This window comes from Macrotis lagotis, chromosome 2 (genome assembly GCF_037893015.1).
Source record: "Macrotis lagotis isolate mMagLag1 chromosome 2, bilby.v1.9.chrom.fasta, whole genome shotgun sequence".
NCBI lineage: Eukaryota > Metazoa > Chordata > Mammalia > Peramelemorphia > Peramelidae > Macrotis > Macrotis lagotis.
In genome coordinates this window covers 58057336-58201514 of record NC_133659.1, presented here as the reverse complement: position 1 = coordinate 58201514, position 144179 = coordinate 58057336, and the positions used below count along the sequence as shown (strand labels likewise).

General features: G+C 38.8%; 2 protein-coding genes across 4 annotated transcripts; both read right to left on the bottom strand.

The window, feature by feature from the left end:
* Positions 1–46637: 46637 nt before the first annotated feature.
* UCK2 (uridine-cytidine kinase 2) lies at positions 46638–131907 on the bottom strand. 3 transcript variants are annotated; one of them, XM_074221882.1, is made up of 7 exons: positions 131632–131907; positions 66424–66583; positions 65600–65696; positions 61093–61235; positions 54077–54174; positions 50742–50790; positions 46638–50570 (listed from the first exon to the last, which is right to left on the bottom strand). In XM_074221882.1, the coding sequence occupies exons 1-7, from the start codon at positions 131728–131730 to the stop codon at positions 50431–50433; spliced, it is 786 nt and encodes a 261-aa protein (XP_074077983.1). In that variant the 5' UTR covers positions 131731–131907; the 3' UTR covers positions 46638–50430. The 3 variants fall into 3 exon arrangements, with proteins under 3 accessions (XP_074077983.1, XP_074077985.1, XP_074077984.1); XM_074221884.1 differs by lacking the exon at positions 131632–131907 and adding an exon at positions 131228–131509; XM_074221883.1 differs by lacking the exon at positions 131632–131907 and adding an exon at positions 124944–124983.
* Positions 70106–109801, bottom strand: LOC141510830 (uncharacterized). The gene is made up of 3 exons (XM_074220282.1): positions 109707–109801; positions 81409–81589; positions 70106–73154 (listed from the first exon to the last, which is right to left on the bottom strand). The coding sequence occupies exons 1-3, from the start codon at positions 109799–109801 to the stop codon at positions 72429–72431; spliced, it is 1002 nt and encodes a 333-aa protein (XP_074076383.1). The 3' UTR covers positions 70106–72428.
* Positions 131908–144179: the final 12272 nt, after the last annotated feature.

Here is a 144179-nt window from a genome sequence, read left to right as displayed (position 1 = left end):
CAATTTAGAGCCTTTGGGAATTGCAAAATAGGGGTGGCTAGGTGGCGCAGTAGATTGAGCACCAACCCTGGAGTCAGGAGGACCTGAGTTCAAATCCAGACTCAGACGTTTACCTGGCTGTGTGGCCTTGGCCAAGCCACTTAACCCTATTGCCTTGCAAGAGAGAGAGAGAGAGAGAGAGAGAGAGAGAGAGAGAGAGAGAGAGAGAGAGAGAATTGCAAAGTGAACTGAGAGATTAAGTGAAGTCACAGGGTCCCAGCCAGTAATGTCAGAAGCAGGACCTAAACCCATATCTTCTAGAGAGTGGTGCTGTCTCTTTGCCAGCCCTTTATTCACAATACCAATGGATCTTACATTTTTTTGTTCTCAAAATCCCCATACACTCTAAACAATTATTGAGTTTTGGTTATGTGGGTTATATCAGCAATGCCTATTATGTTAGAGATTTAAAATCAGGATTACTATAAAAATAGTTTTGACCTCAAATCCCCAGAAAGGTCTTGGGGACTCTAGGGATCTCCAGACCACGTATGGAGAACTATTGCATTATATCCTTGCCAATATTATTCCATCAAAAAATGGAGATAACAACTTTTTCTTGCCTCACGAGAGAAATTTTGAGGAGAAAATGAAAAAAAGGAATGTGTAGGGAACTTGAAAAGCTGAAAATGTAGCTATAAATTGAGACAGACCTCCCAGGGAGTGATGAGACACTTCTGTACCCTTCCTATTTGTAAAAGTGAAGGTCACCCTGACCACCATGAATTAATGCATTACTGTTGTCTAGGCAATATGATCTTGGCCACTGGGACCCTCTGTGAGAGTCTATTCTATCTCTAGGGAAACATTCCAGCAGACTTTATTACTGAGCCCCAGATGATCATAAAATTAAAGAATAAAATAATCAAATGATTCAAATTCATTAAACATTTGTTAAAGGCCTACTGCATGACAATCTTGAGACAAAATTCTTGGATGCAAAGACAAAAGTGAAAGAATCCCTGACCTCAAAGAGCTTACATTCTATGCACGGGGACAACATATAACCAATTAATTAAATAAAAGAATTTTTTAAAAAATTCACCACAGGAGTGGCTACGTGGTGCAGTGGATAGACCACTGGCCCTGGAGTCAGGAGGACCTGGGTTCAAATCCAGCATCAAACACTTAATAATTACCTAACTGTGTGACCTTGGGCAAGTCACTTAACCCCATTGCCTTCCAAAAACCAAATAAATAAATAAAATCTCACCACAAAGTAATTTATAGGGCAAAGGATCATTAATTGGGGTAGGGTAAAGGAAGGTGTCACACTTTAACTGATTTTTAAAGGAAGTTAAGCATGCCAAAATGAAAGGGAAGAAGGGAGAGCATTCCAGGCATGGGTACAGGGGACAGTAAGTAAATCAACTGGGCCAGAATGGATGCAGTATGGATTCAATCTGAAGAGATAAGTTGAAGTGAAAAAGGTGGAATTTCCTTTTGATCCTAGAAAACAGGGAGCTGTTGAACTTTCTTGAGGAGAATGAATCAATCAGATTTTTGCTTTGGGGTTATCAGTTCCACGGCTGGGCAGAAATGGAGATAAGGGGGAGGGCAGGGCAGAGAAGCCACCTAGAAGGCTATTGCAATAGTCTAGGCTAGAGGTGATGACTACCTGAATTAAAATAGTGACCCTGTGAATGGAGAGAAATAAATGCATGCAAAATGTTGTAACAAAACCTGGGAAGGGTTGGCTGATACCACCACTCCAAATTCATAGGATTTGCAGTTCTTTCCAGTTTGGGAAGAGAGGAAATTTTTGAGGAATCAGCCTTTTAACAAGAAAATGAAGTCTTAGAGAAAGAGAGGAAGGGAAGGGGAAGGGAAAGAGGGAAGAGAAAAGCAATGGGAAGAAAGGGAAGGGAAGGGGAGAATGGGGAGGGGAGGAAAGGGATGAGGAGAGGAAGGGGAAGGGGAAGGGGAAGAAGGGGAAGGGGAAGAGGGAAAGGGGAAAGAAGAATTTTTTGTGGCAGCAACATAACCATGGAATCTACATGTTTGTCATATCTGCAATTCCCTATTAAAAATAATTTCTAAATGGAAAAGTTGGGAGGTGTGTGGTTTGTCTTTCTTTTGTTTGTTTATTTTTTCATAGGCTTTCACTCATATAACAGGAGTATTGAGAGCAAGCTATGAGGTTTTGTCTTGCTTCTACAGCCCAATCTTATTCCTTCTTAATTGAATGTGTTTTAATTTAGTCTGTTAAGTATATATTATTTTTCATAAACACTTGAAGATGAATCTTTTCTTATGTTTCTGGATGTCCCCTTATTTGCTACATGAAGATACAATAGGAAGCACATAAGAGAAAGGAATTTTTCTCAGCACAGGGATAGGATTTCAACCTCTAGCCTACTATTATAGAATTTTGCTCTTTACCTGGGAGTATAAGCCTAAACTATTTCATAACTAACCTTCTAGGTGCAGAATAACTATGAAAGTGGAATTTATTTCATAAATCTGCCTCATAGACATGAACCAAGGTTACAATCTGTTGTGGCAATAGACATAACAAAACTTGGCAACTGATTGAATATGAATGAAGAGAGGAAAAAATAAAGAATGACTCCAAGATGGTGAACTAGAGTGACTAGGAAGATAGATAGTGGTACAATAAATAGAAATAGGAAAGTGAGAAAGAGAGATAGGGTTGGGGGCAGAGGTAGGAGAGATAAAGAGTTCCAGTTTGGATATGATGAAACTGAAATGCCTTTCTGTTAGACATCTCACAGATAGACATACAAATTTGGAAGTTATCTGCATGAAGAAGGTAATTAAAACCCAGGGGGTTATGAGATAGGCAAGAGAAAATATAGAAAGAAACAGAAAAGGCAAAAAACTAGGAGGAGCCTTAGAGAATCTAGTTCAATTCCCTCAAATTACAGATGAGGAAACAGGTAGAGTGAAATAAAATGTCCAAGGTTAAACACTAAATGGCAGCAAAGTTGATAGAATTATTGATTTGTCCTCTTGAGTCACACAGCTTCCTCTCCATTTTTTCATATATACTTTCTATGCTTTTAATAGAAGGAGGCATATGTTCCCAACTCTGGCATCCACAATTTCCTTCAAGCCTCAGCTAAAATCCTACCTTCTGCAAGACCTTCTCAATCTCTACCTAAACTAGTACCTTACCTCAAAAGTTATTTCCAATTCATCCTGTGTAGATCTTATTTGATTATTCTTTTTGGCATATTGTTTCCCCAATTATACTATGAGCTTCTTGAGAGGCTTTGTCTTTTTTTTGTATCCTCTAGGCTTAGCTTGATCTGATAAAACTGCATGACATGGGCTGCCAGAGGGCCCCACCAATTGGACAACCATTTTGAGAGTGCTGGTTGGCATATAGTAGGTCCTTGATATTTGTTGACTTAACAGAAACAAAATTACTACAATGGACAATTTCCCCAATCTTGCTGATTTGGGGAAAGAGTCAAAATGGAAAATGAGGGCCATCCCAGCAGTTCCTAGGTTTACACGGACTAGAACCATTCTCACTCCAGAATGTCCCTTGGCCACGTCTTGAATCTCCTCATCAGGCAGAACTTTCAGTTATCCGAATCTGCAGAAAAGAGAATCCTGAAAGATTCCTGAGAGTTTTTCAATTTTAATTGCCATATATAAAAGGAACCTAGATAGAGATAGAGATGATAGAGATAGATAGAGATAGAGATAGAGATAGAGATAGAGATAGAGATAGAGATAGAGATAGAGATAGAGATAGAGATAGAGATAGAGATAGAGATAGAGATAGAGATAGAGATAGAGGGAGAGGGAGAGGGAGAGGGAGAGGGAGAGGGAGAGGGAGAGAGAGAGAGAGATGTAGATAGAGATAGATAGAGATGGAGATAGAGATAGAGATGATAGAGACAGATATGTGTTTAAATATTTGTGTGTTTATATAATGATAATATATATAAAACATCTATAATGATAAATATATGTATAAATGTATATATATACATATCTAATGATAAACATATGCAATATATAATGATAAATATATCCAAAATGTATTTATATGGACAAGAGGATTTTTTAAAATATGACTTAATAGAAATCACCCAGTATATGTGTATGTATGTATATGTATACATTGTATGTATGTGTGTAAGGATTGAGAGTAGGGAATGAGGGTGATGGTAATGAGATTGTTTTAATACCTTGATTTATGATTTCACAATTTGTCATATTATCATATCACTTTCATATCACTATATTATATATGTAGATATTTGTGTGTGTTTGTGGATAGTCAGACAAACAAACACATAGGTAGACAGACAGCAGATAAACAGAGAGAAAGACAGAGACATAAACAGATAAAACAGATAAGCAGATAGATGAAAAGACAGTGATGCAGACAGATAAACAGACATAGACAGAACACAGACAGATAGATACAAACATACAAATAGATACAGGCAGACAGGTAGACAGACAGGCAGAGAGACAGACAATCAGATAGTTCCACCTAATTCATAGAGTTGGACATTCTATAGAGCACAAGCACTCTTTTGAAAATGGCTTTCACATACCCTGGGGAACAGTTCCGTTTATCACTTATGACAAGATGTTTATTAGCCGCAGAACAGTAAACGGTGATCGAACATCTGAAAACAGTGCTGAAAAGCCCTGTAAATCACAGCCAAGAGCTGGCAGCCAACACCATTGACAGCCCCCTCCTCGACAGAATTCAGAAATGCTTGCTATCCCTCAGTGTATATAGTCAGTCTACACCAGGAGCCATTTATAATAGTTCTATGCTTCTTGGTAAACAAGCCTAAGGCTTTTTGGTGCGTGGGTGTATATGTGTGTGCTCCCTCTTCCAACCAGATGATAAATTCTTTGAGAACAAGGTAACCCAGCCTTTGGGTCCAGGGTGAAGAAAAAAAAGTTTTTAATAATCTGACCTATGATATTATCATCATCATCATCATCATCATCATCATCATCATCATCATCATTTTCAATATAAATCAGAAAAGTTACTATACTTATTCTTTTATATTTAATGTCCCATGATTTGTGCAGTAGATAAAAAGATACTCATTGTCATTTTTTGAAATATCACAGTCTTCTTTCCCTATATATGCTTCTTTCTTAACTCCAGACTCTTCTCTTGTAGAAAAGAAAATCATCAACCAAAATCAGTCAAAACAGCAACAGTATACATCCGCATCTGACACATTCAGCATTCGTTCATCTGAAGTCTAGATTCAATATTGGTCATTGAATTTTGTAGTATTTTAGTTGCCTTTTGTCATTTTGATTTACTTCATTGAGGTCATGCTTTATACTTTTCTCTAATTCTGTTCACTATACTCTGTTTTGTTTTGGGAAAGTCTCGTGTTTCTCCACATTCTTCTCATTTACCATTTCTTAACAGTAGAAGGGTCAAACATGAAGCCCACAAGATTCCTGCATATGGGCCAAATCAGATTAAAATATTGTTTCCATCTGATTCTAATGGGTTGATGTATTAATTCAAAAAATTATGTAAAGAAGTGGTTTTCGTATGGGCCACCAAAAAAAAAAAACAAAAAACAAACCAAAAGACGTAGTTTTCTGTATCAATATATAGACCATAGAGATTCTTATGTGCTGTTTAGTGGCCCTTAGTTTACACCACAGTTTTTTGTTGGACAGTAATATTCCATCATATTCATAAACCAGATCTTGTTTAATCATTTAAATCAATGAGCACCTATTTTACACAATTTTTGCTACCACAGAAAAATACAGTTAATTATATTTTGGCATATTTGATTTGCTTGGGTTACATACTCAACAGTGGAATTGCTGGACTGAGGAGTATGAACTGCTTAGTAACTTTTCTTGAATAATTAACAATTGCTTTCTTTTAGAAGTCTCATACAATTCATAGCTCCATCAATAGTGTATTAATGTGCCTAATTTCCTATGGCCACTTCAGTCTTAACTATTTCCATCTTTTACCATCTTTCATCAATTATGTAATTCAGGATTATTTTAAATCTTCATTTCTTTTATAGTTAGTGATTTGAAACATTTTATACGGTTGGTGACAATTTTCATCTCTTCTTTTGAAAATTATCTATTCCTATCCATTGCACAGTTATCTATTGGAAATGAACCTGTGATTTCATGGGAAGCAAGATCTCCTAAGATGGAAACCTAGGGTAGATTGGCAGATGGTCTGGAATTTATATTCTTAGAAAACTGCCTGAGGACAATGAGAGATTAAGTGATTTGTTTATGGCCACATAGCTAATAGTCACAGGCAGGAATTTAATCCAAATCTTTCTGATTCTCTATCTACTAAGATACATGAATGGCCCAAACGGGACTTAAAGGGGAATGGTGACTTAAAATAAGTCTGTCCACACATTTTTTTCTCAGGTCTTAAGGGACAGGAGAGAAAAACAACTCTCTCTGATCTATAGTGGGGGTTTATCTTCAATCTATACAGTCCCTCTTTTTTAAGTTTTTTTGCAAGGCAAATGGGGTTAAGTGGCTTGCCCAAGGCCACACAAGTAATCATTAAGTGTCTGAGGTCAAATTTGAACTCAGGTCTTCCTGACTCCAGGGCCGGTGCTCTATCCACTGTACCACCTAGCCGTCCTACAGTCATCCTTTAAAGCAAGATTTGGTTGCAGAGATATAGCTGAGATATAGCTAGAGTAGTTGACCTAGCATGTCTATTCCTGTTCTTCTAAATTCTGTAGGAGAAGGTTGAGGGAGGACTTTAATAAGAAAGAATTTGAGAAGGCATTTTTGGAGGTTTAAAAAGGAGATTAAATTTAGGGAAGAAGAAAAATTAGGAAATTTGGGAGACATTGAGGAAAACTTTGAAAGAAAACAACCTTTAGAACCAGACTTCAAATGTATCTTCTGTGCCAAATAGTTGTAAGAGAAGCAGTGGGAGAGGACATAAAGGGAAATAAGAAAAAAAGGAGTTGTGATGATGATTTTTAGGGGTTTGAACTAGTGAAGAATACTTGAAATTAAATTGGTGGAATGAGATATTTGTCAAGATCTGGGAGAATTTGAGTTTAATCTGGGGAACAATTTGAGCAAAAGATACAATGAGAAGAAGCTTGCAATCTGAAGGAAAAAAATAAAACCAGAAGGACCTGAAGAGGATAGAAGAAGAAGTAAGGCAAGGTAAGAAAAATCAGCTAAACATATTGTAAAATAAATTGGTAAATAAAAGAATTTGATGAAAAAAAAGTTGAGAAAAAGGAAAAGAAGGAAGATCTGGAAAGGAAGTTGTTAAAGTGATAAAAGTTCATAAAGATCTCAAAGAGGTGGTTAAGGGGTGAGATATAAATATCTGTAAGTAGTTAAAAAACAAAACTGACCATCTAAATCATAATTTAAAGCAGGAAGAATTTTGTACCACTGATAAGCTAGAGAGACTTTGGAAGAGGACAAACCAGATCAGATAGTGAAGAGCCTTGAGTTCAACTCAAAGGAGTATTAGCTGAAGGAAATGGGTAGCTTTGGTCTGGAAAAGAGAAGAGTCAGAGAATGAACATGATAACAGCATTCAAATCTAATAATCAGAGCTTTTCTACAGATAGGCTAAAGTCAGGGGGAGGGGTTATGAAGGGTTGGTGGAGGGGACTGGAAGGTTCTTGATTTCTTCTTTGTTCCTCTCAGTTTTTGAGCCATCCACATGGACGGAAAAGTTTTTTGATCTTAGGAGATATAGAGCAACTAAGAGGTGTCGGGTTCTCTTTCTTATATTCTTTGGCTCTTCGTAGCTCTGGAGAAAATGACTTAACTCTTAAACTTTTGATTATGACACCGGTCTTCTCTAAGGAAGAAGTAGAGAGGTACTCAGTGAATAATGTAAATCATATATGCCAGAGCTATTTCCTCAACACAAAAAATAGTGTTTTGTATTTATAAAACCTACATGCATATATCAATCAAAAAAATTTAAATATTACAGGAATACAGATACTGTCATATTGACCTGGGAGATTGTTACTTAAAGTCATCAAGACATTATACGTTGTGATTCTGCTGACTGTTTATTATTTCCACATTTTATCTTGACTTTGCACAATACAAACAATTCATTTTAGGCCCATGTCTTCCAGATCAAGATTTAGGCTTACTCATCTTCTATTACAATAATCTCTGCAGTGGGTGTGTGTGGAAAGGTCACCTCATATAGTACAACCAACATACCAACTGAGGGCTCAGGATATCTGGCCTCTCTTGAACTCACTCCAAAGCCAAGTATGTGTGCTCAGGGAAGAATTCAAAAAATAGAAGGGGTACCCAGGGGTACCCAGACCCAAGCTCAGGTCATTTACTGAGCCTTTGCTCCAGTTGCTAGGTGGGAGCAGTGAGTGACCTGCCAGAGGGGATAAGATTACCCATTCTCCACCCATCATGGGAAGTTCAAAAGTAAGATGATGTCTAGAGAGAATAATAAGGAGAAATTAAGTGGCACAGTGAATAGAGTGATGGCCCTGAAGTCAGGAGGACTTGAATTCAAATGTGATCTCAGACACTTACTAGCTGTGTGGCCTTAGGTAAGTCACTTAACCCCAATTACTTCCAAAAAAAGAATATAAGAAGAGAATTCAAATATTCCTTGAATGGGCCGTTTCTCTCTGATGCAATTTCAGTTTCCCTCAGTTCAATCATCATAGAATAAGAAAGCAAGGAATTACCCAGGGTTTGCTATATCATCCCAATAACAAATCCTTCAATACTGAACCATACATTTCCCTAAAAGTTACCAGGGGAACTCAAGTCACACATTCTATAGGATAGCTTCCACTGGTCCATCCCCACCCATACTCCATGGGGTTCAACACCTATTAAACAAGTATTAAAAGAGCAATGAGGGATGGGGCTTGTTCTGTTTGATTCCAGAACGCGGAACCAGCCACAAGAGGTAGAAATTTGCAACTAGATAAACAGGCTTGTTATCAGAGATTCTTAATAACTAAAATTATCCAAAAGCTACCCGAGTAATAAAGGACTCAGTTTTTCAGAGAAGCCCCGAGAAGTTTTCTCTATTTTTTTCCATCACCTTTCATATCCAAGATGTGATAGGAGCAATATCCTAATGCTTTCTCCTCATGAAGGTTAGGTTTAGTGATTCCTGAAAGGTTTTAAGATTTGCATTGAGACAGCTTGATCCAGGAGACTAAAGATGGCTGATTTCACTTCCTCCTCACCTGAGTTATATCTATAAGGACCTTCGGTGAATTGTGATGAGTGATGCAGGTCTTACCCTCACTCCCCTAAATCATCTTTAGTTGTTCACAATGCCTATTCTGCTTTGGCTAAGGAAACCTCATTTCACTAACTGATGAATGTTTAAATCTAAACTAGCTTGAGGCAGACTTAGCCTAGTACTACAAAAATGTTCCCCAGACTTCTACTGTCCCTCTTCCAAGTCCTTTTGTTCTCCTTGGAACATGGCAGCTCTTCAATGAATGTTCTTTGCCCAGAGTCTCAGTTTCTCCAGTTTAATGCCCACTAAATATATTCCCAAGTATTCCAAATTAAATGTAAACTTAATAAAAGCTTATTTATTGATCAGGAGCATAATAACATTTACTTCAATGAGTAGTGGCTTATTTCATAGTTATAGCCAATGCTGCACCATGCTTGAAGTATTTATCATACAGTAGACCCTCCCAGACCTTGTGCCCTGACTTGGAGAATCCAGAATTACATCCATACACCCTTAGAACTTAGCTGGTTTGATCCTGGAACAACAGACATTCAAGCCATCACTGTATCACACTTGAAATCTTTCCAGCTTGGTACAAAATCCTACTATTTTTGCTTACTTTGGTAACATAGGGTCAGTTCCAGGTCAGAATGAGGCAGCAAAATAGATTTTAATTAAGGAAAAATAATGTTACACCTGCTGAAGTTTATATGATACCTTACATATATGATTTCATTTGGTCTTTATAACATCTGTTTGAAATATCAATGCAGGGGCAGCTGGGTGGTACAGTGGATACTGGCCCTGGAGTCAAAGGACCCTGAGTTCAAATGCAGCCTCAGACACTTAATAATTACCTAGCTATATGATCTTGGGCAGGTCACTTAATCCCATTGCCTTAAATAAATAAAATCTAAAAAGAAAAAAAGAAAAATGAAATATCAATGCAGATATTATTACTCAAAATTTTACAGCTATTCTATACTAGAGTTGATACATGAATATTCTGAAATTTGACTGAAAATTCTTGTGTGTGTTTACATGCATGCATATTCATGCATGTGTAACTCACTTCTGATGCTTTTGGTGTTAAGGGCTGTTAGGTGGTACAGTGGATAGAGCACTGCCCTTGGATTCAGGAGGAAAGGAGTTTGAATCTGGCCTCAGACACTTGTCACTTACCAGCTATGTGAACTTGGATAAGTCCATTTACCCTGATTGCCTCACATCCAGGGCCATCTCCTGTTGTCCTGATCCAAATCTGGCCAGTGGACCCAGATGATTCTGGAAGAGAAAGTGAGTCTGAGGATTTAGCATAGCCCCTCCCCCCTCCCACTCAAATCCAATTCACATGCTTGTCATGGCATCAACTCCCTGATATCATGGTCTTCTTTGAAAACTGAAGGATAAACAAATATTATTTTGGTGTTAGTAAACCCTAGGCCTCCTGGGCAATTCCTTGCCATATTCTCTAACAGGGTCTATTAGGGAAGAGAAAAATAGATAGTTATGCTAAGTGCATGAGTGGTTATGTTAAAGTTTTTCTTTCTAGTCCCTGTGTTAGGAGAAAAGCCTCAGATCAAGGTCTTTGCTTTCCTGCTTTGTGTGAAATCAAATTGTTTACATATCATAGTCTTTATAGAGTACAACAATGTTTCTACCAGCTTTGTTAGCTAATTTTGATGCCATGTGCATGTATATTATTGAAGTGTCTGTATATACATGTATCTGTGCCTAATCATGAACATAAAATATGCATGTACATATGTAATATGTGTTGAATAGTTTATATATAAATATATGTATAACTTCATTTTGGCTTGTTGAATGGCACACTTTTATTTTCCAAAGGATGATTGTATTAGTTATACAAGAACAGACTATATTCTCATCTTAATTATCCTTTTTCTTTTCCAGCAAAATACAGAAGCCCAAATCTTGCTCTCATTCTCAGAGATACAATCTCCCCAACTGATTCCTGTCCTGATAAACGATGGAATAATCCCTGAATAGTTGGTAAAATCTTAAAGGAAAATCCCAGTTGGAAATTTTCTCAAAGCTTCATCTCCCTTCCCCAAATTGTGTCTTGGTACTTCTCTACTTTTATTCTACAGCTGCCATTTCCAAACTACTTGGAGTTACTGCAGAAAACTTGATCCCTTTTTGAATTTCATTTCTACAATTTGAAGAGTTCTTCCAGCACACTACAGGTTCTGTGAATTTATACAATGCTTCATACATCCAATTCAATCCATCTGACAAGCAACTATAAAACACCTACTATCTATAAGGTATTATGATCATGATAAGCAGTAGAAACACAATATATAAGATATCCTAACCCTCAAGGAAATTACATTCAACTGGAAAGATACAACATATAAGCATAGGCCTGGTAATTTGAAGGTTGAATGGATCAATTGATGGGATCAAGAAAGACTTTCCATAGGAGAAGCAAAGAATTTACAAAATCTCAAACTCAAGAATTCTTGTTCCCAAACTCAGACCCCACATAACCTTTTGAAGATGGTCAAGATCTAGTTTGTACCAATGCTTTGACCATGCATATAGATGAAGGTATCAGTTGGTAATAATAGCATGTTTGTCTCTATGGCATATAATAACATGGATCTCATCCAACTCTAATTCCTTCCTTTTCAGATCAGATTCAATGGTATTTTGTGTAATCATAATTCTATCTAAAGATCGTTTGAACCCCGTGAGATGGATTCTTTACGCATGGACCAGTTAGAAATCATAACTCTTCCCCACTGCATCTTCTTTCCTCCCAATACACAAAGAGATACAATCTTCCCTATTGACTCCTGTGCTGATAAAAGATGGAAACTCATACTTTGAGGGTAAAAACCCATTGGAAATTCTCTCAATGTTTCATCTCCCAGTCCCAAGTTATGTCTTGCTATTGCTCTGCTTTTACTCTTTAGATACCAGTTCTAAAACTGCCATTTCTGAAGTAAAGCTCTGTTGAGCTGCCATCTTCTATGACCACTTCCCTCTAAATGGAAATGAGTATTCTCACATTTCTACTCTAGACACTCTTAGAATTGATGGATTCATTTTTTATCATTTTCATTTGGCCTGATGCACCAAAGAGACCTTCAGATGACTTTCTTATTTTCAACCACAGCTCACCAATACCATTAGTCTTATCAAAAGGAAGTTCCCCACGTTGTCTTGACTGGTAAGGTAAGGAAAATGAATTCCATTAACCTCCATCATACCCCCAGCAGCTGGTACCAGAGTCATAAAAATTACTTTGACCCTTTGATAAAGGAGGAACTTGGCAATATCAGAGGAGGTATTTTCAAAATAACTACATTAATCTTGCATTCTGGTCCCTATACCAAAGTGAAATGTGCTCTTATGTCATATGCAGTTTTAGCTCCGAGAATGTTTGGTCACTGTTGAATGTGGTGTTCAAACATGACACTAGTAGCAGTCTCTGTGGAAATGCAGCTTTCAAATTCTATAAAGTCTAAACTGCTTTGGAGATCTAATCTCTTTTTTCAGAGCCTGGCATCATATGGGGTTGTCTTAATGTTGACTCCTTTTTTATAAATCATTTTTACATTATTTTACATTATTTCCCACCTCTCTCCCATCATTGAGAAGCAATTTTATATAGATTATACATGTAAAATTATGCAAAATATATTTCTATAGTAGGTATGTTTCAAAAAAAACATAAGGAACATAAAATGAAAAGTATGCTTTACTGTACATTCAGAGTTCATCAGCTCTCTATCTGAAGATGTATAGCATTTTTTTCCTCATGGATCCTTAAAAAATTATGCTAACTCCCTTGTGATAGCAGAATGAAAAGTCAATCTGCCCACTGTTGCCACTTTTGACTAGGCTCTGACTCTTGTTCCATGTTGTACCAGTTGGCATCTTTGGTGACCTCTTCTAACCACCCTTCTGAAGTCACCCTTTTTTTAGCTTACCCTGTTTTAGTTTGAGTATTCTGAGTGGGATTATTGTCAGAAATGTCAAAGTTTGAAGAAGGGTGGAGTTTTGGTGAAAATAAAATAAGTACTTTTCTAGATTATTAACTTTGAAATGCATAAAGTATATCTATGCAGAGATGTATAACATATAATAATATGTATAGAAGACAATGATAATTCAATAAATTAATGTCTTATTTATTAATTAATTATATTTAATCACTATATAAATTATTAAAATTTATTGAATTTTATTTTAAATTACTTATTAAATATTATTTATTTAAAAGATATTATTAATTTTTATTTATTGTAAGTATACATATTAAAGAGTTATTGAACCAAGCACTGTGCTTGGATAGAAATGTAGAAAAGCTACACAGTCACTGTCCTCAAGGAGTTTGTATCTTTTCTGAGGCAATTGAAGTTCCAGCACACAGCTAGTAAAGGTCAAGTGTTGTGAGGCCATGATTGAACTCAGTTTTTCCTGTCTCCTGGGTTTGTGCTCTGTACACTGTGCCACCCAACTGTCACAGGAGTTTATATTCTAATTATAATATGGGGAAGCAGTGGACAGGTCTAGGAAATCAAAGAAATCATAAGTGGAATCAGAAATAATGACACACCTTTGACAAGAAAGGTAACGGTAATGTTGATTTGACTTTTGTTATTGGTTGTCCTTTATTCTGGTAGAGGACCAAGACATTGGGAAAGTGATGCCTTCATGCTAGTGAATTGGATTTAAGTGAGGGAGGGTTTCTTTGGAGTCATATGGGTCAAATGGCCACATATGAATCAGTATGACAGGAGATGGCCCTGGATATAGTGGGAGACCTTAAGCTAAGGTTTTTAAGAGGTTATTCTTTGCTTCATTTCTTTCTTACCTACTTTAACCAGTCAAATTGATTTGTCTATTATTCCCAGATCAAGAGAAGGAATGATGCTGAGTTGGATAGCACACAAGTTGCTGGCAGGGAAGGGCATGGAAAATAGATGACAGGTTAGTGGCTAGGACAGACCAGATTTCATTGGCTCTCATCCACCATAATGACTCCAGAGTGAGATCTGGATATCTAATTGAGAAGAGAGGAAAAGTGTTTGAAGCAGAGAGGAAAAGTGTTTGAAGCAGTAGAGAGAGATAGAGGATCCTTGAAATTAAACTTTTTTTTCCTACAGGAAAGAAGTAAGGTTCTCTGTAAAGGGAAAATGGGAAGGAGGTGGTATGGGATCTCTGGGGAAAGAGAGGATTTGGGGGAAGGGGGGAGTTTGCACTATGAAAAATATGAAGACTAAAAGGATGGCTGTATAGCCCATCTGAGAAAAGTTCCATCCCATGCCCTACTGAGCTATATGACTTACAGCAAGTTGCTTCACCTCAGTGAAGTATTCTGAAAAGAAAAAGATTGAATTATATTAGATCGAATTTGATATCTTAGCCCTTAGCCCTTAACTAATAAGAGAAGAATCAAGGGCTCAACAATGTTCTCTGCTTCTCACTAAGAATGAAAAGTTAATTAAAGATAAAATATTCCTTAATGCTCCTAGCTAGGCAGTGCAGCGGATATAGCACCAGACCTGGTCAGGAAAACTCATCTTCCTTGAGTTCAAATCTGGTTTCAGATACTTCCTAGCTGTGTGACCCTGGGCAAGTCACTTAACTTTACCTCAATTTCCTCATCTGTAAAATAAACTGGAAAATAAAATGGCTTCTGATACGAACTTTAAGTCCCTGTACAAGTCACTTAACCCTCTTTGCTTCAGTTTTCTCATCTGTAAAAGGAGTTGAAGAAGGAAATGCCAAATCATTCCAGTATCTTCACCAAGAAAACCCCAAATAGAGTAACAAAGAATCATACACAATTAAAAATGACTGAACAACAACAATCCCAGATCTCAGGATACTCTTGGTTATTTTGTTTCTCTCTGACCCTAAAACTTCTTAATTTTATGACAGTCTGAGAGGAGAGACAACTGGAAGATTAAGACCACAATCCCCAATAAATGTCCTTTTTCAATTTTTTTTCAATTAAAAAGGATTTCTTTTCTCTCCCTCCCACTTCACCCCAGAAGAAAATAAAAAACCATTGTAAAAAAATATGCATAATCCAACCAAATTCCTTCATTTACCTTATGCAAAAAAAAGTATGTCTCATGCTGCATTTGGACTCCATTTCCCCAAATAGATCTCTGACAACTGACTTGCTCATTGCTCACTACCCTCTACGTAGCCTTCTCTGTTCTCTTTAGAATGGATTGCTTTCCTGAACTCTACATTTTGCAATCTGTCAAGAACAACCCTCTTGCCTCACTACCCAGCCCAGATGTTTACTTCTTAAAGAAGCAATGGGGGTGGCTAGGTGGCACAGTGGATAAAGCACCGGCCCTGGAGTCAGGAGTACTGGGGTTCAGATCTGGTCTCAGACACTTAATAATTACCTAGCTGTGTGGCCTTGGGCAAGCCACTTAACTCCATTTGCCTTGCAAAAGAACCTCAAAAAAACCAATGCCTTCCCCCCACCTGAATATCTTAACCCACATTTGAACAAAATAGAAATCATTTTTACACTAGCAATATGCATGGCGGGTGTCCTCACAGATGGTTAGAGATTTCTGAGCAGCATTCTGAATGATTTCCCTGATACATTGGGTTTTTGACCATGGGAGTGGTAGACAGGGTGCCACCTAATGATAAATGCCACCTAGAGTTCTTAGCAGCAAAAAAAGAAGTTTCCAATCCTATGTATTTTGCAAGAAACAGATGTGGGCAGCACCTGAAAGTGAAGCAAACTGTGGGAGACAACTTCTTGACAACCTACTCTGTGTGTTCAGCTGGTTAAGGAAATCATTAGGGATTGGCTGTTGGGAGAAAAGCTTGACTCTGCCAGTTCTGGCTGTAAGACAAAATTAGAGAAAATCATTGCTCCTTTTCTTTTTCTCCTAGTAGGAAGGTATGAAATCAGGAGGGACCCAGCTTATGATACTTAGCAATTGTGGGACCCTTGATAAATAGCTTAGCTTCTCTAGTTCCCCTTTCCTCATCTTTAAACATAATGATCTTGTATTCCCTACTTCCCAAGATTGTTTTATGGAAAGTCCCTTGTAAACCGTAAAGCACTGTAACTATTTAGGGTTCATTTTTATTAACAGCATCCTCTAGTTTCACGAAAAAATAAACAAAAGTATACAATTTTAATATCCTTTTTAAAAAAATGTTCTCTGAAAGGTAAAAGCCAGGGAAACTGCAGACTGGCAGCCAGCCAGTCAGACATCCCAATTGCTTCCTCCAGCTACCCCAAAGTGATGCTGACTCAGTAGAGTCCTCTCTGGGCTCTGTTTAGTACCCAGGAATCTTTGCTTCAGTCTGCCATCCATATCCTGATGAAACTCAGTCTACAGGCACTAGTGCCTGTGCAATAGACTGATCAATGCCGGAGGAATTAGGAAAATGCTCAGTAAGAATCACTGCCTCTTCCCTTGCTAATTAGCTGCAGAGTCTCTTGAGCAGATTGTCATTAATCAGTAACTTGATCTTCTGCAGAATGTCTGAGTTTTACTAAGATGTCTGAAAGCCAATTTTCCCAGCCTCATTCCACCACAGGTGTCAAACATACACTATTTGGGACCACTCACTCAAATCATCAAAGATGGTTCTAGACTCTCCAGATTTCTTTTGTCATCAGACCCTAGAGCAGGGTGTCAAACTAAACCAGATATAAGGATCCTGCTAGCCAAATATTAACTTAGAAAACCACATTTTAACATTATCTATGTTCTATTGTGGGGGGTTTTTTGTTCACAGACCTAAGATCTGTGTTTGCTTCTCTACCTGGGAGATCCCTCCACCAGTGTAGTCTTCTCATGCTTCAACAAATTTCTGTTCTTGAGGTCACCTCTGATTGGTTGAACCTCCATTTTAAGGAAGGGACCCCCAAGTCAACCATGTTAATTTCTTCACTTCTCTCTGGGTCCAGTACCTGTCTTTTGGGAGTTCTTTCTTCATTTCCCTACCCAGAACAACTTTTCAGAACTTTGTATGCATTGTCTTCCTTCTATTAGAATGTACCATCCTTGAGGGCAGGAACTGTCTTTCTTTTTGTTTTTAACTGTATCTTCAACACTTCACACAGTGCCCGCAACATAGTAATTGTTTAATTGATGTTTGTTGAGTTGAATGCCTACCTTAGCATCATAGATCCAGCTTTGGAAGAGGTCAGCTAGTGAAAACATCCTCTTTCTACAAATGAGGAAAAAGAAACCCAGAAAAAAATGAGGATACTTCCTTGGGGTCATAGAGCTAATAATTAGCACAATCAGTATTTGAACCATTATTCTTTGATGATTAATACTGATAGTAGATCACATTTAGATACTGCTTTAAGATGTACAAAGTATTATGCAATGGGAGTCTGGAGCATGTCAAGATCCCCATGAGATGCCATCTCTTCACAGAGAGGGGATATTAGGAAGCTGCTTCTGAGAAAATTGTGATAAAGTGATATTGGGAAGTATATTGGGAAGGCAGACTGTGAGTATTCTGAAACTGGTTCTGGTTGGCTCACTCCATTTTGAAGAGGATGCTTTTTGGCTTCTAAGGAATTCAAAATGTTCTGTCAGCTTCAGTTATGGGATCTTTGCTTCAGTGCTCTTTGGACAACTCAGCAAATGGTAAAGGAAGGAAGCCTATGACCTTGTTAGTTCAAAAGGTCTAAAGCAATGATGTCAAACTCAGATAAAAACAGGGCTATTAATTCATCCATAAGAACTTTAAAATGTAATGTTATTCATGTTTTTGTGTATCTTTATTTATTTTGTTAAATATGTTCCAATTAATTTTAATCTGTTGGGTTGGGCTATATTTTGGAATGTGAGCCATGCATTTAACCCTCTTGTCTAGAGCTCTCCAAGCTATCCCATTGTTCCAAAGTTAAGATTTTCAGTCAAGGCAGCATCAATTCCCTAAAGGATGATAAAAGTGAAGCTTCCCTCAGCATCCCATCTTTCCAGAGTCTGGATTTCACAGCCAATGCCTCATTAATGTCCTGAGAATCAAGTAATGACCTTTGCGAATGATCTTCAGGCTTCCCACTCAGTCATAGCAGAAAGGCAAATTTATCCAGCAGTCATGCCCTATCTATCTTGATGATGTATTAAAAAAAATGTAGGAACTGAACTATTTTAGAACCTACTCTGCTCCCCTGGAGAATAGGGGAGAACAACTTCCAAGGTATTGGAGGAAGGAAATTTTTTTTCATGTTTGTTCTTGCTATATCTTTGAAATAAATATCCCTTTGTAAAAGTCAATCCAATATTGTGGACCAGCTAGTCACTGGTCCTCCAAAAGTGAAAAGACCCAGTTGGTGAAGGCTTGGCCATGGCAGAAGAGAAAAGAAACACTCCCAAAAGATATATCTCAGGAAGCTCTGAAAGAGTGGAGTCAGCTAATATATAATTATAAGTCTGGGGCATGGTGGGGGGGAGAAATGAGGACCTTGTATAACCAACTAAATAATTTGGTCTTTATCTAAATCTAAGAAATGGAATGCCATAAAAGTTTTTTGGGTTTTTTAGTAGAATATTTATGTTTATGATAAAAGTAGTACTTTAGAAAGATTAATGTGATGGCAGATATAGATTAAAGTGGGAGAAACTGGAAGCAAGATCAGTTTAAAAGTTATCAAAATGATCTTGGCATGTTAATAAGGGCATAACCCAGGTTGATAACAATGATAATATAAGGGAATGTTGGGATTGAAGATGGTAATATAAAAGCTTTATATTTAGGTAATTTATGTAGGGCTTTAAGTTTTGCAAAGTATTTTAAAAATGTTATTTCATTTGATTCTCATAATATCCTGGAACGTAGGTATGAACAATAAGCCCATCTTACAGCTCTTTCTGACTCCAGGTGCAATGCTTTATCTTCCATGGACCCTAGCTTTCTGATAAAATGAAGGAAGAATCAAAATCATTAATTGATCGATTAGATATGTTGTTAATCCTAGAATACATTCACACACAACATTCTGGTCAAACGGGCCTTCTTGCTGTTCCTCACATGACTTTCCATCTCCGACAGTGGTATTCTAGCAAATATTTAACAAGGTGCTCACAAGACATATTTTCAAATTTCATCCGCATTAGTAACATTTTTTCCATTGCTTTCTTATGTTTAAAATCATAAATCATCCCCTGATTTGTAGTTTTTCTGATTTCCAAGATATAAATGTTGAAAATTCAATAATCAGTTTTCAAGACCCTGTTCAAGTCAGCTTGGACATGCCATATACATACAAACATACATACATAGTATACACGTATATGTAACATATTTACATGTGTATTAATCCACTATATTCCTCTCATCTAAGTTCTTACTCTTTTGACTCTCTCAATTGAACCTGCTCTCATAGAGACCAAACTAGGTTCTCAGAGAAAGACCACCACCATATTATGCCTAAATTTTCTCAGGATACTAGGGGTATTATCTTCATTACAATAGCTCTGAATCACAGACACTCAAAATAATTTTAAAATATGAATATAAGCATTATTAAACTACTTAGCTTTAAGAAAAAACAAATAACACCAAGGATATTTACATATTTAAAAATGAATATATAAATATATATAATGAATACATTATGATCCATACAGAAACCTGTCACAATCTTTGACCAATGAACTCAGCAACTGGAAATGCACTTATAAAAACCTACCAAAGAGACACATATAAGAAATTATGTGTGGACAAGATAACTTATAGCTCTGGAATTTTAAATATCATTAAATATCATTGTCCATTTATTAATGAATGTAGTTTCTACATTGACTAGATGCTTCCACTGCTCAGTTCAGTTGATCCACATTATGCTTGACTGACATCTCAATAGCCCTTACTAATCAATCTACTAAGTGACTTCCCTGATTCTCTGCTTCTGAACTGTTCTGCTTAGTTAGACTTACTTCTCCCAGCTTCAAACTTATCTGATATGATTTTTTAATCTGTCCTTTTATTTCTTTCTTCTCTTTCTGGGTTTGAACTATGGATCCTCTATGCAAATAAACTTACCTTAGCTTATGATAAATAATGAAATACTCATCCTCTATCAAATATCCTATTAAAAATATTCTAGGGCAGCTAGGTGGAGCAGTGGATAGAGCATCAGCCCTGGAGTCAGGTACCTGAGTTCAAATCCGACCTCAAACACTTTATAATTACCTAGCTGTGTGGCCTTGGGCAAGCCACTTAACCCCATTGCCTTGCAAAAAAAAAATTCTATCAAATCCCCCAAATCATACAATAGTTCTGGTATCAATATCTCTCCAATACATAAGTTTGTTGCATTCAAAATTTTGCAATAATTGCTTATCCCAGAACTGTAAGTCAGAGAGTAGTAGCTGCTTCAAAAGAACTCTGAGCAAAGTAGATTTAAAATGGCAACAAACTTCAGGGGCAGCTAGGTGGTGTAGTGGATAAAGCACCGGCCCTGGAGTCAGGAGCACCTGGGTTCAAGTCTGGTCTCAGACACTTAATAATTACCTAGCCATGTGGCCTTGGGCAAGCCACTTAACCCCATTTGCCTTGCAAAAAAAAATAAATAAAATGGCAACAAACTTCAAATGAACTATACATTATTGATGTGTTTGTGCACATACAGATATATGCAAATGTAAATTATGCTTACCTGTTGTTTCCCTGAATAGAATGCCAGTTCATTGAGGATTCCTTGAGGGACTTTCACTTTTATCTTTTTCCATTGCCTAGCACAATGCCTATCATGTAGAGAATACTTAACAAAGAATAGTTGATTGTTTAATTGAGTAACAGAAAGGGGAGAGTTATTGTTAACAGAAATTATATAATCAAGAAGAGGAGCTGGGGTCATTCAGAGGCTTATGGGACAGTTCCATTTTTAACTATTTTGAGAGCTCAGCAACAATTCTAGATATTCTGGGAAATCCAAGACATGGTTAGTCTCTTCCCTCAAGGAATTTATAATAGCTCTTTCCATTTCCACCCCTCCTTTTTAAATCTTCCCCTTCCCTTGTGTTATTTCCCTCTTAATTTTGATATATTTCTTTATTAATCTTTGTGCATGTCTTCTTTATTCATTTTAAATAGAAGTGAGATTCATCTGACGCCTGTTCCCTGTTCCATGCTTGAATAATCTTTTTTTTCACATGTCACAATGATGAGAAATACAAAGTCCACCTCTTTCTTCCTCCTTTCCACACTAACATATTCTTCCTTTTATCCGACCTTCTCTTTCACCTCTTAAAATATTCAGAACAGAATTAATCTACTTCCCTTTGAAGACTCTGAATAGTTGTTTCTTCCTCCCTATTAAAATGTTAACACAAAATCATCATATAACTCCTTTCAATTAATCAATTAAATTTACCTTTCTAGGTCTCCCTTGACTCTTGTGTTTACATTTTAAAGTCCCTACTCAAGTCTAGTCTTTCATCAGAAATATTTAAAGTCCTCTATTACATTGAATATCTATTTCCCCACTATGAGATTATACATAGCTTTGAAAGGTATAGTATTCTTGATGATATCTTTTGTCAGTCTAGCAAAGAACCAACTATCCCAGAAGTGAAACAATCTTACAATTGAGCAGTTCATCACAGAAATGGCTTATCCAAAGATTTGCCCAACCATGAGTGAATTAAGTGAGGAATATCCTCCAAAAAAAGCAAGGACTTCAAAGTTCAAGAATTATGAGTTGCCCCTACCATGTGCTCCTTTATGTGTTTGCTTCATTTGTATGGTACTTTAAATTTGTACTCACTCTTCCACATGCACATTGTGTACATTGGTTTGTTGAGTGTACTTCTGATTCATGGGTGAAATGTTATATAATATTATTCTTGATTTGACTTTTGAGTAAATGCCTTAATGAAAAATAATTTAGTCAGTTGATTTATTAATGGAAAATACACTGATGGAGATGTAAGAGCAATTTTATTAGGAAGAACACAGCCATACAAAAGAGTTGCCCTTAAAATTCCAAAAATAGTTGCAGGAACCTCCTCTCTAAGGAAAGCCAAATTGCCAGGATAGGTACCAACCCATAAAAGTGTCAAGGGTGAGAAGCCAACCCACAAGGGAGAGAAGGGGGGTAGGGAATGGTACTCAATAACAAATGTGCATCTTGCTCTGGAGTGATTGAGGCAAGTTGGTAAAAACTATGCTGAATTTGAAGTCAGAGGACTCTTCATTTAACTATTACCTTCTCACTGCCTATGTAATCATGGGCAAGTCATCTAAGAGCTTTGGGCCTCAGTTTCCTTATCCATAAAATGAAGGAATCATAAGAGATGATTCCTAAAGAATTATCCAAATTTATATCCAATGTTCTACATCTATGCAAATATTCTGAATGCTTAATAATAATAAATAAGTTTGGGATTTGAAAATGTACGCTAATGACTTACCATATCATAGTTAACTAACCAAGACCATAGCATAACATTTACATTTAAACAGAGACCTCCAATAACTCAGCCAAATGGAGTTAATTTAATGAGGAGGGAAGGAAAGATTTCAGGCACAATGGTGGCCAGCAGAAGAAACGCTTTTGGATGTTAGCAGTGGGACCTTTCAATACTCTTTACATCATAAAACATAGTCTACCACATGAATAAAATAAGTTCTGCTAACATGTCACTGAGCTGCTCCCCACATCCACACACATCATCATCATCACGTCTTACCTAATGATTCTAAGGGTCCTAGTTAGAAGGGTACATGCAGGAAGGGAGAGAGATCTTTTTTGGAATATTTCTCAAGGGCTTCATACACACACACACACACATACACACACACACACACACACACACACACACACACACACACACACATAACTTGCATCCCACAATTGGTGCCTGACTGCTTTGTTCGCCTGGAGCCTGGCTTGTCACCCTGATTAATTAGGATAGAGCGATGATCAGAAATGGGGGCTGTAAAAGGAAAATTGCAGTGTGGTTGCCTGCTCGTTAGAGAAGAATTGCGCCAATCACTCCCAGCTAATAAAGGGAAGGGGGGTATATTTGCATCAAATCTCAATTCTAATATTGCCTGCCTTCTTTTTATTAGTGGTAGGAGACTCGATGGGCAGGCAGTCCTAGAACAGTTCAAATATACTTTATTATTTAAGATTTACTTTGCATTTTTAAAAGGCCAAATCTTGTTATGCTCACTGGTTAGATGATGATGATGATGCGTTGTCCAACTGTTTTATCCCCAGGAAAATATAATGAACTATGGGGGGGGGGGGGGGTTAGGAGGGTAGGAGGGTAGGAAGGAAGAAAAAAGAAGACTGATATCCTTGGTGGAATCTTACAAAGACTAGATTTTTTTTTATATATTTGGTTTTTGGTAATGAGAAGCTACTTCTGGACAAGATCTTTTAGCATTCAGAAATTCTGCTCTTTTGAGATTTGAATCCAGATATGACTGATGCAAAAGTAGAATCAGGCAGACAGTATCTCTAATTCCAAAAACATGGAGACTTCCAAGGAGAAGACTACTTCTTATTCTATCCCCAGTCAATCCTTGAAGACTGTGTCAGGGTAAAAGACGATTTCCTACTCAACACTCCAGTGAGATTTCAAGATGCAAATAACTTTTTTTGTGAAGCTTCTCTCCTCCCTAATTTCCCCTTAGTAGGCAGTCAAAATTTCTGGCCCCTCTGATTGCCTGTATTTGAATCTGTAAATTAGAAAATAATAATATAATGTGTAATTCAGTCCTTTTTGGAAGATAAGAATATTATTTATTATTTAGTTTAAGGGAAACGCTTGTATAGCTATATTTTTCCTAATAATATTGCTCTTGAGTCTCCACCACTGTACTTCCCATTACACACCTGTTACACATCTGAATACAGATTTGAACTCAGGTCCTCCTGACTCCAGGGTCGGTGTTCTATCCACCACACAGCCTAGCTCCCTCACAATGTCTTATTTTGTGATTATTTAAGCATATCTTATCTACTCAGTTACCTGATCCTGCCGTGCAGGGATTATGAACTAGATGAAGTGTCAGAAGACCTGGGTTCAATTACTGACTATGCCTTTACTGCCATAGTCAAGTCTTTTAATTTTTCTGTGCCTTAGTTGTATCAAGGATATGAGAATAAGTGATCCCTAAGATCCCTCCATCTCTGATCTTGTCCATAATGAATGTATTCAGCTTCAGGACCAGAAAAATTGCAAAATCTGCAATCTTTAGTCACAAGATTTCAGAATTTGGCTGAGAAATAGAAATGATGGAGGCAGCTGTGGAAGCTCAGGAAAGCTGAGAGTGGCAGAATCCATGCTTTCAAATTGTAATGCTGGAGAAGACTTTTGAGAGTCCCTTGGACAACAAAGAGAACAAATCAAATCAAATTAAAGAAATTAATTCAGGTTTTTCACTGGAAAGTCACTGGAAGCAGAATCTTAATGTTTTGGCCATAGATATGAGAAGATGGGACTCATTGGAAAAGCCCCTGATGTTGGGAAAGATTGAAGGCAAAAGGATAAGAGGACAGTAGAAGGTGAGATGGATAGTGTAATGGAAACAATTAACAGGAGCTTCCACTTCAGGGAATAATGGAAGATAGAAGGACCTGGCATGCTTTGGTCCATGGGGTCACAAAGAATCAGATATGACTGAATGATTGAACAACAGAAATGATAAAAATGAAACACCAGTAATGGTTTTTAAAGAGAAAGATTACTCCCACTCCAACTCAAACAAATTCGGGCTTGAGGTTCCCAGGTCAAGGCTGACCTACATTTCTAAAGAAATTAGTGAATAGTTTCTGGTGGTTGGGTTTTAACTAAGAAAAAGGATTAGTTGAATAATTCTTTCCCTTAGCTAAAACTCAGCCACCAGTCTTCTACACTTTCCATAGTCAATGGACAATCTTATTTATTTATTTTTTGCCTCAAGTGACTCCTCATTAGAAGTCAGGGTCATACCAAAGGAAGCAGGTTGAGCTAAATGTTTGCAAAGAAAAGTAACATGGTCCTGTGGGGTTGTGGATGACAAATGGGCCAGTATATGGAAATGGCCATAGAGGGATCAACCAATTAACTCAGGGTCACCTGCCATCCTCCACTTTTTTTTTTACAGAAAACTGATCAGAAAGATTTTCCCTTTGGGCTGAGACCCACCTAAGGAAGACAACTTCAATATAACCTTAGTCCCTTCCCTAATCATTCTGTTCAAACACCCTGACTCCCACAGGGCTATCAAGGGAAGCAAAGGAAAAGGAGCCCATCAAGAACTTCTCCAGAGTGATTTATTTTTAGCTCACTATGGTGCAGAGCTGCTGCTCTTCAAGCTTTAAATATTAAGGGTTTCATTATTACTATTTTATTATCCTGAGATATACACAGCAAGAGACCAAGTCAGTGTCTCGCCAAGGCACAAGGTGAGAATGGCCAGCAGGTATCAGAAATATGGTCACGTCTGACAGAGATGTGAATGATTCTCTAGCACAGACAGGAGAGTTATTAAGGTAAAAAACCCTAGACTAGGCTTCTCCGAGCCCCTGGAGACCTCTCTGCTTACTCTGAGGGAGGAGAGGTGGTGCAACTTTAAGACCATCAGACTAGAAGTCAAAAGACCTGACTTCATGTCTTTTTTCTACCACTAAAAGCACTCTGGGCCTTGTTCCTCATCAGCAAATGGAAGTAATGATCCCAGGTAGGCAAAAGAAACATATGACATAATGTGAAAATATTATACCTAAAAACTGCTCTTCAAATGGAAAGTCTTCAAAACAACAAGTTTTATAAACACTGTGGCTAACACAATAGTGATCTAAAACCCTCAAGCAAAGCATCAGTTTCCCAATGGCAAGAGCCTAAGGCAAAAACAAAGTAGGTGAATTTGGAACTCTTTGCTATGTGTCAAACTAATCAAATGGATCTAGGATATATTGATGAAGACATTCCCTCAATGTCACAATTAAGCTATATCTGCCTCTCTTGTGTAAACTGACCGTGACAGTCAGTCAATCAACAATCATGAACTAAAATAGATAATGGAATTACAAATGCAAAAGGGAGAGTCTGTATCCTAAATTGCTTCTACTAACCTTTCCCTCTACCCCTTGAAAAATGCCTTCATAAAAGACTCATTTATTCATTGTTTTTTCAAAATAAACTTTCAGGCAGTGCTTGAATTGATAATATGATAGGTTAAAATGTACAGTAAGTATAAAGGGGGTATGGAGGTGATGTAGAAAGACAAAAGCCCAGTGCTCCTTAACAGTCACTATATTCCTTCTTAGGATCATGGGTTTAGAGTTGGAAGGGACATCTGTTTGACAGTTAAAGAAACTGAGACCTAGCAATCTACTAAGAGTTCAACATTTTTCCCTAAATAGTATTGCATTCGTTCCAATTCCATAGAAATAAAATTTTCAAAATTCATTTTGACAGATTTTTGAGTTCCAAATATTTCCCCCTCCCTCTCCTCCCCTCTCCCCAGGATGGTAAATAATGCTATATAGACTATACATCCATAATCATATTAATCATATTTCTATTAGTCACAATATTAGTCATGTTGTAAAAGAAGAAGAAACAAAACAAAAGGAAAAGCTAATAAAAAGTGAAAATATCATGCTTCAATGTGCATTCAGACTCCATAGTTCTTTCTCTGGATATGTATAGTACTGTCTATCATGAATCTTTTAAAAATGTCTTGGATCATTGTATTGCTGAAGAGAGTTGAGTCCATTATAGTTGATCATTGCACAATGTTATTCTTCAATGTTCTTCTAGTCCTGCTCACTTCTCTTTTCAGATTTTCTGGAATCTGAAATTATTTCTCATGACACAATAGTATTCCATTTCATTCATATATCACAACTTCTTCAGTCATCCTCCAACTGATGGTCATTCTCTCAATTTTCAATTCTTTTTCACCACAAAAACAGCTGCTACAAATATTTTTTACATGTAGGTTATTTTCCAAACAGCCCCTACAAATATTTTTTACATGTAGGTTTTATTTTTCCTTTTTTCAATGATCTCTTTGGGATACAGACTTAATAGTGCTATTTTTGAATCAAAGGGTATAAACAGTTTAATTGCCCTTTGGATATAATTCCAAATTGTTCTCCAGAATGGTTAGATTAGTTCACAAGTAGTTCAACATTCTACTAAAAGTTTGATAACCAACCCACTGGGAATCTTAATCTATTTCTCCTGGGAGGAGGTGATCAGATCTGTGATTTCATTGATACAGGGAATTCCTATTGAAAAAACTATTAAGGTAAAAGTCATTCTCACTCTGATACTCAAATACTCTTGAGTACATGGGAGGGAGGGAGGGATGAAAAGAAAGAGAGAAAGGAGGGAGGAGACAGAGGAATAAGGGGATAAGTGTGGATAACTCTCAATTTTGGAACTCTACTGATATTCATTGTAAATGTATAATTTAAAATCTTACATAATTACCTAGGAGAATAAATTAACTATCCATAATTATACATACAGTGCACTTGAATCTAGAGCTTCCTGGTTTTTAATAATAACATATTTTTGATCTATGTTAGCATGGTTATACATGTATAACCTATATTAGGTTTCTTTCTGTTGGGGGGGAAGGGATAAAAATGTGAAATTTGAAACCTTGCAAAAAAAGATTGCAGAAAAATATCGATATTTCCAACTCAATAATAACCAACTAATCATATTGATATAGTATTTGAAGTTTACAGAGCACTTTTCTCATAACAATCAGGCAAGATAGGCAGTGTTCATTTCTGACATCTCTGACTTTATTCACTTTAAGGATGAGAAAAGAAGGAGGTCAAGTGACTTGCCCAGAATCAACTAGCCAATGAGCATCAAGAGCCAGGACTGGCCCACACCAACTCCAAATCACGCCACTATTCTGCATCGCCTCTGGAGAATGATAATCAGGACAGCATGGTGCTGAATGAGTGATCTTAGCCCTTCCAATAATAAATCACCAACATAAAAATGGCACTTTCAAGGCTGATTAAAACTATCTCAGGGAAAAAATGCTCTTCTGAAATAACCTTTCCCTCTACCCCTTGAAAAATGCCTTCATAAAAGACTCATTTATTCATTGTTTTTTCAAAATAAACTTTCAGGCAGTGCTTGAATTGATAATATGATAGGTTAAAATGTACAGTAAGTATAAAGGGGGTATGGAGGTGATGTAGAAAGACAAAAGCCCAGTGCTCCTTAACAGTCACTATATTCCTTCTTAGGATCATGGGTTTAGAGTTGGAAGGGACATCTGTTTGACAGTTAAAGAAACTGAGACCCAAAGAATCTACAGACTTAGCCAAGGTAGTGAATGGAAGAGCGAGATTCAAACCTGGGTCCTCTGTCCCGACCCAGACTCGTAGACTATTGAAGATCAGAACTAGAACTTAGCAAAGAGTTTTCTTCCAGTGGCTGTACCAGAGTGAGTGGTCCACTGGAGAAACTTCCATCATCTCTTCAGCTTTCTCCTTTGGCTGATCCTAAAAAGAGAAGCAAAAGCAATAATCAGAATTTGTATGATGAATGCTGGTCCAATTTCAGATCCTATCAACTATCAGAAGGCTAAACCTGACTTTCCTTAATGATTCAAGACCTGTATCTTAGGTATGCTCCATAGAAAGGAAAGGAAGTCTAAGCCCAAGCTGAGAAGCTTCCCTCTGGAAGCTTCCAGACTCCTCTGCACATTTCTTCCTGTTCTGCCACCCACTTTATCCCATACTTGTACACAGCAATACCATTCTATAACAAGTGTTTTCCTCAACCAGCAGTAAGCCCACTCATTTCTCCTGGAAGAGTTTACATCCTATTCAAAGAAGGAAGGAAATAAACACCTACAATGTTCTAGGGAGTACTGGGTGTTCATGGGGAATTAGTACCTCTGTCATCAGTGTTTTTCAGGACTTTGGGGTCTGCAAGACACTCAGCTCTCACCTGTAGCTCCAAGAAGAGATAACTGCCACAGAGGCCATGAAAAACCATCTCAGCAGATGGGCTAAACCAGGTTGAGGGTAACTGGCCTCAAACCTGTAGGTGAATTATGGGAGTGTCTACCCATTTAGGGAAATGGGTGGATGAAGGTGGTTAATAGCAGGCATTATGAAGTACTTAGAGCTTGGTCAGGCATTGAAAACACTAAGGGCATCCACTGAATCCTGGGTCATCAACAGTTGCCTTGATTTTTGTCCTGACACTGGACTTTAGTGATTCTAGAAGAGAAAGTTTAGATGTACTCTTTATGCAACTCTGCCTCACTTTGGATCCAATTCACAGGTAAGTCAAGACATTGCTCCATGGTATGATTGGTCCTCTTCAAAAAATTTTTTTTGAATTTTTTGAATTTTTTTTCTCTCTAATGTTTTTGTTCTTCCATTTAAATCTGATTCTTGTCTCACAACATGATTAATATGGATCTATGGTTAGCATAGTTATAAATGTAGAGCCAATATAGATTGCTTTCTGTCAAGGGGAGTGGGAAGGGAAAGGAAGGAAGGAGAAAAATGTAAAACTCAAAACCTTGCAAAAAAATAATTGGTTAAAAACTACCATTGCATTCAGTTTGGAAAAACAAATAAATAAAATATTTTTAAAAAGAAATGACAGATATGAGAAATTCAGAAAAACATCGATAGATGTGTTATGAATTGATAGAATGAAGTAAACAGAACCAAAGAAACAAACAAACAAATAAATAAATAAAGGACAGTCAACTACTGTGGCAGACAATGTGCCTAACACTTCACACATATTATCTCACTTGATACTCACAACAACCTTATGAAGTAGGTGCTATTAATTTTCAGATGAGAAAATTGAGGCAGACAAAGGTGAAGTGACTCACCTAGGGTCACAAAAGCTAGTAAGGGTCAGAGGCAGGATTTTCATTCAGGGGAAAAAAAAAACCTTTCCTCCCTCCAGTTCCAGTATTCTTTTGCCCAACCTAAATGCCTCAATTCAATTAATTCAATAGGTTCACAGTGATGGGTACCATGAGGAAAGAGAGGATGGTACAGTTCTTGTGACTGAACTGGGGAACAAGGAGAATTAAGCAAATGAATGAATGAATGAAATTAAGCTTTTGCTATGTACTATACTAATATACAAAAACAAAAGCTAAGACAGTCCCTGCTCACAAGAAGGTAAGGGAGGATACAACATATACATGGCATATGTAGATAGGAATGGATATTTTGGCTGGGAAAGGATGGAGGATAGTCGGTGATATTTCCAGGATCCATGACAATATTGATTTAATAATAGTTCAAGAACTGGAAGGAGCTGGGGGGAAGAGAAAAAGCATACATGGATAATGGTGAGGCTATAGGCAAGAAGGTTGAGATGGGGTGGTAGTGTGAAGCAAGGCTGGAGCAGTCAGCTTGATGGAAGTTGTATTTAAGGAGGTCACTAATCAGCAACTCTGGGACTTTAATGAGGATCTGGGGAGCTGAAAGTTCCATTGTGTGATATGAAAAAATAATGGAGAAATATACACACACAAAAAAGCTACATGAGATAAATATATAATCAAGTGGAAGACTTCTTGAATCATAGAATATAAAGGCTGGAGGGAATTTTGACTATGGTGTTGGATATTGGAAGCTGACTGACTGTGCCTCCTAGCTAGAGGAAAGAAGATTGAACTGAGGCAGGAGACTTGGGTTTAGATCTTAGAGCTATCATTTACTAGCTAGCTCTATATCCATACTCAAAGGCATTTCATCTCTCTAGATCTCAGTTTTCTCACCTGTGAAATGGGAATATTTTCAATGAATGTAAATCCCCTCCCTTTCACCCAATACCTTTCCGTCCCCCTCCCCAGACTCACTTATTTCTATCAATGAATTAAAAAAAAAAGAAAGACAGTACCTGTCCTCAAAGAGTTTACAAAGGGGTAGACGATAGACAAAAGACCCTAAGAAGGTGGGAGGGATATGGGCAGAGAGTGATGACAAAGATGGAGTGTAAACCTGACAGAGCAACTAGTAGCAAATGTAGAGATGGGTTGGGATCATAAGTCCTTCATAAAGAGAGGTGAAAGAGGAAATTTTTGCTCTCTGCCCCCCACCAGTCCTCCAATCAGAGAAGCAGAAGCAACTCAGGAATGATTGTCAAAGACAACGTCCTGATCAAAAACCTTCAGTGGATACTTCATTCTCATTCTATCCTAGATGATAAAACACAAATTCCCTCTCCTGACATTTAATGTCTTCTACAATCTGGTTCCCAACCACCTTCCAAATTCATTTCACTTCCCTTCATACACTCTGGATTTCAACCAAGTCTGACTATTCATTGTTCCTTAACTTCATCTTGCACTCTTTTCCCTACACTAAAAGAGATTTCTCCCTCCCCCAATTTTCCTAGAGTCTTTTTTCCTTCCAGATTCAACCTTTGTCTCTATTACATTCTTCACTGTATAGTATTCCTCATCTCAAGTACGTTGTAAGAAGCCATTTTATTTTTTAATATCAGAACCTAGCATAGTGTCTGCTCACAAGATAAACCTGATAGTTGCTGCATTGTGTTCTTTATGTTTAAATTTGTATACATGAAAACATATGTTTATGAATACATACAGATAAAAAGATAGATGGATATAGATGGATGAATGGATGGATGGATGGACGGATGGACAGATGGATGATAGATAGATAGATAGATAGATAGATAGATAGATAGATAGATAGTTAGATAGATGGATAGACAGATGATAAATAGATGGATATATAAATAAGCAGTCATCCTTTCCATAGTGAGACTTTCTCCACTGTGGGTTTTGATATATCACATGTCAGCATAAGAAATTAAATGGGAATCTTTGGCAAATTTTGCAGGAGCTGCATATGACCCTTGAAGGCCAGTAGATAACACATAAAAACTGATGATTGTCCTTCGTTCTTAAGGAAGACCATAACATCAGGGAGATGACGTTATGAAAAAACACTTGAATTGGATTTGAATGAAGGGTGCTATGTTAAGTCGCCAGCCTCACTTTTCTCCTCCAGTACCATCTGGGTCTAGTGGCCAGATATGGATAGGGATGACTGAAGATGACCCTGGAGGCAAGGCAGTCAAGGTTCAGTGACTTGCCTAAAGTCACACAGCTAGTAAGTGACAAGTACCTGAGGTTAGATTAGAACTCTGGTCCTCCAAGGCCAGTGCACCCCCTGGCTGCCCAGTAATTCCAAAATGCATAAATTATATGTATAGTATTTTACAATATCAATATATTTTATCTTTTATCTTTTAATAATTCAAAAAACTTTACACAGATTTTCCAGATCATAGCCTAACCCTCGTAAGGAAGGGATAATTGTACACACATAAATAGCATATATGTATACATGTGAATATATATTTACATTTATATATGTTCTGTATGTATACATATATGAACACACTTACAGCCTCTTCTCTTAGCATGCAAGATCCTATTATATGGGAGTTGGTCCGTTATTTTTGCTCCACCCACAAACAGTAGGTGCTTAATAAAAGCTCAAAGTTTGATGAATTTATTGAGCCGTACCTGCTTCCTTACCAGTGCAGTTGGGAGGATCAAAGAAGATGAGAGATGCAAAGCACTTTGCAAACCCTTAAATACTATGTAAATGTCAACTATTATCATGACTATTGCAAGGAAGAAGTCACAAATCCCACTATGAAGCTGGAAAGCTTTCAAACCCTCCAGTTGCTAGTTGGGTTAAAGCGAAGCAAGATTGTATTGTAGCTCATTTCCACCATCTAGTGGTCTATCTCTAGAAACACACAGGTGAGTTTGACTTCTCAGAGGTGACATTCCCAGCCTGGGCTGGCTCAGGTCATACCTTCTACCTGGTTCAAAATTTAGACCACCATCCCCCCCCAATCGAAGAAAGCCCTTTAAATTCAAATTCAGATATCATAAAAGTCCTTGGAAAGGGGATGTGGTTCAATCCACCAACAGGCATTTATTGGACATTTCCTTCCTTCCCGGAGTACAAAATTTGGAACTACAAAAAAAGAAAGCCCTTTCCTTAAAAAAGTTTCAGTACAATTGGAAACATGCTAGTTGACCCAAGTTAATAATCTACCCCCCCCATTCCCTAGGTAAAGCACACAACTAGATGAATGTAGAATTCCTGAAATGAATGATGTTTGATCCATTCCACGGCAGAATTTCTCTGTGGAGAAAAAGAGTAAGTTTATGCAATTAATTCTCCAATCAATCAACCCTTTGATCAATCAAAAATTATTCATTAAGCCAGTTAGCAAGAGTAGGGCTTTTATTATGTGCCAGCATTGGAAATACAAAGAAAAAATAAAACAATCCTTGTTCTCAGTGAGCTTACATTCTTTCTCAACTTTCCTATTTTAATGTATTCAGGGCAGAGCTCCCTTAGAAGATAATGAGATCTATGCTTTCCTGTCAAAACATAACTTGTGAATGAAAGGAACATCAGAGCCTTGAATCCTTGAAAGTTCAGCCCAGTGGTCTATCATTCAGTCATTGTATCCTATCTCCTTTGCTGGCATTATGTTTACCCTAAATGAGAGTTTCATCCTTAAGTTTCTGTTTATTGCACTTTTTCTAGACCTTCCACTTAGATCTCATTTACCAACACAATTTCCACTATTGCATTCACACAATGTCTCCTAAAACTTCCCCAGGTTTCATTAAAAGACTCCATAATTTCAGCTGCTAACTAAACCTTTTCTATTTGATTATACGACTGGGACTTGAAACTAATATCTCAGTTTAAAAGAAAACATGTCCTTTTTCTGACATGTAATAAGGATTACAAATTACCTTTTCCCTTGATACAACTGGGAATAGCTACCTCTGTCTTCACATTCCCTTGCCACTAATCTTCTTTTGGAATCTTTCTTCAAGAGTCCCAATATAATTTGAATAATCTGAACCAATTGTTCCATAGAAAAAGAGGGAGGAAGGAATAAAAATTGGAGAAAATACAAGAGTGTTCCCACAAGCTCTGAGATCTGTTGCAAGCAGATTTGTTGCCTATGTACTATGGGAGAGAAGAGAGAAATTATACCATCTCACCATAATCCTATATGTAATTGAAGTTAGAGAATCACTTGAAGCTATAAGAAGTATCTACTACAGCATCCATTCCATGACTCAACTTTCTGTACCTACAACACCCTAACAGTCCTTTGGTATATGAGGGCAAGAGGTGTGGACCCTATGGATGAAAGGTTTTTTAAGGGTACTCCAAGAGAAGAAGGAAAACCATCTTATTCATCATTTCTCCCTTTTTCGTCCTCATTTTCTATTTAAATTGAAATGCAGTCAAGGAAGCCAGTGGCTCCAGAATATTCATTCCAAATGGGTCAGGACCTAAGAGTGATGAATCTCTAGGAATTTGGATAAGCACCACTGGCTTGAGATGAGGTGGAACTTTGAACACTAGCAAAGGAATGAGCTATGGGGAAAAGATCAAACAGTAGTGTTGGCAACTGTTCAATGAGAGCCATAATGTTCAGTGATACAAGAAGTCAAGGAGAAAATATTACAAGTAGTTAGAAAGAAACAATTCAAATATCTTGAAGCTACAATCAGGATAATGCAGGATCTATATTAAGTGTCTATATTAAGAGCTGTTGGGCTTGGAATATGATATTCCAGAAGGCAAAAGAGATTGGAATGTAATCAAGAATAACTACCCAGCAAAACTAAATATACTCCACTATTGTCCTATTAGAAACCAGGAGAGACGGGATTTCAGGGAATCCTGGAGGGATTTGCATGAACTGATGCTGAATGAGATGAGCAGAACCAAAAAAACACTGTACACCCTAACAGCAACATGAGGGTGATGATCAACCTTGAAGCACTCACTCATTCCAGCAGTGCAACAATCAGGGACAATTTTGGGCTGTCTGCAAAGGAGAGTGCCATCTGTATCCAGATAAAGAGCCATGGAGTTTGAACAAAGTTCAAGGACTATTCCCTTTAATTTAGAAAAAAACAGATATTGTCTGATCTTGTTACCTCTTAGACTTCTTGTCTCTTCCTTAAGGATATGATTTCTCTCTCATTACACTCAATTTGGATCAATGTACAACATGGAAACAAAGTAAAGACTGACAGATTGCTTTCCATGGGGGTGGGGGAAGGGAAGTAAGATTGGGGAGAAAATTGTAAAACTCAATATCTTTAATAAAAATAAATTTAAAAAACTAAATATACTCTTTCAGGGGAAAATATGGACATTCAATGAAACAGGGGACTTTCAAACTTTCCTTTCAAATGACCAAAGTTGAACATAAAGTTTGATTTTCAAGTATAGGACTCAGGTGAAGTACAGAGAGGAAGGATAGGAAGGGCAAATTATGAGGGATTTAATGATGTTGAACTGTGTGCATTTCTGCAGGGGAAGATGATATGGATAACTCATATGAACCTTCTCATTTATTAGGGTAGTTAGAAGGAGCACATATAGACAAGGCACGGGGGGGGTATAATACATTAAAAAGATGGAGTTAATAGATGAGAAAGGAATGTACTGGGAGAGAGGGAAAGGAGAGATGGAATGGGTTAGTTATTTCACATAAAAGAGACAATAAAAAACTTTTGCCATGGAGTGGAAGGGGGGAAGGTAAGGGTACCAAGACAGCCTTTACTCTCATTGGAAGTGGCTCAGAGAAGAAATGACATACACTTTCAGTTGGGTATAGAAATTTATCTTACCCTAGAGAAATATGGGAAAGGAAAGGGATGGGAGAAAGGGGACAGGAGGAAGGGAGAGGGACTGTAGGTGATAGAAGAAAGGGAAGCTCATGAGAGAAGACAGTCAGATACAACACACTTTTGAGGAGGGACAGGGAAAAGGAGAGAGAGAAAATAGAATAAATGGGGGTAGGGAATAGGATGGAGGGAAATACAGCTAGTAATAGTAATTATGGGAAAAAATATTGAAGCAATTTCTCTGGTGGACTTATGATTAAGAAAGAGCTGATGGTATCTGAAGACAGACTGAAGCACACTTTTTTTCTCTCATTTTATTTTTCTTGGGGTTTCTCTTTCTTATGGGGGAGGGGATTATGCTTACTTTTACAACATGATAATTGTAGTAATGTGAAAAAAAAATAAAATTTACAATTTAAAAAATCAGAAGTACAGGAATGGAGAGAAGGTGAGATTTTAAGTGGGAATGGAAAGAAGTCAGAAAGCAGAGATGAAGAGGAAGAACATTTTAGACATAGGAAATAGCCAGAGGAAATGCTGGGAGTAAAGAGATGGAGTATGGGGTGGCTAGGTGGTGCAGTGGATAGAGCACCAGCCTTGGAGTCAAGAGTACCTGGGTTCAAATCCAACCTCAGACACTTAATAATTACCTAGCCATGTGGCCTTGGGCAAGCCACTTAACCCCATTGCCTTGAAAAATCTAAAAAAAAAAAAAGGATGGAGTGTCTTATTTTAGGAAGAGCAAGGAAGTCAGAGACACTGGATCACAGAATATGGAGGTAAGGGGTAGGAGAATAATACATGAAGACTAGAAAGGTAGAGGGGAGTCAGGTTATGAAGTGAGGTAATGAGAGTTTGCATCAGAGTCGTGACAATATCTGAGAAGAAGGGACAGATGTGAGAGATGCTACAGACCTTGGCCACAGATTGGATATGAGGTGAGGGAGACGGAAGTGACAGATAGTGAAGAGTCAAGAATGACACCTTGGATTTTGAGTATAAGCAACTAGTTAGATGATGGTGCCTTTGACAGTAACAGAAAAGTTTGGAAAAGGGGCAAATTTGGGGGAAAAGGTTATAAGTTTAAGGTGTCTACTGGACATCCAATTTGAGATGTCTGAAATGTAGTTGGATATGTGAGACTGGTGGTCAGCAGAGTGGTTCGAACAAGATAAATAGATTTGACAATTGTCAGCATAGGGAAAATAACTGAATCCAAAGGAGCTGATGAGATAATCAAATAAAATAATATAAAAGGGGGAAAACCATCACAATTGTTTTCATCCCCTATAACTATCATCTCATATCTCTTCTGCCTTTTCTGGCTAAACTCCTTCAGAAGAACAACTAGGAACAATGTCTCCACTTCTCTCATTCTACTGAAGCTGCTCTCTCAAAGAGATTTGAACTGTAGTTTGGAGCCTTTTCAAGCCTTGGACAGTTTAGTGAAGGAAGAAGTACTTGAAGCAGAAGGAATGGGGTTTCTCCCAAGGCAGGACACCAAGGTAGAAACTGGAGGAATGGCACTCTCTCCCCTCACCTAAGCAGTAGGAGGTTGGTGAAATGGAACGGTGCTTGTCCTCTTACCACAGGAAGACTGAAGGCCTTAAATGACAGAATAAGACATTCGAATTTTTACTTTGTAAGTAATAGACAGGCAACAAGTTTCTGGGAAAATATTTGTATTGAGAAGACTATTTTGGCATCTCTGTAAAGGATAGATTGAAGTGGGAAAGAAACTGGCAAACGGGAGCCTTGCTAGAAGTCTATTATAATAATCTTAAGAGATAATGAGATCTTGGACCATGATGATATGATGACTTTGTGATTGAAAAGGGGAGGATGCATATGAGAAATATTGTAAACATAAAATTTATGGGAATTGGTAACTGATGAGATAAGTAGGAAGAAGTGAAAAATGACTTTCAAGGATGAATAACTGGGAAAATAATGGTGACAATTTTAAAAAAGGCAACTTGAGATGAGCGGCAGGTTTATAGGGCAAGTCTGTAGTTTGAGATGTCATCAGAAAGTCCAGGTGTGAAAGTCCAGGATTTAGTTGAAATAAAGATGTGCAGGATGCTACATGGGCACACGCTGGCTTCATATTATCATTGACCCTTCCCTTTGCCCTCAGGCTAAATAGTGTAGAGAAGGATAGTCAAGAGAAGGACTGATGATAATTCAGCCTCACCTGTACACCATGCCCAGACTTACTTCTTTTTTTGTTGTTCTAACTTGTACTATTAGAATTATTTAAGGACCTGTCTGGGTCTTATTTAATTTTTGTATTTACCAGCATTTTGTAAATAGTAGTTGCTTAATAATATTGAATTGAATTGACTTTTATTGTTTCTTGTGTTAGTGAGACTTTAAGAACCTTGAGGATTCTGTTGTTTGGTCCTGTTTGACTATGTGACATCTTTTGAGATGTAAATCCTAATGGCAAAGATAATGGAGTGGTTTTCCATTTTCTTTTCCAGCTCATTGTACAGATGAGGAAAATGATGTAAAAAGAGTTGATTTGTCCAGGCACAGTTAGGAAGTGTCTGAAGCCATATTTTAACTCAGGTCTTCCTGACTCCAGATCCATTGCTCTCTGCACTGGTGAATGAATTAACAAATGAAATGGTAAGGATATCACCTGCTTTTATTCCTTCCTTTCCCACTGAGCACCTGATTTAGGTTGTCACCTATTGCATCAGTTCCTAACTGGTCTCCCTCCCTTCATAAAACTAAAGTTTTAGAGTTTCAAGTGACCTTAGATGTTATCTGGTCTAATCTCTTCCCCATTTTCTACCAGTGGTCCTCCACACTCCATCTTAATTCCAGTAATAAGAAAATCAATATCTCCCAAAGTAGCTCATTTCTTTTTTGGATGGTTCTAAATGTTAAGAAGTTTTCTTATATTGAGACTAAAATCTTCCTTCCCATATAACTCTCTTATTCCTCCAACTCAAATTATAAACTGTCTCCTAATTCATCTTTCTAAAACATTACAGTCTTGCTCAAAAATTTTCAGGGGCTCCCCAGTGCTTCCTAGATAAAGTCCAAACTCTGTAGGTTGATACTTGAGGTCATCCATAATCCCTTCTCTGTATCTCCAAACTTATTTTCCATTACTACCCTAAACAACTCCATCTGTCCACACATTCATTCTTATCCTCCCACCTCTGTAGATACCATCCCCCTCCTAATCTCTCTTTCTCCCTATTTAACTAAATCCTATATAGATTTCTTAAGAGAAGAAAAGGGGAGGGAAGAGGAGGTTCTCTGGGGAGTTACCCTTCATCTCAGATCTCCTGAAACTCTGTTCAATGCATTCTCTAATTGACAATAGCTAATGACTGGGCTTGGAATAGTTCCTAAACAGGAAGAATTCAATAACTTTAAGAAATGTTCACATCACCTTTCAAATCCTTAGGGAACTTGGACCTGAGAAGGCATATGACCAGTCATTCAAGGTGAAAGAAGACTCTCCACCTATTGGCACCAGCCCTAGCGTGATTTGGCCAAGGACTCACCATTTTTCTTAGAATACCTTTTCAAAGTTACTATATTACCACTCCTAATACAAGCCACTTCTGCCCTGCCTTGGTTTTTATTGCTCTTAATTTTTTCATTAGACTTACCTGGAATTCACCATTAAGTGCCACAGTCCTGACTTGGGAGTGCCTCATGGAGCCCTACCCTATACGAGGCAAGTCCCAGGCATGCTTGCTTTACTCAACACCTATACCCAACAACCAGAGAAGATATGCTCTTCTTCAACCCCCCAACTACTTTCCAATTATGGAACCAGAACCAAAGCAACACTGCCATTACTACTGGGAACTTTGGTTTGTAACTTTCCAAAGCAAAATACCCCTCTCTCTAGCCTCTACTACCCTGAAAGTGTCTCCTTATTCAGGTGTAAGCTAAGGACAAGGGCTCTCTTCACTTGTATTTCCTGTCTCCAGAGCTAAGTACAAAAGTAATTAATTACTTTATTTCATTCATTCATATAACTCTTTAGGATTTAGTTTTCCTCATAACCACCCTTTGAAATAAAGAGATACAAGAATTTTTTTACCTCCATTTTATAGATGGACCTTTAATAAGGTTACTTATTAAGTGACACGTCCAAGATCACACAGCATGTAAGTGATAGCATGGGGATCTGAACCCAAGACTCTTGTCTCCCAGATCCAGAACACCATCCACTGTATCACATTGCTTTCCTATAGAAGTTATCACCTTATACGCTCCACCTGCATGCAAGGAGAAAAGGGGATGAGTATCAGAACTGGGAATCTGACTCTGACCACTAAGCACACTAAAAATATTACTATCATCACCCTCTTATCTTCATAGAATAGCACTGTTCATTTTAACAAGTCACCTTCATATCTATGATTTCATATGATCACCACAACTATGTCTTGAGGAAAGTAAGGCAAAGATTACTGTTCCCATTTTACTGAAGAACTTTAGAAATATAAAGAAAGAGTAATTTGGACAAGGTCATATAGATAGTTGGGGACAAATCAGAGATTATCCTGTCCTTTCCAAGGACTGGACCCCTCTTCATGAATGACTCCACATGGAGCAATTCTCCCTCATTCTTCTCCCCATTCCTTTCTCCCTATAGATTGCTAAGACTTCATTTCCTGACAGATCCTCTCTTAGTTTTTGTTGGGTTTTTTGGTTTTGCAAGGCAATTGGGGTTCAATGACTTGCCTAGGGTCAATTTCTAACCAGATTTGAACTCAGGTCCTCCTGACTCCAGGCCTGATGCTCTATCCACTATACTCTTCTTTGTTATTTTCAAAGAACTAAAGGAGTTTTTTTTTCTTTTTGATTGTCTCATCATTTCTCTCCTTGGCTGCATCAGTTCCCCAAACAAATTTCTTTTTATTCATTCCAACCATTCATTTCAACTTCCTTGCCTCTCCAGATTTCATAAGATCATAGACCCAGAGATGGAAGAGACCCCAAGAGCCCATCTATTCCAAGCCTCTCATTTTACAAATGAGGAAACAGGCTCAAGGAGATCGAGGTCACCCAGGGAGGGTCATGAAAGATCACACTGGAAGCCAAGTCCTCCAACTGCAGAGCCAGCCTCTAACAACAGTGGCACCCCCAGGCTCCCTGTTGTACTTTGATCTTGCTCATTCCTTGGCTCATTCCATTGTCACAGATAGTTTTGCCAATAATGACTCTTCCCCTAGTTGGGTGGCCTTTTTCTCCCAATCCAGTCCTATTTGCCAGCTCCCTACCTCTCTGGCTTTCTCTAGTAGCCCTGCTAAGAACCTCTTCATACACCCTCAGAGAAGAGAGTCAAAACACCAAAGCCTGGGCACTTGTTCCCAGTTAGCCACATAAGAGGATGCATGCATCTAGCAGTGCCCTTCCCATCCTCTTCCAGCCTAGCCCAGCCCAGTCAAGAACGGAAAAATACAGAGGCCTCAGTCTGGGCAGCTAGGATTTGGAAAGATTTCAACACAATTAAATTCCATTCAACAAAGGTTTATTAGGCACCTACTGCGTGCAAAGCACTTTTTTAGATGATGGAGATACACAATTGAGAGAAGACACAAACCCTGCCCTCTACGGGACTTACAATCTAGTGCGGGGGAGATGTCACATACAAATAACCAACATATACCTTTTACCCTGGTTGACCCCAAATCTGCCAAAACAGAAATAGATTTTCCTCCTTCTTGCATTTTCTGCACAAAATCAAACTGATCAACTCTCATCTATCCCTTTTGATGAATTGTAAAGGCCAAATTTGAATGGCACTAAAGGAAAGAGGGCATTGATTCTGGGCATTGGAGTCTTTGGGGACCAGGCTATTTGGAGCCACATAAATAGCATTTAAAGTTTGCAAAGGGCTTCAAATGTTATTTCATTTGATCCGCATAACGTCCCTATGAGGTAGGTATTATTATTATTATTATTATCCTCATTTTACATGAGGATACTGAGAAAAAAGAAGTGAATAATATGCTCGGGGTCACACAGTTAGTTAAGAATCTGAGGAAACTGAACGGATTTCAGAAAAGCCTGGAAAGACTTACATGAACTGAGGGCGAGTAAAGTGAGTATAACCGAAAGAACATTGTACGCATTAACAGTAACCTTGTGTGATGATCAGACAGGATGAACTTACCTCTCTCCTCAGCAGTACAATTATCAAAGACAATTTCAGAAGACTTGTAATGGAAAATACCATCTACATCCAGAGAAAGAACTATGGAATCTGAATGTAGACCAAAGCATATTATTTTCCATTTTTCAAAAGTGCTTTATGCTTTTTTTAAACCCTCTCAGGGTTTTTTATTCCCTTTTGTTCTGATTGATCTTTCACAACATAACTTATAATATGTTTAACACTTATTATACATGTATAATCAATATTACATTGCTTGTTGTCAAGGGGAGGAGGAAGAAAAGGGAGCAAGAAAATGTAGAACTCAAAATCTTATAAAAAGGTGAATGTTGGGAACTATTTTTGTATGTGGTTAGAATAATAAACAAATTTAACAAGAAAGAATCTAAGGAAGGATTTGAATTCAAGTCTTCCTGACTCTGAGTCTAGCTCTCTGTCCACTTGTGACACAATTCTCCCCTATTCTCTCCCCATCAAGTGATCCGGAAGATTCAATTCAGGGAAGATAGGAAAAGAAAAAGGCCCAAAGTGTTTTTCAGCAAAGACCTCAGATTCCTATCCAGTGAAAGTGATCTCCAAAACTATATTTCTAAGCAAAATGAGTTTTCAAGGGTTACAGGAAATGAATTCCTAACCAAATATACCCAATTCCCTTTGGCATGACTACCCAACAAGAAACTGACCCGTGATTAAAGATCTCTAGGTTGATGAATCTCAAACTAATGAGGGGTTCTCTACCTGCTCAGGTCCTTTGGATTGGAGCTAGGGGCTATTTGATTAGCAAGCAAGGCAGCCCAGGAAAAGGAAATTTCAGCTCTCGTTTCCTCTATCTGCTCCAGATCTCTTAGGAGGCCTGTTGAACAGGAGTCACACACATGGGTCATATGTTCTCCACATAGCCCAATCAGATCATAAAGTCATATCCTTCCATGCAGCTAAGGTTCCTGGCTATTAAAATCAACAAGCATGGGAAAGTGGGATCATTTCAGTCCTCAGTAAATACCAGGATCCAAAGCTCATTAAAAAAATAAAATGTGTCATGCCAAAAAAGCCTCAGTTTGGAAGAGTTGGGTCACTTAGTTGGCCAGGTTTGACTTTAAGTCAATCTTTATCTAGCCTCTCTGAGCCTCAGTTCTCTCCATTATAAAATGAACTCAATGTTTTGTTCTACCTACCACTTTACAAGATTGTTGTAAAGTCAACTTAAATAGACAAGTATTTAATTAAATGGGAATATGATTAAAAGCAAAAGAGCTTTGTAAACCTTAAATGATTATCTAAACATGAGATTTTATTAAAATGCATTTATTTCTCTGGGCACCTAGTCAAAGGTCCCTTTTCATGGGTCCTTCCTGAAGCTGCCAGTAAAGAGAACTCTTAAGAGTAAGGGATTCCAAGAACCCCTGAGTCTAAGATTCTGCCTAATTAGGGCTGTACCTTCTGCCAATGGGTCATGCTTAGAGAAACACTGCCAATTTAACCAAGAAACATGAATCACACAGAGGGTTAGGTTATTGGTAAGGCATCCTGGTATGGCCAATCAGTCACTAGATTGAATGCCACAAGACGTGGATTCTAGTCCCAGATCTGGTACTAGCTAGTGGTCTGACCTAGAATTTTATGTGAGGAAATGAAGGAATAAGACAAAATAAGCAATTTTCCTTGTAGTTCAGCAAAAAGTCCTTGAATTCTGAAAGTAAGCGGCCCAGCTGCCAGAACTTGATGAATTCTGCAGGGCAGGCAAACTAAAAGGAAGGTGGAGTATAGGTTTTAAATGAAAAAAAAATCAGGCGCAAAATATTATGTTCCCAGGGAGAATTTGGCATATGGCGAAATGCATAGAGTATATACCAGGAGACAGAAGATCTCTGTATGAGCCCTAACCTTTCTCACTTGCTGTTTAACTGGAATAGTTCATTTTATTCTTCAGTAAGATGAGAGAAGTTGGATAATTACCTAACGTCATTCCTTCTAATTCTCGAATTCTATACACACACCAGGATGTAAAACAGAATCGTTTTCCCATTTGATCTTGAAGAAAGAACACTATTCTGGATACAAAAGGGAGAATATTCAGAAGTCTCTGGAGATGTCTGTAAGCCCTGTGATGAACACTTACACCAAAGGAAAGAGCAGCTGCCAGGTGGCCATCTCAAAGAAGGCCGGAAGTGAAAGCTGAATGTGACCACTAGGTGGGCTATACTTGCTAAAAAGTTAATCAAGGAGAGGATTCTGAAGCACATCACACATAACTACTACTTTCATCACTGGGTTAGGCTAATCTCCACCCTACACTGCAACAATTGATGGTCCATGGTACTTATCCCCGTTAAATAGGATTCAGCTACATAAAGGGGTCTGAAGGGGTTACAGAAAGGAGTGTAATAAAAGTGTACACAGCTTTGATAATGTGGAATCCTGAGGGCAAAAACTGGAAATGGCACAGTACTGTATGAGAATTTAACCAAGGGTATAGAAAGCACTAGGTAGAAGGGAGAAGGAAATCATTTACATAGTGCCTATTAAATAGCTAGCACTGTGTTAAGAAACTATTAGAAAAAAAATTTCATTTGATCCTCACAACCCTGCAGAACCATTGCAAATATCACTAAATATGAAGCACCCACAAATCCTAAGAATGTCAATAGATCCAGACAAACTTAAAAAATTGGTTTGTTTTTTTTGAATCACTTGTGGTTCTGATATTTTAGTGTTCTGATTTTTGCCTTTTCAGCTACTTACTATGCAAAATCATATCTTCTTATTAGGGTTAAGAATTAAACCTAGGAAAAAAGTGATATGTCCAAGATAGAACAAATTCTAATTGTTTGGTATTCAAAGTCAGGTCCTCTGTGGTCCCATCTCTATTCTAATCTGTTATCCACCAAAGCTGCCAATTGAGTCTCTTAAAACATTGATCTCACCAATTTACTGCTCGCTCTCTCTCTACAGTAGCTCAAATATAAAACCCTCTGCTTGGACATTTTAAGCTTTTGATATCCTGGCCCATCTCTACCTTTCTAAGTCTTTGTACAACTTTTACTCTCCTTAATGAAGGTATTCTATGATTCCACCATATTGTTCTACTTGTTCATGTCACCTCCCATCTCTATTTGCACTTGCCAGGCCTTCCAGGAGTTCCCCACTGTGTCTATTCTCCCTCCTCATCATCTGTCTCTTGGAATCTGTTTTGCTTCAGTGATAAATCTATATTATCTCAGCCTTAGACTTTAGAACTTCTAGAAAGCAAGGTCTGCTTTTACCTTTCCTTAAATGCCCACTGTTTAGCCCAGCAAAAGCACCAAGTAAAAGCAAAATAATTAACTTCAATTTGTATAATATAGGCACTTAGTTTTTGAATTGAATTAACAATTTTAGAAGTATATCAGCCCTTAATGTATGGGAGAACTGAGCTCCAGTGAAGTCAAGTGATTTACCTAACATCAACACAGCAAGATGAGGACAGAATTGAGATGAGAGGTCAGCATTTTTTTTCACTTCCTCACAATACCTCTAATATCTGGATACTGTTCCAACTAATTCCTTTCAATTAGTGTTTCAGGTTTTTAACTCATATCTGTGTGTGTGTGTGTGTGTGTATATATATATATATATATATATATATGTATATATATATGTGTACATATATATACATATATGCATGATATACACGGTTATACAGAGAAATACAAACACATATATAAATATCAAGTTCAGAAAATTAGTCATTCTTAACAGTTTTTGGCTGAGTTCACAGTTTAGTGACCACAGTAGAGACCCAGCACCTTCCTTTTCACTATCACCCTCAACACTGGCATTCTTGACTTTTAAGGTCATAGTCCCCCTCAGCAGACTGGTAAAGTCTATGGTCTACCACTTAGAGGCATGTTTTCAATGCTGGATTACGAAAGAGTACTGAAATAGTCAATATATTTTTAAGCTAACAATTGCCTTCTTGGAGTTACATGGACCTCAGTTTTAGAATGTTTGCTTTAGTCCAAAGTTTCATGGTTTCTCTGTAAGTTGCCCTCTTGAATTTGATTAAACTAATACTTGGACAAACAGTGTCTTCTCCTCCTCACCTTTTGAACAAAGAATAGGAGTACCAGAAATTACCTCTGAAGAATTATCTCAGGAAAAAAAAATAGTCCTGTGGCTCCAGCAGATGTTCAAAAGTTAAGGATTGATAATAATAGGCAAAATGATCTAGTCAGAGGCCAGGGTGAACTACATTCTTCTTATTTAGCCATGTGGATGTGAAAGGGACCCTTAATTCTCATTGGGTCTCAGGATTGCTCTTTGGTCAATGAGACACACCTTGCTCTATCCTCCTCAAAGGGTTATTATCATGAGACTCAAAAGAGATTCTGTGAAAGCTCTTTACAAACCTGTGATGTTGTTAAGGGGGAGGACTTGTCTTCCTTCTCTGGGGAGCTTAGTCGCTGGAGTTCCTTTAATTAGGACCTTACAGCACTGCCTATACTGACGCCTGCTAAGGTCACCCTCACACTCACACCAGGCTTAACCACTGTTTCTCTGAATGTGATAAATATAAAGGCAAAGGAAAGGGTCACATCCTTTTGATTCCATCTTTATTTACAGGGAAGGACAGAATACGCATGGGCAAGAGTTATCACTAATAACAAACAGAAAAGGCAAATGTATAAACTTAAAAAAAAATCTAACCCCTCACCAACAACCCAACCCTTAATCCTGAGGCAATAATAGCAGCTACTACCTCTTCCTATCGTATACCTAAACATAGAAAGATCTTAAGTTAGCAAGGGCAGATTTTTAACCATTTGCCTATTACAGCACTCTCACCGATGTGTAAAGGGAACTTCATGCTCTCAATTCATGTCAGCAGGTTTCTCTCCTGCCCAGAATCCACTTGCCACCACCAACTAGCAAAACATGCATTGTCAACTGGACCCAAAGAAAAATTTTAGAAGGGTCACATAAGAGTGGCAGGCATCTGTCCAATCGGTCCTTTCTGTAAAGCAGTCTCAGCTTGGTCTTCATGGGCTAAAAAATATATCTAATCCATTTTGGGAATTGGAAAATTCAAGTGTGGAAGGTGAGGTGGGGGGGACTGGAGGACATAGAGCATATGTTCCTAACGTCCCATTAACTGAGGTCTTGGTTGCCATGCCAAGGGAGTTCTTAGAGACCGCAATGAGCAGTGACTTATTTACACACACAACACTGAATGGACTACGGAGCTTTCCCATCCAAACCCAGGGCCATAAATCCTATGAGATTAACCCCCTCAACTCCTTAATCCATTGTACTTGTACTTTATCCAGCAAAGAAGTCCCAGATTACCCAAGGACAGATAGAAAAAGTTTCCCCCGTGATTAATGATCCCCCCACCTCCCTCAGAACAAGTGGCCATAGTGAACTTTTGGTAGCATTTTGGGACATGACTGCCATATTTATCTCTCCTGGTCCACAGTCAACTACAACCTATCTGGGTTGGGCCAACGACATACCCAGTAGTGCCTACTAGTTCTAGTACCCTTACCCCCCAACTCATCTTTCCTTGGGTTAAGTGGGATATATAGAATGGAAGAAGCAGGAGTTCTCTGGTTCAGGGGTTGGGGTGAAATCAAGATTCCCATCACACATTTTATAATCCTGGCTATGAGGCTGCAGGTTCTGAGTCTCAAAGCAGAAACTTAGCACCTTCTGGTGGTGAACCTTAAGGGACCTCCCAAAGTGTTCATCTTTGCACAAGGGCATAGCAGGACAATAAAAGCTCAATGAAAGAATATGCCATGCCTGTTGATGAGAACCCTACCCAGGCTACTCAGAGACCTGGATCATACCCCTGAATTTCTTCCTTTCCTCCAATATGACAATCCCTACACAATGCTCTAATTTTTGGAGGAGCCCCCCCGCCTTAGATTCTGCTCTACCCTTTGGGAAATATCACCCAGGCTCCTCTGCCTGTCAGCTGAGGTTGCCATCAAACCAATGGAGGGAAGAAACAGCGGGGGGACTGGAGAATGGAGAAGAGAACCTGCTCAGGGGATGGCCTTGGTCCCAAAACCACAAGTAGATGAAGAAGCAACTAAGTAGAAGGGTCAGTGACAACAGAAGAATCTGTCTTACAAGGCAGTGGGATAGGCAGCCAAGGCACTAAATGGTTTGGCACCTAGGAGCTTCAAGTAACTCTGAGCATGGTACCCGCTGCAAGGCAAAGACTCTCTGAGACAGACACTTCACATGGGCAGAGACTGACCCACCTCGGATAAAGGCCCCACCTGTCCTGAGGTTCCTGGTCCCATCTTCTCCTTCTCTCTCCCCAAACCTCACAACTCTTTGAGATGTGATAATAAAGGAATGTGCCTGAATACTAAGAAAAAGATTCCACAATAGCTTCCACATACAAAGGAAGGTTCTCTTTCAAAGGGGACATCACAGGGAGATGACAATGCATCAATGAAAGTTACATGGCTTAAAACATTCTGGGAACTCCTCTCTCTTAAACTGCCTTCAGAAAGCCCATTTCTCTACAGAAAAAAAAAAGTCTTTTAAAAAAATTTTAAGCACTGGCAAAATGTTGTCCTTAGAGATAGGTTCAGTGGAGAAGCATCCAAGTTCCATGAAGCCAAGGCTGGAGAATAAGAAAGGATATACTAAACCATATATAACATCAGGGTTAAAAGATAAATTTTAGTCAAGTTGATAAGACTGGTTTTGTTTTGTACTCAAGATAGACTTTGAAGGCCACTTGCAGAGCTCCCAAAATGCTTGAACAACGGGGTTGCCCCCTGCCCCTGTCTGTCCCCCCCAACCCCAGATTATTTATTTAGAAGGATCACACAAATTTTGGATAAAGATGATCTGGCAAATAAAAAACAAAATTAAATCTGTGATGTTACTTTAAAATCACATCTCAAGAATCCCATAGTTGACTTCCCCCCCCACCCCCTATAAGTCAGCTAGGAATCTATCCCAGAAAGGAAGGCATCACTAGGGGCCTGGCTGGGGTTTACCTCCCTGTAATTTAAAGGGAGTTCCAGTTATTAAAGATGAAAATACAGTCCCCTCCTTCTAGCACCACTAAGGCACAGGACAGAGCTGTTTCCTTCTCTGTGGTAACAGCAACTTTATCCTGGTTGTCACATTCCAAATGAAAATCACTGATGAGAGGAGGATCAGGCTCATCCTACTAAAGAGGCATACATCCTTTTTTGGGTAGGAAAGTGTGTGGGGGGGGTAGAACCAAAGCTACCCTTGTCAGAGGGGGGAAATAGCTTATTTGTGCTGGCTTTCTAATCACTGAGATAATTTTGGCCACATGGCAGAGTCTGAGAGCCAGAGCCACAGATCAGAAAGGAAATACAGAAGCCCAGACTCTTCAACTGCTGTTTAACAACAGCATAGGGAAAATCCCGAGTGCGATCACTCAATTCTTTTGAGGTACCATCTGAAGCCAGTATCTACAGAGCTCCCCATGCCACTGGCAAGCTGTCTCCTGTTCCATTCTTGCTTTGTCTCTATGCTGGACAGCAATCTCACAGAATTCCTACTTTGTCTGGTAGGAACCAGAGGCATCCTTGGCCTCTCTGAGAAGATTGAGAAAAAAGAAAAAAGATCTAATGACTAATTGAATGTGGGAAAAGGAGAGGGAAAGGGACCAATCAAGACTTCCTCTCTTCTGCAGGGTGCTTCCATCCCTGAGTATAATTTTAGGGTCTTCCCTCATTCCTGCCTAAAACAAAAACCGAGTTCCTCTCCCCTCTCATATCTTTAAGGAGCAGCCCCAGAAGATGGTATCTGTCAGAAGAGAGCAGCACTGAGGGAGCAAGGGAGGAATGTCAGAAACAAATCCTTTCTAGGAATCCACCAACACTGAGGACAATGCATCACTCCTCTTTGACAGATGCTTGAACTACTACTGGCTTATCCTATCTGGAAATGTAAAAAAAAACAAAATGCCCTCTGCCAGGGCTAAAGCACCTACCCCAGAAAATACAAGCACAGCTCTCACAATATCCCCCTTGGAAAATACTCACGGCAAACAGCTTTACATTATTCTACATTTACACAAAAATAGATTTTTATATATATATGTATATATTTATAACTGGTTACACGATGGACTTGTAATTCAGCATCACCGGTAGTTCTTGGCACAGTTTATCACTTAAACTCGGGTCATCTTCCATTTCATCCTGCCCATTCCAAAGTACAAAAATCAAAGGCATTTCAGCTTCATGGGTGTTTTCTTACATATAGTCATGTCACTGGAAACACTATATACAGAGATCAGTGGTGCCTCCTTGCCCTTCTTCCTTCGTCTCCTGGGTGAATAAGGGGTAGGGTTCAGGGGCAGGGACACAGAGTTGGGCCAAGGAGGTCAGTGTGGCCGGCTACTGGACTCCGACGCCTGCCTCTTACGGGAGGGGGTGTAACCGTTGAGGCAGTTGTTGGTCTGGCGCTTGGTAAGTCCTCCATTCAGGATGTCTTGGATGTGCTGCACAATGAGGTTGATAGCCACTGTAGGGACAGAAAGGAACAAACCATAAGAAACCCCAGGAAGAGACAAAGGAGGTTCAGAACAGAGGCCAAAGCACCCTAGTTATTCTCCTCTCCCTCTTTCCCTTTCTCCTTCCCTCTCTCTCTCTTTTTCTTCCCCTTCCCCCCCACCTCCATCCCTCCAGGACTCACCTATATTATCCACACCTCTGGGAATAATCACATCAGCATATTTCTTGGTCTGTGAAAAAGATGTTTTTTTTTTAAATTAGCATGAAAGAAGAAGTCAGAGCTTCTAGAACATGTCTTATCAAATCTTGGAATGGGAGAAAGTACTCTGTGTCATGACTGTGTAGACTGAGGATCTCAGTTATAATTTAGCTGTTACTCGATCCCTGTGTAGCTCTGAACAACTATGTACCCTAACTCCTGTATCTGTAAAATGTCAGCTTTGGTGATCCCTTTCAGCTCTACAATCTATGATCTTATAATGAACTCTTATGTATTACTTCCTTTGCTGCACTTATGAAGAATTCTACCATTAAATTCTACAATGAAAACCATGAGCTTTAGATAAGCAAAACTCTGGCCAGTCATGTTGACTGATTCCATGGGAAACCATCAGGAAAGGGACTGTAAGAAGACTGATGCTAAGAGGGAAGGAAGACATCTCACTTTTAAGTGCTAGTTTCAATTCACTATCTCTACAATTTGCATCTCAAGCAATGGGAAGAGGATTCCCTCTCATTTCAATAATGTCATTAGATGTTACCAAAGTACAGTTATGTGTGTTATAAGTTATATGTGTGATGAAAAGCTCATGGCAAAGATCTCTCAAAAATTTAAAGGCAAGGCCTGGTAAAACATGATCAATGGAAGGATTGGACATAAGTAAGAAATATGCACTGGTAGAAAAAAATAAAATTAAATGTGAAAAAGGTCAATTTTCAATGACCTGCACTCAAATGATTTAATTGGCACTGAGTCTTTATTTCAAGTTCATTTTACCCAATCACTTTCTTAAATTCATTATTGATAGTTAACAGTACTTCCACATTCACCTGATACACATTAGAATTTAGCATAGAAAGGCAAACATTTTCATTATCTCCTCATTTGGAGATCACCTATTGGAAAAAAGGGGAAAACATAAAATTTGTTCTCTAGAAAAACAGGACAAACAACTGGGGAAAGAAACCATTTTGCTTAGGATTTCACACAAGAGAAAAAGTCAGATAATAGAATATTCCCTTAAAATACAAGAAAGAATTATAGGAGGAGAGGCATAGGATCGATGAATGAGGGTTGTGAACATGAAATACTCTCTTCACCCAGAAACTCCAAAGTATATTCTAATGCTTAAATAGAAGTGAATTGGGAATTTTACCTTCTCCCAAGCACTTTTAGTTGTGCCAATGACTACAAAACAATCACTCTAAAAGGAGATATATTTTCCTAATTACTTTCTGCTCAGATTCACATCAAGAACTTAACAGGGAACAAAAAGTAAAACAAAACAAAAAACTGTGCTAATTTTCTGAACAGTAAAATTAAGTTTTGACCTGTTTTTACCTGTGTTCTAACTAAATGTGTTTTCCTGTGTATGGTTTGATTCAACATGACACAAGTTCGACTAGGCAAACAATGTCCTCTTTTCTCCTTGGGAGAAAGCTCGAGGGTTTAAACTAACCCCTCCCACCCCTTGAGTAGCTGTGTATTTTTTTAATATAATAATGAATAAATATGATTGATTGTGAATGGGAAATATGAGTAAGAATGGGGGTAGGGGATGAGATGTATGAGGACAATGGACATTGGAAGCAATCATCTTCAAAGGTCGAAGATAAACTTCAAAGACTGCTGAATTACAACAACATTTTAGGAAAATAGTCCCCAGACAATCCTAAACCAAACTGAACATATAGTCCAATTCAATTCTGGGCTTGCAATGGACTGTGTTGGCTTTGCTGAGTACTGAACAGTAAAATGGGAATAAGGAGGATGACTAGAGAAATTCTGATTTTGACCAATGTGCTTGCCAAAAAAAAAAAAAAAAAATCAAAATTACTCAGTTATCTATGCTCACATGAAGAAACAGGGCAGATTTATGGAGGGGAGTAGGGAACAAGCTTGTGTCAAGTAGCCTCTATGGGCCGCTCATTGATCCTCACAACAATCTAGAGAGGGAGGTACTTTTTAGCCCTATTTTTACTGTTGAGTAAACTGAAGCAAATAGAGGGCTGATTTGCCCATAGTCATACAATTAAAAAGTAGGTGAAGCTAGATTTGAACCCAAGCTTTCCTGGCCCCAGGCCTCTAACTACTGAGTCACCTGGTCCTCTTTAGTATTAGAGATAAAAACTGGGGGGGGGGGGGGGGGGGGGTGTCCAAGATGGAGTTCCCCTGCTCCTCAGCTACCAAGGTGCCCTGTCTGCAACCATCTTCTGACCTGATCCTACAAAAAAAAAAAAAAGGAGAACCAGGACACCTTTTGCCTTAACTGAATCCTTGAAATTTCTCCTAATCTGACTCTGGCTACCTGAAATCAGGACTGGCTTGTGATAATCTTTTTACAAGTTAATTAATAAATTATACTTAAAGACAGGCAGATTTATTTTATGGAAGGGAAGTGAAAGTGGAGATGAAACCCTTGCAAACCTTTTTCTAAAGGAATAAATATAGCAAATCACAGTTTTGGATTTAACAGAACAATCAGCCTCCTCACCCTCTAGAAGGATGCCTGCCTATCAATGAGCTACCAACAGATGTCACCCATGAGCCAGGCAAACTCCCAGTCCACAGTGGTTTGAATAAAATGGAGCCAGAATGGTTAGAAGGAAATTTTTTATGATCCTCCCCCACCACGCCCAGGGTTAAAAATCACCTGAGATGAAGAGAAGAAATCCCTATACTAATATTTTTCTTTCTGTATCATTCTCCCTCTAGCTCATCCTGGCGGCTCCTTCCTTCATGCAGCTCAGAAGCTGGTCTCAAATTCTTCAGAAACAGACTTCTCCCCAAAAGTAGTCTAGAAGTACTTCACTTTGGAGTTTGGACTGGCTACAACTGTCACATGACTCATCAAGGGTTCTGCGCCAAGGAGGAAGTGGGGAAATTTTTGAAATAGTCCCATGATACAAAACTTTATTTATGTCTCCTTCCCAAATTTAAACTACTTTAGAACTAAGTCTAATTATCCTAGAAATTATCCTAGGAATCAGCTGAGTGAGTTGAAGCTACTGCTATCTCATAGCTGGCTGGAGATCTCCTGCGGAAGGGGAGCAGGACAGAACTTCCCCCAGAATCCTCTGTGGGATGGGTACATTCAGCTTTGCCAGGCAAGAAATCAGATGAGGTGTCTTTCTCTGGGTCTCAAGAAGGAGATTTCTGGATCTATGAGGAAGGGAGTGGATGGGGAAGTGAGTTTCAGAGAGCCCAGAGCTGTACCAACTTGAGTAAGTCTTGTCTGCATTACTAGAATGTTAATCATGAATTAGAGGAGGTAGGGGAGAGGGGTAAGAACTTACTGGCAAGCAGAATTCTTCAAAGGCAGGTTTGACGAAAGTAATGTACTGAGATAAGATCTGTTCGAGGTCCCTCCCTCTTTCGCTGATATCTCTTAACACTACAAGAGGAGGAAAAACAAAAATCAAGAAATGTTGCAGGGGTCAACACCACCATCCCTTCTTTGAGTCCCTCTGGACTCTGGCCCCCATGGACCATCAGACTGCTCAAAGAACAGACCAGTTGCAATTTGGGGGGAAAGAAGTTACATTTGATGTCTTACAACCAAAAAAATTCCTATATATTAAAGGACTACCAAGGCTGCCCAAGAAACAGATTTTGTGTCTGTGGCATTTTTTTCATATTTTACAATAACAAAAAAGACCTGAGTCTTTTGGATTCTGTTCTATTAGGATATGATTGAAGATTTCAAAAGGTAATGAATGAGCTGCTCCTGCATGCATGTCAAAGCCATTTCTTCCTCTCCCTCTCTTCCCAATCCCCACCATTCAGCATACCTCCAAAGTCCACCCCCATCCATCCTCATTCTCAGTAACTGCCGAGTGCTTCTCCCAGATCCCCTAAACCTAATTTGGTCCTCCAAATATCTAATGATATTCTCCAATTTGCTGCCCTGCCCTCACATTAACTGCATCATGGGCAATTTCACAAACCAAGGAAGCACTTTCTGATGCTCTAGCATCCACAAATAGACTTGGCAAAAGAGACTGAGGGAGAGAAAATAAATGCTTGGTAATTAAAAAAATAACAAACAAGAAACTGATACTTAAGATTTCCTGCCTCAACTGCTTTGCTGGTGAAGATGGGATGGGAAGGGGAAGGGATGAGGAGGGAGGGAGAGAGAGAGAGAGAGAGAGAGAGAGAGAGAGAGAGAGAGAGAGAGAGAGAGAGAAAGAGAGACTGCCTTGCTCTGAACTTTTGAAGGTGAAGCAACTTGACTAGTTGTGATGAACTGTCTTTCTTCCTCTCTTTATTCTTTGATTATTAGAAAACAAAGGTAATATATAAAACAATATTTATTCTAAAAAAGGAATTATAACCTGTTCATTTGCCAAGAATGCCAAATATCACTAAAATAAACAAATTCCACTTTTCCCTGTTAATTTAAACCTGACTTTTGCCTTCAAGCCCCAAATCGCTTTCATCTAGATCTTCTTGCCACTATAGTATCTGACAATTTTCAGCACCTGGAGGTCACAGTGTAGTGAACCAAGTACACTCAGTAAATGTTTGCTGAATATATGATGTGAAGAGGATAAAGAATGAAACCCAGGTTCTAAGTTCATGAAAACAGTAGTAGTCCACATGATTTCTTTCACTGACTACCATATTAAGTCAATTTTCATCAAGAAAATGTTGCTATATTTCAGCCAAAAGATTCATGGGGTAGAAAAAAAATCTAAAAACAATCTTGGCTATCTCATTAACTGCATTGGGGCTCTGATCCTCACTTTCCCACAGATAAAAAAAAGTAGCATAGAGGGAATCATAGAGAGTATAATGATTTTTTTTTGATGACAGCCCCAAACCACCTCTAGTTAAATCTCTTTCCTTTAAGGAATGCATTACCTCTCCTTTAGATAGTTTCATATTGATGTTTCACTTAATCCCACTATCACTGCACAAGATTTAATTTCTGACAACAAACTCTTAGAAGGCACCATTTATCTAAGAGCTTAAAATTAGGCAGCATTTCACTGTAAACAAACCTGTGGAAGAGCTGGATGAAAAAACAGATGCATCTGAATTATTCTGTATGACGGATAGGAAGCAGAATGGAATAGAAGAAACACTAGGAAAAAAAAGAAGACAAGATGCCCCTACTTAGCATCACTTTTGGATCCTTATAAAAGAACTTTTTTTCTGCTCAAGAAAGAAGGTAACAGTTCCAGGCACTGACATAAGAAATGACTACAACACCCAGTAAATCTCCTGGCAGAAGAAGAGGAATGATTGCATTTGCTTCTGAGAGCAGCATGGACTGAGTCCATTCTGGTCTGAAAGTATGAGATGGCTGTCAGGAAAGTCAAGATACCTAGGTCAAGGGAAAGGAATGAACCCTAGTCAAGTTAGCAGGAAGGGTTATCATTCTGTAGATCTGTCCAGATTTGTCCTGCCTCTACTACATTTCCTAAGGACAAGGCATCTGCCTTCTCTACAGTTTCAGTCTGGAACATTCCTTGGCAAGGTGATGCCTCACGTCCTTTTAGCATTTGAGGTGTGTGAGTGATCCTGTCTTCAAGCTTCTCCCAGTTTGTTTCTGCCTGTCTGGATAAAAACCAGGTCCCCTCCCCAGAAAGGGACATCTATTTTTTTTTGACTTAGGCTTGTGTTCCTAAACACCAGCACAATGTTTGGCACCTGGGGAGGGTTTATTGAGGACATGGTCCCCTCCTTTTTTTAACTTTAATAAATTTAATGGAGTAAATGCTTTGACTAGGACAACAGGATGCCAGGAGAATACAGCATCCACAGAGAGAGTGGGTCAGGTCACAGAGACTCCCAGCTCAATGTAAAAGTACTCAGATGTCATTGAGCTTACACTGACTTCCTCCACATAGCGACTTACTCATTCAAACATTGAGTAAGAGGTTACTCCTGTACACAGAGCATTGTGCTGGTCACTGAGGGAGGGAACAAAGCTCAGATAAGACATGAGCACTGTTTACAATCCAGTAAGAGAATAAGACACAACAACAGTTCACTGCAATGTGAACTGTTACAGGAGAAGGAATCAAGTGCCATCAGGTCCAGAGGAGGAGGAGGAGGACAGTTACTGGCAGTGGGATCCAGAGAAGGGTGAAAAGACAGCAGAGGTCACATGGAGAGAAGATGCCATTCTTATAAAGGTTCTGGCCACTGGCTGATCTGGGTCTCAGCTTTCTCATCTGTAAAATGGAAGGGTTAGAGCAAATAACCTCTGCTGTCTCTTCCAGGTCCATCTACAATCCTAACTATGATTCTCTTTCTAATTCTCTCTGAATCAACATGGCAAAGGAAGAAGAAACAAAAAAGAAATTCCAGCCTTTATAACATCTTCATATTTACAAAGAAGAAATCAGGGATGGAGGGATTAGAAAGAAAGCCAATATTATATGGCATTCATCTGGATCCCTTTTCATGCCTTGTATTCTGGGGAAGGGTGCCATTAGTGAAGGAAGAATTCACAAAGAGCCTGGGATTAATTCTTTTAAGTCTAAATGGCTTTATTCACATATCCCAAGATGAGAGACATCAATGCCAGGTAGGGAGAAGTACCTCTGCAGAGGCATTTAACCATGGAGTCTGACCAGGTCTCCCTTGAAATGTCAGCACAAAAGGAAAAACACATATTTAGGTTTAAAAACAAACTGGAGAGGAGTTGAATTTTAGGTCTCAAGTCATGCTTTTACTTATAACTACTGCTTCTTCCCCACCCCATCAGCACACCTTCACATACCTATAGCCATCTCCTCTCCTATGCTGCAAAAGGCTGGTTTGGAAACAAGAAGCTAGAAACTCTCACGTACACACAGGAGGGATAGGGCACCAGTGGATGAATCACAGCTATCACAAGTTATCAGCAAGGTAAATGATTTGATGCAAGCACATCAAATCTTGTTGTACAAAGGGAAAAAGTTCAAGAAATCTATTCCAAAAGGTAAGTTAGCTGAGGAAGGAGAAAGCCTTGACTATCTCATTTAGGCAACGGCTAAGACAGAGCTGAAAGAAACCTGAAACATCATTCCCGCTCACTCCTTCATATTACAAATAAAAGTGAGACATGGCGAAATGAAGATATTTGATCTGAGTCACTCGGCTCCAGTCTCCTGCCTCCAAATCCCACATTCTTTACTTAAGGCTAGGTGAAGAATACAGAATACAGAAAAGGCAACATATACAAAGGAAGTTTTAACCAAAGAAAAAGAATGACTAAGCATAAAAAGGAAAGCTACATGATGAAATGGAACTGTTTTCAAGTATATTTCTATGAGGAAAATGTGCTAGAAGTGGCAACCTAGAAAGAATCAAGGAGTCATTTTATAAGATAATTCAGGTAGAGGAGGACAACAAAATTAGTTTAAAAAAATATAATATCATTATCTTCCCTCCGCCACAAGGCAAGCAAGCAAGAAAGTGTTGCCAGCTATATTACCTTTGCAAAAATTTTGTAAGTAAAATAAAAAAAAAAAAAAAAGATTTGATGCAGTAGGACAAAATGTAGCTTTAGAACTCTCCTCCAAGCCGGATCTCTAGTGCATACAAAAATCATACAAGATTCCTTGATGTTTGACAACAAATTATCCTGTTCAGTGACATGATTATTTGTTTCAAGGTATAAACATATTTGTGCCTGTTGGACAACATGCACACAATAGCTATCTGCTCTTTGAATGGAAGCACTAAATAAGGTCCCATTCACCTCTAACACTGTGTGACCCTATGATTATTTTTGATTCATCCCCTTCTGAGGCTCTGACTCCAGCCCCACCAGCCTAGGCTGGACTGGCAATGATGTAAACCTGAGCCTGTGGTCATCCACATGTTCTAGTATATTTGGGAATCTGTGAGTAACTAGGGTGGGAAATTTAATAGGAAGGCTTAGTGACCTTCTGGCAGGGTGAGGGTGGGTAGCAGGCACACATGACAACCACCTACACAGTGTTCTCTATAGATACTGATGTTCAGCTTGGCAGAAGACACACAAAATCATGGCACAAGCAACTACCAGGAAGATTAAAACAAGGGTACAAGGGCTTGGAAAAGTTTATGCCTTCAGGTTGGACCAGAGCGTGGGGGGGGGGGGGGGGGGGGGGCAGGGGACCAGACTGCAGAAGTAAAGAGTAGGAGAGGGAAGGGAAGAAATATGGAAAGATTCCCTAATTCAAGCTGGGCAGTAGCAGCATTAAAAACAAAGTCCACCATATCTAAAGCAATATAGCATTAAAAACACAGGCTTACAGAATCTAAGGATGTTCAAGCCAGAAAGCACTTTAGAGATCATCTGGTCCTCATTTTACAGTATAGGGAACGGAGACCCAACAAGAGTTAAATAGTGCAGGGCCAGGACTAGAATGCCCAACTCTAAGTCTACCACACTGCTTTTTCTGGTTTTTCTTTTTTGTTTATTTGTTTGGGGGTTTTTTTTCAAGGCAAGGGGGTTAAGTGGCTTGCCCAAGGCCACACAGCTAGGTAATTATTAAGTGTCTGAGGTCAAATTTGAACTCAGGTACTCCTGACTCCAGGGCCAGTGCTCTATCCACTGTGCCACATAGCTGCCCCACACTGCTCTTTCTGGAAAGTCACCTATTACACATCACAATGGCCCTAGAAATGAAAAATCCACAAGATAGTCATTTCCATACAATCTTCTGATCTTTCTCTGTCTGCCTGTCTCTGTCTCTCTCTCTGGCAGCAGTCTCTCTGTCTCTCTCTCTCTCTCTCTCTCTCTCTCTCCCCTGGTATGTTTGCTACCTGTGTGATTTTGACAAACTCATTGAAACTTGCTGACGAGAACCAAAATAACAGATTCAAGGACTGCTGCTATTGTGTAGTAGGCACAGGGTCTGTGCTGACCCATCCAACTGCCAAATTTACTGATCCAGTGCCTGGGATGTTAGACAGAATTACTGATCCAGTGCCTGGGATGTTAGGCATATAACTCATAGAAAGCACTTGAAAATCCACAAACCAACACACATCAGGGGCGGCTAGGTGGCGCAGTGGATAAGGGGCGGCTAGGTGGTGCAGTGGATAAAGCACCGGCCCTTGAGTCAGGAGTACCTGGTTTCAAATCTGGTCTCAGACACTTAATAATTACCTAACTGTATATATACATGCCTTCTGTCGGTTATGGATAAGTGTCTGTGTTGGGCATGAGGGCACAAAGGTAAAACAAAATTGAATTATATCAAAAACAAAAGTGTAAGCGGAATTAAAAACAAGATCATTTTTCAAGAGTGGGGCATTGGCAGCTTGTGGGGGGGCTGGAGGGAAGATCAGAAAAGGAGGTGGTTCTTTGTATTTAAAAGCACACAGGATAACTAACTAAACTATCTCTACCCCTTGACTCCAATATCTCATTAGGATTCAAAGAATGGTTTTAATTTATTCTGGCATTTCTGTAATAGAAAAATAATTAGTGAATTGCTAATTAGTGAAAGGCTAAGCAATTATAGTAAATACATGCAATGGGATAGTATTGTATGATATAAAATGTTAAGTAGGAAGGCCACAGAAAAGAAAGACATATGGAAACTGGTAAGCAGAGTCAGAAAAAAATAGATAACACTTAATTCAACAATGTAAATTGGAAAATAATCACCAAAAACCAAAACTTAACATGGTGTAATTATAAATACCAAGCTTTATGGCAAAGAAGAGATTTAAAAAAGTGGGTCCCTCTCTCCCTTCCTCCTTCCTTTCACTTCAGGAATGAGAACCCCTACTGACTTCAGCTGTGGGATTTCTCAGTCTTGCTTACTGTTCTCCCCTCCCATTTCTTGTTTATTTTTTTGTTAGAAGAGACACATCCCTGATTAAGGAAGAGGGGAGAGACATATTGGAAGGTGATGCAAAAAGAAATGATATCAGTAAAAAATATTTTTTAGAAGATGATTTCTAAAAATTGGATATGGGGAAATTGGCAGAACTACTCTCCAGTCAATGCTTAAGGGACAGACTGTTCTTGACTCAAAATACCCTGAAGTCAAATGTCCTGATCTTACTCTGAATTTTCAACAAGGATACTTTTTGGAACTGAGTATTAGCCCAACCCCTTTTCTGTGGGCCCAAATGCCAACTTCTTAGATTACCTTACAGTGACCTCACCAGGGATTTATTATCCTGTACAGAATGACCGACTAATCCCACCTCTAATGTCACAAGAACCATTTCCCCACAAGAACATTCTGGAATAAAGAGGGCTCTTCTGCCTGCAGGTGAACATATCCAAATTAAGCATTCATTCCCAGAGGAAATAGGATCCATAGACTCTATTGCTTCTATTACAATATGAAGGAGAGGTTTCCAGACCTACCTCTACGTGAGAGTCGAGTATCTGCGTCCGTGTCCACAAAGAGCTTCATCTGGAAAAGGTCTCGTACCTCCTGGCTATAGAAAGCGAGAATCCCTTCAAAGAGCACCACGTCAGCAGGATACACAGTCACGGTCTCCTCTTTCCTGCCAGGCACAAGGTAGAAAGTGAAGCAAAGTTAAACAAAAAAAGAGAGTATTGAGAAAAGAGTAGAAGGGCGTTTGGTGAGGAGATTCTCTGCCAAATTCTGAGAGGAGGATGGAGGAAGAAGCTTTGAACAAAGGTTCAAATTCTGCCCGTAATATGATCAGTCACTTAACCACTCTGGGACTGAATTTCCCCATTAGCAAAATGAGAGGGTTGGACTCAATGGCATCTGGTGTCCCTTATAGATCTAAAATTATGGTCCCAGCTTCATTCCTTATCAGATCATGAGACCTGGGCAAGCAACTCAATCTTTCCTCTTCCCACAATCCTTGAGTAGTGATAACTATGCATTCCTAGAGAGTGGTTACAGAAAACCAAAGGAGATAACAAGTGCAGGAATGTTCTTTGGAAAACATAAAACTTTTCCACAAATTACAATATACTGTTCCTCCCTCATTCCCTCACCCACAGTTCTATTCTCATTCTTCTTTAATTGCCCTCAGCTCAATACTGACCACTATCACCTACTTCCATTCAAATCATAGACAACAACAGAAGCCCCCAAATGAGAGTACTAGATCCCTGCTTTTCAGAGAAAAGAAATCCTCAAAGGTTATCCCAGAAATTTGTTCACAATTTCAGTGTTATGCCTGCGGGGGGAGGGGAGAGATGGGGCAAACCCCATTAGAACTTTCTTTAACAGAGGAACAGACTTATTTAGTCTCCTAACTGACTTAAGTATATCTGAACCTTCGGAAAAGGGAAGTTAAATTCTATATGAAAAGTAAATAAATTCAATTTCACAAATGTTTATGAATGTTCTGCACTCAGAATTATCAAAATTAAAGAATGAAAAGCAAAAAGGAAAAGAAAAGATTGGGAAATCAGATTGAAGCTTGAAGAGCCAGGTCTAGAAATAGAAAGAATTATTTTACTCAACTTAAATCTGGCTTCACACACACACTTACCAGCTGTGTGACTCTGGGTATGTCACTTAACCCTATTTGCCTCAGTTTCCTCATCTATAAAAATAAATTGAAGAAGGAAATGACAAATTCCTCCAGGTTCTTTGACAAGAAAACCCCAAATGGGATCACAAAGACTGGGACACAACTAAAATGACTGAATAACAACCAAGATAATTATAGGAAGAAATATAGCATCTTTCCTTGCCACAGAAACTGGGGAAACCACGAAAATGAAGTGACTTGGCTTAGTAACTCAATGAGTATTTAAAGGAGAGGGATACAAGACAGAAAGGGCTTAGGCTGCAGAGACTTGGGTTTGTTCAAGTCCTTGCTCTACTACTTTAATATGACCATGGGCAATGCACTTAAACATTTTTGGCTTCAATTTACTCTTCTGTAATCTGAAGAAATTGGGTTAGTTGAGCTCTGAGATCCCTTTCTAAATCAAAATGGTATAATCCTAAAAGCACCTAACTTTGTACAAAATCCTCTGCAGGATACAAAGCTAATTAAGACTTGTTCCCTAGCTTCCTGATCTGAAGAGCAGATATAACAGTTACACATTTGCTACAACCATAATACAGAAAATAACACAATTCAAATGTAAGAGGTGAAAAGCTCTAGAGAAGGACCTAGATGATCCAAGATCCCCTCCAGAAATAAATCTGATCCTATGTCTAAGGAAGAAAAGAAATGTCCAATATGGCAGCAGGGAAATTGAAGAAGGAAGGAGAAGATTTCCAGAGAGGGAGGGAAGTCAGGGAAGAAAGGGTATTACAAATACAGAGAAGAGTTGAACAAAGAACTAGAGACAATGCTAATTGTATAAGAGAAGTACAATCTGATTGAGCAGAAGCATGGCCATTTGGTGACAGAGCTGAGATATGGACCTACTTAGAATATAAGTTTTCAGTCATATCTGACTCTCCATGACTTCTTTTAGGGTTTTCTTGGCTCTAGCTTTGCTCACATACTAGAATGGTTTGTCATTTCCTTCTCCAGCTAATTTACATGAAACTGAGGCAAACAGGGTGAAATGACTCACCCAGAGTCACACAGCTAGTAAGTGTCTGAGGATGGGTTTTAAACTCAAGAAGTTGAGTCTTCCTGATTCCAAACCCAGGGCTCTAATACTGTGACATATAGGTACCCAACATGACATGTACAATTCAGGAAAAGAAATGCAATTTCAACAATCAAGCCAAACTGCAATCCAACCAATGTAATTGTGTAGCTTGATAATATGCCATGTGGATACTATGCAACCACCATGGTATATAATATTTGTAAATAACTCATCTTAAGAGATCAGATAGACCTAATGCCTAAATTTTATGTATGAAAAAATTGAGGCTCACTGGCATTAAATGACTTCCATTAAGATCACAGTTAGAAAGTGGCAGCATCAAGAATAGATTATCAATTTCAAACTCAATATACTTTCTTATCACTGCACTGTAAGAGTACCACTCCCCTTACCACTGACATCTGATTACTAAAGATTAGCACAAGTCAATCAATGATTTAATGGAAGATTCAAGAAGATATAAATAAATCTACCAAATTTTAAACTGAGAAATCACTTGTTGCTCATCAGATTTAGAGTTGGAGGAGTTATCTAATTTAATGCCTCCATTTTACAGATTAGGGAAAAGATGAGGCTCAGAGAAAGTAAATAACTTGTCCAAAATTACTCAGGTATTAATCAAGCTGGAATTCAAAATCAGACAATCATGTTTTGAAGCAAAAAAAAGGAACTTCAGAAGCTATATAGTCTAACCCCCTCATTTGACAGATGGAAACAGGAATCAAGAAGCCTAGGGAACTTGCCCAAAGTCAAACAAATAAATAAATGGCAGAAATAGAATTCAAAGTCAATTCTTCACCTTCCCAAATCCTATACTCTGCACACCACTCTAGCCCTAAAGGGCTTACAAATCTCTGCTTACAAAGTCACCATCTTATTTCAGAATCTCAGTTTTACTGTCAACAGTCTCCTAATTGGACTCCTTGCCTCAAGATTTCCTCCACATTGACAGTCAAAATTATTTTTCTAAGCACAGATATGAACATGTTACTAGTCTCCTCAGTAAACTCCATTGACTGACTTGTTAATGTACTCCTCTTTGGCTTTTGAAATCCTTCACCACATAGCTCCAACCTATTCCAAGCTCATTGTACAGTACTACTTTCCCAAAATCTATGATACAATCTTCTTTCTGAACAACATGCATTTGCATCCGCTCTCCTCTATATGTGGAATACAACCTCTCCTCAACTCCTTTTCACAAAATTGCTCTCTTGCTTTTAAGAAGTAACTCAAGAACCACTGTCTACAGAAAGCCTTCTCTGAAGCTACAATTCCTAGCCCTAAATGTCTTGTACTTGTCTAGGATATGGACATGTCTTCTCCCCCAGTGAAAGCTCTTTTTAATTTGGGGGGGGGGGGGGAGGAGGCAGGGTGGAGGGGAGCATAATCTTTTTGTCTTTGTATCTTCAGTCATCAGCACATTGTAAGTTCTTTATAAATGCTTAAATTACAAGAATTAAGCTTAACAAAGGAAACACTACTCTTAGGCAGGGTTAAAATGGCTGCTGATATCCAGGAAGCTCATTCCTTGGAGAGCTCAAGCAAAAACCTCCTATAAGTAAGAGCTAATATGGTGACTGTGCTTTAGGACAGCTAAGAATCAAAGACTTCCATCCTTGGGCTGATTAAGAAATCCCATAATCCAATACAGTTTTCAATGAATAGTTAGGATAGTTCTTGCTATGTGCCAAACACTCATACCAATCCTTGGAGATAAATGCTAGGATTATTTAGACTCTAGATTAGAAAATTGAGGCAACTCAATTGAGGTGAACAACTAGTATCTGAGGCTATTTCTGAACTCAGGTCTTGCTGTCTCCAAGGGCAATGCTCTACCCACTGCATCACCTCACTGCTTAGATGAAGGGAGAAAACAGAAATATAAGTAGGATTGGCTGGTTCTTTATTCAGTCTTTGCCTAACAAATCCAATCCTTGTAATGACTCCTGTTATTTCACTGCCCAAAATCAACAGGAAGAAAAGGGCTTGTCTTTGAAATCCCTTTCCTTGTTACCTTCAAGCCTTCTAACATGGGATCTTAGGAGTAAAACTTTATTTATGTTGCACCCCCCCCCCCCAGAAGAGTTTCATGAAGTCAGCTGCTGGTATGCTTAGAGTACTTCTGCTATCCATGAATATGTCCAATTACAAATCTTACCACAAAACTCTTAAATTCCAATCCTAAAACTCAATCTATATGAGGCAGTTCAGATCCAAAGAGCTGTGAGCCTACTGTGTGCTCTGGGCCGGGGGGGTGGGGCACACACAGAAATCCCCACTGGGACCAAGGGAGTAATTCTCTTACCGGGAATGGGAGACGAAGTCGTACACAGGAATCTGAACCGTCTTTCCTTCTGTAATTTCCTTGAGGGTTTTGAAGATGAGTTCATTGTCAAAGGCATCTAAGGAAAGAGAAAGTGCTCTTGGCTCAGTGTACACTCCATTCTAATATTTTAAAATGATACAGATAATCCATAAACTCCTATAAGGAGGTTCTCAGTTACAATCACACAATGACAAGTGGTCCTCACTTCAGGTACATACTTTCCTTATAAAAATACCTGCCTACATCCCTCTCCTTCTCCCTTCTTTGTAGAAGCTGGCAGTCACAAATGTGGAACACTGCATATACCATCAGACTTGGGGGATATACTGGGGAGTCCTATTCTTGCTCTTTTTAAAATTCCAGCTTTCTTTATCTTTTCCACCAATTAGAGATCAATCCAATGGGCACTGATGTAGTCAGAAATTGGAATCCCTGCCAAGATTAGGGTCAACATAGCTAGAGGAGTGATGGAAGGGAGGCTAAGCGAATCTCTGCAGCAGTAGAGATGCAGGGGGTTGCTTGGCCAATAAATTCCTTTCTATCCTGATTAACAGGTTCCACAAATGTGGGACTTATGTGTAGATAAAGGCTGCTGGAGGTCTGGGAATACTGATGGGAGCATGAAGACAGCTAGGGTGCTCTCAGAGAGAGAAAGAGAACTAATGAGAGTGAGACAGTATGAGTGTAAGTGTTTGTGGGGGGGGGGGGGTGAAGAACACCTCTCTCTCTTTCCCACTCCCTTCCTCTCCCTCCTTCTGTCCCATCCTCCCCATCCTCCAGACTAATTGGTGCCACTTCCTTACCTGGGTGGTCAAAATTGAACTGGCCCTTGAGGGCTTTGGCCTTTTGTTCCATGGTCAGCACCCGGTAGAAACTGTCCTGACTCAGGATCACTACCTGCTTCTGGTGATAATCCACCTCATTCTGACCCAGCAGTTGCACAATTTTGGAGCACACTGAAGACTGCAAAGGGAGAACAAAAGGTAGTGGTGAGGAAGAAAGTTCACAGGTAGAGGGGAATCCATCTCCCTAGCTTGGAAGGCAAATTTGGGGGTGCTAAGAGTTAAAACCTAGGTCTTTTGACTTGTCATTCAAGGCTCTCTCACACTAATTTCTCAGCAGAGAGAAAGAGATGGAGCAAATTCCTCAATAATGAGTTAACTGAATAACCAGTTCCAGGTAACCAAAAAAGTACTTAGAGTATTTCCAGAGACCCCTCTGAAAAATTTTTATTCAAATTCTCAATCATATTGCTGGATAATTCTACTGTGCTGTTTTACCAAAGGTCTAGAACACCAGGTCATCCTCTATTCAGGGCAGTCCTTTTGAAACATTCCTTGGTCCTAGGCCTTAAACTATAAACCTTATTTGGATAAAACTTCTTACTTAAATAGCAGGCCTAGGTCATCACAGCAATCTGCTAACCCTCTGCATATTTTTTTTCATTAGGGACCTGAACCAGACCAATTTGTAAAACCAACAGCCCAAATCAACACTACAAATATATAGAATCCTAAATAAATTCATACAACTCAATCCAAATAACCTTTTTTTTAAAAAAACCTAAACTATTTTCCACTCTCCATAACAAACAATAGCAAGTGAATAAATTCGAACTGGAACAAAATCTGTGTTATTCATTACCATTTAAAACATCACTTGAAATGAAGTTTCATGTGGGTTAAGTCCAGGTAGTGGGAGATGGAGGAGGAATGAGAGTGGATCTGTTTATTTCAAATAAGCCAGCCCTGAAGGAATGCTCATAGAGCATTTCAACCTCTGTTCTCTTGAGTTGTTATAACCCTGGGCAAGTCACTTAATTTGATTTACCTTAGCTTTCTTATCTATAAATGAGTGGAGAAGGAAAGGCAAGCTATTCCAACACCACTACCTAGAAAACCCCAAATCTCTACCAAAGAAAATAACTAAACAATAACAACTTCAGACTTCAAATCTATAGCCTGTATTTTTTTAGAAGCAGATATTAACTTGTGTAAACTAAAAAGTCCTTTGAAGACCATGGATCCATAATTAGCAAATGATCTTGGTCTTGGTGTTCTTCTAGGAAGCTGGGTTGGGAAGAGGGGAAATAGAATAAGTCTAAGTCACTGACCCTTTTAGAACTTTTGATTTTATATTTTTTATCAAATAATCAAAACAGATCATTTTGGAATGACATGATACACTTTACATAAGCAATCAATTAAATTATAAGGAAACAGTAAAACCAAAATGCCTAAAGAATCTCCGACAGAACTACCCTCAGAATAATCTCTTAATAACTAATCAGAGAATGATATAGTGGATAAATAGGCATATACCCCAAGGAAAAATGATTCTAAATACCAAAATATTTATAACAAGCCCTTTTTTATGGTTGCCCATCACTTGGAAATAGCTGAATAAATCATGGTTAAAAGTCATGATCCGTCTCATCACACTCAATTTGGATCAAGGTACAACATGGAAACAAAGTAAAGACTAACAGAATGTTTTCCTCGGGGGGATGGGGTGAGGGAAGTAAGATTGGGGGGAAAACTGTAAAACTCAAATAATATCTTTAATAAAAAAAAATTTTAAAAAAAAGTCATGATCCATTGCTATGTTGTAGGAAATGGCAAATATGAGGAATTCTTTTAGGTTTGTTTTTTTTTTGCAAGGCAAAAAGGGTTAAGTGGCTTGCCCAAGGTCACACAGCTAGTTAATTATTAAGTGTCTGAGGTCGGATTTGAACTCATGTACTCCTGACTCCAGGGCCAGTACTCTTATCCATTGCGCCACCTAGCCACCCCAAACATGAGGAATTCTAAGAAACGCAATAAACTTTGTAAAGTAAGAATCAGGCAAATATGCTTCTCAATGACTAAACTAATGATAACACAAAGTCAAAATCTTTCTGAGTAACTATAATAAACAATCTTGATTCTAGATAACAGATAATGAAGCATCTTCACCTCCTCTCAACAAAAAGAACTACATATAATGATGCATACAATGATAAACATGGTCACTGTATGTTGTTTTTGTCATACTTTTTCTTTGTTATATAGGAGACTCAATGCTTGGGGGAGAAGGGAATTTTTCCAGACATGGTAAAAATAAAAGCAAATGGTTTGACATTTTCAAATAAAATATGAAGATTTCATTGGGAATTTTAATTACAGGTTTATTAGTATTGTAATTTATAAATTTAGAATTCTAACTATACTAAACATAGTATATTTTGGCTTTACCTTCTGTAAAATAGGGATGAAAAATTAATTCAATTATTTTTGTACATTAAAAAGGCAGTATGTGGCCTAAGCATTTATTGCATGAGACTGAATAACTGTATGAACAATCTTAGAGAAAAAGATAATAAAACATGGAGCCCCTCCTTTCTTTTTTTTTATTTTCAATATTTAATATTTATTTATTATCATTTTGTACTAATTTTTTATACATTAATAAAATATTCTTAAGAGTAAACAAAATACCCCCTTGCCCCTAAAAAATATAGATTCACTTGAGCGATAAAGGGGAGAGAAAAAAAATTAAAATAAAAAAATAGTAATAATTGTAGGTATGGCCAGGTGGCGCAGTGGAAAGAGCACCAGCCCTGGAGTCATGAGCACCCAAGCCCACATCTCGCCCCGTACAACCAACAATCACCCAGCTGTGTGACAGGCAAGCCACCCGAACCCCACTGCCCTGCAAAAAACAAAAAAAAAAAAAAACAAAAAAAAAAACCAAAATAAATTAAAATAGTAATAATAGTAGGGGTGGCTAGGTGGCAGACAGAGCATTGGCCCCTGAGCCAGGAGCACCTAGGTCCAAATCCGGCCTCAGACACTCAACGATCACCCTGCTATGCAACCCCAGGTGGGACACCCAGCCCCATTTGCCCTGCACTCCCCCCAAAATAATAATAATAATAATAATAATAATAATAATAATAATAATAATAATAATAATAATAAAATGTGCTTGAGTCTTTGTTCCAACACCAACAACTCTGTCGCAAGTGGGTCACATTCTTTATGATACATCCATGGCAAAAGTTACTTCCATATTTTTCCACTGTTGCCTTTCGTATTTCTCCACTACCATGTACTCTTATTTTCTCTCTCCTTTCACTATGACTCTGCTGTAGGGTCGCTGAGTGGCGCAGCAGACAGATCCCTGGCCCTGGGGCCAAGAGGCCCTGAGCCCCCATACCACCCCTTAGACCCAGCATCCACTTGACTCTATGGTCCCGGACAGCCATCCAATCCCAGCCCCTTGCAAGAAGTAAAAAAGAAAATGTGTCATATCTGACCACTCTCCCCCTGTGGTATCCTCTCCTCCATCACTCACATCACTCCCCCTTCCCCATCTCCCCCTCCTTCTTACTCCAGATGTCTATACCCCATTGAGCATATATGCTGTTTTCTCTCCTAGCCAGCCACCTCTGATGAGAGTGAAGATTCCCTCATTCCCCCTTGCCTCCCCCCCCCTTCCCTATCATTGCAGTAGCTCATTGTAATGAAGAAAAATCTTATTCTATGAAATATCTTGGCCTATTACCCCTCTCCTTTTTCTTTCTCCCATTACATTTCCCTTTTTTTCTATTGACTCCATTTTTTACTCCATATTTTATCTTCAAATTCAGCTTTCTCCTGTGCTTCAACTATAAAAGCTCTACCTGCTCTATTAACTGAGAAGGTTCAGGAGTATTATCAGTGCCATTTTTCTATGCAGGAATACATGCAGTTCATCATCATTAAGTCCCTCATATTTTCCCCCTCTCCTCCAATCTCTATGCTTCACCTGAGTCCTGTATCTGAAGATCAAACCTTCTGTTCAGCTCTGGCCATTCCAACAGAACATCTGAAATTCCCCTGGTTCATTGAAAGTCCATCTTTTTCCCTGGAAGAGGACATTCATTTTTGCTGGGTAGTTGATTCTCGGTTGCATTCTAAGCTCTTTTGCCTTCCAGTATATTATATTCCAAGCCCTACAAGCTTCCAATGTAGCTGCTGCTAAGTCCTGTGTGATCCTGACTGCAGCTCCACGATATTTGAACTGTGTCCTTCTGGCTGCTTGTAATATTTTCTCTTTGACTTGGGAGTTCTGGAACTTGGCTATAATATTCCTAGGGGTTGGTTTTTTGGGATCTCTTTCTTGGGGGGATCAGTGGATTCTCTCAATTTCTATTTTGCCCTCTGCTTCTAGAATATCAGGGCAATTTTCCTGTAGTAATTCTTTGAAAATGATGTCAAGGCTCTTTTCCTGATCATGACTTTCAGGTATTCCAATAATTTTTAAATTATCTTTCCTAAGTCTGTTTTCCATATCAGTTGTTTTTTTCAATGAGATATTTCACATTTTCTTCTAATTTTTCGTTTTTTTGGTTTTGAAGTATTGATTCCTGATTTCTGGTAAATTCATCAATCTCCCTGAATTCTGTTCTTTGTCTGAAGGATTTGTTCTCCTCAGAGAGTTTTCTTATCTCTTTTTCCATCTGGCCAATTTTGCTTTTTAAAGTATTCTCCTCAATAACTTTTTGAACTGTTTTATCCATTTGACCTAAGCTGGTTTTTAGCATGCTATTATTTTCTTCAGCATATTTTTTTTTGGATTTCCTTGACTAGGCTGCTAACTTCATTTTCATGTTTTTCCTGCATCTCTCTCCTTTCTTTTCCCAGTTTTTCTTTTTTTTTCTTTCTGGTAACAAAATCCAGAGTTTATGGGAAAAAGGGGTTAGGAAAAGATCATTCAAAAACTTTCATCAGTGACATATTAAAATAAGAAACAATAGAAATGGTAGCAATTTTATACATATTAAATGGTTAAGAAATACATAAATACTACAATAAATAGCAGTAGTGCCTGCAGCTTCAGGCTGGTACTCTTTCTGCTTGGTCCCAGGGTTGTCACAGTCTGGGCATTTCTGGGGAGAGGGTAGAAACTCCTGAGTCAGGGGTGGGTCCTACCCAGAGAGGAAGGTGAGGAGAAGATGTAGAGACAGACCAGCTCTCCTCATACCATAAGATAGAGGTGCAATTTTCTGGCAGATGAAATGGGAGTAGAAGCAAACACAAAATCTGTGTTATGCTCAAACTTCTTGAATATATTGATCACACTACAACAAATTCACATTTTTCAAAAACAAGCATCATCTCTTCTTTTTGGACTAGGGGAGATTGATAGAAGCCACCTTCCCTGAACAGAAGAGGAGTCAAAGCAAGGATTTCTGTGCTTAAAAATAAACATTCAGAGGTAGCTAGGTGACACAGTGGATAGAGCACTGGCCCTGGAGTCAGGAGTATCTGAGTTCAAATCCAGCCTCAGACACCTAGCTGTGTGACCTTGGGCAAGCCACTTAACCCCATTTGCCTCGCAAAATAAAAAAAACCTAAAAAAAATAAACATTCAGCTTTTAGCCCTGCTTTCTCCTGGATCTTGGAAGCAGAGTCCACAGTGCTTTGAAGACAGGAAGCCTCAGAAGCATCATATATAGATAATTATGCAAAGATGGATGAGAGGAAGAGCAAGAACTCTTAGGGCCAACATAGAAGCAGAAGCTAAACTGAGCAAAAGGCAATTCTTTTGCGAGATCCTGGTTGGAGGCTGGATCTGAAGGTTTTTTGCTGCCTCAATATTCTCTACAGTTCCTCTGACTCCACTCGCTGACCACCTTGGAGTGGCCAGTGACTGCAGCCCTGGGATATTCTAATGCAAGCAGCTGTGTTTGGAGCAAGGGCTCAGATGATCTGGGGATGGGGGTGAGGATGAAGTCAGGGATGGGATATAGCCCCAGCCCTCTTCCTTGGACCTTAATACCAGGTCAGGTGCAAAGGAGACAGAGTGAGGAGGGACATGGAAAGTCAAGGTTCTGAAAGTTGGGATGGTTGAAGAAAACAAGTTCCCCTCCCCTCCTTCCACCTCCACCTCGGGACTCCTGATAACATGCTTCATATCCACATGGAGGCAGAGCCCTTGTTAAAACTCTCCCAAGTTCTCCTTCCATAGCTGGGACCATGATAGAGAGCTCAGCCAGACCCACCATGGAGGCAACAATCACAGCAGCCAGCACCCTCACTGCCATTTCTGAGAAGATGAACTGGCTTCCTAGGTAAGTGCAGGTAAAAGCTGTTGCCACAGTGATGATGAAGTTGAAGATGGTGATGACCACTGCCTTCCCTGACCTCACTTGCCATCCAAAGTCAGATAGAGTCCCATCCCACCTTGGAGCCTGGCAAGAAACATTTCGGGTGATGCACTTGTACTCCTCATTGGCCAGCTGCACCTTGATCCACTCCAGGCGAGCAACCAGTTCTGGATTCCTGCGGGGTTTCACAACCTCGGGGAGATAGATCTCACTGTCTTCCAGGAGCTCATGAAGGAAGAGAGGGGAGCCCTGCTCATGGAGGTGCTCGTGCAGCTCCCGGAGCAGCCGAAAGGGCACCAGGGGCCAGGGGTGGGGCCAGGCCGGCCGCCTCCAGCTCCCCGCCAGGGCCCAGGGCCCAGGGCCCCGCAAAGCCACCGGCTGGCGCGGAGGGAGGACAGCATGCTGGGTGGGGGCAGGGTGCAGGGCACTCCCCAGTTTTTCTTTTAACTCCCTCATTTGATTTTCAAAGTCTTTTTTTGAGCTCTGTCATAGCCTGAGCCCAATTTCTATTTTTCTTGGAGTCTTTAGATGCAAGAGCTTGTGCTTCCTCATCTTCAGAATGAGTATATTGATCTTTCTTAGGTTCATAGATAATGTATTTCTCAATGGTGTTTCTCTTGTTTCTCTGCTTGCTCATTTTCCCAGTCTAAGCCTGTTTTGGGGGTGCTTCCTGAGCTTTTGGGACACTTCCACAAGAGTCTCAGTGTGTGAGGCTCTGTCCTCCCTCCCGGTCTGTAAATGACCACAAGATCCCCTATTCTGCCACAGGATTCAGGTGTGGGGTGGCCCTGCTGTTCTATGGGGGGGGGCCTGGACTGTGATCAGGATCTGAATGTGGTCAGAGCCCCAGAATCCTGTTCCAGAGACAGAGGACAGAGCTCAGCAGTCTCTCTCTTCACTCCCCTCCCTAGGTTCAATGGGCTCATGCCCTGGGGCTCCTGCTTACCGGCTCCGCCTGCTTCTGTTTCCTGGATCTGGAATGCAGTGGCAAAGCAGCTTGCTGTGTGCCCTGAGGGCTGGGCTCTACGTGCTCACTCTGGCAGAGGTCCCCTGCTATTCTCCCACTTTGTGCCCAGTACTCCCCGGGGTGTAGCTCAGGAAACTCCCTTGCTGCTGGGAGCCGTGGCTCCCGGCGCCCTTGGGGCTGCCTCCAGGAGGCTGAAGTTCTTTTGCTCTGGCGCACCATCCTTCTGGCGGGCAGTGCCTCCAACCCCAGGGGAGCAGAGCTTTTTTGCTCTTTTCCAGGTTACCTTGAGTAGGAGGAGCTGCCTCATCAGGTCCCTCTGTGGGTTCTGTGTCTCAAAAATTTAAAGTCCTTAGTTTCAAAGATTTATGAGAAAAAAAAGATTTATGAGAGAGCTCCTAAGACACCCTCCACTCCTGTTGCCATCTTGGCTCCGCCCCCCCGGAGCCCCTCCTTTCAACAGAAAGGTGGGAATTACAGTTGTTACTACAGTAGCCTCAGTTTCTTCACTGGTAAATATAGGGATTAAATTAGATGGTCACCAAGGCCCCATCCCATTCTTAGATCATAATTCAATAACCATTTCCAATTTAAAGACAGAAAGACTGGCAGAGTTGAGTTTAATGGCATAAATCTTACCCTATATAAGACAAATAGAAGCTATAATAGGATATTATTAGTATGTAATATCTAAGTACACTTTTCTGATGCCAGTATAGCTTCTATAAGACTAAGCCTCAATGAAAAAAAGTCCAAATTAATATCAAAGGCATTTATACATACATATGTGCACGTGTGTATGTAGCATATGCATGGGTAAGCACATTTATATATGGATTATAAGTGCATATACACAAGTGTATAAAGTATGTATACTTACATATAAACTCATACTAAAGGCTATGATACTGAATATGTTATTGAAACTATATGTATGTTTTCAGCTGTCCTATGTGTGTGTGTGTCACAGGCTTCTAGGCCAATATTTACTATGAGTACAATACAGTGAGATATAAATTGTTTTGTTACCATTCAAGGCAATAGTGTATCTCTACCCAGTTCTTATTATATCTGTTGACTAAGGGTCACTGGCTCAGTTTAGTTCACAATCTTCAGTGGTTTCCTGTTGCCTAGGGAACCAAGTTCAAACACTTCTCCTTGACCAGTCTCTTTCTAGCTATATTTCACTTCATTCTTTCTTCTCTGGCAATCTCTGCTCCAGCTAAATATGATTTTTTACTACTAGTCTATTTTAAATTGTCTCTGATTTTGAGGCAGGAGCCATAAACTAAAGCAAGAAACACTCTTCCCAAATACAACCTTTGTTCACCACCCTTTATCAATACTGCCTACTTAAACCTGCTATAACACTTGTGTTTTGTAGTTCCCTGTTGTGCTCCATGTACTTATCCTGTGATCCTATGTATCAGCCACTACTTCAAAATTATGGTTAAAGTCCTGTGCTGCAATAAATGACAAACATGAAGGGTCTAAAAAATAATGAGACATTTGTGAACAAGTGCAGAATACAATAAGAATCAGCAGAATATGCTACTCAATGGAATGCCCTATACTCCCCTACCTCTATAATGGCAGAGAGAAGTTTAATCTAGTCCATGACTGCTATCCCCAACTTAAAACAGACCTATAACAAAGAATACTTTTCTACTCTGCCTATGGGGAGATCAAAAAATTATCTGAGAAATGAATGTTATCGGCAGCATGCTAGATTAGGTGTAGAAGTAAGCTTTTAAAAATAGAAAATATACGCTAGGGTTAAGACCAAGTATTTCTTAGAATATACCTTTTTCTTGATTTTCTTCAAAGGTCAAGTCATGAATCTATTTGAAACTCTAACATCTCCATCCATTCTAGTAGCAATGCACAGAGAAACTACAACCTGATTACTGGCAAGTTTCAACAAATCTCCTACCTGACACAGTGATCTGAACAGAGGAAGCAATAAGTAGCTGCTGATATTGTAGCAGCAAAGAATTGGAAATTGAGGGGATGCCCATCAATTGGGTAATGGCTGAATAAATTGTGGTATAGGAATGTGTGGGACACATTCTCTAAGAAATTAGTGTCAGACTTTAGAAAAGTCTGGAAAGACTTGCATGAACTGATACTGAGTGAAGTAAGCAGAACCAGAAGAACACTGTACACATTTAATAGCAACAATGGGTGATGATCAACTGTGATGGTCTTGTTCATTTAAGCAGTACTATAATAATAGACAATTACAAAAGCCTTGTGATGGAAAATACCATCCATATCAGAAAGAAATCTGTGGAATTTAAATGCAGACCAAAACTATGATCAATTCTTTAAAATTATCTAAGGTATTGTGGGTTTTTTAAATTTTGATTTGATTCTTCTTTCACAACATAATTAATATAGATCTATGTATATAGCATGGTTGTACAACACGGCCTACATAAGAATACCTTCTGTCAGAGGGAAGGAAGAAGGAAGGGAGGGAAGAAGTAAAATATAAAACTCAAAACCTAGAAAAAAAAGTATAGTTGAAAACTGCTGTTGCATGTAGTTGGAAAAAATTGTTTAAAAAAGGCTGCTGAACAAGTCATCCTACCCCCCACCCACCTGGGATGTCTGGAATGGAATCCCCCTTCACATCTGCCTTTTATCTCTATCGCCTTCATAACCCTGGCACAATACAAAGAATAGCTTTGGTTACTTCCACATCTGAAATTTCTTATTCTTCCTAAGTATTACCAGCCTTTTCACATTTGAATTATTTTTTACATTCTTTGTTTTATTTGCTTGTAGATAGGTAGGTAGCTCAATCAGAAAGGTTGCACTTGGAATCAGGAAGACTTGAATTCAAATATAGTCTCATACATTTAGTAGTTGTGAGGTGGTAACTTTATAATTTTACAGATGAAGAAACTGGGACAGAGGGATAATAATTTGCCTACTTCACAGGGTAATTGTGAGGATCAGATGAGACGATATTTATACACTGCTTTAAACCTTAAATCATTACATAAATGCTAACTATTAGCTACTAGATACCTACAAGTTACACTCCTCAGGAGAACGTAAGCTCCTTGAAGACAGCAGTTATTCCATTTTAATCTTTTCACCCCTAAGATTTTATATAAAGTATATAAGTATTTATTACTTAACAATTCTCAAAGACATCTAAAAGGTAGTGGTTAGGATAGTTAAAAGGTCTGAGTTACATTAAGAAAAATCACAATGATCAATTATAACAGATTTATCTCTTAGCAAAACAATCCAAATCAATACCAAAAGACTCAGGATGTAAAATGTTATCCCCATTCAAATAAAGAACTCAAAATATAATAAAATATATAACATATTTTTACATGTAATTTATCTTTACATGTAATTGGAAAAAATAAAATACTACTGAGAAAGAAAAACACAAAAGAAAGAAAACTATAAACCCAATTTCCTTAATAAATATTGATGTCGAAAATTTAAATAAAATACTAGCAAGGAAATTACAACAATATATCACAAAGAATGCTACAATCGGGTAGGATTTATAGTGGGAGATAATTCAATATTAGGAAAATTATAGATATAATTGACCAATTCAATAACAAACCCACAAAAAAAAAAAAACCCAGACAATTATCTCAACCATGCAGAAAAGTCTGACAAAATATATTCATTCCTGTTTCAAACATTAGAAAGTATAGGAATAAAATGGAGTTTTCTTTAAAATAAGTAGTATCTAAGCAAAGGATGCCTATCATCACTACTATTATACAATATTGCACTAGAAATTCTAGCTAAAAGTAGCAATAAAAGGAAGGAATTAGAATAGGCAGTAAGGAAAGAAATGAGCCAAGATGTCAGAGTAACAGGAAGCCCCTGTCCTTTCTCCCTCTTTTCGCCAAAAAGACCACCAAAAAAGAAATGTAACAGGTCAAATTTTCATCAGGAAATTCAAGAAAGTAGATCAGAACTTTGGAAAACTTGCAGTTCTCTAACCAGAGCTATCCCTGAAAATCCTGAAATAATACAATGTCCTAAAGAAAGCAATAGGAGGGCCAGTCATTCCCCAAAGTAGAATGCAAGTTATCAAGTAGACTGGAAGAATGAACAACAACAACCACCAAAAATACTATTACAAAAGCTATTATGGTGACAGAATTGCTGAAGAGACAACCCAGAAAAAAGCCTGGAAAGATTTGCATGACTGATGTTGATGAGAACAAAAACTATGATGGATGCAGTTCCTGGAAGCAGTTCAGTGATCAAGGACAATCTTGAGAGACCTGTTATGTAAAATGCCATCCATATTCAGAGAAAAAACTATGGAGTCTGAATGCAGACCAAAGCATAACATTTTCACTTTGTTTTATGTTTGCCCCCCTCTACATTCTGATTAACATGATTAATATAACATGGAAATATATTAAATATGATTGTACATGTATAACCTATATCAGATTACTTGCTGTCATGGGGAGAAGGGAGGGAAGAGAGAGACATCGAAAAAATCTAAAATTCAAAAGCTTACAAAAGAAATGAATGTAGGAGCAACTAGGTGGCACAGTGGATAGAGCACCAGCCCTGAAGTACCTGAGTTCAAATCCGGCCTTAGACACTTAATAATTACCTAGCTGTGTGGCCTTGGGCAAGCCACTTAACCCTGTTTGCCTTGCAAAAAAACCTAAAAGAAGAAAAAAAATGAATGTAATTGGAAAAATGTTCAAAAAAAAAGAATTATTCCAAAACACCTATAAATAGCAAATAGTCTAAGGAAAATATAGCGTGGAAGCATAAATTCAACCAGAATTCCTAGAAGAAATGAGACAAAGAGTTTTAAAAGTTTATCAATGAAATGAGAATGAGAAAGAAAAAAAATGAGAAAGAAATGAGAACTATGGAAGAAAGAATTAGAAAGGGAATTAAAAGCTTGGAATAAGAAACTTAAAACCTTGACCAAATAACAAACTCCTTGAAAATTGAAAAGGACCAAGGAAGTCAAAGATTTCATGAGACAATAAGAAATATTGAAACAAAAAATCAAATAATTGAAAAAAGTAGACTATAAAGTTTCTCAGCAAAAAAAAAAATCTGTAAAACAGATCTAGGAAAGATAATTTAAGAATATATGCTACAAGTGCAACCTATATCAAATAGTTTATCTCAGGGAGGAAAAAGAGACGGAATGAGTGAGAGAATTAGATACTCAAATTTTAAAAATTGCTTTTATGTGCAACTGGCAATAAAATGTTTTAAAAAAGAATCATTATTGGAAAATAGCATTCATATCCAGAGAAAAATTATGGAGTCTGAATGTAGATAAAAGCATACTATTTTCAATTTTTAAAATGTTTTTTTCTCCCTTACAGTTTTTCCCCCCTCTTGTTCTGATTCTTATTTCATAACCTGATTACTTACTATCAAGGGAATCACCTCCTGAAAGAAACCCCCAAATGAAAACTCTTTGAAACATTATAAATAGAATCCAGCTTCCAAGTCAAAAAATTAATAATGCAAACAGTTGGAAATTAAAAAACAAGTAGTAAAGAGCCAGTAAAGAGCACACATAATTTTTAAAAACAGTATTTTCCAATTACATGTAAATTTTTATAAAATAGAGTTGTTCCAAATTTTCTCCCTTTCTCCCTACTCTCCTCCCTCCCTAAACAATTGATAAAGATCAGGGCTATCCAAAATGCAACTCCCTGTGGTTTTACTAAATGCCTTAAGTAAATGAAGCCAAGTATTGCAGAGTTCACTAAAATGGCAGATCAAAAACATAATGTCTATTGTTTCAATAAAAACTTTAAAAGTAAGGTTGGATAGCTCTGATATAGATTATTTATGTGCAGACCTATAAAACATATTGCCATTATTAGTCATATTGTAAAAGAAATGCTTGCAATTAGAATGTGCCAAAAGGAAATAACCACAAAGAAAATAAAGTGAAAAGAGTATATTCTTCAGATCTATATTCAGACTCCAAACAGTTTTTATTCTAGATGTATCACACATGATAGCACGCACTACTGTAAGGGTATGTCCAAAAGTGGAAGTTTAACAGCTACTACTTGGGAGACATTTTAGGAAGGAGTTTTTGCAGAATTCAGTTGAACTGGAAAACTAGTGAGATGCCTTCTAACTCTGAAATTCTGTGTTTCCATAATAAATGACTCTCAGAAGGGGAAAAAAATTGGACTAATTGTTTTTTGCTTTGCATATTAAAAAGCTAAAGCATTCTCTAAAATCCAAGAAACTGTCATCATCTGATGTGACTCTTTAAAAATGACTAAGTAGAAATAACATATAAAAGAATCAGATTCCAATGGGTAAACATTGTAAGAAGTATCTATTTGTTATTTTATGCAACCTGAATTTTTACGATGTTCAGAATAACCCAGCTGTTAGGAATATATAGCAAAGGTTAGGAATATATAGCAAAAGAAAATGTATCATTTGGTTGCAAAAATCTCATGAGGAGACCCAACTGCCAACTATATTGAGTGACATAGATGCTGTTTTACTGGAAGCAAGGAAAGGAATTATGATGTTCTAAAAAACAGAGATGTTTGTGTTTCATAATCGACTGAGGTCATTGCTCTGAATGTACTGAACCATGGGGAACCAAGCTCTGACATGCTGATATTTTTCTTCATTCCTCTGGTCCAGGCTGACAATACTTGGGAATACAAGATCTAGAATAAGAAGAAACTTTTAGAAATTCTCCACTTCAAATCTCTCATTTTAGAGGAAGCAGAGAGGTTAACTTGCCCAAAGATGGGGCACCTGGGTGACACAATGGATACAGTATGAGACCTGGAGTCAGACAGACTTATTTTCCTGAGTTCAAATTTGACCTCAGAAATTTACTACTTGGGTGACCCCGGGCAAGTCAGTTTCCTCACCTCTAAGAAGAGCTGGAGAAGGAACTGGCAACCACTCTAGTATCCTTACCAAGAAAACCCCAAAGGGCATCATGAAGTGTTGGGCATGACAGCTAAGTAATAGGGATTCAATATATAATATATAATTCAATAATATAATTCAAATATAAATTGAATAAATGCTTTTTCATCTATTGAATCACCTAGAGAACAGGGTCTAATACCTGCTATTTATATAATTCTTTGAAAGTTTGAAAAGTGTTTTTAAAAGTCATTGGCTTCTCATAATAACTCTGGAAATAAGTATTATTGCTTTTATTTTATAGATGAGAAAACTCAGAAAAGTGACTTGTCCTTAGGTCACACAGATTATGAGCCTGTAAATATGTTACTTTCTACTATACTGACTAATGTTCCTCTTCATCAGTTTCTAAGAGACTTTTTCCCCTTTGACACCTCTCATGTTAGTCCAAAGCTACACTGATTTAAGCAGAACATGAGGCTGTTTGTGAGGGCATCCCCTAGAACAGAGGTTCTTAAGAGTTCCCTTCTCAAAAACCTAAACAAAAAAAAAACCTTAAAAAACCCTAAAGAGTTCCTTATAAAAGACAATTTTACTGAAATAGTCAAAATAATTTTTTAAAAAAGTTCCACAGATCTCAGATTTAAAACCACCTGTTGCTGAACAGACCCAAAATGGAAATGGTTGATTCACCTCTTGCTGCTTGGGCAGTCTTACTTCAGTCTATATGCTTGTTACAGTCACTGTTCAAGAGTGCTGACAAGGGAAAAGCTAAACCAGTTCAGGAATCAGTCCTACAGGGGTTTGTAGACTGAAACTGGCTGTGGGAGAACTGAGTTGGCATTTCCCATGGGCAGCAGGAGCAGAGGCATAATGAGAGCTATCTAGGGCAAGGGTTAGTTTCTCTTTTGAGTGGGCATTTTCAGGATTCTGCTTGGCTGTCACACCTGGAGAGAGAGCTTGATCAGAGGTGAGAGCTCTGTTTGATGAAGAAAAACCTCACAATGGCATGGTTCAGGGCTTAAAACAGCCAGTCAGTGTCATTCTCCCATTGTTTCCTTAAACAGATTTCAGTTTGAAATGCTGGATCATATACCTACAAGAGGCAGGGCAGCCTCCTTCTTTAGCCCCATCATCTATCCTGCTATTTGAAATGGATGTTCATTCTAGATGCCACTTTTATCTTGCAGCTGAGTAATCCAGAAGACAATTCTTTAAAAAGCAGCATTTCTCTTCTACTCCCTTCCCCTTCAGCTGTGTAGATAACCACTTAAGTTCTATAGGTTCTGCAAATGAGGGGATTTTGCAAACAACGTAAGTTTTTGTAGAAAATAACACCTTCTTTCTTTATTAAGGACCACCATTGATTTATATATAATTACTACCTCAAGTCATGTTTCCCAGAAATAACTGGCAAAGGGGTACTATATATATTTTATATATGCGGAGATAGCCAAAATGTGTACAACTCAGCTAGGCCTAAAGACAAAAGCCAGGACATCAAACTACTAATCAAATTGGGAATTCATCCTAGGAAATAGAATTGAGCTTCTTAAGAATGTTCCCTTTGGGAAATATTGCTATGGTTAAAGACATCAATGTGTGAGGAACTGCAAATTATTCCCTGGGCAATTGGTACATTAACAGTTCTGATCCCAATCAAAATGGTTCACCAGAAACTGCCATGGAAACATCAATATTAAGGAGGAGATGATTTCAGAAAAACCTGAGGAAGACATGTATAAACTGATACAAAGGGAAATCAACAGAGCCAAGAGAACAATATACCCAGTAGTAGCAATACTGCATTGAAGATCAAATTTGAAAGACTTAGCTAATTTCATCAATACAATGATCCATGGAAATTGCAAAGGACCAATGAAGAAAAATGCTATCCATTTACAAAAAGAGAACTGATGGAATCCAAGACCAGGTTGAAGATATCTTTTTAATTCTTTTTCTCACAACATGGCTAATGTGGAAATATATATATATATATATATATATATATATACGTATATATATATATATATATATAATGGGTATGATATTTCTTGCCTTCTGAATATGTAGGAATGGAATGGAGAGAATTTAGAACTGGAAATAAAATTTTTTCAAAAAGAAACACCAATATTAAAAAATCCATTACAAGTGAAGGTGTCCAAAGATGTAGCTTACTCCTGAGTGGACCAGAACCAAATTAAAATGCAATTGGAAAATATTTAACAAAATAAAAAATAAATAACGTTAATAATTTGCTTTCTAATTCAATATTCAGGGAACTTCTTGTATGTTTTAATGCCAGTCCTCTCTCTCTCTCTCTCTCTCTCTCTCTCTCTCTCTCTCTCTCTCTCTCTCTCTCTCTCTCTCTCTCTCTCTCTCTCTCTCTTTGAATTTTAGTAACACTGCCCTAAAAAACAACCGGTTATAGGCCTTTGAAATAATTAATGGGAATTCTAGATAGAGCACTGGGCCTGGAGATTGGAAGGTCTGAATTCAAAGATCTAACTGCATGACCATCAGAGTCACTTCACAGCTGTATAGTCTTGCTAACTACAAAATGAGGATAAGAAGAGGGTCTAAAATTTTTATGTTTGACACATGGGAATCAATTTTCTATCAGTCCAGCTCTCCTGGGGCAGGAAGGGAGCTTAAAGCAATCAGAAATGTTCACACAAGATTGTTTAATGGTCAAGATGACACAATCTTGCTTAAAATTTTTAATGCCCAATGACACAGACAATGTAGAGATTTGCTCACAGAAGATGTAGTAAGAGATGGGCAATTGAATTATCATGAATAAGAGATCTAAAGTTTGAGAGAAACTACCAGGTGCTACATAAATTCTACCAAAACTTCTATTTTCGCCCAAGAAGTAAAGGGAACTAGACAAATTTGAACAAATTAGTTAAACTCTCTAGTCTTTAATTTCATTCTTGAAAGAGGAATGGAACCAAATTATTTCTAAGATTCTTCCAACTCAAACATGCCAGAATTCTTTAGGTGGTCATAATTAAAACAAGCAAAAGGAATTATTGTCAATGTAATGGAAAATAACAATAGCTTACATTTATGAGATAAAGCTATAAGCGTTTCCTTTATATTATCTTTTATTGACAGTCCAAAGCTTAAGAACAATTAGGATACAGGCATAAAATGGATATGAGAAGTCATAAGGCACAGCTATTGGGACACGATTTGTCTCCCTGGATCAAACTTATGAAGTAGAGAGGTATCTATTCCTTATCTGAATGCTATAAGTGAGTTATAGGAAATGGGTGAGTCAACAGGAATAACCTCCTTCAATTCTTCAGATTGTTCCATAATTGCCTGGATCCTATTCCCCTCACTTTATAACTCTGTGTCCCTGAAGACTGACAATTGCTGCTGCAATCAGTAGTGTAGATGGATTGCCCTGCCAAAGTGACCAAACATCATTGATATATAAAACTCCTTATTAATTCCAAACAAGTCTTAATTCATAGTTCTATATGAGGCCAGAACTAATGCTCACTGTCTTGTCTTGCTCATTGCCCAATGCCACTTAGCAGACCCAGAATCTTTGCTCTGCATTCAGTTGCAATCAGCTTTCATAGGCCACTAGTGAGGTCTCCTTTCCTTCCTATCCAAAAATACAAATAGGAGAATCCCAAGCAGGTCAGTGTTTCCAGCGTTTGCAATGTTGAATTCAATCCTCACTTTCAGCCCACTGGCTTATGCTGTACCCTGACCTCTTACCAGGACCAAGGTGAATGGGAAATCTACAAATTGCCAAGTAACACTCATGAAGAGCTCCTCAAAACAATTAAACCTGCGGATCTTGAACTCTCCAACTCTAGACTTATGTCCTCTTTAAATCAGGATACCCAAAAAGTTGCTTGGGATCAATAGGGACTGTGACAGTGGGAAGGTAAGTCTAAGGGCTTTGGGGCTGAGAAATTAGGATAAAGGTCAACTACAGTGTCTGAGCTTAAATAGATGAATGTTTCCTAGTGGAAGCACTGAAACCATAGTCAAGAGCCTTCCTTGGGTTTGAGTCTGCTTACCACGGACAAGTTTTTTTTATTAATCTGTAAAACAAAGGGGGTTGAAATTTAGAATTATGTAGGAAAAGTCACTGCTTTTAATCTTGATACTATAGACATATGCCCCGTGGAAGTCAAAGATGAAAAGAAAAGTAATTTTTGTAACAATTATGGAAACAAGATCAAAACAAGACAAATTTGGAAACAGTGGATACTCATTGATTCTAGTGGTCAATCAATTTATTATGGCATGGAAATATATTTGGACAATGATTGTAGAATAAGAAAATGAACTTGATCTCAGATTCACAAATTAGGTCATAGAGGTAAATAGAGGAATGGGAAAAGCAGGGGATGTGAATTCCCTAGATTTTAGGCTTCCAACAGTATCATAATTACCATTAACACTCAAGCAGTAGACACTATTCTTCTCAAACTTGGGATACCCTCTCCCATAAACACACACACACACACACACACACACACACACACACACACACACAGAGACCATGGGAACTTACTAACTTATAGCCTAATAATAAATTTGTGGCATATGCAAGTTACAAGTCATGGTACTGCAGGACCTGTTAAGTCCTTTCTGACATTATAGTGTTCTCATGCCCTTTAAGCCAGCATCTTTGCTAGATAGGTTGCTTAGATAGGATACTAGGCAAGTTTAAATCTGCCTCAGATACTATTTGGATAATCCTGATCAAATCAATTAAATATAGTTGTGTAAACGTGTGTGTGAAAACAGCATCCAACAAAGTTTATTGAAAAGATCAAATAGCATAAATTGCATTAAAGAATTAATTACATTGCCAAACTCAAACAAGCTGGATAAATGCCAGTTATTATTAACAGAGGTATTAATTATTTATATTAGCAATATTCTCAGAGTATGCCTCTCATAGTCGGTTCTCTTCCAGACTGTCAGGGGATACACTTCTTAAAGCTGTTTCGTCCCTCAAATGCTTGCTTTTCTATACATGCCTATTTAGAGTATGTTTTTGTTCTTTCAACTTCTCCCCTTTAACAGTCCTTCAAAAAAGCAAAATACTCCCTTCTTTACTGATTCTATTCTTCTACAAGTGTCTCAACCCTCTTGATTTTTTTTCCCTTCTCTACAATTTACCTCGTTTCCTCATTATCATTTCCTGAACTGAAATTGTGAAAACCTCAGCTCTAAGGCCTCTTCTAATACAAATCTGCTCCAGAAAAAAATAAGTTTATTCATAAAGGCTGGATTCCTTTAAACAAGGAGGTTTCATAAATGATTATGGATGATTCATTGTTGCCAAGATGAAAGCGGTATACTAAGGCTCCATTGGCTCTAAATTGTTCACTCTTGCTAGCTGGTCAAACAGGCACATTAGCATAGCTTTCCATCTAAAGGGAGAGACGTGTCAAGTTAGCCTTTGTTATTTTCTCTTTAGTGATTTTTTAAGGCTTAATTTTTATGACCATTCTCTTTTTGTTCTGCTGGTCAAAAAGGATATAAAATTCCCATTCTCTTCTCTTCATACTTGAGAGAAGAGTGTTTCTTCCCTTTCTGATTACTCTGTATACTTTCAACTTACAAAAATCCAGATCTCTGTGTAGTGAGTAGAAAGTCCCATGGATCTGGACCCAGGAAACTTGGGTTCAAATCCCCACTCTGAAGCTTACTAGTTATATGATGACCGCAGATAAATTTCTTAACCTCCTTGAGTGTTCATTTCCTTATTAATACATAATTGCAGAGAATACTCACACCAGAAAACTGTGGGGAAAGCATTTCTAAATTTTACAAGTGTTATAGATATTTACTGTTACAAATAAAGGCAGGCCTTAAAAGATGCTTTCACTATGTCCTGCAATCTATCCAGTGGAAGGTCTTTGCCTTTACTGGGTTCAAAGTATATGAAGCTCCAAAATTCTAGCACAGTTTTTGGTACTTAAGACCTTACTAGGTTTTTTCCTTTTTTTTTTTACCCTTTATGATAAATGTTTTTTTGTCTGACTACATAAAAATGGACTTTTGATTTGCTTCAAATAGTCTGATTAATAACATAAATATAAATAAGCTCCTCCAAGAATTCATCTACATTTTAATATTATGTTGGGGGTTTTTTCAGTTGCATACATCACTGTGTGACCCTATTTGAGGTTTTCTTGGCAAAGATACTGGAGTGGTTTGCCACATCCTTCTCCAGCTCAATTTACAGAAGAGGAACTGAAGCAAATAGGATTAGGTGACTTGCCCAGGGTCACAAAGCAACAAAGGATCTGAGGCCAAATTTGATCATGAAGTCCAATGTTCTATCCAATGCACCACCTATACTTAATTAGAAACTAAATTGAACATATTCAGAAAACATTTCAGGATATAGCAACATTTCAGTCTTTTCTATGAATACCAATCATTTAACTAGAGATGTGTAGGATAGCTTAGCACAGTGACTGGCACTTAAAAAAATCTTTAAAACAAAAAATTATTTTAACATTTATAAAATAGAAAACAAATGTTTGTTGATGACCTGACATGGATGCTTGTTGATAAGTAGTTAAAATAAGCTTAAATTATGTAAGAGTCTTAAGTGCTCTATATTGCCCTACTCTAAGAAAATGTAGTCTCCTAAAACCCATTTTTTCAACCTCCTCTTAGTTATTGCTCCACGTTCCAGTCAAGCTAGATGAAATACCGTCCTCTTCTCACTGTCCCCCACTATCATCATTCCATTCCCCATATGGAATGAACTCCTTCTCTACACCTCTACTTGTGAAATCACTCCCTGAATTACTGAAAAAGTCATTACTGAATGTTGACTATATTCCAGGGAATACAAATATAAAAATGAGATACATAGTCTTTGTCTTCAAAGAGCTCATATTTTAATAAAGTAGAGTTTCTTAATCTGGGGTACAGGGATATACAGGGATGGGAAAAAATTATATTTATGCTCTCTAACTGAATGTAATGTTTCCCTTATTAATTATAACAACAAAATGCTGTTTTGAAAAGTGGTGCAGAAGCTTCACCCAATTGTCAAATATGACACATAAAACAGACTACAAACTTCTGCTATGGAGTGAGGAGGACAGGATAATCACAGGAATGGGAGAGTTAATTCATTGTTCAATGATTAATACTCCCTTTCCAGATTCCTGTGCCCACAGTAGAGGGATAAGTTAGAGTGGGGTGGAGGTGGGTCCAGAAGGGCAGACGGTAAGATGACCCAGGAGTAATGGCTAAGATACCAGGTCAAGCAGGTTAAGATGTATTTGGACTCACTCGGTTCATCAATTGAGGCAGCCTGGAGTTCCAAAGTAGGATGGGTCACTTCTGCCAGGGTCTTGGGGGAGGGGGGGTCACTAGTGTTATTCCACAAGGAAAGAAATGAGCAGCAGCAATGAACCTAGCATAATGGTCCACCTGGTCATACCACATCCCACTTTCCTCATTCCTTCTGGTACAAGTTAGCCAGCTCGGGTCACTCAAAGTCCTCTCTCCTTAGAACTGTGCACACTCAAATTTGCACTACAATTATTTATGTACATTTCTCAGCCTGTTATATTATACAGTCCTTGAGGCAAAGAAAGCTTTTATAGCTCTTGAACCTAAGATAGCATTTTATTTAATGGAGACGTTTTAACTAAAGGTCTGCTAAATTGAGAGGCTGTTAGATGACATAGGGCAGAGTGTGCTGGACCTAGATTCAGCAAGACTTGATTTCAAATCCAGCCTCAGACTGGCTGTATGACCCTAGGCAAGTCACTTAACCTGTCTGCCTTAGTTTCTTCAACTATAAAATGCGAATAATAGTACCTACCTCTCACAGTCCTTTCTTTTAAGAAAAAAAAATATATAATATTCAAAAGTGCTCAGCACATTTTCTAGCACATAGTAAATACTATATAAAGGCTAGCTTTTTTTTTTTTTAATTTGGGCAGCTGGATGGTATAATGAATAGAGAACACTGGGCCTGGAGTCAAGAAGACCTGAGTTCAAATCCAGCCTCAGATACCCACTAGATGTGTAACCCAGGGCAAATTTCTTTTTATCTCAGTTTTCTTAACTATAAAATGAGCATAAGAACAGCAATTACATCGGGGTTGTTGTGAGAATCAAATGAGACAATATTTGTAAAACGCTTAATATAGTAGCTGGCACCTAGCAATTGCTGTGCAAATGCTATTCCATTCCCTTCCCCCTCAAAAGAAACAAAAAATACTAAAGAACTGAAGGAAAAAATTTAAAATACATCAGAAAATTTCAAACAGTATTTACATTCTCCAATCTTCAAAACAGTAATTATATAAGAATTAAGATTCCACTTGAAATTTTCTGGTACAATGAAATCAAGATTCTATTTACCAAAATCCCATTTACATACAACTTTCTAAATAAACTACATAACCAAAAAGCAGGGAGGAATAGGTTTCTCAAGCAAGTAAAGTACCCTATATTGATGAGCAGAATCTCACTTTTCATTGTCCAAACCAGAATGGCCTATAATTTCCATTCCTCCTAGTCAACATATCAACTCTGTAACCACATTAGTACTTAGGAAGAATAGATTCAGTTCAATTAGGCCTTTTTGAATCCTCAAATGTAATGGATTATTAACCTTTCTTAAATTAGTTTACCTGCCAACATCATAGAAGAACAGCAAGGAGACTTATCAAATGGCAAACATGCCAGATAGCTTGAGCCCACAAAGAATAGGGAAAAGCAGGAAGGAATGAGTCCTTTTGGAATGAATTTCATTGGAAATCATGAGGAAGCTCAAGAAGCTACAAAAAATGTTTATAACAGTGTATATAGAAGGGGACATGCTTAAAGAAAAACCATGAGACTTTTTTTTCTAGGTACAAAAAAAGAGTTTTAAGCTATTTTTCTACAAAGTAAATCAGAGTGTTATCATCTCACACAAGGCATTCTCTTAAGGGTGATCAATTCTTTCTTTTCCAACCCCACCATATAACAAACAGCAAGTTTAGAAAGCAGAGAAGGAAAGGGAGGAGGAAAATCCTAAACAAAAATTTTTTAAAAGCAGGTTGGAGGGGCGGCTAGGTGGAGTACTGTATAAAGCACGGGCCCTGGAATCAGGAGTACCTGGGCTCAAATCTGGTCTCAGACACTTAATAATTACCTAGCTATGTGGCCTTGGGCAAGCCACTTAACCACATTGCCTAGCAAAAAAAAAAAAAAAAAGGCAGGTTGGAAAATTTCAGTTTAAAAGACTTTTTTTGGGAAAAAAAACCCTCTCAAAACTAGAATTTGTGATCCTGGTGACCATTCGATTCAAAATGATATAAAGTATATAGAGCATAGAGGTGACACACACATATACACACTTTCCTCAAGGTAACTTTCTCTACTCTATCCCTAAGGAAGGGAATATGCTGAAAAACTACCTCTATTCTCATTCTAGGATGGAGAAAGTAGAAAACTTCCTTCTAAGGAAACTGGAGAAAGATAATGGTGAGATAAGGGGAAGATGTCACCTTCAAGTCCATTCAATTCTCAAAAATCACCACTACTCACTTACCACCTTGACTCTAAAGAAATAGTCATATCTTATGACTGCTTATGGTGTACCCAATGTTAACAATCAGGGACAATTTAGACTATATAGAGAGAGATTATTACAAGACTTAAAGCACAACACATACTCAATATTCAGTTAGCCAGACCCAAAAAAGTCTGTTCCATCTGGTCTCTTCCCTCATCCTTTGAATGAGCAGCAGCAAGCCCCCTTCCCCCAAATCTCCAATGCCTAGAAAATAGGAAAAAAAATTTACATAGGAAACACAGGCTAGGGGAGAGTGATCTCCCCTCCTCCTCAATTGGTGCAGTGTTCTCACCTTTAGGGAATCAGATTTGAGGTGAAATTATTTTCCCTTTGCACACTTATCAGTCATCATTTGCTTTCTGAACTCAATAACTAAAAAGGGAAAGGGGAAACAGGTTAGATTAATCATTTTCCTCATTTAACAAATAAGGGGTTTTAGACCAGAGCAGTTAGTCACTGTTTTAGTATACTAGACTTCTCTAGCCTTAAACTGATGAAAGCTACAGACCTCTTCACAGAATTATTTTTTTAAATGCATAGAATAAAGTACAAAGTATTTCAAAGGAAACCGATTATATTACTATGCAATTTTCAAAAAAGCCTTAAGATCCAGGTTAAGGAGTGCTAGCCTAGAGGATTATTAAAAGTACCTTCTAACTAACTCCTAGGCCCTTGGCTATGGAGTCTAATATATCATTTTTAGATTTCCTAAGAGATGAGAGTTAGTCAGTAGCTAAGCCAGTCTAAGATCACAGCAAGAATGGCATTGGCAACCATGAACATTTCTTCCATTGCCTGTCATGAATTTAACTTCTAAATAAGAGCACACTCAATCTCTGGACCCTATGATCTATCACAAATTGAACTGATGGCTAATTCAAAAGCCATTAGGGGATAGTAGTTGCCCATCGGTGAAGAGGCTGCATCATCTAGAACTCTGCAGAAAGGGATTTCTTTTACCCTGTGGGGTTAGACTAGATAATATCTGAGGTACTTTCCATAAGGCCTTAATAGCTTAGCTTAAGTAACTTGCCTCAGGTCACAAAATTCAAGAGAGACTTTTCTCCACTTTCACTTCATGTTTTGTTCACTGGCTCAAAATGGATCAATTGTAAAATTTTCCCTTAGAAATATTACCTACAGTCAAAAACTGAGTCTTAGAATTCTTGTAGTTTTGTAGTAGATTATTTGCCAATAATTAATTACTAGCAAGAGGTAGCCTTGGAGGGGCAACTAGGAAGTACAGAGGATAGAGCATGGGTCCAGGAATCAGGAGGACCTGAGTTCAAATCCAGACTCAGATAATAATTACATAGCTGGGTAACCTTGGGCAAGTCATTTAACCCCATTGCCTTGCCCCCCCCAAAAAAGGAAAAAGAAGTAGCCTTGGTCCAAACTTGGCCCTCAAATTTCATAAGTCAAAAACGGCATGGCTTAAAAATGAGGGGGGGGGGGGGAAGAATCTAGAAAATTCTGACTTTCACAAAACACCTCTTTGCTAATCAAAAATTTGTTCTTGGAGAAGGCTACTAAAAGGAAAATCAAAATAGAGGGGTGACTGAATGAGATACTAACAGTCCAGAAGCAGTGAGTGAGGGGAAGTAAGGGTTCTGAAAGATTAAGTGTGACATAACAGATCTTTAACTGCTACACTTTGTGCCAACATATACCACAACTCCCAAGAGAACCATTCCCCTTTCTGGCAAAGCCCCGTCAGTCTCCCTTCCTCCCACCCTACCCCAACAGAAGACACACTGCACCTGTGCAGCAGCTGGCTGTGAGAGGATCTCCAAAGATTCTCTCTAGAACTGAAGTCAAGAATTCTACACAACATGAAACAAGTCTGTGACACATAGGCAGGAGAGTAATAATAGACTACTGGGAAGGCAGAAGGGGAAGGGGGATTGGAGTTAAGAGCTAGCAAAAAATATGTATTTAGATATACTGTCAGGCTAACCCAGTGGTAGACCCAGTAAACTAGAAAAAAAAAATGGATAAAATACAAACATTCCTCAACACCAATTCTACTTTCCATCTGGAAGACTACCACCTCATGAAGCATTATAAATAGCTCATAGATTTGCTTGGACTTTTTCAAACTAATTTCACTCCCCCTTATTTGTTATACTTAATGTATTCTCCCACCCACAAAAATGACATTAGGCTCTTAAATTACTTAAGAATGAGATGATCCCAGGGCATCTAGTTGGCATAATGGATAAAAGCATGGGCCCTGGAGTCAGGAGGACCTGAATTCAAATCCATCCTCAGATACTTAATAATTGCCTAGCTGTGTGACCTTGGGCAAGTCACTCAAACCCATAGCCTTAAATTTAAAAAAAAAAAGAGTGAGAAAATCCCCAGAAGACAGCACAGTCCTTTGCATATAGTTATATATACATAGTTTATTGAATTGAATTCTGAGGGCACTGGAATTATATGCTTAATTTAAATATAAGTAGCATATAACTCTCTACCTTAATCCTATATATTTACCTTTGTATCTCTCAAGTACCATTTTTTAACAGGGGCCGTTACCCTTTTGTCTTTGTAGCCATTCTCTAGTACATAGGAGTGTAATAAATGCTTGTTGCTCTACTGATCTAATCCAACTGCCAATCCCAAGAATGAGTCCCCTTTATATTCTTCCTAACAGATGGTTTGAACCCTTCTAATAATAAAGAGGTAGCCTGTCAAGGATGAAAATGAATTTGGCATCAGTGGTCCTTAATGCCCTTGGACAAATCTATAAAATTAGGACTGCAGACCAGATGATCTCTCTGGTCCCTGCTAGCTCTAGATCTAGATTAATTCCCTATTAAATAAACTCCAGTGGCTCTCTATTAACTATAGAATAAATTACAAAGTCCTTAATTTGTTTTTTAATGCCCTTCCTTCCTTCCTTTCTGGGCTTCTCATACCTTACTCATCCAGTGGTCTCCTTGCTGCTCCTCACACATCCCCCTAAAGTCCCACATTATAGAAACATCTTTTCTGATTTGCTAGAACCTTAGTGCCTTCCCTCTATGATTAACTCCAAACATCTTGTTGTACATAGTTTGTTTCTATGTTTTCTGTCTCTTCCCAGTAACTTCATTTAAACTATGAGTTCCTGAACACAGTAAGCACTTAATAAATGCTTACTGATTTGGCTAAATCTACAGTTCCAGGATTCTTGATTTTATTGCAGAGCAAATCATTTTACCTCTAATGACTCAACTGCTAAGAAGTTGTTTCTTATAAGGTTGTTGACTTCCATTCATTGGTCCTAATTTTGCCCTTTAATCAGAACTTATCCTTCCACATGACAAATCTTTCACATTTTTAATATCCCTCACAAAAATAAATTCTTTTTTTCAGATTAAACATCCCCATTTTGCTTAACTATTCTTAATGACATTATTTCAAAACCCTCTGAACATCAGGAAAACTTTCCTCTAAATACAGACCAGTGTATCTTTTTAAACATGTTGAGCCCAAAACTGAGCACAACACTGAAGATGTGATCTGTCTTGTGCAGAGTATAGTGGTACTGTTATCTCCTTTGTTCCAAGTAGTATGCGTCAACTAACAGGACAATCACATAAGCTTTAGGGACAGCCAAGCAACTTTGTTCACTCATATTAAACTGAATAAGTAAAACTCTGATCAACGAAAAGACCAACACCAGTATCCTAAAGAAGTCATGAAGAATGCTGACGACTCTCTAGGCAGAATGAGATAAGTATTTCTGGGCATGGGAAAAAACAAATATGGGAAATTTTGTTTTATTTGACTTATTTAAAAGTTTTAATTTGGGGGGAGGCTAGGTGGCACAGTGGATAGAGCACTGGCCCTGGAGTCAGGAGTACCAGCACTAAATAAGACCTCAAGACACCTAATAATTACCTAGCTGTGTGGCCTTGGGCAAGCCATTTAACCCCATTGCCTTGCAAAAACCTTTAAAAAAAAGTTTTGGTTTTTGTTGGGGTTTTTTTAATCTGGAAATGGATGATGAAGAGAAAAAAGAAATGTTTGTTGTTTGAAACAGACAATTAAAAATAAAAAATAAAATCTTGAAGTCTTTCTCCCTTGCTCATCCAATATCGGGTTTGGTTTTCTTATTCTTAGTGTAAAATGAAAATGCTTGACTAATCCATCATTTATTAGTCCAAGCACTGATTAAGGACCTACTCTGTTCAAGGAAGGATACTACTACCAGAGTCCTGCCGTACTAGAGCTCATCAATCACAAAGAAATGGAATCAGCCTAGAGGGTCCTTCTAGGTCTAGATCTAAATGTAATTTTATAATCAACATTTCTTAACCTGTGAATCACGGAGATTTCAGGAGGATGATTAATTCAAATTTAAAAAAAAATCTCTATTTCAGTGCAATTGCTTTTCTTTGTGAGTCTAACGTTCTATTCTATGGATTTTAAAATGTTCTCCTGAGAAGAGGGTTCTCTGATTTTTCCAGACTGAAGAGAGTGGTGTTGGGAGAGGAGTCCATGGCATACAAATAAAGTGAAGGACCATCTCATCTGAGGTATCACCTCAGTTAAATATTGAAAGAAAGGATTTTTGATTTGAGGATTTAGATTTTAACATCCTAAATATGTCTTTTTCATAGTTTTATACTAGACAGATTTAATAAGCATGCCGTCCCTGCAGATCACCCACATTAGATTAAAATGCTGAAAACAACATGGTCAGAGACAGAAATCTCCTTTTTAATATTAATATATTAATTAGCATATTTTTAAAGTTGAACTTAATGAATCAATTATATTCTTCAGTCATTTTGCTGAAATCTTGCTATAACCCAACTAGAGAAAAACCATCCCCCAAGTTGCCTTACAAAAGAGACCAAAAACCATGCAAGTTGCCTTACAAAACAGATCAAAAACCAAAATCATGCTCTGGAGGACTTAATACTTTTATTCTCAGAACTCTCATACTGTGTTGCCTCAATAGATTTAGGTCCCTGCCATGATTTTCATTTCTTCAATCCTTGGTCATCTGGCCCCCTAGTAATTCTCTTGGTCATCTCTCTGGCCCCCTAGTAATTCTCACCCCACCCACATAAACAACTTTTCACTTTTAGAACTCAAATCAAATCAATACTGTCATTTCTTCTGAAATGGACGGATCACCCAGTTACCAAAAAAAATTTTGGGAAGGGACAGTTTTTGCCTTTTGCTGTTTCCTCAGCACCTGGCATAATGTTCACACAATTAAAGAGTAAATGCTTTTTCGTTCATTTATTCCTCATGCTGTATCACACATTAGAGCACATAAAATTCTTAATAACTGTGGGTCAGTTGATTTAAAAGTTAAATCAATGCTTGCCTCACAAATCAGTAGCTTAAGGATTATTACCCCTTTCCAGATGAGGAAACTTTAGACGTTAAAGAATTCTCTGTTACCCATAGAAAGTGTCATATCCAAGATTCAAGCCCAAGCTTCCATATTGCAGGATTCTTTCCATTTCATGATCCAATTTTATATAAAATAAAACAAGATTGAAAAAAAATCATTTTAATTTATATTTAATGTTGGTAATTATGCAAAAGTGGCACAGTTAAAGTCATAACCCCACCTCTGACACTTGCTACCTGAACTTCTATTACATTATCTGTAAAATGAGGGGGTTGTTCTTGTTAATTCCTGGCTCTGGAAAAATGATCCAATGATCTGTTTTTAGTTGTGTTCCTTATGTCCTCATCTGCCCCAAGTAACTACTGATACATTTTGACCCTCTTTTATCTACTGCACAAAGCTGAAAAACTAAGCTTCCCAAGGCAGGCTAGACTTGATCTATGCTCTGTTCCCCCTCCTACCTTCACCACCAGTGAAGAATACAATAAGTCACACTCCCTAGGATACTCTTTTCTTTCTCTCCTCCTGAAGTATAAGTAAGAAAGCCAGGAAATGTGGTCATAGGTAATAGAGGTTAACAAGTGGAAGGAGAGATTTGAAGAGTTATGCTATTAAGACCAAAAAGTAGGAACACATAAAAAAAATTTCCCCCTTTGTAATGTAAAACAAAAACAAAAAAAGATGATTGAGGAAAATGGCAATATGCAGTAAGTACAGCCACAAGATAATGAACAAAAAAAATCTGAGACAGGAAATAAATTTGTTTGAATGTAAATACTGACTGAAGTATAGTTGTCTGTACTGATGTTCCATGTCAAGTCTCTAATAAAACATTTACTTTTTTTTAAGGGAAGAGTCAATTCAGAAAATTCCCCAAAGCAATGAATAGAGAAGACAATTTAGGCAGCAAAGGAGTAGGCTGTTAATGGATTCAGATGAATAAGATTTATAATAAGACTCAAGAGACTAACAAAAGTTCATCTAAGCCCACCCCTTCAGTCAGGAATAAAATCTAAGACTTAGTGACTTAAAAAAGAACATGCAACTAGCAGTTTGGTAAGAAATGATCCAAATTCAGACCGAGGTTGCAACATCAAAGAATTAAGGGCACTAGAAAGGTTTTAGTTGATCCTCTTGTGTTTTAAAGATGAGGAAACTAAGGTCCAAAGAATTCATAAAGTTACTTGCTCCAAGTACCATAACTAGTACAAATCCAGTGTTCTACTATACTGCACATCCTTAACTCATAATAAAAACTACCATACATAAGACACTATAAAGGAAACAATTAACTGTTATTAGATTAATGGCAAGAGACTAACCTCTTTTAGCCGTTTTTATTCAGTAGGCTTCACCAGTGGCCACCAAACAAGGGGCATAGTCACATAGAGACCTAGCACTTTAGCCTTCCTGAAGGAGAAGGTTCAGAGACCTAGCTATCCCCTATCTAGATAGGATAGGCAATGCCCAGGGTGCTAGTATAGGGAGACCCGGGAGAACCCTAAATGCATAATGCAGTACCAGAGAACAGGGTTATTGAGTCAATCTCTTCAAAGAATGTAGAGAACTGACACCTAGAAATTGGGGGGGGGGGGGGATTCTCCTTCCTCTCTTTTCCTCAATCTTCTCTACCTTTCAGGAAATGAAGGTTAGAGATCTGAAAATAAAGTCCCCCTCTAGAGAAGCATGGAATGAACTACAGGAACTGATGCTGAGTGAAGGGAGCAGACCTAAGAGAACATTGTACACATTAACAACATTATGAGTTAAACAACCCTGATGGATGCAGCTCCTCTCAGCAGTTCAGAAAACTAGGACAACCCTGGGAGACCTGTTATGGACAATGCTATTCCTCATCCAGAAGAAGAAAAACAAAAGAAAATAAAACAAAGAAAAACCTACAGAATCTGAATGAACACTATTGTTCACTTTTAAAAAACTCTCTTAAATCTTTCTTTCCTATTTCATGATTTTCTTCATACAGAAAATGACTGGTAAACATGTTAAGCACAAATACATGTGTACATTGTACATGATGTGAACAAAAGGGTAAAGGAGAAGGTGGTGGGAAGGGAAGGTGAAAATAAATTATGTAATTGATAAATATGTGGATGAATATTGAAAAATTTTTATAACATGAAATTGGAAAAATAAAATGTTATGAAAAAAAGAAAAATAGAGTCCTCTCTTCTGTTTCCTTTAGCATTCTCAGTAATGACACTTCCTGAGAAGTTCAAAGTTCACAGTGTCTTCTTTTTACATATAAATTTAATTACAGTGTTTTATACTCTGTATAATAAAAAGTTTTACAACTTATTATTTGCTTCCTTTAAAACACAGTTACTAGGCAAGTTGTAGCCACAGAGAATAATCACAGTGGGAAGATTCATCTAGCTCAAAGACAGATGCCAATCTACAGAACTATGATTCATGGTTTGCTCAGACCTTTCATCACTCATGTGGCCAGCAAAACAACTACTCAAGGCTTATGAATGATAAAATAAACTGAACAACTGTCATCACTGGACTCTGCCCAAAGATCTGCTTGAGCTTCTTGAGTTCATGCTCATCTCCTTGTCTTCTTGCAGGAGCCCCAATCACTCCACACAGACAATTGCTGAGACATGGAAAGTGCAATGATCGTGTATTGCCTAAATTCTCTAAGTTTCTATTTCTTCATCTACAAAAAAACATAAGCTCGATCCCACAATCAGTCATTTGTGAATAGAGAAAAAAAATCCTCTTTGATTTAAATGTCATTATTCTTATTCCATCCAGGCGAAAAGTATAATTTTGAACACAGTTGTAGTGCCAAAGAAAACTCTTGAAGTGAGGATTGTGTGCAGTTTAGATAACAAATTGATGCAAGATGCTCACTGACTTCTCAGAACCCCAAGAAATACTCAATATTAGTAACACCACTCACAAGGTAGATCAGAAAATGTCTTTTAAAAGTATGCAATAGAAATGCAAATTGTTGGCCTCAGAATGAGAAGAGGAACCAGCAGCAAGGCAGAGGAGATGTCAAAAGAGTGATTCTCTCTCTCACACACACAACTAATGGCGAAGCTGGGTCTCAAACTAAAGATACAGGTTCCCAGTCCAATTTTGCAAAGCAATGAAATAGGGCCAAGGAATGAAATAGGAATCATTTGCTCCTGTAACCACCCACATTTATAAACCATATGTGTTTGCTGTAGGAGATAATGGAGAATTCTAACATTGGTCATGTCTATTAGGAATCGGTTTGGGGGCAGCTAGGTGGCGCAGTGGATAAAGCACGGGCCCTGGAGTCAGGAGTACCTGGGTTCAAATCCGGTCTCAGACAGTTAATAATTACCTAGCTGTGTGGCCTTGGGCAAGCTACTTAACCCATTTGCCTTGCAAAAACCTTAAAAAAAAGGGGGGGGGGATCAGTTTGGAAAATTTAGACAGAATAGTGGTTAGTGGTTGACTCTATAATGCTTGATAAATGTGTATTGATTAGTAACTGCTTACTGATTAGAGAGAGCAAGTATGTCAAGAAGACAGAAAACAAAGCCTCTTTCGTTCACATGCTGCATGTTTCTCCTGTAAAAGAGCCTATATAGTACTCCAACCTACATAAATATCTAAAAAGAAAAAGAAAGGATGGTAATTTTTTTCTAATAATAAGAAAAATATTTTATTTAGCATTTTAAGCAATCAAAATGCCTTCCCACAAAAATCCTGTAAGGTAAATAATCATATCATTAGCTCCAATTTACAAACAAAGAAATTGAAACTCTGGGTCAAATGATATATACCTATGAACACAAAGTAGTAAATGTCAAAGTTCTATATCACTCAATCCCAATCTCTCAACTTCAGGCCCAACATCTTTTCAACTCTATAAGACTACTTAAATCTGTGTACAACTACTTAAATCTTTGACAGAAAGTGAAAACATTTTTTTCTCTCTCCCAAAAAAGAGCGTTACAGTCATTACTATGTACAAAGGTCTTTGTGATGAATGAAAATGACCATCTTTTGCTGAGCAAAGGGAGCAGAACCAGAGAATTGTACACATTAAGAACAACATTGTGAGAAGATCAAGCCTGATGGAAGCAGCTCCTCTCAGCAGTTCAGAGAGCTTGGATAACCCTGAAAGACCTGTTATGGACAGTGCTATCCATATCCAGATGAAGAAATAAAACAAAACAAAACAAAAGCAACTACAGAACCTGAATGAACATATTCACTTTTTAAAAAAATTCTCCTCTGATTTTCCTTTCAGTTCCATGTTCTGTTTTCTTTTCCCTTAATCCTAATTCCTCATACAGAAAAAGACCAATGTGTATACATGTTAAACACAATCTGTACAATGACCAGAATGTTTCTCATTGAGGAGAGGAGGGGATGGGAAGAGAAGCTGGGAGGAAATTATGTAACTTAAAATATGCATATATATTAGCATGGAAACAATGTAAAGACTAACAGACTGACTTCTGGGGGGGGGGGAACAACAGTAGGGGGAAAATTGTAAAATTCAAAAATAAATAAAAATATAATGCCAAAAATATGCATATACATGTGGATGAATGTTGAGAAACTTTCATAACATGTAAATGGAAAAATAAAATAAATTGGGGGTGGGGGATGACCAACCTTTCCTAATCTGATTATGGAGAATTTAATGATCCAAAAGCAATAAGTGAATCAAAAAAAGGTCTGCCCACATATATGCTTCTTATACATACATATATATATATATATATACACATACATACACACTCAAACCAATGTCTTCCTCACAGTACAGTCAGAAGAACAGATGTACAAAAAAAAAGTTCAAGATCTAAAATCTTAAATCATTGTAAAGTATAATGATTGGTAGGAAAAAAAATTGAAAAAGGAAAATAAGCATTGTGTCAGGCATTTTATCAATACATTTTGCTTAGAACCCTGGAGAGATGGTCAGAATGGTGAAGAAAGCCCCTACCTTCAAATTAGAAGACAACAGCTGGAACCTGGCCACGGTATTTACTGTGGGGATCCTTAATAGCTTACTTTCTGTCTCATCTTCCTCATCTCTAAGAACAATTACCTGGCAAGGCTATGTGAAGAAAAGAGTTTGTAAAACTCCCCACACACCAGAAATGAGTCACCATAACCTTCTCAAGCCTCAATTTCTTCATCTGTACACACAAGGAAGTTGAGGATGAAAGAAGATACCAGGATGGAGAATTCTCTATACAACCATAAAGCTCTGGTATAAACTGGTATACAGAAGAGAACAGCACTAATCCACACTGCATGAGGCCTTCAATGTTTTGAGCTAGTCACATTCTCTGAAATATGTGATTTTTTCTCTTCTCAGGAGACAAGTACTTTTATCAGGTGATGCTTGGGAATCACCAGTAGAGAAAGGACCATGAGCAATCGGGCAATCGGGCCATCACATCAACATCAACATCAACATCAACATCAACATCAACATCATCATCATCATCACTTAGCAGTCTTCCAGGGGCAGAAGGGGAAGTACACTAGCTACAGTGAAAATTGAGGCTCTTCTTTCCCTTGAGCCATCAAAGAGTCCTTCCCTAGCGCAGACTAACTTGGATAAGAAAGAGTTTTTAGTTCCAACTCTTGGACAAACATTTTAAGCCTTTATTAAGCACTTACTATTTGCCAGACATCACAACTGACTATAATTAGCACACAAGTATTTACTACTTCAGCAGCAGAATCTGCTTTCTGTCTGTGATCAGTACCAGGGTTTTTCCCAATCTTGCTCCAAACAGGAATTAAGTTTACTTAACTATCCCTTCGCCACCTTTGAGGAAGTTTCCCCAGGCACCTAAGAGCTGGGAATGCAAACAAAAAATTAAGAAAAGTAGGGAAAGAGGGTGGAATCTAGAGTCAAGGGGACCCAGAGAGAAATGAGGATCTCTTGCATAAATCCCCTTCTCACCTTAAAGCTAAGTTCATTACAAATGGAATCCTTTCCAATTTGAATTCCTAATTTCTCACTAGGCACCAAAGTACTATTTAATGACTAGAGAGGTGGAGGACTGAAGAGGACTGAAGAACAGAGCACCCAGAGTTTGGAAAAAGATATTTCACAACAGGGTGGAAGTGCAGATCCCTATGCAATTTTATATTTTTATCAGTGATCTGGAAGAACTCAATTAGCAACATCAAGTGCAAGTACAAAACGGGCAAACTGATTAGGTATCATCAGTTCAGTTGAAGAAGAACTGAGGGGTCTAAGTAGATTTTTGACCTTGATGAGTCAGCAGTCTGTAACATGGCAATCAAAAAGGATAATGATTCTCAGGTATTATTTAAGAGTATTATCTTGGCTCTGGTAAGAGTCATAGTAGGCATGGGTGGGGAGGTTAGAGTGCAATATAAACCACACAGCTCAAGACCACATCTGTAGTGTTAAATTTTATAAGGATCTTAACCACATCCAGAAGAAGAAATCCAGAATGAAGACTGGCATTAAAATTATGTCATGAGGACTACTTAAAGGAGCTGGGAATGTATGATTTAGAACAAAGGTAGTTGTGTGGACAGAGGACAGGGAAGGGCTGAGGAAGGGACCAATAAGAATAGAGAACCTGGAATCAGAACTGAGTTAAAAATCATAATTCTGACACAATCTCTCCAAGTTTCCCCTCTTTAATAAAATGGGAGTTGCTCTAGATGGCCTATGCATCTAAGATCTCTTCTGGGCCTAATCTATGATCCTAAAACATGATAATTGCAAGGTCTTGGGGGGGATGGGGAAGTAGGGAGAGGAGGAGGGATTAGACTTGTACTTGGCCCAAAAAAAAGGCAGAAGAAATGGATAGAAGTTATAGAAAAGAAAATTTAGCTCCATTTTAATTAGGCAAAAGCTAACAATTTGAATTAGGAAGAAATGTAATGGGCTTCTCAGAAGCTAGTGACTAGCCCTCTCTGGAGGACTAAAAGCACTCACTACTTGTCCTGAATACTGGAGAGAGAATTTCCTGTGCAGGAATAGGCTGCATTAGGTGGGCTCTTCCAATTCAGACTGTGTCCCTTCCAATTTTAACTCCTATGAAAAATTCAACTTCAGGGTGGAGTCAAGATGGCGACAAGAGCCTCTCTTAGGTGCTCTCTCCAAAATATTTCAAAACTCATAAAATAATGACTCTAAATTTTCGAGGGACAGAACTCACAGAGGGATCCAGTGAGGCAGTTCTCCAGCCCAAGGTAACCTGGAAAAAAGTGGAAAGGCTCTGCTCCACAGGGTTAGAGGGGCAGCCCACAGAGTGAAGGAGATTCAGCCTCCCAGAGGCAGCCCCAGGGCACCTGGGGGCAGCGGGGACAGTTTCCTAACCTACACCCTGGGGAACAAAGGGCATAACTTGGAAGAATAGCAAGGGGACTTCTGCCAGAGTGAGCACATGAAACCCAGCCCTCGGGGCACTCAACAAGCAGTGATTCTGGCAGCCCAGATCCAGGAAATGGAAGGAAATGGAAGTAGGTGAAGCAGGCAATTGAGCCTTGAGTACTCAGCCTAGGTAGGGGAGTGGAGAGATACTTCCAAGGTCTGTTCTCTGTTCCTGGAACAGGACTCTGGGGCTCTGACCACATTCAGATCCTGATCACAGTCTAGGGCCCCCCATAGAACAGCAGGGCACCCCCCCCACCTCAGCCCCGTGGCAGAGGGGGGCGCTTATGGTCATTCACAGACCAGGAGGGAGGATAGAGCCTCACACATGGAGATCCTTGTGTGTGGGGGGGGGGTATCCCAATAATACTCAAAAGCTCAGGAAGGACCCCAAAACCAGGCACAGGCTGGGGAAATGAGTAGTAGAGAAAAAAGAGGAACACCACTGAGAAATACATTGTCTATGATCCCAAGATGAATCAAAATACTCAGTCTAAAGATGAGGAAGTACAAGCTCTTACATCTAAAGACTGCAAGAAAAACAGAAATTGGGCTCAAGTTATGACAGAGCTCAAAAAAGATTGAAAATCAAGTAAGGGAGATAGAAGAAAAATTGGGAAAAGAAATGAGAGAGTTGCAAGACAAACATGAAAAGAAGTCAGCAGCTTAGTCAGGGAGATCCAAAAAAATGCTGAAGAAAATAACATGTTAAAAACCAGCATAGGTCAAATGGATAAAATAGTCCAAAATTATTGAGAAGAATGCTTTTAAAAAGAAGAACTGGCCAGACAGAAAAGGAGATAAGAAAGCTCTCTGAGGAAAACAAATCCTTCACATGTAGAATGTAGCTAAAGGAAGCTGTTGACTTTACAAGAAAGTCAAGACACAATACTTCAAAACTAAAAGAATGAAAAATTAGAAGAAAATGTGAAACATCTCATTGAAAAAACAACTGATCTGTAAAACAGATTCAAGAAAGATAATTTAAAAATTATTGGGATACCTGAAAGTCATGATCAGGAAAAGAGCCTTGACTTCATTTTTAAAGAATTCCTACAGGAATATTGCCCAGATATCCTAGAAGCAGAGGGCAAAATAGAAATTGAGAGAATTCACCAATCTCTCCCAGAGAAATCCAAAAAAAAAAAGAACAAAACCCAACCCCCAGGAATATTATAGCCAAGTTCCAGAACTCCCAAGTCAAAGAGAAAATATTATAAACAGCCAGAAGGACACAATTCAAATATTATGGAGCTGCAATCAAAATCACACAGGACTTAGCAGCAACTACATTAAAGTCTTGTAGGGCTTGGAATATAATATTGCAGAAGGCAAAAGAGCTTGGAATGCAACTGAGAATCAACTATCCAGCAAAACTGAACGTCCTCTTCCAGGGAAAAAGATGGACTTTCAATGAACCAGGGGAATTTCAAATGTTCCTGTTGAAATGGCCAGAGCTGAACAGGTTTGATCTTCAAATACAGGATTCAGGTGAAGCATAGAGAGTGGAGATGGGTAAAATGAGAGACTTAATGAGGATGACCTACATGTATTCCTGTATAGGAAAATGATACTGATAATACTCATATGAACCTTCTCATTATATTGCAAAATTGGAGCCAATGGCTAAAAGGGAAATGCACTGGGAATAAGAGAAAGGAGAGGTAGAACAGGCTAAGATATTTCACAGAATAAGATTTTTTTTTATTACAATGAACTATTGCAATGATATGGAAGGGGGGAAGGTGAGGGTGAATGAGGGAACCTTTGCTCTCATCAGAGGTGGCTAGGAGAGCAAAGAGCATATATACTCAATGGGGTATAGACATCTGGAGTAAGGAGAGAAAGAGGACAGGGGGAAGGGGAGGAATTTGAATGATCGGAGAAGAGGGTGGATTGTGGGGGAGAGTTATCAGATACAACACATTTTCTTTTTTACTTCTTGCAAGGGGCTGGGATTGGATGGCCTGTCCTGGACCACAGGGCCAGGTGGTTGCTGGGCCTTAGGGGTGGTATGTGGGTGCAGGGTCTCTTGGCCCCAGGGCTGGTGATCTGTCTGTTGCTCCACTCAGTTACCCTACAGCACATTTGAGAAGAGGGATGGAGTGGAAGGAGAGAGAAAATATAGTATATGGTAGTGGGGAAGTAATGAATGGAGGGAGTTGCGATCAGCAATGGCAATGGTGGAAAAAATATGGAAGTAGCTTTTGTGAGGGACTTATAAAGAATATGATCCAACCACGACAGAACTGGAGGTCTTGGAACACAGACTGAAGCACAATTATTTGGGGGGGGGGGGGTTGCAAGGCAAATGGGGTTGGGTGGCTTGCCTGGGGCTGCACAGCTGGGTGATTGTGGGTTGTGTCTGAGGCCAGATTTGGGCTTGGGTACTCCTGGATCCAGGGCCAGTGTTCTGTCTGCTGTGCCATCTAGCCACTACTACTACTACTACTACTACTACTACTACTACTACTACTACTACTACTACTACTATTATTATTATTATTTTATTTGGTTTTGCTTTTAGTTTTAGTTTTAGTTTTTTCAGGGCAATGGGGTTGGGGTGGCTTACCCAGGGTCACACAGCTGGGTAACTGTCGGTTGTCTGAGGCCGGATTTGGGCTCGGGTGCTCCTGGCTCCAGGGCCAGTGATCTGTCCACTGCGCCACCTGGATGCCCATTATTATTATTATTATTATTATTTTTTAATTTTAATTTTTTTCTCTTTCCTTTATTGTTCATGAAGGTCTATATTTTTTTGGGGGGGGAGTATTATGTTTACTCTTTTTTAATTTTTTTTTTTGCAAGGCAAACAGGGTTAAGTGGCTTGCCCAAGGCCACACAGCTAGGTAATTATTAAGTATCTGAGACCCGATTTGAACCCAGGTACTCCTGACACCAAGGCCAGTGCTCTATCCACTACGCCACCTAGCCGCCCCTATGTTTACTCTTAAACAAGAATATTTTAGTAATGTATAAAAAGCATCATTTGCACAAAAATGAATATATATATTTTAAAAAGAATAAAAGGAACCAAAAAAGAATTCAGCTTGCTAAAAAGAGATGATAAAAAGCAATTTGATCCTAAAAGCTGAAATGCCTGATCAGAAAAAGAAAAGAGATATATGAATTAAGAGACAAATAGAGACCTTAAATCGCAGTCCTCCAATCCTTTCTCTGACCTCTAAGATATATCTGTCTCCAATTATACCATCACTGGCATACCAAGAGACAAAAATAATAGGTTGAAATGCAAGTGAATTAAAATCACATACTACCTTATCTCAAATGAGAATTTCTAATCTCATACTAAAAAAAAAAGTCAACAGGACTTATAAAATGCATTTAGTTATTAAGGGATATCTTTCAAAAAATAAAACATACATTTGGGAGCAGCCAGCAATCAGGCAGTGTCCAACTGGCAAAGGCACTTTTACCCCCAACTCATGTCTGGAAAATATCAACATAAAATAAAAAATCTATGGGATATTCTTTTTAGATTCTTTATGCAAAGCCTGCTAAATCTGAATATAGGAGGCAGTTTCAACATCTGACCTACTTAAAAATACACTTGAGGGGTGGCTAGGTGGCACAGTGGATAGAGCACAGGCCCTGGAGTCAGGAGTACCTGAGTTCAAATCGGCCTTAGACCTAGCTGTGTAGCCTTGGGCAAGTCACTTAACCCCACTGCCTTGTAAAAACCTAAATATATATATATATGTATGTATATGTATACATATATATATATATATTATATGTATGTATACTTGAGTTTTGGTACAGGTCTGTGTGTGTTTCCAAAAAGGTTAAAATTTTTTCAGTAGAGGTAAAAAAAAAATAGAGAAAACCCTAAGTATGCCCAGCATGTCAATAAGAAAAAGAATAGAACTTTTTTAAAAATATTTTTTAAATAAAAGAAGACATTAAAAATAATGGCTAACAATATCTAAGCTGCATTGAGCTGGCACAAGTGCTCACTAGCACCCTAATTTTCCCAGTTCCCCAAAGATTCTCACTAGATCTAGGAAGAAAACAAGGCCAGAACAGAAAGAGCAGATGGCTTCTCCTAGTGCCTCTTGGCAAAAGGAGGAAGCCCTAACACAGTAGGACCCTGGCTGAGTTGCCTGTGTTGGATGTGGGACATGTAGATCTAAGGGAGATTTTACCAGAGCTGGGATCAAGAGAAGACAACTCACATCAAACTGATACAAACAACAGCAAAATCCAATGATAAAGGAAAAAATAAGAAGTTATTGGAAGAAAGGAGTTAGAAAGGAGTTTTTAATAAGATTTGTGATCCTTTTCTAAGCCTCATTGAGCTCAGGCAGCTGGCTACTTACTGGGCTCACTTCAGAATTCTCCTCACACAATCACTAAAGAATTCCCCACCTATTTCCTCAGGAGGCCCTAACATCCCTCTGTGCTTTCTCCTAAGTCTAAGGCATAACAATTCATAATTGTATTTTAAAGTTTCTATTCCCAAATCACAAAAGCTATGCCTCATTCATTTCCCAGAGCTCAACAACACAAGTTTTCTGAACTAGGAAGAGTGGGGGGACAAGAGGGGGGGGAGGGGAAGAGTCAGAGGGCACACAAAGATGATCTACAAGATAATCAGTGAAATTCACCAAAGGTGAATTGTAGCTAAAAAGTTAAATTAGTGTCTCCTATCCTCTGGCCTCTGGAATGTTGAAAATACTTTGATTACATTTTACCAATCTCTAGGTATTAATATAGTAACATAATTACCTTAGAGAAGAAATTTGGCTGAGATGCTTCACTGGTGTTAACCATCTAGGATTGCAATTACACACTAGTCTATGGGTTCCTGTGGACTATTACTCTTGATTTTGCTAATTAAGTTGAGATTGCTATTGCTGTGGATTTTACTGAATTTGGGGACAGGGTGTTGCATGATGAAAGGAGATCACCCAAAAGGTTATTACAGAAATCAAGGTGTGAGTGATGAGGGTCAACACCAAAGTGTGGCAATGTGAGAGGAGAGAAGGAGTCATATGCAAGAGATGTTAAGATAAAACCAACATGACTTGTCAACAGATTGTTTAAGAGGAGGAGGGCCAGTGTGAATAGAGGAAAGGAGGGATAAGAGTAGAGAGTATGAGCCTGGGTGATAGATAAGAGAACCTTTGACATCAATAGGAAGTTTGGAAGGAAAGGTTTGGGTAAAGGAAGAGGATAATGAATTCAATTTTAGATGGTGAAGCAAGAGTAAAGATTAGGAGAAAGGTAAAAGAATAAATAGAGCTGAGAAATCAGTCTGACGTATGAAAGAAAACCCAAAACAATTTTTGCTCTGTAATTGTATACTTCTCTTTTTCTCAACAATCTAAGTTCCTTTTCGGCTTTTGCAGCTGATGTTTTCATGATGCAGCAAAGCACCCAAGGAATCTGGAAACCCCTTAAAAAGTCTATAAGATTTAAGATACCATGACCTTTTGTGGGGGGAGGCAGGGTTTATAACAATGGTTTTCTTTCTTGTGTTCAGTCATTTTCAGTCATGTCTTGCTCAGGGTCACTTAAGTATCTGGAGCCACATTTGAACTCAATTCCTCCTGATTCCAAGTCAGGTGCTCTATCCACTGTACCACCTTATAGTCCCAAGAACCAGAATTTTAACATCTTTAAAATGTATCACTTAGAACTGAACCCAGGCCCACTCTTGACATGATATTCCTAAAAATGTAATCAATAAGCACAGTAGTATGTCATGGTACTGTCTACTCACTTAATTTGCAATTCATTAAACCCAGCTCCACATTCCAGCCCCACATCCAACCTTCAACAGATCACTATTACCACCAAAATCAAATATATAATGTTCCAACTTTCCAGTCTTCCTACACTTTACTTCCTTTCATGTACTCTACAATCTAGTAACAATGGTTTTTACTGCTGTTTCTCATACCAAATTCTCTATCACTTGACTCCATCATGCCTTTTCTCTGGATCCTCCATACTTGTTCTCTCCTTTATCAGTGCTTCCTACCTTCCTTCAAATCTCAGCTAAAATTGCACCTTCTGCAAGAAAGTTTTCCAAGTCCCCTTTTAATGCTAGTTCAGTTCCTCTGAGGTTACCTCCAATTTATCCTGCACATCTATTTTGTATATCTATAGTTGTCTGGATATTAATGTGTGAGCGCTTCTCTAGATGAGGGATTATTTCTGTTTTTCTTTGTAATCAGTGCTTAGTACAGTGCCTCACACATAGTAGGCACTTAATGTTTGCTGATTCATCACTTCAGAATGAGCCAGCTAAAATCAAACCAGATCACTGAATTGTTATTAGTGCCCAAGCATTTACTATTTCAGGAAGAAGACTCTTTTACTTTGGTCAGTGATCTGATCAGGGTCTTCCCCAAGCTATTTTAGTTTTTCCTAAAGGTACCTCTGGGCCTTGACCATCCCACCTTCTTCTGCAGCAGTTTCCTAGTTGGCTAAGGGCTGCTCTAACCACTGTAGTCCACAGGGAAACAAATCACATCTAGAGAAACGCAATGTCACTGCACCTATCTGTGAAGTTGGAGGAAAGAAAAATCTCCTTTTGGTAAATGTTCAAAGACTTACAAGGACCTTAATTTGTCACAACATCTCACCTGGATAGAGTGCAGGCAGTATGCCAGAACACAACACTGTCACCTTCCAAATGGACTAGAGGCCATGTTCAAATTCCTTCCTGCGCCAGCAGTCATCCAGTCTGGCAAGGTTTTGGAAGAGCATTACAGGCATGAAAGCTCCTGCCTGCTCACCTTGGTTTCTGATATTTTTTCCTCCTGAAACTGAGATAAGCACCTTGGATGCCTTGCTGCATGATGAAAACATCTTGCTTCCACTGACTATTCATTCCTAGAATCAGAGACCTCTTCCCTATTATTCTTTTGGCAAACATTCGAGATACATTATAACTCAACCTCTTGAGTTTTTTCTTCTTGCACTTTCTCTCAGATTAAAAGTATCAAATGGCAGGAAATCAATATTGACACCCCAAACCCTGAGGATCCTCACAGTTTCCATTGAATCTACTTACCATAAGTCTGGGCTCTCTGCTATCACTCCATTTTTTCTTTGTTTACTTAACAATGCTCAAATTTACAGCTGACTTGACCTGTTAATTAGTTGTTTCTGCCAGTCTTTCTTATTCATGGGTAACTAAAGAACATTCCCATATTCTGCCTTCCATCAGTCCAATTCACTGCCTCTTCAATGTAATTAAGTACCTTCTCTCTCTACCACAAGATAAGAGCACAAGGGGAAAGTCAGTGTAGAGTTAACAGAGACTGATTAGTTAGCATTCCCTATCTTTCTCTAGTCCTTCCATTGAATACAGAGGAAAAACCAACTTCACCCTGCTGCCAGGTAAGGGATAACTTTTTTCAAGTCTCTTCTTTTGTCAAGTCTCTTCAGACACTACTGTTAATTAGCAGAGAAAAAACATATGGCAGCTATGTTATCAGAATAGTCTGAAAACACAAATAATCCCAGAACCTAACTTAGGAAGTTTTAAACTCCATTCCAAAAGTTTAGTGGATCCTACAATTCCTCCTAGTCAAGAGGGATGTTTGTTTTTAGATCAAGTTTTCTAAGGTGATTTTATAGAGCCTCAGAAACTTAATGTATATTAAAAGCATATAAACACCATTCCCAAGCCTACCTCTTCACCTTCCCCCTTTCCTTCAAGACCCATCTCTGATACATTACTAAGTGAGGACCAGATTGCTCCCATCTCCCTCTCTTTTGACTGCTCCTTTGGCACTTGGCTTATGAAGGGAAGGTTTTAGAACCATACTAGAGCCACAGCAAATAATGGGGTTTGAAGAGATCTTCTTATGATGAACATAAAGGAGAAACCAAGACTTCTTTGGGAAGCCCCAGGCACTCTGAAAAGCAGATCTGCAGTACTCCCAACATATATTGTTTCTTCACAATTAAGATTGCCTCCCTCTATTTTCTTTGTCCCAGGTCCAGTCAAGCTCCTGATTCCTAGAAATAAATTAACTCAGAATCAAAGGTCCTAACAAAGAACCTTTTCTAACCAATTTTAAGCAGTACCACAGAACCAGGGTTGGGCTGCTTTCAAATGTTTATAATCAGTGACCCTCCACAAATACCTGTAAAAGGGCATAGTTTAGAAAATAAGTCTGATTCCTTTATTTTATAAATGGATAAAATGAGACCCAGAGAAGTAAAATAATTTGTTCTTGGTCATATAGCTAGTTCATGGCAGAAACTAGGAGCTTCAACTCTGAATCATGTGACAACTCCAAATTTGATTTAATGGGGAAAAAAGGACCACAGACCCACATTAAAGTCTAGCTAATCCATAACAGAACAGACTTGAACCTGGCCCTTTTGACTATCCCATTCCAAAGCTGCATGATTAAATCTCCATGGTCATTCAGAACTTTTTTTTTAAGTGTTACCAGCTGAAAATACTCAAATAAAAAAGCAAAAAGAAGCATTTTTCTATCTTAGTCTGAAAATGATGGAGGAATATATCTTGGTATGCTATACTCTGACCAGTTTTGCTTCCCTCTGTCCTATATACTACTAAAATTTCAAAGAGACAAAACTATGAGGGAAGAAAGGAAGAGTCAGCTTCCAGTTTCACATCTCTTTCAGAAGAAGAAAGAAAGCTTCTTAAATCAGAAGTTGCAACACCATTGAATCTTCAAATCTAAACACATCTGTTTGATGAGTCTCAGTAAGACAGGATCCCACATGATTAAAAATACCAAGTGTTCCATTTAAACCAATATTCCAGGTTTGCATTCCATTGGCCTTGTTTAGAGCCCAAACTCTTTCCAAAACATTGGGGTGATTGGAAACCCCATGAACTAGCTATTCAATAAAATCAGTCTCTCCTAATGTGCTCCAAAGGCAAAGTAAAGAGTTGAAACCATTTAGTCAACATATGTTCCCTTACCAGGTCCAAACTATCCAGGGTAATGTCTGGTAGAAAATATTATGTGAAAATTGCTCCTCCAAAAATAATGATGATTCTTTTAAAAGCTAACCAAAACATAATATGAGCAGTAAGATGATACAGTGGATATTAAGATTCAAGAGGACCTGAATTCAAATCTGACCTTCAGATACTTACTACCTTTGTGACCAGGGGCAAATCACTTCACCCTGTTTGCCTCAGTTCCTCATCAATAAAATGATCTGGAGAAGGAAATGGCAAACTCCTCCAGTATCTTTAACAAGAAAATCCCAAATAACCAAGCAAACAATAACAAAATTTAGTATGTACGGAAGGGTTCTCCCCTTGTAATGAATTTGCCCATGGATCCTTTGTAGAGGTTACACCTAAGTGTGTGTGTGTGTGTGTGTGTGTGTGTGTGTGTGTGTGTGTGTGTGTGTGTGTGTATGCCTATTACATTCAAAGCTCTCTCTCAAGGGCTTACTACAAAAAAGGGAAAAATGAAAAACTCCTCCTTCCTGCCTACTTTTCAATTACTATCCTGGAGGAGAGGAGATATACTTACTGTAAGTAAAGGATAATTAAAGAAGAGCACCAACTACTAATCTAAGGGGAAAAATCCCTCTTTCCCTGAAATGCACCCAAGTTGAACCTTGAAGAACAGAAAAGCAGATATAAAGGCAAAGAGCCCTTCAGGGCCAGGTGACAGACTACAAAGAGAGACTGATCCTAGATCCTAGGACAGAGATCAAGTGACAAATTTGGGGAATAGCAAATACATGAAGGGAAGTGGTGGCATCCAAAGGGTCTGGCAGAGCCAGACTGTTCAGGTTTTAAATGTCAGATGGGGAGTTTGCATCTTATCATCAAGGGAACCATACAAATTCTTGAGGGAGTGATAACAATCAGACTTGTATGTTTAAAAGGTAATTTCCATAGTTGTATGTTGAATCAACTAGTACTAGAAAAAGAATAGACTCATTTGCTAAACAGTTCAGGTCAAAGATGATAAAAATGGTCTCAACTAGAATAAACTTTATAACATTGTTGTACTCAGTATATATTGTATGGCTAATTGCATTTTCATGTGTTAATATTTTCTCAATAAAATTCTGAATTACCCTGAGGGATGAGCCCAAGTAGGTAAACCATGTACTCAGGACTATTTCCTTTTGCTAAATATTTCTCAATAGAAATTGGCACTTGGGGGTGGCTAGGTGGCAGTGGATAAAGCACGGGCCCTGCAGTCAGGAGTACCTGGGTTCAAATCTGGTCTCAAGACACTTAATAATGACCTAGCTGTGTGACCTTGGGCAAGCCACTTAACCCCGTATGCCTTGCAAAAACCTAAAAAAAAAAATTGTACTTGGTGAGTCTTGTGTCGCCCACCTCTGCTCTAGGCCAGTCCCCCACTACTGTAGGTACTGAGGATTTCTATTCCAGCTTAAGTTATAAAGTGATAGTAATACAGTCTTATTTAGAACATAGCACACTTTTGTGACAAGAACTCAATCAATATGCAAAGACCCAGCATAAAGTGAAGGAAAGATAAGTGCCTCATAGTATCCTTCACAACCTCCCTGAGAGATTAAATAGTATTATTATGCCTTCTGTAAGTTATGGAAAATGAAGGAAACAAGGAATTTGCCCGGGGTCACATAGTTTGTAAGTATCTGAGGCTAGATCTGCAAATCAGATCTTCCGGGACTCCAAGTTCAAAGCTCTCTTCACTGCACCACCTTAACTTCCTCTGTATGATGATCAAGGTCTGCTGCATCCTATTAGCAACAAGAATGAGAAAGGGAGAGTAGAACCGCAAGTACAAACAGCTATATAAGAATCAATAGATAAAAGTAGCAATTATTAATTGAGATCTTGAGTCAGAAGTTTAGAAAAAACTCAAATCAAAATATTTTTTAAATGGTTATGGAGGGGCGACTATGTGGCATAGTGGATAAAGCACTGGCCTTGGAGTCAGGAGTACCTGGGTTCAAATCCGGTCTCAGACACTTAATAATTACCTAGCTGTGTGGCCTTGGGCAAGCCACTTAACCCCATTTGCCTTGCAAAAACCTAAAAAAAAAAAGTATAAATGGTTCTGGAAAGTATTGATAGCCATAAACTAGAAGTTACTGAGGAGTTTTAATTCCTCAAACACATAGTTTAATGGATCACAATTGATTTTGTAAAAGAAGATCCAATGGGAGTACAGATCTAACAAATTTAAATCATCTATCAACTTTTTCAGGCTTTTCAGGTTTAACTGGATAGTGAGTAAATTCAGTCAACAGAGGCTGGACTATTTACTGACACCACATAACTGACAACACATAACATTGTCACATAACATTATTCTGTCTATGGAGTGGGCTCAGGAAAAAACCACTCTTACCCACAAATGTAGTTGTCCCTCAGGAAAGACAGCTGCAGAGCAACAAACACTTCCATTAAAGCTATGGTAAAACACTGGAGAGGGAATTTAAAGAAGTCAGAATGCAAAGAATAGGGTTTGGACTGTGACCATCAGGCAAAGTGCCAGAGGAACTTCAGAAAACCACAGAAGGTCATCAAATTTTGCAATCTGTTGGGGAGTTTCTGAACAAAAATACATTGCATGAAAATGCCTCCTGATGAAAGCTGGTACCTTAAGATCTATATCTATCCTGCTTCCATTTAAGCATTTATTAAATACCTACTAAATGCTGGACCAAGTACCAGGCCAAACTTGAGGCTATAAAGGTGAAATTAAATACCATCCTTTCCTTGTTCTAGTAGGGTAGGTAAAACAGGTGGTAGACGAAGAGAGTACAAATTAGGATATGACAAATTAGAACATAAGAAATCTGAAGTAGATAAGATTCCAGGAGGGAGAGATCACTTTCAGCTGACAAAATTACAGATGGCTTTGGGGGGGGGGGGGGGGGGGGGAATGACACCTGAACTGGGCCTTGAAGGAAGTGTGCAGCTTAATTAATTCTTCCAGATGATGATAAAGGGGTAAAGAAGACAAGGAGGGACATGGCATTCTGAAGCAATACTGCAAATCCCAGAGGAATTACTTATAAAAGTACAAATATGTAAGGAAAGCTATTTAAAAAGCTGCTAAAATTTTCTACTCCCTCTCCCTAATCCATTTTCCCTTCTCTCCAATGCAAAGGAATTTTCTCCCAGATTTCCACAGATCAACAGTGGAGTTATTTTCCACTCAAATATTTACTTCCTATATGACCTTGGGCAAGTACTTTCTTCATCTGTAAAATGAAGAAGTTGGACTAGATTTCTAAGATTTTTTTTTCATCTCTAAAATCTAAGGTTCTCATGAAATATTTAGTCTGTTCCTTTTTCAGATGTGGTAATATGGGTGTTGAAGGGTATTTTTTTAGTAGAATTTTCTATTTTCAAATATGCCCTTTTTATTATAAATGCACACATCTATGACAGGTAAATGAACAAGAGATTACATTGAACACTGGAAGGATCAATGGAGAGATTCAAGGGACCACAATTAGTTTCTTCTTGATCACTGATGTAAAACCAGAGACCAGTTCTTTAACTATAACACCCAATTTTACTTTTCTGTAAGATGGATAAGGGGAACAAAAGAGGAAGAAGAGGGCATTGTACTTTTGTACTTGAAGTTGAAACCCTTACAACTATCAAATCAATCAATCCTTTGAGATTAACTGTTCATAATGAAGATCTACATGAAGTCATTCTCTTCTGATTAAGAAATGATTGCCAATTCTCCTTGGGAGGGACAACACATAATGGAGAGACAAATCTATAACTATTATAAAATTGAAGAAATCATAGAAATAGGAACAATCTTCAAGTTGACAATGTATTTAACTCTACAATTCTAAGACAAGTGGTCTTTTGGTCCATATGTGAAGACTTTTTAATAATAGGGTCCAGCCCATTTCATTGTTTGGATAAATGTAATAGAAAGCACATCCTCATACTGATTGAATCAAAACTGCCTCCCTATAATTTCCAAGCATTGGTCCTAGGTTCTAAATATACAAAATAAATCAAATACCTCAAGTGTTTCATAGCATTTGAAAATATTTGGGATATAAACATGTTCTCAAGTCCTCTCTACTCCAGGCTAAATGTATAAATAGGTCCTTCAAACATTTATGTCCAATATCCCAAACTATCTTGCTTGTTTATTTTAAGAGCTTATTAATAACATTACAAAAAGTCCAATTGTTTAAAAGATTCTGTCACCTTCCCCATAAAGAATGGTATGCTTTCACTCATCCATCACAAAATAAACATTCAATCTCATAAAACTACAATTACTAATTGTGCTCAATTATGTTTTGTGCCTTGGTTTCCTCATCTGTGAAATTATATAGTGGCCTAATTTACCTTCCAACTCTAAACCTACTGACCTTATAATAACCCTTCTAACACCAACAAAAGGATTTACTAAATCAGATGAGAGACAGGTATAAGAGAGAACACTAGATTTGAAATTACTAGATTCAAATTCTACCTACATGTGATATTAGCTGGGTGCTAGCAGTAGCAAATAAAGTTACCTTGCATAGCTACAGCTTTATCTACTGATGCCTGTGGTACCTCCTCATGAGGCTATTCAACAAATGAGACCATATATATTCTGCCTTCCCTGCTTTCTTTGTAGACCCTGGCTCCTTTCAAGATTCTATTCAAGAGCTCCTCATATGCCAGGCATTTCTAATTCCCCCCATGTGAGGGTTTCCCCACAACCTTTGTCTTTTATATTTTCTCCTGTAAATTTTGTATTTTCTCCTATATACATGTTATCATTCCCTCCATCCCCACTCCCCATCAGAAACTTGAAGACAAGCACTCTGTAGTTTCTCTTAAATGTCCCCTTCCCGTGATAACCTTCCTGGAACATGGTTTAGACTGAACTGAATTTAATTATATGAAGGACTGTGTAAATATTAAGTTCTTTATAACAGAGAGCCATTTATCCTCCACAAAGACTATCAAGAATTCATATATCTAGAATTAGAAATTACTTTAGAGGTCACCAACCTCTAGTTCAACAATCTAGTTTTCAGATATAAAACTGAAGGCCAGAAGGGGGAAGTGGTTTAAAAATAAGTAGCTTACCAATGGGCAGAAATTGGAAGAATCAGAATTTTAACTGTGGTTACTTTGACTGCCAAATCAACATTTTTTCCCTATGCTACAGATATATAGATATACATATAAGTATGTGTGAATAAATATAAATATATATACACACACATATGTATATAAGTATATGATAGATTAGACAGCTTGTCCTCATGGCAGCACAGAATTTCTAGCACTTGTACTTTCTTGCCTCCCACTTCAACTACATTTAATTCAATTCAACATATAATCATTACCAACTACTGTAGGCATTTAAGTCTTGAGGCTTATAAATTTTGATTATTAAACACATATATGTAAAATCATTATGCTAGGCCCAAAGGAATACAAAAATGAAAACAAGTCAGGAGGCTCAGCCCTAAAGGAAATGCTATGAAATAAGGTAGGTAGCATGGTGAATATGAGGGCCAGGTCTAAAGTCAGGAAGAGTTATCTTCCTGAGTTCAAATCTAATCTAAGCCATTTAGTGGCTGTGTGATTATGAGCAAATCACTTAACCCGTTTGCCTCAGTTCCTCATCTATAAAATAATCTGGAGGAGGAAATGGCAAACCATTCCAGTATCTGTGCCAAGAATCCCAAAATGAATCTCCAGGAGAATCATCCATGACTGAACAACAAAGAGGGGAATGAGAACAGCACCTCCCTCCAAGAGCTGTTGTGAGGACAAATAAGATAATCATGGTAAAGTTCACCTGGCATGTGTGGGTAGTACCTGCCCTGTCTATCCTAAGCCTGGCCCAAAAACAACAAAACCAAACTCTATTATTTCAACAGCATTGGCATTCTAAATTAGATTCCTTAACCAAGCATATCCCTGCCATAGAGAGGAAAGACATGTTCCACAAAGATATGCAACTGATCATCAACAACTCGAAAACTGTTTTGAGGCCACCTATTAGTTTCTAACCATGAGTTATTTTTATTTACTTTAAGATTTCTTTGGGCACCAGTAACTCCAGTTAGACTGGAAGACCAGGGGGGCTCAGAAACTCAAATGATCACTTTATAATAATGAAGGAACAGAGACCCAGGCATGTCAAATTTTCACAAAAACTACTTAATAGTCAAGTGGAAACTAGAGGCCAAGTCTTTTGGTATCATGCGTTTCCACAGCACAGGAAACATCATGGATATACTGAAGCTCTGTACAGTGAGAACACTTATGAATCCTAACAAAGACAAACACTGTCCTATGCGCGCACATGCACGTGCGTGCGCACACACACACAAACACACAAAATTTACATTTAGCTCTAGAAAGTGCTTTTTATAAACTTTGATGGATTCTAAATTGACTGGAAAAAATGTCAACTTGAAGAAGAGCTCTAATGTAGTTTTCATATTGGCTTAATTGGCCAGGTGCTGTTTAACATTTTCTAACATTTCTGTCAAAGCTCTTAGTTAAAGCAAAGATGCCATGCTTATAACACAAAAATAGGAGAGAGAGAGAGCAAAGAGAGAGGACAAAATAAGATCCAAAAAGATCCCAAGAGGTTAGAACAATGAACCAAGCCAAAGAAGATGAAATTCAACATGGAAAAATGAAAAATTTTACTCTAGTTCAAAAAAAAAGGATTATAGCTAGGCAGCCATTCAACTAAAAAAGAAAAGACTGCAACCTCACAGAATCAACAGCATGAAACAGTAGCCAAGAAAGATAAGTAGCCCATCAAGAAACCAACTAGTATTTAGCAAGCACTCACGCTGGGACAGGCACTGTGCTAGCAATATAAAATCAGAAATTGAAATAATCCCTTCCCTCAAGTTTACTAAATTTGACCTAAGAAAAGGACCCGGGGTTTAGGGTCTAACAGTTATGCTGCCCTTGACCCTGGCCAGCCAATATCTAGAATGCTCCATTCAGTGGTGGGCACCACATTTTAAGAAAGATGATGACTACCTTCAAAATATCTAGAGGAAGGAAAAAGAACGGTGAAGGATACTGAAGTTATGGCAGATATAGGAAGACCCAATTGAAGAGACTGGGGATGTTGAACCTGGAGATGAAAATACATAGGGCTCAGCAATTTGAAATGGAAAGACATTTTCCACAAGGCCCTCTGGTCCTCATCCCTCACAAGAATAAGAGACAGCAGAGATCTGAAGCCAGTTCCTCTGACTAAATCCATTCCTATTTTTCAATCTAGCATGTGGAAGGTATGGTCCCAGACTATGAGCAAGGGGTACAAGTTACAATAGGTAAGTTTAGGTTTTATATGGGGGGGGAGGGTCCTTTGATATGCAGCAAGAATGCCATGCCAATAGTTACCAACTCTCCCCAGTCTGCTTAAGTATAGCCACGGTGTCTCCTTAATACTTAAAGGAAATCTGCATGAGCCCACTGCTAGCTGCAAGGAGCAAGAGCTGAAAACAATTCATTTTGAATAGTCCCAACTAGGAAGTGGGGCTTAGGGAATCCTCATCAAGTAGGGGATATGTATGAAGTCTTTGTCAGCAGCTTGTACGCCTGGGGGAGGCATGAGAAGGAAAAAAGTAATGGCTATAAATAAGCCAGACTAACAAACTAGCTAAACATAGGTTGATTAGCATCCAGGCAGGTTAGTCTGAGCAACTTTCTACAGATGGCACCAGCTCAGCTGAGACATCATCCAGTAATAGCAGCAGCTCAGATCAGGAACAAATAGAAGCTTGGAAATCAAAATGAAGAGCAGAGGCAGCTCTGACCATGATACTTTGAAACACTTTGTACTGCAGAAAGCAGAAGAAGGTAGAACTTGGGTCTTGTATTCCCATTCAGATATCTCCTATTTCCCCTCTAATCTCATCCATTTTTGAACTTCTCTGGCCTCTCTACCAGGTCCCAGTTGAGGTTAAGTAGCACTGAGAATGATGTAGAATATGGGAAGACTTAACAATTGATAGGACTGAGATAAAGATTGAGGAAGAAGGAAAGGAAAAAAACCCAACATAGAAGCCAAGATTTAACATTACATAACTGAAAAAAAAAATCAGGAAAACAGAAAGGTGAACTATTTTGAGGCAAGTTCATCTTGGTAATCTAAGTTCCTTGGAGAGAAGGGCTGCTCCATTTTTGTCTTTGTACTTCCTGTGCGTAGAAGATGACTGTTGTTTTTGTTTTTTTGTTCTCAAAGAAGACCATGACATCAGGGAGGTGATGAGATGACATGTAAGTGAGTTGGATTTTGAGGGTGGGGGGTTGTGCTAAGTCATCAGGCCTCATTTTCTCCTCCAAGAGTCATCTGAGTCCAGTGGCTAGATTAGATCAGATGATTGGAGATGATCCTGGATATAGTGGGAGATCTTGGGTCTCTTAAAACTAGGTCTTAGGGGTGGCTAGGTGGCGTAGTGGATAAAGCACCAGCCCTGGAGTCAGGAATACCTGGTTTCAAATCCAGTCTCAGATACTTAATAATTACCTAGCTGTGTGGCCTTGGGCATGCCACTTACTTAACCCCGTTTTTGCTTTGCAAAAACCTAAAAAACAAAAAAACAAAAAAAAAAACTAGGTCTTTAATTGACCCCAGTTTGACTTAGGTGATTATGGTAAGTGAGATGAGGAAAAGAGTCCAAGAATGACAATGACCATTTCCAAAATGAGTCCAAAAAGACCTAGAAAGAGGAGGATCACCCAGTTCTTACATACCAATTGTAGCAAAAAGTGGGTCCAAAATGAGTCCAAGAATGACCATTTCCAAAAAAAGAAAAAATGACGTAAGGCCTTCAAGATATCTCAGTGATTAAGGCAGGTAAGAAAGAAGAGAAAAAAACCTTTTTGGATTGTCCAAGAGAAGAAGAAAAAAACAAACTGGGAGGGGAAGATCTACAGGATTTCTGGCCAAAATAGAAACAACTACTATTTACAGTCTCTCTGAGCTAAAATGGTATACAATGTGCTTAATAAATGCATACTAATTAACTGTTTAACTCTGAGGCACCAAGGGGGTACTGTGGATTTAGGGGCTATTTGGGAGTCATCTCAAGAGAGATATAGTTCCTGCCTTCGAAAAAGTCTTACACATAAACGGTAAAGACAACATACAAAAGAAAGCTGAAAAAAATGTGGGGGAAGAACCTGGTAGAGAAGTCCAATGGGAAATGGAGATGTCACAGAGGTGACAACTGATGCTGTATGAGTCTGAGAGCTCTCAGGACTGGCGAAATAGATATTTTTAAAGTACTACCACATTACTCATGAGCAAGTTAAAAAGAATGCAGCATGTGCCCAGGGGTGGAAAGAACCTGGAACTCAATTAAGATTAAACCTTGTCAAGTATATAAGGAATGGAGGTCTAGTACATGTCCAAGGTACCCACAGCTATGGAGACAATGAAAAGTCAGACCTACTCAAATACAAACAGAATGAGCCAATCTTTGAAACCCTTTTCTTGATTCCCCAACTTTCCTTCAATAGCCTTCAAAGTCCACAAGGCTGAAGGGGAGACAGCTTTTCTAAGAGTAATAGTGGCCTGTGTACCAACCTTGAAGTACATGCAAAGAAAGGATGAAAACAATTTGATTCTCTAGGGTGAGATAATGAGGGTAAGTAACAGAGAAGCAACCAGAAGTCAGGCAAAAACACCCCTGGGCATAATACCAAAGCCACATTAGAAAATTTATGTGAAGTCTAAAGTTGCAAACTTAGAATTCCCGATCTGCATGTGTTTGGTCAAGTTGAAGCAGTAGACAGATCTAAGGAATCAGGTCTAAAAGATTCCACACCTAGTTTATTTAAAGTCTGACCCCCAGGCAGTGGATCAATGGGGTTTAAGCAGCAAGAACTATTCAACCTTCCTAATTCAGTCAAGGAAGAGTATGAAATTGAAATGAAATCTGGTTGGGGGGGGTCCCTGAAAAATAAATACCATTTCTTAAGTACACATAAGATGAAAAATAATTGAATGTATTTGTAAACACACAGCACATATACATATATAAACATACAAGATTCAGAGTAATCTAAGAAAATTAAGTTATAAAGGAGCTTCAGCATTGTAGTATAAAAATAGTAGGGATTTGACATAAAAATAATTCATTAAAACAGGAAAGCAACACTGTTATCATGAAAAGAATATCGATTACCTTGGGGATCCTGAATAATATCTTTAATTTCTGTTTCTTCAACTGTAAAGGGGCTGTACTAATGTGCCTTTCCCCTGGAGAGTAATGTTCCTATGTTCAATTTCTTCCAGGTAGTACTGGAAACACTAGTAAACTAGAGGGTTTTATATTTTTACTTAATGTGCCTTATTTGCCTGACCTTATTCTGCCTTTCCTAGAACCAAGTCAACATTTCAGTTCTTACAGCCAAGTTACATTTTACATCCTGAACCCCCTTTTATAGATAGGTGAAACTTTTGGACTTCTCAGAATATTACTTACTGCTTAGAGTCATAATTGGGGGAATTGCTAAATTACAGTTGGAGGTTAATGTAATAAAAATGCAATATTTTTCCCACCCAAGTTCCCAGATGCATGGCATCTATCAGAGTGGGGATGGGGTAGGATGGTGCCCAGGTTAAGAACTCCTGCCTTAAACCAATCTGAAATGCTACACACACCACCCTCTCTCAAAGAGCTCCCTGAAGGGAGGCCAAGGAAGAGTTTGCAAGGCCAGTTAGATAGCAAGTCAAGGAGCTCTAAGTTTAAAGAACTCCAGGAAATGGCTATTAACTCACAGTCAGCTAGAGCCAATGACAAAATGTACAAATCAGTGGGCTACATGTTATTCCTATTGTCCTGTGCTATTCACAAAACCCAGATTTGAGAGTTCTTTTGAGGAAAACTGTAGGGTTCTCATGTAAACCCAACAAGTCTAGGGATTGTAACACTGCCACCAAAACAAATGAATGCAGTGTTGGGCTTCATTAATAGGAACATGGTGTACAAAATGGAAGGCAATGAGAGCCCCATTAGTTTTAATCTTCCTTTCGTCAAAGTAAAGCTACAGTATCTTGTTCAGTTCTGGGACCTGAATTTAAAGATATTGACCAAAAAAAAAATATAGCATATTCAGAAGAGGGACTAGAATGACAACAGGATTGGAAATCCTTGCCCCACTTCACAAGGTTGGTTGAAGAAAACAAATTATGTTAAGCCTGAAGAAGAGAAAAACTCAGGGAGGAAAAAAGAGTTGCCCCCCAAAGGTCAAAACTTGCTATCAGGAAGAAAGATTTGACCTGTTTTGTTTAACCCCAAAGAGCAGTCAGTCAGTCCTTAATCAACAGAACTAGAAATACCAGGGGGAAAAGAAGATTCATCAAGTGAATAGAAAGTTAAAAATGTCTTGCCATTAAAACTATTTAAAAAGTGAAAGGTACTACCTAGGGAGGGACTCTCAGTTATGTAAATACTGTTATGCCATATGATAATTAGCATGGCCAATTTAGCACAAAGACCAGCTAGTAATTGAAGATATTTAAGAAATATTGATTGAGGGGCGGCTAGGTGGCATATAGTGGATAAAGCATGGGCCTTGGAGTCAGGAGTACCTGAGTTCAAATCTGGTCTCAGACACTTTACCTAGCTGTGTGGCCTTGGGCAAGCCACTTAACCCCGCTTGCCTTGCAAAAAACTAAAAAAAAAAAAAGCCCCAAGAAATATTGATTGAACTCCCAGTCTCCTGGTTATATATTTTAGGACTATTTCTTAACCATGACCTGTTTGTCTGATTTTCTCACCTGTAAAATGAAAAGGAAATGGAAACACAACAGCCTTCTTCCTTCATTCCCTAGTCAGTCCCTCCAGGTCAAATCTTTCATCAATTGGACTGGGATAATAAATAAAAGTCCTAACTCAAGGATCCCCTAAAAATTCATTTCCATGCAGCTTCCTAAAACGCAGGTCTGATCCTGTCAATTCCACTGGTTCCCCAGTCCCTGTTGTATCAACTACCCTAGATCCTGAAAACTCTTCACATCCTAGACACATCTTTACTTTTGAGCTTTACTGCACACAATTCCTTTTTCTCCCCTAGCACTGGCCAACCTTGCTCACAACATACCATCTTCCATCTCTCTCTGCCTTTAAATTGTCTTATCTTCCATTCCTGAAATGAATACCTTACCTCAACCTCAAACACCCCTAGTTTATTTAGGGAGTCAATTCAAGAACCTCCTTCTGCAGGAGATCATTCATCCTAGCTCTCAAGAGCTAGCTCCGTGCTTTGTTTTGTATGTGTATTATGTTCATATATGTTTTTTATTATTATTGTTGTTGTCGTTGTCATTGAGTCACGTCCAATTCTTTATGACCCCATTTAGGATTTGACAAAGTTATGGAGTGATCTGCCATTTCCTTCTCAGCTCATTTTACTCATGAGGAGACTCAGGCAAACAGGGTTAAGGGACTTGCTGGGGTCAAAACAACTAGTAAGTGCCAAATTTGAACTCTTTGTGAGTTCAACTCTTTTGGAGTCTTTCTGACTCCAGAGTGGGCATTCTCTCTACTGTACCATATAGCTATGTATATATTCGTGACTATAGTTAAATATTCAGGTAGTTTTCTAGCTCCCTTGAGGGCAGGACCTTGGTAACTATATTAACACCTGGAAGGCACTTAATAATCCCTTGTTGGTTGAGTAGCCTTTGTCACATTGTTACCCTAAATTGTGTTTTCCCTTTTAACCACACAAGTATCTTCTTAGCATTCTCTAAAAAAGAACTATTATTCCACACTACCTACCTCCACCCAGGATTTACTTCTACCCACCACTACCACCTACTCACAGACTTCTAAGAGGAGGGAAATGAGACAATTTCCAGGCAGCCTTCCCAAGTTCCTCCTCCAGCCAACTAGAAGTGACCTGCCCCAAACACTTATCTATTTTAATTTTTTTTTAAATCAATATTTAGTAAGGGCTTTTAATGTGCCTTTAGTTATCAGAAGTATAAAGAGGAAAAAAGTAAATAATAACCTCAAAAATCTTACAATATCTACATACATACAGATACGATAGACATGTATCGGAAAGCCTCAGGTCTCTGATGACTGAAAGACCTTAAAAGAATTCAGATTTAAGGGAAGAGCATTCCAAGCAGAGAAAATGACCAATGGGAAGCTATGGAATTGGAAGCTAGATAGGAAGAACAGCAAGCAGACTAGACTAGTATGGCAGGACCACAGGGTTTGTGAATGGGATACTGTGAAAGACAGGGTTGGGTCAAAGTTGTGAAAAGTATTAAATATCAGGAGTTTTTTGACCTAGAGGAAGACGGGAACTACTAAAGTTTAAGGGGAGGGGGTGTGGAAATGAGGTGTTAGGGAAGGACCTGTAGTTGAGAAAGAATATTTTGCCAGTGTATGAAAGGACTGAAGTAGAGAAGGGAAACTCAAAACAGGAAGTCCAATTAAAAGACTGCTGTAATAATCCTACTCAGAGGTGATGAGAATTTGAAAACGATGGCTGAGTTGAATGCAGGAGCCATAAAGACAGATATTATGGAGAAATAAATGACAAGGTTTGGAAATTTAGTGGATATGGATGATGAGAAGATTAAGTTTGAAGGCCTAGGAGTGTGTTGCCTTTTGAGAGAAAAGGAAATTCAAAAGGTAGGTGGGGTTTGGGGGAAAAGAAAATAAGACCTGTTTTGGACAAGCAATAAATAGCCTGCAGTTGGGTTTGCCTACCTCAGAGCTCTTCCCATTCTAATCCATCCTCCATTCAGCTGACAAAAGGATTTTCCTAAAGACAAAGTCAGTCCATATCACTCTCCTAATTCGATAAACTTTGTCCAAAGGCTCCCAATAGCCTCCAAGATCAAGTACAAAACTGTTTTGGCATTCGAAGCCCTCTTTTACTTATCCTTCCCATCATCCTACCCCACCTTTCTGGACTTCTTACATGCTCTGTCCACATGCTCTGGAATTCAGTGAAACAGGCTTCATTGCTCTTCCTCAATTCAGGCATTTTTTTTTTGCAAGGCAAATGGGGTTAAGTGGCTTGCCCAAGGCCACACAGCTAGGTAATTATTAAGTGTCTGAGACCAGATTTGAACCCAGGTGCTCCTGACTTCAGGGCCGGTGCTTTATCCACTGCGCCACCTAGCCACCCCGCCACCCCAACTCAGGCATTTTCATTGGTTGTTCCCCAAAATTGGAAGAGTCTCCCTCCCCATCTCAGCCTAATGACGGCTTTCAAGCCAGAAAGAAATCCCCATTTTCTACAAGTTTTTCTCGAACCTTCTTAATTCTAATGCCTTCTCACTTTTATCTCCAATTTATCTTGTATTTAGTCTTGTATGTAGTAGGTCTCCTATTAGATGGAAAGATAACAGAGGGCAGACTCTTCTTTCATGTCTTTTTGTATTCTTAGCACTTAAAACATTTTATTTTGTACACAATAGATTGTAAATATTGGTTCATGACTAGCTGAGTCAGAGAATGTCTTCTAAAAATCAATTAGGCCAAGAGCTCTGGAAGGAGGGTAGTCTATGTAGATATGGGAATCATATACAGAGATAATAATTTAGCTCATGGGAACTGATGAATTTACCAGAGATTAATACAGAGAGACTAAGAGTGCCTAAGATGGGTATCCCCATCAGTAAATGAACATGACAAAGATCTTGGAATAGAGGTTTGGGGGCTTCACGGCAATGGGGTTAAGTGACTTGCCCAAGGTCATAAAGCTAGGCAATTATTAAGTGTCTGAAGCTGTATTGGAACCCAGATCCTCCTGACTCCAGCCAGGGTCGATGCTCTGCCACCTAGCTGCCCCAGGAATGGAAGTCTAAGAAAACTTGGAGAATCTAACTCAGAGAATCAAAACAGCAGTGTCATATAAACCCAATGGTAAAGGGAGTAATCAAATCAGCAGCAGCAACTCCTAAGACAGACATCAAGAAGGATGAAAACTGATTAAAGGATGGAAGATTTGACTATTAAGAGATCACTAGTGACTCTGGAGTGGTTTCATTGGAATGACAGGCAAACTTCAAAGAGTTTAGAAAAGAGAAGACAGGAAGTGGATAAACCACTTGTAGATAGCTTTTGCAAGTTCAGTGGAGAAGGGGGAAAAAGTTGGAGAACCAAACCTAGCAAGGATGGCATGATCTGAAAAGGTTTTTAATGATGGGGAGACTTGGACATGTTTGTAGATAACAAGGAAGTTTGTTGAATATTACACAGCTGGGACAATCTGCTGGGAGAAGATGGGGGGCAAGAAGGAGGAGATCAAGGTCACACATAAACAGGTTAGCCTGGCAAGGAGATAGATCAACTCTTCTGAAGCTAGAGTAAAAAAATAAAACAATAAAAGGGGGGGAGAGGAGGAGGGGGGTAAGATGAGATGGGGAGAAGAGAGAACTCACTAAATGGACTTTTAAGTAAAGTGTAAGGTGGTTTGAGAAAAGGTTTAGAATAGCTATTCCGATGAGCAGGATAAAGAATCAAACTACTTGGCTGTAATGAAGCCTCAGCTGAAATTAGATAATATAATCTGTAATGGACTCGGCATGGTTTTATGATTTTCTCTAGCCCTCTTCAACATCACAGGAGTAGGAGCAAAAGAGATTGATGTAATCTAGTAATACTGAGTTTGAGGGATGGAGGATGAGGGGGAAGGTGTTTCACAAGAATAGGGAACAGCAATAAAACCCAAGAAACTTGGCTTTTAATTTTGTCTCTGCTATTGGAACCATGACCATGTAAGTTACTCCATTTCTGTGGCTCAATTTTCCCTACAAAATGGACACAGTACCTGCCACTACCTCCCTTAAAAGGGTTATTGTACATGGCATAAAATACATAAAACATGTAAAATATTTCATTATAAAGCATTCTAAAAATGCCAACCCTTGTCTTCAGACACCTCCTGAAGTAAAATAGTAGTGACTAATAGCAAAATTTCAATAGGTCTGAGGATTGTAAACCTTAAACTGAGTTTCTATTCTTATTAAAAAATAATTTATCTCACAATGGAAACAAAGTAAAGACTAACACACTGCCTTCTGTAGGGGGTTGGGGGAGGGAAGCAAGATCAGGGGAAAAACTATAAAACTCAAATAAAACCTTTCTTAAAAAATTATTTATCTCCAATATGTGACCTTTTTATCTCCAAAAGTAGGCTTTTTAATAAAACCTTACTAAACTAAATTCTGAACACCTTCAGTAACATGACTTTCTCAGGAATTTTTTTTTTAACTGAGATCTATTATCCTTGACTGGCACTTTGGGATTCTGCCTCATTAATTTATAAAATAAGAGGGGACTCTGGAAGAGAGGAAAAGGACACGGAAGCCACAAATCACTGCCTTTGCTTTCACAGTCCAAAACAGTTTAGTCTGGGATAAACTCCTTGCACCAAAGGCAGTCACAACATTGAGATACTACAGTCACAACATAATGGCGTGACCAAGTCCATTCACAGTTGGGCCTAGATATGGCTAAGAACCAATAAAATAGTGCTACAATGGGGCAAATCTGCCTAGTCCTATGCGACTTTCCTTGGAACTCCAAACCATGGTTCACCTTATCTTTTTTAAAAGAGGCACTTCGGGGCGGCTAGGTGGCGCAGTGGATAAAGCACAGGCCCTGGAGTCAGGAGTAGCTGGGTTCAAATCCAGTCTCAGACACTTAATAATTACTTAGCCTTGTGTGGCCTTGGGCAAGCCACTTAACCTCATTTGCCTTGCAAAAACCAAAAAAAAAAAAAAGTCAAAACTCAAGTGAAAAGAATTTTGGGGGGCTAGGTGGCACAGTGAATAGAGGAGTCAGAGGAGTACCTGGGTTCAAATCCAACCTCAGACACTTAATAACTACCTAGCCTTGTGTGGCCTTGGGCAAGCCACTTAACCCTATTGCCTTGAAAAATCTAAAAATAAAATAAAATTAAAATAAAATAAAAGAGGCACTTCTCTCCGGCCCATTTCTGACCATGAAATAGGCTTCATCCCAGCTGCCCCTACCCTAGCATCTCCCCTAGGAGTGTGCATGAGACTCAGCCAAGGCTTCTACTCCCTATTTGGCTCCCTCCCCATTTAGGTGCCTCCTCCCCACCCCAGCCCCATCCCATCTCAGACCTCAATCAGCACTAAGTTGTACAAAGCTCTCTTCCCTCTTACATGGAACCCTCTCATTTTGCCAGAGCTCAAAATAAACATGGAATTTAGTTATAGTTACCCAGGCCTGTGTCTCATTCCACTGACCATCTGACTACCTGATACAAGAGGCCACACAAAACTGTCCCTCTTCCCCAGGACCCAGCACCAGCAGTGCTTTCTCAAACACCCAACAGCCAGGGGTTCCACCAGACCCCTCAGGGCAGTCTTTTCATTCTTTATTCTTCCAAACTATGGAGTGGCTAGGTGTCAAAGTGGATAAAGCAAAGGCCCCAGAGTCAGGAGTACCTGGGTTCAAATCTGGTCTCAGACACTTAATAATGACCTAGCAGTGTGGCCTTGGGCAAGCCACTTAACCCTGTTTGCCTTGCAAAAAAAAAAAAACTAAAAAAAAAACCAAATTAGATAACTATACCAAAGCTATACCAAAGTCAATTGATACCTTGGTAGAGGTATCTTCTCTTCCAATTTTTTCCCCTGATTCCTCCCAGTTCAAATGAGATCCTTCCAATTAGTAATTCCCTGGCAGAAAGGTACAAAAGTAAAAATAAAAACTAGGAAATTAAAAAATAAAACATAATATAGAAATAATAGATACATCTATAAAAACACATAAATCCATCTTCTACTGAATTAGTTTTAGGTGCTAAAAAGTTCCCAGAATGTGCTATGCACTTTTAACAAAGTGCGTAACTCTAACTCTGCAAGCATTGTCTAGGTGGATTATTTAGGATACTTTTTCCATTACAACTCTAAATATTAAAATACAAATTGAAACTATATTATATATATAATATTTTTATATTATATATCTTATATACATTATTTTATATTATATTTATATCATATTTTATATATTTATATATATAATATATTTCATATATGTATATGAGTCAATTTTCAAAGCAACATCCACTGAGAGGGATAAAGCACTTATGGTAATGTCCATTTTACAGATATGAAAACTGAGACTGAGAAGTGAAATAACTATAGCCAGGATCCTCCAAACCAGTGGCTGAACTTGATCAAGACTAGGGCTTTTTTACACTTTGCTTCCATCAGACCTAATTATCCGTCACAATAGCAAAACCACATTTGTGGGGAAGATTCTGATATGAATCTTCATTTCCTCACCTGTGAATTTGAAGGGGTTGGTCTGGAGGATCTCTAAAGACCCTTTCTAAGGTCTTACAGTGCATAATTCTAAAAATGTTTAAAGAGTGCCAAGTGTTCCTTAAAGCCTAAGAGGGCTGGGCCTCAGAGCAGCTGCTCTAAGGGGCGGCTGCTAGGAGGGCTGCCTCGGGGAAGGGCAGTCGAGCGGAACCCACCAACTCTCCTGCAGCAACCGCTCGCAAGCCCCTGGGAGCCCAAGTTGCCAAATCTCCCTCCAAGCTTGGAGGGAAAAAGCTGAGAGGCCAAAATGGAGGGAGGCGGGGTGAAGGGGAGGCACAGCAAGGAGTGAGCCCGGGGCTCCCAGCACATGGCGCCAAGCGGAGCCCGGCGCCCGGCCCCCGCCCCAGCGAGAAGGCGGCTGGCTCCCCAGGACAGGCTCCCGCCCGGGCCCACTGCTGCGGGTCCGGTGAGGAGGGGGTCAGGGCCCGCGGGGGGGCTAGCGGCCGCGTCTTGGAAGGCAGTTTAGGGGGGCCCCTTCACCTGCAGGACCCGCAACCTGGTGGCCGCGGCTGGGGAATCGCGTTTCCCGGCAGCCTCGGACCTTTTGGACAAAACAAAGCCGGCTGCCGGCTTTTCGCGGGGATTGGGGGGCCTCCTTCAGGCCATGCCCTCCTCCCGGGAGGGCTTCAGGAGCGTGTGCCGGACCCGACGGACCAGGCAGCGGCCTGGCCAACTGTGCCCGTGGAGCCCACCACACTGCACCCTGAAATCGGGAATATTCACGGGGGGGGGCGGTAGCACTCGGGAGTTTTGCATCTGCCGTGGCACACAGGCGCACACCCGGCGGGGCCTGTGGGTATTTTCCCTCACCCTCCGCAGTCCCACCCGGGCAGAAAAGCCGAGCCCTTCTCCTCCCCTGCCCCCCATTCCCGCCACCACGGCAGCCTTGCCAGGCCAGCTTCCTGCCCCCTCCGCCCGGGGCACCAGGGTGGCACAGCTCCGGCGCTCGGATCCGAGCAAGGCCCGGGGCTGAGGACCCCCCCCCCCGGCTCCCTCACCGACATCCGCTATCCAAAGCCATAGAAACCTAAAAAGGGGGGTCCATCCCAACCGCGACCCCCAAAGCAACGAGCCCGGCCAAGAAGAGGGGAAAAGGGCATGTGCTCGCTGGCCCCGGGGGCGCCCGCAGCCCTTCGCGGGGGGGGGTCTTTTCCCGAGCCTTCACAAGCCCCCCAAAAGCCGGGCGGGGGGGTCCGAGAGAGCCCGGGTGCCCCCGGCCGGCGGCGGGGAGCGGCCACGGCCGGTCCGAGGAGCCACGCGGTCCTGCTGCAACTGACACGGCTCCCCTCCCCCACCGCGCGCGCAGCCTGGGGGAGGGGAGGCCGGCCCGGGGGCTCTTGCCAAGGGGTGGGAAATAGGGAGGGGGGTCCCCCCCCCAAAAAAGGGAAGCGAAGCCCCTTACTTTGCCGCTGGCTGTGCCCCCGCTGACGCCGATCAGAAAGGGCTCCCCTCCGCCGGTCTGCTGGTGGTTCTGAAGGGTCTGCTCGCTGTCTCCGGCCATGGCTCCAGCCAGTCCCTTCCTTCCTGGCCGCTCCCTCCGGGTCCCGATGCTCCTCTCCCTCCGCCGCCCCTGGGTGTTAATTGGTGTTATTGTTCCGTGGCTGCCGCGGCGGCTGCAGCTTCTGCTGGGGCGATGGGCTGCTGCTGCTGCTGCTGCTGCTCCTGCTCCGGCTCCTGCTCCTGCTCCTGCTCCTCCTGCCGCCGCCGCTGCTGCTGCTGCTGCTGCTGCTGCTGCTCCTCCTCCTCCTCCTCCTCCTCCTCCTCCTCCTCCTCCTTCTAGGTCTCTTTGAACCTTCCAGCTAGGCTGGCTTTATCTGATGAGTCAAGAGCCTTCCTCTCCCATCACCCGCCCCAGCCTAGTTTACATCCCAGCCAGAGGTCATCGCGATCCACCCTCCAGTCCAGAAGAAAAATCTCATCAGTTTATTCGCCTGGGGAAAAGGGCTGCCCAGTCCGGTGGGCTCGCCTTGAACCCCTCCCCTGTCTTCCAGATCTCCCGCTAGCTGAGGTCTCTAGGAAGGGTGTTTGCTTGACACCTCATCAGAAAGCCCGAGCTTATTGAATTAACCCCTTCTTAACAAGCTTTGAGTAAAGGAGGAAAAGAAACGTTTTATTTTCCTGTCCTGGAGGTAAAAAAAAAAGCTAGAAGGTGAAATGTTTACATAATACTATAACAATACATCTATTATCATTATAACGATAAACAATACAGAGGTTTCCAAAGGTGGGCCATCCTTTAACCCGGTTACTTAAACCCATTCTAATTGCTGGGACCTAATTAACATCAAATGCACGAGAACAAAGGCAAGCAAAGTGTTAATGTGAATACCTGGAGGAACAAAGCAAAGCAAAGGGTTAATATGCATACTTGGAGAATCCGGGACAAAACCGCGTTTGCCTTCTGAAAATATTTGCTTATTTCAAGTGTTTGCCAAAATAGTTATGTCACTCTTTCACTTATTTGTAATTTCACTTTTCAGCTCCACTCTCTCCCCCACCCACCCAATCCCCCCCCCCAAAAAACCTTTTTCATCAATTTACCTAGTTAACCCAAGATTCACACTTTTGAAATTCCTTTGGTTATAGCTGGCCTCTTCTTGAACTCTGAAGCATTTGCCATTGTCAATCACTCTTCTTCTTGAAAGCCTCTTTAGGTTTTCATGATAAATCAATTGAAACCTCTAATCTACTTTATTTCACCCCTTAATCTCTAATTAGATTGCAAGACTTCCAGGCTTTCAATGATTATTTCTATGCAGATGACCTTCGGAACTACAGGTTCAACCCTAAACTCCTGTAGACTTGGACAAAATGGAATTTATCTATACCCTCAAATCTTCCCCTCCTCCTAATTTCTCTATTGCTATCCCAGGGTAACCACCTATAATCCCAATCACTCAGCCTGGAAACCTAGATATCACCCTTGACTCCTCACCATCTTTCACCCCCCATGATCCAATCTGCCAAATTCTTTCAATTTTAACTTCAAAATATCTCTCTCATACATCCCTTTCTCTCCTCTGACAGGGCAACCACCCTTACCTCACTCTCATCTCATCACCTTATACCTAGACTACTGCAGCCTGCTGTTTTGTCTCCAGTATTCAAGTCTAGCCCTATTTCAGTCAATCTTCCCTCATATCTTCAAATTGATCTTAAAGCACGGGTCTAATCATATTCCCCCCACCCCACCTCCCAAAACTGGAGTGATTCTCTGTCATTTCCAGGATCAAATATAAAATTCTCTGGTGATTAAAATCCTTCCTAACCTTTTCAGATATGCACCTAAGCTACACTCATTTTGGCCTTCTATGGCTTCTCAATCATGCCCTTCCTTTCTTCCCACCTTTTCAGTATTCTTTTGCTTACTCTCTGATTAAATTGTAAGCTCTCTAAGGGCAAGGTTTCTTTTCCTTTTTTTTTTTTAGGTTTTTTTTTGCAAGGCAAACGGGGTTAAGGCCACACAGCTAGGTAATTAAAGGTTTCTTTTTCTTGTTCGCCTCTCCAGTGCTCAGCACAGAGCCTGACAAATTGTAGATGTTTAATAAATGATTACTGTCTGACCAATCTGAACAGTTATTTGCATATTGTGAGCCATTAGACTGAGCTCCCCGAGAGCCAGCTTTGGGGCTTGCCTTTGTTTGTATGGGAAGCTCCTAGTAGAGCCAGAGGATGTTAGCTCCTACACAGATATCCTCTAGCATGTTAACTGGAACAGAAAAGAGTGAAGGGAGACCAGAAAGGGGAACGCAACTTTGAAAATGACATGCTGAGTTTATTAAACATTTTAAAAGAAAAGCGAGTTGCATGTATGACAAATTTAATCAAGATTCATGGTTTTGTGTATATATATACATATATATAATTCCTTTTTCTATTCTAGTCAACAAACAATTATGAAGCACTTACCATGTCCTAGGTACATTTGAACAGGAGAGAAAAATGGATTTGTGCTTCAGAATTTTTTTTTCCTGGCTACCATGTAAAGGACAAATTAGAAAAGAGAAAGTTTTGCTGCAGGGGCACCAATTAGGAGGCCATTGCAAAGACTAGTCAGGTAGTGAGGGCCTGAATGACAGTGACCATGTGAGTAGGAGATATGAATGTGAATGGTGTTTTGGGAGAAATAAAAATATTTGTAATGATTAAATGTGAATAAGAACAAACCTAAAAGATGACCCAAGCAAGGGAGGGCTGTAAGAGGAGGTAGGTCCATACTTGTATCATAGAGGATCACACAGAAAGTCCACATAACCTTCACTGCTCAAAGGAAGCCCTTCAGTGTACAAGGCAGATAAACAAAGGAAAATGTATGGATTTCCAGGTCAAATGAATGAGAACTAGAATTGTCTCATCTCCACTAACTCTTAAAAGACACACACAAAGTATATGCCAGAGATGGAATAGTTAGAAGCTGAATTCAAAGAGCAAGAAGTTCACAAAATAATAGAATTATAAATTAACAGTGAAGGACATTAATCCATTATGCCCTCATCAGCACCTCTGACTCACTAACCTAGATACTCTCTGCAGTGTGGACAAACTGACCTATTGGATTGGGCTTTGGGGCCTTACTCAGGGAATTCCATCCTGCTAGGGAGACTCCACTGGTCCACTTGACCCTTTCCCTTTTCTCCAAATCCTGTTGCAACAATAAAACAAACACTGACTCTGCCCATCCATATGGGGGCAGGGAATTGGGCACCCCTCTGCCTAGGATAGTCCCTAGTTTTTGTTTTTGTTTTTCAAAGATTTGGCTCTTTAATATTCTGCTGGATCCGGCTTAAAGAATCCTAAATCTACAGAGCTCTGTCCAGAACATCCACTATGATCTCCCCTGACCCTGTAAAAAGCAGCAGCTCTAATTCATCCCAGTTAGAGAACTTAAGAATTGAAGGAAATAAAGCTGAGAACTAGCAGAGTCTGAAGAAAAGGAGACAAGAATAAAGATAGGGGCCCAAATCTCCAATTTCTCACAGCTGATAGCTAATCTGTTGTCAAATCCTGCCAATCCCATCATCACAATACTTTGCTATAGCTCCCTTCTTTCCTCTTCTGCAGGCCCTCACCACTGCATATTTGAGCTTTTGTATTAGCCAGTCTCAAGCCTCTCTACCAAGTCAGTCTAGCCTCCACTCAGCTGTTAAGTTGATCATCCTAAAGCACGAGTCTGCCCATATCACAGTTTCTTAATAAGTTCCAGTAACTCACTAATAAATCCCTGATCAAAAATAAATTCTATTTGACTTTTAAAGCTTTTCATAACCTGACCCTATCTTTCCAGAATTCTTACTTTTACTCCCCTCTTATACTCTGTATCACATAATCTGTGATACAGTGACATTGACCTCCTTGCTTGAATAAAGACACTTTATCTCTCAACTTTTCAATGGCTGTCCCCCTAGGCCTGGAGTTCTCTCCAAGCTCATCTGCATCTCCTGACTTCTTACATAGCATAACTAAAATCCAATCTTCTACAATCTTGCCCTTAATGTTAGTGCATTCTCTAAGAGTGACTCTAAACAAATGCCTATATTTTATCTATCTTGTGTCATTAAAATGTGGGCTCCTTGAGTAGGGACCAGCTTGGGTTTGAGATTGTTAGTTGGTTTGCTTTTGATGTATCCACAGAGCCTAGTACATAGACAGGTCCAGAAGCCCTAGGAGTAGAAGCAGCCCCTAGACATCCAATTCTGCTTCTAGTCTTGGGGAAGCAAATCCTATGGAGAAGAGGTCAGCCATCCCATCTAGCTACCAACTAACTGCTACCCACAGGACACATATGTTACCTAGCAAGGTAACAGGGTACCAAGAAGGATAAGTAGGAGAAAGCATGTGCTAGGCAAGTCTATCTACCAACTATCTTGATCACCATCTCCTCTCCAACTTTGGTGAAGCCAGTCCAGAATCCTGAACCTAAGAAGCAATGCTTCCAAACCAGCATCTGCAGCCTTCTACTACCATGCAGAAATGCAGCCTGGAAATTGCTCTTACAAGTACTACAGTCTCAGCTACAAAAGATCCAGAAAGGAAAATTTTTGCCACCAAAGTTCTTGGCCCTGTCAAATGATTCAGTATCAGAAACTAATATGACTTTGCAGAAGCTAAGTGGTACAGTGGAAAGAGAATCAGCCCTAGAGTAAGGAAGACCTAAGTCCAAATCTGGTCTAACATTCACTAGCTGGGTGACTCTGGGAAAATCATTTAACCCTGATTGCCTCCTAAAAAAAAAAGGAAGAAATTGGCATGATTTTTATCAGTGGAATTTACTTTAAAGAAGAAGCATGACAAAATACTGTTAATTTATTAGACTTAGAGATAGCAAAAGGAGAAGAAAGCCAAGCATAGTCTGATACTTACATTAGATTTTGAGAGAATATATTTCAAAAAGGATAAGGCAGCTTTCCATGGCCAAAAATTCTAGAGGAAGTCAGCCTGAAGGAAAATGATGAAAGCTTTAATGTTTGAAAAATGTATTATGTAATTTATCTCATTTGAACCTCATGTTTGTTAAGTATGTCTAATAGTATTGTTATCTCTGTTTTACAGATAAGGACACTGAAGCTCAGGGAAATTGAATGACTGATCCCAGGTCAGTGCAGGATATCAAATCTTGGCCTTCCTGACTACAGGTCCAGCACTCTAACCAAATCATTCCAAGAATGAAATTCTGAATATACAAAGGGGAAACAATTCTGATTAAGATAAAAAGGGGAAAGTGTGTGAACTTCTGTTTCAAATGTGTCTCTTATAAACAACATATTGTTGGATTCTAATTTCTAATCATTTTGTTATTTGCTTCCATTTAAGGGCAAGTTCATTCTATTCACAGTGAGCATCATTTGTGTATATTTCTTCAGTTCATTTTCTTCAACTTCTGTATTTTTATCCTGTCCTTCCTCAAAAGTCTATTTTGCTGCTAACCACTGTCTCCCCACAGTCTTTAGGAATTTAAACAATTCCAATTCATTAAGTCCTTTTTTTACTCTTTCATATTAACTTTTTATGCTTCTCTCAAGTCTTCTGCTTGAATGTCAAATTCAGAAATGCTGGAAAGTCTTCTAAATCATTAAACATCCATTTCCCCGCCCCTGAAGGATTACATTTATTTTTGCTGGGTAAGTGATTCTTGGTTGTAATCCTAGCTTTTTTACCTTCTGGAGTGTCATAAGCCAAATCCTCTGATCCTTTAATGTGGAAATGTTTAGAAGCCTGATTTTGGCTCCATGACATTTGAATTTGTTTTTCTAGCTGCTTTAAGTATTTTCTCTTTAACCCAGGAGCTCTGACATTTATGGGAGCTTTTATTTTGGAATCTCTTTCAGGTGACAGTGGATTCTTTCAAGTTCCACTTTACCTTCTGGATATAATATATCAGGGCAGTTTTCTCTGATAATTTTTTAAATTTCAATTAGACCAATGATTCTGAGTTATCTCTCCTAGATCTATTTTCCAAATTAGTTGTTTTTTCAACAAGATATTTCACATATTCTTCTATTTTTCAATTCTTTGACTTAATTTTATTCTTTCTTGATGTCTCCCGGAATCATTTTTCTTCTACTTGCCCAATTTTAAAGTAATTATTTTCTTCACTGAGATTTGGCCAATTCTAATTTTTAAGGAATTATTTTCATCAGTAGATTTTTGTGCCTCTTTCACTATCTAGCCAATTCTGTTTTTTTAAGATATTATTTTCTTCAGTGTTTTTGATACTTCTTTTTATCAGCCTAATAATTCCATTTTCATAATTTTTATTTTTCCCAATTTTTCCTCTACAAGTCTAATCTGTTTCTTTAACTCTTCCAGAAATTCCTTTTGGGTTTAGACCCAATTAGTACTTTTCTTTGAGATTTTTTGTAGGTGTTTTCATATTGTTTTCTTCTTTTGGTTATATCTTGATCTCCCTGCCACCATAGTAGTTTTTAATGGTTAAAGTATTTTTTTTTTTGTTACTTGCTCATTTTTCTAAGCCTATTTCTTGACTTGGATCTATCTATGATGTTAAAGTTGAGCTCTGCTCACCCAAGAAGGGAAGCACTGTCCAAGGCTTCAGGTTTTTTCTATACAGTTATTTTCAGAGCTAGTTTGAAAGGTCTGCAGGTTTTTAGGTGCTTCCAAGGTGGTGTGATCTGGGGAGAGTTATGGTCATTGCTTTCCTGGTCTGCACTCTGTTCTGTATTCTAGAAGACCCTCTGGTCCCCTATAGCCACAAGCCCTAATACTTCACTTTGGAGCTGTGATCAGGGCCTCTGCTACATCGAGACCAACCACAAGCACTCCTCTCTACCCTGGAACTGCAACCCTATAACTGCATATGGGTGACAGAGTTGCCAATCAGCACCAGGGCTAGCAAAGGGTTCCTGTAATCCATTTCCTAACCCCTTCATCCTCTCTGGGCTGAAAATTGCTAAAACTGTTATTGTGGCTGTGGCCACTCCCTCCATGTAGACTTGGGACAGGGTTCTACCAGACTTTCATTCTGGTGTCACAGACTTTTCCTTGAACCTCTTAACGTTTCTTAGGCCAGAAAAATATCTTACCACAATATTTGATTACTATTACTACTATTCATTACTGTTCCAAAATTTAACTTCAGGTGTTAAAGTTCTCTGGAAGAGAATGTTGGAAAGGTTTTGCTGGATGGTTGCCCCTAATTCATCATTTACCCTAATAGTTCACTTGCAATGTAATATATATTTTCTTAATATATATTTTCAGAATGTAAAATGTAAAATAAACAATTGCAGATTTGGAAGTATTTTTTATTATATATTTTGTTTTCTAATTACATACAATGGTAGTTTCTTTAATCTTTTTTTGGGGAAAAGATTTTGAGTTTACAATTTTTCTGCCTCCCTTCCTTCCCTTCCCCTTCCTAACAGAAGGCAATCTGATAATCTGTACATTTGCATCCATGATAAGCATATATTGAAATTCAATGTATTGTGAGAAAAGAATCAGATCCAAAAGGAAGAAAGAAAACATTAAAGATGGCAAAATTACATAATACAAAGGACAACTTTTAAAAATTGAAGATAAGCTTTGGTCTTTATTTAAACTCCACAGTTCTTTCTGGATACAGATGGTAATTTCTACCACAAATCCCCTAAAATTGTCCCTGATTATTGCACTGATGGAATGAACAAGTCCATCATGGTCGAAGATCAACCCATGTTTTTGTTAGTGTGTATAATGTTCTGGTTCTGCTCATCTCACTCAGCATCAATTCATGCAAGTCTTTCCAGGTTTTTCTGAAATTCCATCCCTCATGATTTCTTTTTTTTGTTTGTTTGTTTTGTTTCTTAGGTTTTTGCAAGGCAAATGGGGTTAAGTGGCTTGCCCAAGGCCACACAGCTAGGTGATTATTAAGTGTCTGAGACTGGATTTGAACCCAGGTACTCCTGACTCCAGGGCTGGTGCTTTAACCACTACACCACCTAGCCACCCCTCCCTCAGGATTTCTTAAAGAACAATAGTTCCATCACATACATGTACCACAATTTGTTCAGTCATTCCCCAAATGGTGGGTAATCCCTCAATTTTCAATTCTTTGTCACTACATAAAGAGCTACTATGAATATTTTTGTACATGTGGGCTTTTCTACCCTTTTTCATGATCTCTTCAGGATCCAGATCCAGTAGTGGTATTGCTGGGTTAAAGGGTTTGCACATTGTTATGGTCCTTTGACCATAATTCCAAATTGCAGGTCTTCCTGACTCCAGGGCACCCACTGGACCACCTGGATAGTATGTACAATCAGAAATTTGAATGCCATGTCATTCATGTAAAGGCAAGGAAAAAAATGCAATATGAAATCTGGAAATAGAAAAGTGCATCAGAACTTCTAGATTTTTTAATCAGAAGTGATACAAGGAGTCAAGTTGTCTTTTTCTTCATATTCTCTCCCTCACTAACCCCATGAACTGAGTTATCATCTCTATGTTGATGACTTTCTGTGCCTTCCCTCGGAAAACACTCTATATCCTAGTTGATCAAAGTTGTCGGCATGTTGTCTCTTCCATTAGATCCTGAACTGCTTGAGAACAGTCTGTTTTTCCCTTTCTTTGTAGTTCCAGTCCTCTACTATGTACAGTGAAATGATGCATCATAAATGCTAAATAAATGCTTGTTGGGATGGATTTAGCTGTATCTCTAAGATCTCTTAGATCATCTCTTGCTCTCTTTGTGTGTATGTGTATATGTATGTATGTATGTATATATATATATATATATATATATATATATATATATATATATACGCATACTGATCAATATCTTCTTTGGTTTACCCATTACTCCAACTTTAGTTATGGAATTGAGATTTTTTTGGCCAGAGTCAGGTTCTGCCCTTGTTATTCTTTTTTTTCTTTTTTTTTTTAGGTTTTTGCAAGGTAAAAGGGGTTAAGTGGCTTGCCCAAGGCCACACAGCTAGGTAATTATTAAGTGACTGAGACAGGATTTGAACCCAGGTAGTCCATACTCCTGACTCCAGGGCCCATGCTTTATCCACTGTGCCACCTAGCCGCCCCTGCCCTTGTTATTCTTGTGGAAGAGGTGATCAGTTCTGCTTAGTTTTGCTCTGGTTCTCCTGGATTCTTATGCTGACCTCAACCTTTTAGGGCCAGTCACTTCTGAATCTTTAAGAACAGAATGTTAGAAACTGCAGAGTCCACATGCTGTCTTGCAGTATTGCCTTACCATACTGGTGTCTTCTATGTAATGGGTTTCTACCAACCTAGGATTTTATAAAGGAGTCCCCACTCCGTTGCCTCTGGGCATAGATATTTGCACACTTCATATATATCTCTGGTCCATCTCTGATCCTGTGATGAAAAGCTGCAAGCTACCAGTGCTCCTTTTCAACAATGAGTGTCTGATTGATGTTTTTGTATAGTTCTGAGATAGAAGAAGTCACCATTGTAGTTTCTCATTAGAATTCTTAAATTTAGTCTGGTTCAAATTTCAAATTTTTGCTATAATGGTATGTAAGAACAGGGTGATCTGCCTCTATTTAGGTAACCATCATGACCAAAAAATTCAAAGAGGTTGTGACTTCCTCAGGATCAAACAGTTATTAATTAAAATACTCTGAATTAAAGAATGGCTATTAAATGGGAATTAAATATAAAATATTTAACTTGAGTAAGAGATACTAATGAGGAAGACATGATAGTGGAAGAATTATTTTATGGAAGAGGAGTTAAATTTGTTTTCTCTTGGCAGAACTAGGAACAATAGATGGAAATTGCAAAAAAGGAAAGCTAAAGTTTGATGAAAATAAAAAATACCCCATGATTAAAACTATTCACAATTAGAGCTAACCCTCTGAAGAAGTCATGGGTCCTTCTTTACTAGTCATCTTCAAGTCAAAGTTAGGTGATTTTTTGTTTACAAAATTTCACAGAGGGAATCTTCAGATCCATGTGGCTCTAGACAACCTGTCAAGGAAATCCCTTTCAGATCTGAAATTCTGTACTTTTCTATACAAGTATTTGAAAATAAATCAATTGGATTTTGTCATAAGATGCTTTTCCCATTCATTCCCAAGTCTCTAGTACCAGTGGCTCTACTCTGGTCAGAGATAATATTCTCCCTGAGCTCTGCCCTAGACAGTTCTATCTGAAGGGTTGTTTCAGTTCTCGGTGTCAAATTACAGAAAGGATATTGATTGCTGACATGGAGAGATAACAAAATGGTGAAAGGCATCAAGTTGATGGCATAGGAATATAAACTCGGTCCCTATTAGGATCATGTCTTTTAGGCAGTTTCTTTTAATGGCCCACGTTCTTAGTAATTTTTCCACTGGACATATTATGAAATGGCTTTTGATGATGATTTCAATATGCAAAAACAATAGGTTGGTGATTTGAGATCACAGTCTTGCACTAGGAGAAGTCATGCTTTACTGTGAAGTTTCCAGAACCTTCACACTTCCCTTCAAGCTGTGAACAAAGTGATCCCAGGAAATATAAGGACATGTTAAATGAAAAATACTGATGAGAATTTCAAAAGCAGTCTTCAGTAGGAACAAAACTAAACAATAAATTAGAAACAAAACTAGGCAAGGTGGACAGGATTCAAACACTTTTTTGTGTCTATTTTTCTATTAATGCTCCAACTACTGGAATAAATGGCTAAGGAAAAAAATACACTGACAAAAACTTATATATTTAGAGATCACATCTCATATTGTCCCATTGTTTTGAAGGGAAACACAGATTTTGCTTCAACCAGTCTTGGGTGGAGGGCAGAGAGAGGGGTAAAGAAAGAGGCACAGGTCTCATATCTCCCTCATCTCTGTTTTCTCTTTTTTTTTTTCTTTTATGACATATTAAAAACTCCCACTTAGAAACCTAGCCCTCTGCTCTGGCTTAACTTCCTCTCTTCCCAACCAAGGAAATACATCTTGTTGAATTACTAATCATAATCATTTAATGCACAATTTAAACCATATATACTACAGCAAGCTTTCCTGCATTCCTTAGATCAAAAATGACCTTTGCACTGTTTGATTTCAATAGCACTCTATACTTTTCTAATAAAATCACATGATTTTATAGTATTTGTGTAAATGTTATATACTCTTACTAGACTCGAAGTTCCTTAAAGACAGGGACTCAAACACCATATGCTTCCCTGCCCCCACCCCCACTTCCATCCTGGAGCCCAACAGCACTATAGAAGGGCAGCTTAGATGGTGCAGTGGGTGGAGGACTTGGACCTGAATTCAAATTTGACCTCAGAAACTTGCCACCTACTAGCTGTGTTGGGCAAGTCACTTAACCCTGATTGCCTCAAATCCAGGACCATCTCCAGTCATTCTGATTCCTGTCTGACCACTGGACCCAGATGGCTCTGAAGGAGAAAGTGAAGGTAGTAATTTAGCACAGTCCTGCTCCTCACTCCAATCCAATTCATATGCATTTCATTTGTGAACAAAGGACAAACATCACATCAGAGCTCAGCCCTTTGTTCAGATCCTTGAGGTAATCATATATCAATTTCTAGATCACTTTTCATTGCATGAGTTACATTCTTTTTTTCTGTCTTAGTTTTAGAGGTTTTAAATTCACAAAACTACCCTTTCAAATGCTCTGATGACAATAATTTACATAAGACAACACTGTAAAGAAAAATAATTTTGGAAGATTTAAGAACTCTGATCAATGTAATGAACACAATTCTAGAGGACCTCCTGCAATATTATTATTATTTTTTTAGGTTTTTGCAAGACAAATGGGGTTAAGTGGCTTGCCCAAGGCCACACAGCTAGGTAATTATTAAGTGTTTGAGACCGGATTTGAACCCAGGTACTCCTGACTCCAGGGCCGGTGCTTTATCCACTGCGCCACCTAGCCGCCCGACCTCCTGTATTATTATTGCTCTTCTGAAATCATGTTATTTGTTGCCTTCAAAAAAATTAAAAAACAAATGCTCTGGTCAATCTCTTCAACTTCTCTTACCTGCATCTCTACTCTTTTCAGTCACTCACTTTATTATCATTCAAAACTGTTCTAATTCCATGTACCATAAATCAAGACATTTTCTTTTCCTATTTCAATATTCCTTCTGTTTCCCCCTACTTCATTGCTTCCAAATCTATCCTTACAACTGCCATTGCTGCAATCTAAGTCTGTCCTCTCTTTGTCTCATACCTCCACCCTTGAATTTACAGTTAAACAATTCAATCAATCCCAGTCAATCAACAAGCATTTTGCAGAAACTAAATAATCTAATTTTACACTGAGTGAATCAAACAAATCATAGAAATAATCAACAATTTCACCTAAGAAAATGACAGCAAAATTTTCATTCCAAAAATTATGAGATGCAGTCAAGGCAGTTTTTTAGGAAAAATTTTATATCTCTAAATGCTTATATGAATAGACTATGAGAAGATTAATGAATTGGACATACAAATAAAAAGTTAGAAAAAGAACAAACTAAAA

Coding starts and splice junctions, on each gene's coding strand:
- LOC141510830 (XM_074220282.1), bottom strand. CDS start 109,801: ATGAATAGTCAGTGGAAGCAAGATGTTTTCATCATGCAGCAAGGCATC. Junction 81,590..109,706: donor AAAAAATATCAGAAACCAAG/GTGAGCAGGCAG, acceptor TTCATCAAACAG/AGCTCTCACCTCTGATCAAG. Junction 73,155..81,408: donor GTTTCAGTCTACAAACCCCT/GTAGGACTGATT, acceptor GCCCCCACCCAG/CATGCTGTCCTCCCTCCGCG.
- UCK2 (XM_074221882.1), bottom strand. CDS start 131,730: ATGGCCGGAGACAGCGAGCAGACCCTTCAGAACCACCAGCAGACCGGC. Junction 61,236..65,599: donor GACTTCGTCTCCCATTCCCG/GTAAGAGAATTA, acceptor TGTGCCTGGCAG/GAAAGAGGAGACCGTGACTG. Junction 50,791..54,076: donor TTGAAGAATTCTGCTTGCCA/GTAAGTTCTTAC, acceptor TCTTTTTCACAG/ACCAAGAAATATGCTGATGT.